Source organism: Protopterus annectens, chromosome 6.part0 (genome assembly GCF_019279795.1).
Source record: "Protopterus annectens isolate FY-2018-M chromosome 6.part0, PAN1.0, whole genome shotgun sequence".
Classification (NCBI taxonomy): Eukaryota; Metazoa; Chordata; order Ceratodontiformes; family Protopteridae; genus Protopterus; species Protopterus annectens.
In genome coordinates this window covers 1,343,018,635-1,343,162,813 of record NC_056737.1, presented here as the reverse complement: position 1 = coordinate 1,343,162,813, position 144,179 = coordinate 1,343,018,635, and positions in this window count along the sequence as shown.

The window sequence follows — 144,179 nt, the reverse complement described above, 5'->3', positions numbered from 1 at the left end:
GTAAACATTTTCAAAAGGGTTATGGAGGATATAGATGGTTGCCATGCCAAGCATATAGTATATCTTGATCTGGCCAAGGCCTTTGACACCATTTCTCATGCTAACATCATACAAAAACTATATGTATTAAGATGGATAGCAAACTGTCCAAAAGACTGAATCTATGCAGTGCAAGTTGCAGGGCCTCATTAGAAAGTATGAAAGTGACCAGCAGTGTCCCTCAGGGCTCAGTGCTGGAACATCTGTTTTTTGGTATTTACTTCTCAGATCTCTGAGCAGGGAGATAAGACCTCTGTGTAACACAGTTTGCTGACAACTGCAAACAGGGAGTTATTAAATCAACTATGATACCCAAACCCTCCAGAATGAACTCTGCCTAGTAAATTCTTGGTGTAGTAAAATGGACTCAAACTAAATGCTAAAAAGTGTAGTATCATCACCGTTGGTAGATAACCCCTGTCCTCATCATACTGTATTGACAACACACAACTACAAAAATGAAAATGTAGTCTGGACCTAGGTACTTGGTTTGATAGCTCCCTCTCTTTTGATCTTGTGAAAATGGTTGTCCAGAAATCCTTTTATTTAGCCCAGCTAATTGCCAAAAGAATATAATCAAGTTCTAAAGAGGTAATCACTCCGTTATACTCAACACAACCAGGGTGATTATTGAGTACAGTGTCCCCACTGGGATGTATCTTACTACAGATGTCAAAGAATTAATTAGACTTCAAAAGTTTCTAACCAAAAAAATCACAGGATTAAAGTTCCTGAGCTACCAGAAGAGGCAGGATGCTCTATCCCTTTATTCAGTGTTTTGTAGGCTTTTGAGGGGAGATTTGTGTCTTGCTTACTGCGCCATTAGAGAACCGATTGTCTTGGCTTTCCTGTTTCTAAGTCCATTATCTCCCCCAGTACTAGAACCAGGATCTTAAATCTTCACCAGTGGATAAATAAAGCATAGTAAGGGGCAAGTTTATACACTGCCTCTGCATGTTAAGCAGTGTGACTCACTAAACCAGATGACTGGATGGGTATCCATACATTTCCTCCCAGACTGATGGCTATAGCCCTCCTGCAAAACAGAGGTGCTGTCTGAGGGTGGGTACTGGCAAAGTGTTAATGGTTGCAAGACTCAGTGGCCTTGGAATATCTATGAATCTATGAATCTATACACTTTAACAAGACAGTACTTCCAAGTCACTCCTGAAAAGAAAATGTGTTTTAAGTTAAAAAATAAAGAAAAAAGATTGCAATCATCCAGTTCACTCATTTGTAGAAAATATTGCAACCAGTAATAAGTCTCTTCAAAGGTGAACGCAAGGCTTCAGCAAGAGCAAGTATAAGCATTCAATATCTCAGTAAAAATGAAAACAAAACAATAATAAAACAAGAAGACTAAGTTGCTTAAGGTAATAAGAATTAATGAGAAAATACAAGCAGCAAGTTAAGTCTAAGGCATAATAATGGCAAGAACATATCACAAATGTGGAATACCAACCAAAGATTATGTTGGTTGTTGTAGTTAGAAATGTCCAAAAGTAGTAACCAGAATCAAAGAATATTATGAAGATTGCAGGAGTCTGTGAGTTGGCCAGAATAAAAAGTATCTTTGGGGCATCGATGAGGCAGCTGTGATTTAAAGGAAGCCTATGGAAGCATTAGATCTTAGCACAAACAGGCCATTAGTTTAATAAAATAACAGAATACTAGAACAGGATATCTCACAATACCTTCACCAGGGTATTGGAAAAGCATAAGAACAAGGACATGCAGACAAAAAACAAATTGTCAAGTGGCAAAATGGACCAATCAACTTCAATGAAGCAGGGGACCAAAGCAGAAAACAGTTGGAGTCTGCAGGCAAGTTACTACAAATATCTCAACAGCAATCAGTAGATAGTTTGAAAATTCTAGTCTGGCTGGGTCTTTCTTGCAGCTTTTTGCAACTATCAGTAGGACACCATTTCATTATCAAACTTTGAGAGAGGAGAACAATGAAACCCTCCTAAAAGTGAGTAGATATTCAACTCAGGAGAACAGCTGCAGAGCCAAAAGAAAAAATCTGTTTCAGATGAGTCAGCATGAGAAAAGAAAACATTTCCACAGGTGGCCCAGAGTAATAAGAAGACAGAAACTCACAATCCCCAGCAGTAACACAGCAGTAATGTGGGTTTCTTTCATTGGCTTAAAATACACATAGACCAACAAAGAGTACTATGTTAGTGGAATTAGCAGAAAAAATGATTATCCATAAATATCCCAGAGTCACAGTAAAGCAAAGAAACACAGACCTTGACAATAGTTAAGGAAAAAAATGTGCATATCATAAAAGGAAAATATCAACAAAGAAAAATGAAGAGGAGCATAGCTGTATAATGCCCCCCCAGTGCCCCCACACACAGATATATAGCAAAATCAAGACATTTCTGTATGTCTGAGAGATGTGTTTAAACAAATACTTCCGTATTACATAGATAACTCTATACTTCAAGAAAGTTACAGTTAATATACCTGAAAGGAGGAGTTGTCAGCAAGGATAGTGGGGCATGTGCCTCCATATATTCTGGGACTGTCCAATGTAAGCAACATTTCAAGTGGCTCTACAGGCTCTCCTGAATGAAATATGGTCCCAGAGACTGATCATGGCCCCCTCCTTGCTTATATGAGGGAAAATATTACATACGCTGTAGTATTTGGTCTTCTTGATTATGCTGCTAAAAATGTTGCAAAGAGGCAGAAAACAAAAGTTTTGCCTACTCTGGCATGTATCAAATATTTAATATCAGCAATTTATAGACTAGAATAGAAGAGACTTGAAACAGAAACAGCAAGGCAAAAATGAATGAGTAAATGGTTGCCTTGCATCCAGTTCTCAAAAATGGAAAGGCAGATTCATGCACCAGTCTTGAGGGTTTCTCATGCTCCCAGGGGCGTGGTTCGAGAAATGCTGGCTCTCCTTACTTTGATATATTAATTTGATGACATCAGTATTATATGGTTCATTGGTCTTAGAATTCTTAGTTCTATAAGGAGGCTATGGTTCACATGGAACTTAATGTCACATTCACATGTATAATAAAGGCAATAGTCTTGGAATAGGAACTAAATCAGAGTGAAATTATTTTTCCTCATTTATGTTTCTGAGTTTTAATTTAGTTTACAGGAATATATTTTAATTTGTAAAGCTGCTTCAGACATTTGCAAAATTTGGATATTTTCTTTTCTTTTTATAGTATGATAAGTTATAATGAATTAGTTGATATTTTCTTTTATTGATCGGCATGTATACATTGTAATGGATTACACTGATATTTCAACAGGTATTTCAGATTTTAAAGCAAAGAAACAAAAATGTTTCTTAACAAGGTCCATACCTGTGGAATGTGATGCCTTGTAAGTTTGATTTGAAACCACAGTTTGGAGATTTAAGAGGTTATTGGAGTCCTATAAGAAATATTCATCTATATATAAACCACACTCAAAGGAACAAAACAGCAGTCTTTTACCACAAAAACGTCAGACCAGTAGATCCACAAAATATTCACCAATAACATGATGAATTATCAGGAGTCTTTCTTTCTTCTTTTAATAAAAAGCACCAATAGCAAAATAGCAGCACTGTACAGCATTATAAAATCCACAGGTTAATTTCTCTAGCACCTCAGCTTTCACAGCCTTTTCAGAGTATACTTTTTATCACAAATATATCTTCCTTTTATACAATTTAATAAGAACACACCCCACAATCTTTCAATTACTTCTAATTGCATCTTAAAGACATATCATAAAAAACTTTTCCAGTTACACTCCTTATTTAAGCCTTTTGGATATACGGTATTATATTTTAAAATAAACAAAGATTCTTTTCATCTTAATTCATACTTCAACCCCTCCAGTGTTCCAATATTGTTGCTTGTAACCCTTGAGGATTCCCCTCAAGAAATTTATAAAAATGTTCTGCCACTGAGTTAACTAAGCTACCTTTTTTATATCCCTCACATGCTCTTTGAATCTCACTGAAAAATTTCTCTTGCTTTTACCTATATAATATTTGTTGCATGGGCACCTCAGCCCATATATTATACCTGCAGTATTACATTTAAAATTACCATGTTCCTAATATTTTCTACCATTAATTTTAGAAAAAGTTCTAACAATAAATTTGGCATACCACACAATTCCCCATGGAAAAGTACCTTTTTCTGTTATATCCTTCAAGTCCAAATTTTCTGGTCTTCTTAGAGTACCATGTGCCAATAGATCCCTTATACTTCTTCCATTACTGTAAGTGAATTTTAAATTCAAATTTTTTAACACCTGTTCTTTTTTTATCATCTGCCAATAATATTTCACTATATCCTCTAACTTTTCAGAAAAAGATGTATATTTAGATATAAAATAGATACCTTCCTTAACTTTACCATAATATTTATTTTTAACATTTCTGTTATTATTACCATTCTTATGATTATTTACCCTCAATTTCTCCAGTCCTGTATTTATTTGTTCTACACTATATCCTCTCTTGTAAAACATTTCTGTCACATTTTTTATTTCATTATTCACATCCTCCACATTATTACATAACCTAATAACCCTCATAAAGTTGCCATATGGAATTGAGTTAATAGTATGTATCGGATGGTAACTTATTCCAAATAAAATATGATCCTGAGTTTCAAATTTTCTGTGGACCTTCATTCTTATCCATCCCCCATCGTTACCTTCCAAAAGAACATCCAGAAAGTTGACCTTAGTTCCCTTTCTGTAGACCATCAAAACTCAGGTCAAACGTATTCTTTTCCAAATCCTTTATGAATTCTTCCACTTTTTCAAACCCACCTTTACACATAAAATGAGATTATCTATAAATCTATAATGTTTCAGTACATGTATTCTATAAAAGTTATTACAATATACATATAAATTTTCATAATAACCCATAAAGAGATTAGCATACATGGGGGCGAATGCCACCCCCATTGCTGTTCCCTGCATCTGTTTATATAACATTTTATCAAATTCAAACATGTTGTTCTCTAGACAAAATAAAGTAAGTTCTTTAATATACTCTGTTCTGGGATTGTTCCTTAGAAAAAATTCCAGGGCCTCTAATCCATAACTATGTTTGATATTTGTATAAAGACTCACCACGTCTATTACTATAAAGTAAATTTCTTCTTCCCATACTACCCCTTTTAATTTTTCCAAGAAGTCAAATGAGTCTTTTATATAAGATGGTAGCTTTACAACCTCATTTACAAAATAGCCATGCAAAAAATTAGCTAGACTTTTTGTAAAATAATTGCAAGCTGAAACTATTGGTCTTTCAGATGGGGTAGTTATATTCTTATGAATTTTAGGCAGACAAAAAAACTTTGCCATAGTACATCCTTTTCTACAAAATTTTCTTTCCTTGACAACAGTTGTAAAATATTTCAACCTAACCCCTTTTGATATAAGTTCATCAAACTCAGATAAAGCTTTCTCATATACATCCTTATGTATTTTCTTATATACACTTTCATTACTTAGTTGTCGATTACACATATCCCATTACTGCCTATAATGCATAATAACCAACTTTCCCCCTTTATCCGCTGGTTTAAATACCAGCTCACAGTTAACACACATTTTTTTAAACATAGCCATTCTTGTTTACTTATGTTATATTCCTTTTCTTTCTTCATAAAGTTATAATATTCATTTTCAGTTGCATAATTTAACATATGATATAATTGTTGAATATTTTCATTCCTAAACGGTGGAATACAATTACTTTGCATTTCCATTTTACTAGTATCAAAGCAGCAATAAGCATTTTCTTCCATACTCATTTCAGAATAACATGAGTAAAAGCTATCCTTCATCTCTTATTATTTAAAGTACTTGAATGGATTATTTCTATCTTAAAACAAGCTACAAACATTAAAATGTAAATGTTCAATTTCTGATGAATGTTAGCATGCTAGAAATGATACTACAATCCTGTATTCCACATTATTTAAAAGAACTGAGCAAGGCCTTAAAAATCCTAATGCTGACAAAAATCTCTGTCAAATAATCCAGAAATCAGTGAGAAAACCAGGTAGATCCAATATAAAGAATACAAATAAGTCCATAGCCTTAACTGTATAGTTATAACTATTATGGCTGCTAGGTAACTATATTTACATAACAAACATGGGTGGCTATGTCCTGGTATTCATCTGTTATCACCTAACAATATCTTTAAAGCAAAGATTAAAAATTGGGTTTTGGTTTAGTAAAGTTCAGTGTTAAGTACCTGCGTCCTGTGGTGTAAAATTAGTGGTTGGCACTATCCTGCATATTTGTAATGCACTTTTTATTGGTTCAATCATTGCTGAAATAGTTTGCAAATATTTACTGTTTGCTGTTACAGTTGGTGCCAAATTCTAAATGTGAAATCTCAGCTCAAGCAAGACTTATATGTTCAGATATAAGTAATAGTATATATAATATCTGTTGAGTAATAGTTTTTAGTTCAGTGTTTCATCTGAATTCCATTGTTAATGATGGCAAAATGTAGCTGGCTGAAAACAGTTTACTACTATGCACATGAACTGCAATGCGTTTTTATAATGGCCTCTCATTCAGTTAAAGCTCACACCTTATCAGGCTTTTGTTTGCATCTAATAAAAGTTACCTCCTGACTTATTCATTTTTCATCCTGATCAGTTTCAATTGGCTGCTGCTAGTAGAGCATGGAAGTAAGACAGCAGCAGATAACCCAGGGTGTCTCACCTTCTATTTCTGGATGCACTATCTCTCTTTATCTGGTAGCCAGATAGGATACTGTGACAGCACAGCCTGCTATGCTGCAATTGGAGAGTTTGCATCCACACTCCCAGCCCAGCTGCAATGTATTCACACTGCTTCTCGTGCCAAGCTGAGCACTTAAGATCTGTGCATGAGTCAGCTCCTGACTCACAAATGGCTAGTACTTGTGTATTAAGACCTTGTCAGTCTCCATCACTAGGGTGGCTGATCCAACAGTAGCTACTTGTTTCCACCTTTCCTTGTCAGTTTTTAATAACAAGTCAAACTCATTCTTGAGATGGACAAGTTTATAGGTGTATTATGCAGACAATACAAATCTCAACCAACAAACAGTATACCAAAAATTTTAACTACAACTTGCAGAATTAACATCATCATAGCCATCAAAACAGTCTAAAGTTGGCAGAGTAAAATAAATGAATGAATCAAGAAATGCAGTAACAAAGATAAAGGAAGAAACTCCAGGTAATGATGACACTACTCTAAAATTATATAAATATTACCTCAAACTTTTCTCTCTTTTACAGAAAGTGTTTACAAAATTAAAACTTCATTTAATATATCTCCATCATAGAAACAGAAACAGACAATCCCAGGGATTCAATAAACTCAGTGTAGGCTTCGTATGAAGCCTACATGGAGTTTACGTGTTTGCATGGTGAGCAGCAGAGCTAGTTACATGTACATTTTGTGTACAGTGTTTAAATGTAAACAAGTGCAGTTTCATGATTAGCAACAGTGTTGCCAGCCAGGAAACTGTGTAAAGTAACATGGATAGCAGCATAGTAACTATCATATTGACAACACACCCCTTAGAGTTGACCCAGTAGTTAGGGACTTAGGGACACACATAGAGAGTAAGCTAGAATTTGACCATCATTTGTTTACAGTAGTGAGGAAATCATTCTATGTTGTCCAACTTATAAACAAAGGTATGGCATCAAAGTCCAAGGAAGTCATTGTTTCACTGTATTTGGCATTCATCAGACCTGTCATTGAGTACAATGCCCTCTTTTGTATGTACCTAACCAGGCATATCCAACAATTGGAATGTCCACAGAGGTGCCTCACTAAAGGAATACAGGGCTTAAGTAAAATGTCCTATGCAGATTACCTCAAGGCCCTATCCTTGTATTCTGTTTCCTACAGGCTTTTGAGGGGAGATCTATGCCTGGCACACACAGCATTATCAGACTCCGCTCTCATGGACCTCCTGGATATGCAAACAGCACCCGAATTACCCATTCTGAAGAATTAAACCTTGCCTGTGATATAAATAGGACCTGCTGGAGAGACAGGTATCTACCACAGAGACTATCCTGTCTATGGAGCAGGCTCTCCATTCATATGAAGCAGAGTTCTACCCTAACCCAATTCAAGTGCAAATTGAACAGTTGGATGAGGAACAGGAAATTCATCCCTGGTTTGGCACCTATGTCTCTAATGGACACTGACAACCTATAAATGGTTCATCTCCCAGGCCCCTGCTTGTAAATGTTTCATCTCCCAAATCCCTGCTTAGACTTATCAAGGGTATCAGAACTTGCCAGAGATTTGGGATGTATGGCTAGGCTTAAAAAGGCCCTTGTGGTTGTTAGCCTAGTAAACACTATGAACATATGAACCTAAGACATCTGGACCTGTTTAACTATGGGCAAACTAGGTCTGTGGGATTGTATGGAATACCACAATGGTTACCAGGGTTAATATTATAGCAAAGTATATGGTCCAACACACATTACATGACAGGACAGTGTATGCAGGGTACAGTATTTTGGAGTCAGATTTCAGGCATTCTGTACAAAAGTTGTATAAATGATCCATAATGGTACATGGATTGTAATGTTTATGCAGCAAAAATAATACCTACATATGGCCAGTAAGATGTGTGGGAGCTCACTATGTCAAAGGTGGTAAACTTGGCATCCCTGGAAGATGTGTAGGGAGGTACATGAAGAAGGGTGCATTGTACTCAGTTATTGGTGTGATGAAGGCTGCAAACAATGGAATGATTAAAACCTTTGATGTGGATGCCCTGCACATACTCAGGAGTTGGGTTACATGCAAGGGAGAAGTCATCACTTTGGGCATATGCTAGTGGACATTCCACATACCCTCTACCTCAGTACACAGGTCACATGCCACTTGGTCTGCTCATATGGGTGTGATGTCTACATTAACATTGGGTTGTGTATTTGTTTTCATAATATAAGAAATAACCCCACATTTTTGTTTCATCTCACATGTCTTCATGGCTGTGCCAGCAATCTTTGGTGTGTGTTGATACTGTCTGTATTTCACAGCTGACGTCTGTCAGACAACAGCTTATAGGTGATGACATCAACAGTGTCTGGTGAGGAGAAGATGGTTATAGCAGTGACCTACATGCTGGTATAAAATGCTCTCTCTAATATCAAGCAAGTGCACCAACAGAGACACACAGACACACACACACACACACACACACACACACACACACACACACACACACACACACACACACACACACACACACACACACACACACACACACACACACACACACACACACACACACACACACACACACACACAAGTTGACTGCTGTGAGAACAGAACCCCTACCTCTTTAAGTACACAGACTACAGATCTCAGTACTTTACGCAAGCACCATGGCATATGTCTTACTTTTATAAGGCTGCATGACAGTTTCTAGTGGATGACATCATCATTGCATGTTTAAGAGAAGATGTTGGGAGACATGCATGAAATGGATGTGTAGACATGTACAACTATGAACATGTTGTTACTCCATGGGACTAGTAGTGACTGCAGGATACAAAATTATACTCTTCTGACTAGAAACACACACACACACACATGCACACACACACACACACACACACACACACACACACACACACACACACACACACACACACACACACACACACACACACACACACCAGTTGACTGCTGTGAGAACAGAACCCCTACCTAAGTGCACAGACTAGAGGCCTCTGTATTTAATGCAAGTGCCACGGTAACAGTCTGACTTTTACAAGGCTGCAGGACAATTTATAGTGGATGACATCATCATTGCATGTTTGAGAGCAGATGTTGGGAGGCCTGTCTGAAATGGATAGCTAACCATGTACAAATGGCAAGATGTTTAAGTTCTGTGTGTTACCAGATTGATGAGTGTACAATGTGTAGAATTTGTTGTTGTATTATGAGCAGGTATACTTTTAGAGATAGCTTTACAAACTTATATGCAAACAGCTGTCCACATTAATACAACTTTTGAAAAATCTGATGTGCATGGTTTATAAGAAAGCATTTTTTTATTTCTGTAGTGTAATTAATTGATATATTTGTGAGGAAGCATTGAGAGACCAAGTCTGCAGTGCAAGGGGGAGGTAATAGATGGCTGCAGTGTAAGTATGTGTTATATATACTTAAAAAGTGCCTTCTCTTTGTTTCTGTTTTTACATGTACTTCCTGGGATAAAGACTACTTGTACAGTAAACATAAGCAAAACATGCTATCACACACTCTCCATAGCGTACTGCTGAGCAGCTGGGTTGCACAGCTAATGGCAAAGTGCACATGTGAGATGCACATTTCTACTGCTTTCCCTGTTTGTACATATTTAAGTGGCGAGCAAATGCGAGACTCATTGCTAACATTATGTGAGTTCTGAGTATGAAACACTCCTGCTGCTTAACTGACTCTGTGGCAGCAGGTGTAAATGCATGGACACATCTCTTTTGGATCCTAGATAATATAGGGATCAAATCCAGATGTATGTAATAGTTTTAAATTTGTACTGATAATGCAATTAAATAATTCTACATTCATTGTGTGTTACCTTAGTGCAGTGTGTTGAAGTGGCATGGGGCAGAGGTAACTGCACCACGGAAGAGCCATTTACCATGGCTTGGGATTAGTGTGCAATGCCAAACTCTGCACAAACACAGAGACCAAAAAGTGAAGGGCTCCATTTTTTTAACTTATGTGTGTTGTGTGTGATTGTATTTTTTTACAAGATTAAAGGTGTTAAAATTAAGTAGATTGGAAAGTGGTAAATGGGGCCAAGCAGGGGGAAGAACGAAGGGAAAGTAATATAGTGTAACATGAAAGTATATAAGAATATTAGCTGAATTTGGACTGTTCTCAACAAAGAGAGGTCAATCATGGGAATCATGTTGTGTAGCCAATTGGACCAAATTAAGAGTGTCAAGAAGACATGTGTGAAGTGATGAGCTATGTATGGGACAATATTTTTTTGTGGGACAGGTCTCCATTTTCTTTTTTTTACTTTACTAACAGAGGACTTTGGGTTAATGGACATAGGTATTTCTGGGTCAGGAAAGTAGGGTAGGTGAGGAAGCAGGTGCAAACAAACATAAACAAGACAAGACATGGGGATGGTGAGGAATACAAAAGGTTGATGGACACTATGATTGGGGTGAGGGTGGAGACAACAGAGGCTCATGCCAGTCAAACATAGGGACAGTGCAAATCTAGTCCTCACCTGCAGGACTGTCATTACCATCCCCTTACTCCACTGGCTGTTGGAGTGCTTAATGTCTCCTCCTATGGATCATAAGGGAGAGCAGCCTCTCCATCAGGCATAGGCATGCACCAATGGCAGTATGCATGACCCTATACACCAACCCTGGCATCTCCTGGTGGATGACAAAATCCCCACCTCAGCCAGTACTGCCAGAGGGTATCACAGCATCAGCTCCTTGGGTAGTGCTACCTGAGGGCACAGGTAGTGCAGAGGCAGCAGAGGCAGTACTGCCAGGTTGGGTCCCAGATGTACTAGGCATCTGTACTGGAGCCGGTGGAGTAGGGGCAGACTGAGCTACTGAGGTTGGCCTACCTCCCTGTGCTGCAAAGTATTTTGTGATTTATTACAGATGTATGACATGGAAACATTTTGAAGACACATAGAAAAAAAAGAGAGATAAGGGTTGGGGTGAAAGAAAAAAAGAGATAAATTTAGTACCATCATATGTAACATACAATGCATTATCACAATAATAACAGTATGTTATCTGAGCTTTTAGATTTAAGTATACTTCTTAACAACTACAAACTATGCACACATGGTTGGTCCAATTACACAGACTAAGTTAACAGCAGGGCATTTATGTCACTTGTGTACTAATTCATTTATGCAATATTTTAAAGGCTTGTACTATTTTTATACTTGTAGCTTGTGATATTTGAAAGCCGTGGTGGTGCAGAGGTAGCGTTGTCACCTCACAGCAAGAGGTTCTCCTGTTTGATTCTCGACTGGAGCGCCTTCTGTGTGGAGTCTGCATGTCCTCCCCATGGTCGAGTGGCATTCGAAAGACATGCGTAAATGGGTGTGCCTTTGTTGAAGGCTGGGCGTCGAGCTGGCACCTCGGCACCGTAAAAATCTACTGCCAAACATTAGTGGACCGGAGTTCCGCTGTGGTAACCCCTAACTGGGAAAAGCCGAAAGAAGAAGAAGCTTGTGATATTTGAACCTACAAGGTTGGACTACAGTCTTACATGGAACTCCTACAGGTGGTTTGTACTACAGACTAAAGCATGCAGGCATGCTTTTACAATTAGGATATGCATGCTTACTTTGCTACAACTGTATAAAAACTACATTTTTAATTTAAAATCTACCAATAATACTTCTCTTGTGCTGCATACATACCCCTTGCTTCCTTTAGTCTCTCTAGATCCTCAGCATGGGCTTTTCTATTCACAACTTATCTTGGCATTGGCTGTAGAATAAACAGAAGAAAACAACAGAAGGCCATTATGCATACCAGTCTTACCTATATATAACTTTCTATCTACTATAAATTCTCTTTGTTAGTATACTTACACAACTGTGGGATGTTACTAGTTCTAAACTCATCCATCCATTGTTTGAGTGGGTCCCTCTTGAACCTTTTTACATCATTAAAGTGATGCCTACATTGTTCTTCAGTGCTTGGAATGCCAGTCACACTGGAGACAGCCTTGGCCAGACTATTCCATGCCTCAGGCTTGTACTGAGAGCCAGTATAGTCCTCCTGCAAAAGCCTTCAGCTGCAGTGCTTTATAAGGAGTCCAGTAAAGATTCTGGAATCCTCAACACCCTACCTCTGCACCCTAAATTGGGCCCCTTCCCTTCTAACACATGGACATGTCCAAGCAGAGAGAACAGCAATAGAAGTCTGAAGGCCATTTAAGGCCAGATAGAACAATTATAATTATAGAAACATAGTAGTCTGCATACCCTCGGTCATGTATATAATTCATATGAACTCCACTCCACTTATTATTTATGATTATGTTTAACTTTTTATGTGGCATTTAATATAAAGCAAAATGGAACAACAGTAAAAATATTTAGAATTTCCTGTATTAGAACATAGTGCAATCTGTTTTGCAGCCCTACACTCACATCTGCTGCCACAGAAATATATAAATAACATTTGGATATTTCCTTATTTGTTCTTAACTTTTGTGTGTTAACTGCCATGCAACTTCGCTTAGTGTGTTTGCACAGTGGCCAACAGAACTGATAGAATGCATCTGTTTTGAAATTGACTGTCTGCTTCCTCTCTGCAGGTGTTCTGATCTTGCAGGTGCTGGGGAAGGCAACTAGATACTGGACAACATTGCTAAGTGACATTGCATGATGGAAAGCAAAAAATCCAACAATGTATCCTTTTTGAAATTAAAAATGTCTGCATCTTGTCTGCAGGTGGTCTGTCTGCTTTGTTTGTGGGCCATTACTCAATTTGCAGAATGGTAAGTGTCACTCAAACAAGACAAGTAAAGCTAAACTTGTTTTAGCCTTGTGAGTAGTGTTTTTAGGTTTCATCCTTAAAAGACAAAGGTGGGACTTGAACCTTGATCTACAGATAGTATATGTTGTATAGATGAATGTGTTTAGGAGATGTACCACACACAAGTGATCCACAGGTGTAGTTTATGTATAGATTATCAGCAAAGTAGATTACATTTCATTTATTGTGTTTATCCATTTCCCATGTTTGCACTAAGCCACACTACACAAATACTGGCATTAAAAAAAATAAATAAATAAAAAGAAAGGAAATCTATAAAATAAACAAGACTACAAAATATATGTTAGTACACATGAAAGATTTTTACACAAGTCTGGATTTGAACTCACACCAATGAACCTTCAAAACAGTGTCTTATACTCCTTTGCCACAGAGACATCTTTGCAGCACAGAATGAAAATCATTGTGCATACAAGCAAGTGTGAGATCATCCACAGTATTAACAAGACATATGACACTTGTGCACTTCTGAGCTGCTTCTACATGTATTAATTTCAGATGTAGTGCAATGAATGATTACACAATCATTTATGACTACTTCTTGGAGAAATGCAGCTCTGTCTTATATTTCTTTATGTTGCTTATTCTTCTCTTACCTGAGCAGTAATCTGAGACATGCAGCCTGCAAGGCATTTTATATCATTGTCCTTAAAATGTGTGAGAATATTATATGGTAATAATATACAGTTTTCATCAAATGTATTGGAGGCTGAGTGTTACTGAACAGAAACTGTGAAATTTGTGTTGCTTACTTCCATTTAAAACCTTGATACAATCACTTCTACATTTTGTTTCTAGTGTTTTGTTGCTCCAGTAGGTAAGACTGAAAAAAAATACTACTTATGCATTACATCTAAGCAGGACTTGTGTTTATGTGATATTTGTTTGTATTATCATTCTTTTGTGTTTCATGTGACCTAGGACTATGACATCCAGGCATCTCAATCCTCACAAATTCCCTTTCAGTGACACTGAGAGTGATCTCATTGTACAAGCATTTAGGCAACATTGTGGATTTCTGCTTGAGACAGGCCATGGTGATATGTTAGGATGAATGTAAAAAAATTGGCAGCAGATAGTGGATGATGTCAACGCTGTTGGGGGCCACAGCAGAACATATGATCAGGTGTGTCATAGGGCCACTGACATGATTTCATCAGCGCAGAGGAGAGCAGCTGCAGTGGCCCATGGACATATGGCTACTGGGAGGGGTGGCCTACTATAAAGCCACCACTGACACCAAATGAAGAGTTCCTGTCCACTGTCAGGGATCCAGAGAGCTCAATGGAAAGTGCACAACAGCATACAATTGATGTTGGTGCTTCTGTTTTAAGGAGGACAAGTATGGCCTAGGAGGATCTTCCAGGTAGGCTTAACTATGTCAATTGTTAAATATTTCTTGTATAGAAAAATATTGACAGCAATACTTAAGTTTGTTTAACAAATGTTTGTAGGGGTGAACTAGTTATAAATCGTTACAGTTAACAACACATTCTGGTTCATTACACATGTGCTTGGGGTGGATGTGTCATTCAAGTTTCTGTTAAATGTATTGTTACTGGCCCTATAAAGGGCCAAAAGTTTTTCACTTGTGTTACTTTCAGTTGTGATGATGATGTCCTTACCTTTTGCTTAACTTCTTACAGGACCATCCTCCCTAGGAACTGTGGAGTCATCTGCACATGGTAAGCCAAACATTTTTATTTCAGTACTGATGAGCAGTTCACAGAAATATTTATTTTATCCGTATGTGTGATGTGGACTTTGTGCGTCTTGCTGTACTGTCTGTAATAGTGGCACCACTGTTAGTTTGTTAGCATATATTGAACTAGAGTAGTATAACTGTTAATTTATTTCCTCTGTTTGTTCTTATTATCACAGGTGATCCTGACAGTGAAAGTGTAGGACTCTTACCACCTGATGTCTGAGTATTGTCGGACTCTGATGATGATGGTGGGCAAATAGAGGCACAGTCATGGGTTGCAGATGTTGAATCTGACACTGAGGTTGACATTCAGTCATCCCTTGTAATTCCACTGGACACAGCCAGTAGGCCTACACCAATCCATTCCAGGGAACCCTCAGATATTGGAAAGGTGGATTGTGAGACACTTGATCAGGGTAGTATGGTCACTGCAACTTCAGTGCCTGTTGACTCTGGCTGTAAGCCAAAGTGTGGGCAAGGTGCCATGCAGGAGGGTTGTTGGGGTGCTCAGAGAAGGCCTGCTGTCCATCCTCCACCTAATCCAGGTGTGTCTTTACGTGCCACTTGACATATGTTTAGGGCCATCATTGAGGTTCAGGCACGTTCTTATAGGGGCTCTGAAGAAATTCTTACGGTTGTAGATGTGGCACAGACTGCCATGATGTGTGACTGCCTCCACCGTGTTGCCAATTTAATGGATTGTATGAATGATATGTTGGAATGGGTGATGTCTGTGATGGAATGTCTGCTGAGAGGGGGACAACATCCACGTGGGCATAGGTCAGACACATCATCGGATGTTATCAGTGTAGCCATGCCCAGTCACACTCCCATAGTGGCACTACTTCCACTGCTCTGTCAGTAGTTGAAGTGTCCACACCTAGATGTGGCAGTCCATGGGGTTGTGGTCTTGAGGGTACTCGTGAGGAAAGCTAATCCAGCAGACATCAGTCACATTCAGGTAGCAGCAGTGCATCTCACCATGGGTGTGTATGTGTGAGTGCAACTCCTAGCAGAGATAGTTTTTGTGGTTGGGTATGACTATGATGAACTGTCAACTCTACCATGCATGGCTCACACCTGTCTGACATACCAAGATGTAGAGCTAGCAAAGAGTTTGGCTGTGTTCTTGCAGACACTCACACACCAATTTCACCTATAGTGCTCATACAGACAAACACACACACACACACACACACACACACACACACACACACACACACACACACACACACACACACACACACACACACACACACACACACACACAAAAAACAGTTACATGGTTGTCATGAGGCTTAAAGTTCATTCTGTTTCAGTGGCCATTTGATACTTTTTCCAAATGTCTGCCTGTTTCACTTTCTTAGTCACAAGCACTCACCTACTTTTTGTGTGAGCCTAGGCTTCCTGCCACCCTCCCTCCCCCCACAAGACCCTGTGCAAGTGAAGTTAAGGGTGCTATATCCTTGTTTTCCATCTTTTGGATTCAGGGATACATAAGCTTTGTGCCTGATGCAGAGGGTGCATAGGTGACTTAGTGATTAGTATATCTGTATTTGTGATACTGATTTGCTACTTGTACTGCTTTATTCTAGGTTTTAGTAATGTGTACACGCCTCCAACACTCTTATAGCAGCAAAGCTGGACCAATCCATAAATAGAAGTGGGACAAAGGCTGAACAATAGGGAGACTTTTTAAATATTTTGGTCTTACAAAGTTAGACAGCTGATAGAATCAAACAGTTTTTGCATTACTATTTTTATGTCTGTCATTAATATCTAACTTCTCTTTTTAATGCTTTGCCAGTACAAATGTATGAAGCCAAACTATGGACATTCAGTAACTATCAATACTTTTGAGAGGTATTGTGTGAATCCTTGATGCCTAAGGCCTATTACTTGATAGAGGAAATATGTATTCACATAAGTCACCAATGTCACATATTGAAGTCATTGCTGTACAAATCAACTATCTTTTATTTACTTACATTGCCAAGTAACAGTACGCAAGGATATGCCGTTCATTTGTATTATTACACTTTTTTTTAATATTACAGGTTCAAAACTTAGCTTGTAAATCTGGCAGATGCTATAGTTTTAGCTCAGGGCTGACTCTATCTGATGCTAGGAGTACACAGCCATTACACAGGTAGGTAAAGGTTGTGATCATTGCCTGGTATCAATGTTACTATATGTATGTGCATAGGATGAAGGTTTTAGCCCATTAGGTGGTGAGTGAGTGGGCTATGTGTTATCTCTTAGTGAATACAAGGGCATATTGAGCATGCCCATGTCTGCCTACACCCACAGCAGGTGCTGGTTCTCCCTCTGATTCCTCGTCTGCATGTGGCTGTGGTGACCTTGCCAGTGGTGTTGGAATGTGTGCACCTTGCCATGCTGATCCTGCTGAAGCTGTATTCTCAGAATGATGTTGTGAAATAAGGCACAGACAGTGAAGATGTGAGTACATGTTTGTGCATTGTACTGCAGGGCTCCCCCAGATGTAGCTAGGCACCAGAACCGCAACTTCAGCAGCCCCAACACACTCTGTATAATATTTCTGGTTTGAGCTTGTGCCTCATTATAGCATTCTTCAGTAGGTATGTGTGCATTTCTGATGGGCATCATCCACCTTAGTTACAGTGCATAACCTGCATCCCCCGGTAAATGACCTTTTGGATATCACCCCTAGTAAACATCTCATACAGTTGGGAATTGTGCCAGATATGTGAGTTGTAGTAACTGCCTGGGTTGCCAGCACACACTTTCAAGATGATTCACTTAGCATTACAAATGACTTGGCAGTTAATGGAGTGGAAGCCCTTTCTATTTATGTACATCCTTCCCTGTTCCACAGGTGGTGCCTTGATTTCTATATGTGTACAGTCTGGCGCTGAGTACTTCTGTTACTACTGTTACAGGGTAGAACTCTTGCATATTTGTGGCCCTGTCCTCAGGTGTACTGGGAAAATATATTTTGGAATGTTGTAACATAAAATTTAGGAATTGATTAAGGATCCTGGATGCCAATGCCTGTGACACCTCCAGCATGTCCCCTGTTGGTCTCTGAAAGCTAAAATTCTAAGTACTGCACATACCTTTGTCTCCACTGGTATTGGTTCCCCTTAGTTTGCCCTTGGTCTGAGTTGAGGATGACAGAGGTTGCAGAGTTCTTGTAGTATATCTCTATCCACCCTTTAGCGCTCTATAGTTTACATGCAGATTGTGATAAGTTAAATGGGGTCTAAAACACTTCTCCTTCCTGGCCATATTCTATTAGCAGCAGTAGTATAGATTTCAGTCTGCTGCACATACACATGAATAACAGCAGCCCCTAGCATTCTTTCTGTGTAGACTCCTTTCCGTGACTGTATTCTAATAGGTTTTGGAAATCACAGGGAAAACTAGCACTGAGTTTACACAGTTGCTTTATAGCTTGTTGAATAGCTCCTCCATCTTGGATTAGTTGATTAGAATACAGTTCGGCTGCTTATGCTGTAATTAGCATACCACAGTGTTTACCATGTTTGTGCGGGTCTATGTATTGTGTAGAGCCACTTACTGAATCCAACACTGTGTGCTACTATGTGCATTTTATGCCACAATGTGCACACAGTCTTAGCAGACTGTGTAGGGTTTATTGAATCTGCCCCTATAATTTATTCTTTATTAAAACAGGATACAGATTAATTTCTATGTTCTTCTTTTAGATCTATATTATCACTGAATGTTAATTTCAAAATGTTTATGTTAGTGTTATTTACTATTTGGTAACTGTGTGGCTGGACTGGTCCAGAGTCCTTTTCAGCCACAAATCCTTGACAGTAGAATAAGAATATGATTATCTACATTAATAGGCAAATACAAGATAATATTAAAAAAAATAATTAACTCACTCTGCTAACAATGAATAATAACTATTTATAATTAACTTGTATCTGGACAAAGCTGGTGATTTGGTAAAATGGTCTTACTTAACTAAAGTTTTAGAAACATATAGCTTTCCAAGTAATTTTATATCCCTTATTAATCAACTTAAAAAAAATCATTCACATCAAACCCCTCACCCCATCATTCTCTTACTGGTCTTCCAAAAAACAGATGAATACACCATCAACCTCAACAGCATTTCTAACAAAATTACAGAATTACAAGCCTGGATATCACTGTACAACTTTGATATTCTTTCCATCACAGAAATCTGGCTTAAACTTGATATAAAGGCTCCAAACTACTTCCTCCAGGATACAGTATTATCAGAGCTGTTTATCCAAGTTCATATATCACAGGATCATAGGATCATAGGAAGTTACTAGGCTATTGGCCTTGAGGCCCTTATAAGCATAGCCAAGATGTTAGCCCATTTTAGACAAGTCAGGACCCAAAGCTCCTGTCCAGTAGTGACACAGGCAGAATCCCAGGGGTGTATTTTCTGTTTCCATCCAGTTATCCAGGTTGTATAATATACTAAATATAATAATATAATATAATATAATATAATATAATAAAAAGGGATAATGAGATACTCTGCGTGATGTGGAGAGGGAGTCTATTCTATAGATGGGGGAGTCTCTGGGAGACAGATCTGTCCTGCCAACAAGTCCTATTGATATCAAAGACCAGGTTGAGGTCACGTGTATGGTTTACTCTAGTGGAGCTTGACTTATGCATATGCAGCAGTCCTAGCAAGGCAGGCACTGCGATTGCTTTTTATGCCAGACAGAGGTCACCTCTAGGGAGTCTGTATGAAACTAAGTAGAGGGACAGGGCTTTTAGCCTATCTGTGTAGGGTAGATGTTTGAGGCCCTGGATTCTAATGGTGAGGAACCTCTGTGCTCTCTCCAGCTGCTGCATGTGATTTGTGAGGTACATGCCGAAGGGGCATTCTACTCAATAATTGGCCTTATAAGGGAAGAATACAGAGATATTATGACCTCTTTGTCAATGGATGAGATACCCTTACTCATGAGGTGGGCCACGTAGAAAGGTTTCCGTACAATGGAAGCAACATGGTGGTCAGAACTCAACTTGCTATCAACCTGGGTGCTCATATCCTTCACGACTAATTGCATGCTTAGAACATTGTTATTAATGTGATAATATGTGGGGACATCACTCTCCCCAAAGGCGGTGATGATGCATTTTTTGGCATTCAGCTTGAGGCCATGTTTCTGGCGCCAGTCATTTGTTTGGGTGAGACTCTCTTGGAGGACGTCCACATCACTTGTGGAATTGATGACCATGTCCAGCTTGCAGTCACCTGCAAACTTGGTCAGCCATAGCCCAGTGGTTTTGGCCTGCACCTCAGAAAAGTATATCCTGAATAACAGAGGCCCAAAGACTGATCCCTGGTGTATGCCGCTCATTACGAGTCTACTGCTTGAGGTGGCTTCCCCTATTTTGATTAAGTGGGTTCTATCAGAGAACCAGTTTGCTAGCCATCAGGTAACATATGGATTGATGCCTAGTTGAGAGAGTTTATCTATTATGCCCGAGTGAGGAGGTCAAGGTAGGTGGTGTGCACTGTCTTCCCCTCATCCATGGCTTTGGTGACTGTCTCAAAGAAGTCAACCAGTTTTAACAGACATGACCTCCCTTTGACAAATCTAAACTGTGTGTGGTCAAGTGTTTGGAGGTTGCCAATGTCCCTCTTAATGAGGTCCATGATAATCCATTCCTTGGCCCTGCAAATCAGGCTAGTTAGGCTGATGGGTCTATAGTTTCTCATATCAGTGGACACTCCACCTTTGTGTAAAGGGAGGACAGTGGCTGTCCTCCACTCGGCTGGGACAAAGCCAGTACTCGGGCTTTGGTTGAAGATGGTACCTTATGGTGCTGCAAGTACATGCCTGAGTTCATGTAGGATGCAGCCTGGGATGTCCCATGGATGCTATATTTTTTTTCCTTTGAGAGGGTAGTGATGACCTGTTCTCTAGAGTTAAGGCATGGGGGCAGGTACTGGGGATGTCCTGATTTACTGATGGGGGGCAGAGGGGTGACGTTTTCACTGAATCTGTCAGCTAGTAGATTAGCTATATCTACAGCAGTTGTGTATGTGATGTCCTTGACCACCAGTTCAGAACAGATCTGGGTTCTTCCTTTGAGACTGTGAACATATGTGAAGAAGGCCTTATGATTGCCAATTTGGACTTGAAGTTGGCTTTAGAGGATTTCACTAGTGCTTTTATTTGCTTGTTCAGGCTAAGGAGAGATTGCTCCCAATTGGGCACCTGCTCCTTCCTGGTCCTGGGCAGCAATTTTTCCCTTTTGTTATATAGTTTATTTATTGCAGATGTCCAGCAGACAGATTTACTCTTTGTTGAGAGGATGATTTTGTCCTGTCAGGTATTCCTGAGTCCATGCATCTATATAAATGCTCATATAATACTTTGGTGTAGATTTGGACATTGGTGTCAGTTCCTACAGAGGGGGAGGGGGCTGTGAAACTGTTTATACCATCCCTCAGGAGGCTGTAATCAGCCTTGGAGAAGTTTTTTTGTTTGACCCTAGCTAGAAGGGGGTCAGGGGAGATGGTTGCTTCGCTTTATGGTCAGATCTTACAGGGGAGGATGATACTAAGTCCAAGATATTATCACCTCTTGTGGGGGTATCGACTAGCTGTTCTAAGGCATTTGCACTGAAAAAAATCGAGGAATCTCCAGGCATTTGTGTTCTGGCATGAATAGTTTTTCCAATCTATGGTTGAGTAAATAAAGTCGTCCAGGCTCAGGGTAAAGGGTTGAATCTTGACAGATTCAAAGAGGTTCAGATAGGTGGAGTGGGCATATTGAGTCAAATTTGGGAGCCTGTAGCTAGCTATGATTTGAATAGGGGTCTTGTCAACGGTTAACTGTAGCTTGAGTGTCTCCTGTGCATGATACTATTTGACCAGCCTGGAAGTGTGTGTGTGTCTTTAATATATATTGAAACTCCACCTCCTTTGGCTTTGTTGCCCACAGTTTGGGGTATGAATGTATGATAGGATGAGTAACCAGGTAAGGCTGGGGTGCTCTCCGGAGCTTTGAACCAGGTTTTTGTGACTGCACAAATGTTAGCAATGAGTGCAGTTTCATGTTTAAACTCCTAGCATTTAGCAACATGACCTTTAATTTGCATTATGTTGAAATTTGTATGCTGGTAGTATTGACCTCATGACTTTTATTAAAAAAGGTACTATGGAGAGGCACGGCCCTTTGTCAGAAGCCTAAAGCCCAAGTGAGACAGATGCAGGCCATCTCTAGCAAAGCAACGTGGTCTGTCGATCATATCTTCCCAGACTGTCAGGTACTGGATCCCCCTGGAATGACACCAGAAACTAAGCCAATTGTTAAAGTCAATCATTTTCTGTTTGTACTGAGGCATCATTCTGGGTGAAGGTAGAATGCTGCTTAAGGTTAGGGTCATATCCGCCTGGGATACATACTCAGCGAGCTCAATCATATCTCTCTTCATATAGCCCAGGGAGGTACATTTCAAGTCATTCATGCCAACATGAACTATGACAGAGTCATAACAGTACCTCTTGTTGAGAGACTTGAGTACAAGTTTGATATGGTGGATTCTGGCACCTGACAAACAACTAACTGTGACTTTCTCCTTATCTAGCCTGGTGAGAGGCACATCTGTGTGTCTCACAATGGAGTCTCCTATGACTAATATGTTGGGTTTATGGTTAGGCCTTAGTGGTTGAGGGACACTGGTGTGTGGACTATGTGTGGCATGTGGCGTGGAATGTTGTGGAGTTCATGTGTGTTTTTACATCTGAGGTCTCCTTTGTTTGGATTTGTTTTTGTTGAGAAGCTCTGCATATGTGGGTGTGTGTTGTGTAGTTGTAGGTAGTGTTTGAGGTGTACTGATTGTGTTGACAACTTTCTCAGTGCCAGATATACTGGCTTGTGAGGGAAAGAGCATAGAGTCTAGCTTCTCTCTCTCTTTCTCTCTGTCTCTCTCCCTCTCTCTCTATTCTGTTAACATCCCAAAATCTAAGATGCTGAAATATTTGTATCACTGCTAAAACTTAATAAAAATAGCTATGTTTTGTTACAGTCTATCCCTCTTGTAAATAATATTTTGGAGGAAGTCCTCACCTGTGCAACTAATAACAACATTATGAAAAAAAACATATTAGGAGACGTAAATATAAATTGGCCAAAATTCAAAAACTTGCATTAGACTTTCTCTCAGGCAGTATAAACTTTTAAGGTTTTATTGTTATTCCATAAAATAAAAATGTCATCCAAAAACCGAATATAGAGAGCTATATTTTGAAAAAATATTCAATTAAACTCTACCTGGTTTTCCCATTCCAGTAACACCAAGTTTGCATATATGAGGGCTCAGGAGGCCCCCATGATTACCCCCTGTTTTGTTTTCATTTCAAAATATAGGTCTCTACATTCGATTTTTGGATGACATTTTTATTTTATGGAATGGATTAGAGGAGAATATCCACAAATTTGTGGATTATCTAAATAATTCTTCAGAATTTTTGGAATTTAGATATAATTTTAATAGAGTGGGAATCAATTATTTAGATACTTTTATTGAATACATCTCTAGTGGTTTTAAATTAAAAATTTTTAGAAAAGCAAAATTTAGCAATTCATATTTGGACTTTACAAGCTTTCACCCATTAAGCCATAAAAAGAGTCTCGTAAAGGGACAATACATAAGAGTATCTAGAATGACTTTCCATTGGTTAGATCTAGAAAATGAGCTGGATAAGGTTGCCCAAATGTTTTTGGATAGAAAATATCTACCTTCATTGGTCAACAACATCTGAGAGTATGTCTACTCTGAATGAGGGAAGAAACATATACCTCTGTTAGGAGTAGGATTATAATATGAGGAAAAAGCTGAAAAGCAAGGGGCAGCACAAATAAGAAAAATTATGAAAAAGTTATGGTTTTAGAGTATAGTAGACAAACAGATTTGGTTAAGAACATTTTTAGAAATAATCTGAGTATATTTAGAACTAATCCAGATATTTTACAAATGGTAGGGAATGAGCCCCTGTTCACCTATAAGACTGGGAAGATATTGAAATAATTGTTTTGATAAGGGAAATTTTAAGATGAGGAAACGGACTAATGTAGTTCAACAGACCACTAAATGTGGCATGTGTAAACAATGTTCTTATAAATATGAGAAAGAATGGATTATTTAAAAAAACAGGTTGGGTTCGAAGGTGTTTTTTTGAGAAAGGGAATTGTTCTAGCACATGGGTGGTGTATATGGCTCTATGTGTAGGGTGTTCAAGTTTTTATATCAGTAAAACAGAGAGGGCTTTATGTAGATGTATTTATGAACATTTATATGATATTAAAAATAAAAAGGAGAATAATGCATTGTTTAAACACTCATTGGTTTGCCCTTCAATTTCCAAGTTTACTTTTAGCATCATTAATTCTGTTTCTTGTAACCAATGGGTGGGGATGCTAAAACGATGCTAGAAAATAAGGAACTGAAATGGCAGTTAAACCTGCAGGCAACATCATATCCTGGTTTAACTGAATACACCTCCATTCAATCTGTTTTAATAATGAGAGCAACACAATTCTAAAATGTTTGGGTTAAATCATTGTGTTTTTTTATAATTTTTTTATTTTTTATTTATGGGAAAGGGTGTTTAAGTATACTGAGAGTATTATAAGGTTTGTATGGTGTTTTTACTTTAAATCCCACTGTTCAGTTTTAATTGGTTTAGTTGAATAATTTTTAGAATGATTTTTGTATAAAAGGGTTATTTGGGGGGTTTGCAGTGATTCTGATGAAGTCCTGCTGGTATTAAGGATGAAAATGATGAATCCTTGTGTGTTCTTTTATAACAAAACAGCTTTTTTTTACAATTTTTTTCACGTGAATCTTTGGATATTGGCTTTTAGGTTACTTGTTTTTTGTTTTTAAAGAACAAGAGGTCAAAAAAGGTTGAATCTTTCATGGCTCAAAAGGTTAGGCACAAATCCCCATGGAAGAGTCTATAAGAAACAGTGACAGACAATGGGCTGTCCGTACATCATAATAACTAATATTTTTGAAGGCAATTATCTTTTTAGTAAGGAATTTCTGAGGTCTCTTAAAGTGAGTGATATTTTAGGAAAAGACAGGACAAAAGGGTCATTATGTTCAATAATGTGTCTGATGAGACATGAGTAAAGGGGAAATAAGACTTCCTTGGATGCCTTTGGAAAGTATATTAGATAGACAGAAGATTTACTAAACTACTGAAAAAAACATGATCATCAAAATATAGGAAATTATTAACAAGAATGATTGGATCCTGTACAACAGTGTCTGACTTAAGTGGTATGCCACTTATATGGTATGGTATGTGAAAATTATTTCTTTACCAAAATTAACTGCAGTACCTTTATTCTCATTTAATTTAAGGACATTGTCCTTACATCAATTGTTAACATGATCAAACTCATGCTGGAGCAATTATGAGTCAGTGGAAGAATGAGTAACAACACCCAATTTGCAGTTGTCTGCAGACTTAGATAACCATAGGTCAGGATAGTTGGCTTGGAGGTCTAAATAATAGATGTCAAATATGACAGGGCATAACACTGAGCATTGTGGTATACCACTGGTAAATTGGTTGCTTTTAGAAGTGTCACCTGTAACTCTTAACTACGTGGATTCTTTCAGACAATTAGTTAGATATCCACTGCACAACATAAGAATATATATTCAGATTTAGAAGTCCATCAATAGAGAATAGTGTCAAAGGTCTTGGACAGGTCCAGATATGCAGCATGTACTAAATAGCCAATATCCACTGCTTTAGTGACTTTTTCAGAAAAATAATAAGGTTAGACAGGACATTCTTTTGACAAAACCAAATCGATGAGGTCCAGGAATAAAAGCTTTTCAATGCCTAAATTAATGAGGTTTGAGAAAATATATTTTAGACATGAGGCTATATTTGTCAAGGTATGTGGCTGACCCACCCTCATATTATGGCATTACAATGTGTGTTTTCCAGGCTTCAAGAAAGTAACCAGTAGAGACTTAGAATAAAGTGGTTAAGTAGGGGTTCACAAGAAACACAAGACACAAACTGGAAAAGGCAAAACTCCAAAGCTGAGCATAGACATTCACCAGAAACTTTAATGATTAGCGCTTTCATCCATTCAAAAACAATTGGACTTCATCAGATAACAGTTCTTCAAGTCATTCAGTCTTTTATAACAAACAAAACCCACCTAGTAATTAGTTAAATCAGCCAATTACAAACTAGTCAATCCTACATTAAAGTGACAGATACAAAAATTCCTTAAAATTTCACTGTGAACTTTCCTAAAGGTATTTCTATAAAACCATGCATGTTTTCATATTAAAATTCACTTTTTGATAAAACATGAATTTAGACTCCACAATAACCATATTGTCACTACTCAAAAAAGAAATTAAAATTATATATGAATCATATGAAACATATAATACACAAAAACTAATATACAAAAAATAGTCAAAAGATGTTGAAATAAAATAAAATGATCCTATCTTTCTAAGGCCCTCAATTTAAGCAGACAGTAAATGGAACTAAGCCCATTCAGCCCTGGCCATGAACATGCATTTAATCTGAGTTGCGAAAGCAACTCCTTCCTTTACAGATGAAGGCCTATGGGTCCACCCCTTGGATCAGACTGAGTCTGGTCTATCACCATGTATTTGAATGAGTGACTTGGGCATTCACTAATATGCTTCGCCAATAAGCTAGTATCCTTACTTTTCTTAATATTATATTCGTGTTCATAAATTCTGTCTCTATGCCTATGTTCTGTCTTACCAATGTAGATCCTGAGACAGCATTTGCAAGTAGTCAGATAAACCACAAATCTTGAATTAAAATTATACTTATTTTTAACTGAAAAACATCCCCTCTTACTGTGAATGTATTCCCTATTTTTATTTTAGTACAATAGGGGAAAAGCCCACATCTAAACATTGCCCTGAATTACTTTTTTCTCCTTATTGTTCATATTCTCAAACATATTTTTAAAATTAGAACCTTTTCAATACACTATACTAGGCATACCTCCCAACCATACCGATTTACTCAGTTTTTATCGAGTTTTGGGGTCCAAATGAAGGGATGCCATGATTCCCAAGTGGCACCCGTTCATTTCTGATTTTTTTTGCTTTATTTTTTTGTTTTGAATTTTCCGCGCTATCACAGCTGACGTCATCATGTGCGCGATGACATCAGCTCCATCAGTGCTACCAGCCAGTCGGAATTGAGCTCAAGGAGCTCACGTCATCATTTCCAACTGGCTGGCTGTGAGCGGGAATTACAGGCTGGCTTTACTTTCGAATTACAGGCTGGCTTTAGTAAACTGCTTTGCTTGCTCCAAGAACGGAAGACCTAAACTGCTTTGCTTGCTGCTGAGAACGGAAAGCTTTGCCGATAAGAACGGGCTGGTTTTGGACATTTTTGCTTTGCTTGCTGCCGAGAATGGATGAACTAAACTGCTTTGCTGCTACCACCGTAAACAGACTTTACTTTGCTGCCGGGCTGGTTTTGGATGGACTTTAGCTAAGGAAACAACAAAGGGAGTGTGTGTGTGCTAGGGATAGTAAAGGCAAGGTATACCATACAATGAGTACAGATTATATATGTCTGTGAATAGAAATGTGCAGTTCCAAGTATAGTTCATGTGCTTTTTCCAAACCTATGTACATTTGTAAATAACTTTTTGGGATTACACTAAAAAAGAAAGCTTACTTCCACATGTCACCTTGTACCCTTCTATAACTTACATGCATTTCATAAATGAAACATTTCACTTCCACAGTGTATGCCATTTAGTTCTGCACATATAGCAACAGATTTCACTATTACTGAAAGCATTAATAATGTCATGTCAAAATGATATAGTTACTGAAATGAACAAATTATGCCTTTTCCCTCTCTTTCTTTCTAATCTTACTTATTTTCATGTTCATCCATTTATGCTTTACTATAGCATAGGTAATGGAATAATGTCATGTGATTGAGCTTGATTGCTTCTATAAAACAAGGTTTGATTCCCACATCTTGCTGCTACATACTTATAGAGATCACACCGTTTCTGTAATTAATGCCATTGTCTATCTTCTCTCATTCAGTTCTGACAGAAAAAAAAATATTTTTGTTTATGAATGGGGTCAAATCATTGTAATTGCATAGTGATTGTCCATCTGAAAATAAAACTCCCTCAGTTTAGTTTATAAATAGAAAGGAAAAGAGACAAAGGACAGGAAGAAACTACTGCAGGCACATATCTGTGCAGTATGTGTGTGTGTGTGTGTGTGTGTGTGTGTGTGTGTGTGTGTGTGTGTGGTGGCTAGAGGTATTTAGTCTCAAACCCTGTACCTTTGCTACAGGGTAAAAAAAGCCTAAAGTCCCTGGCCACCACCATTTCTAATCTTTGCCTACATTTTTTGTACTAAGAGTTCAGAGCTATGGTGAGAAGTGATAACAGAATTTGTATTCCCCCATTATTGGCTTTGTTGTTTGTCCAGTTTTTTTGTGCTAACAGGTTGAGAGCTAAGTTGAGAAGTGAAAACTGAATTCACTAAATGATAGCCATTAAGTTTCAGTCTTCCTATTTTTTAAACTGCTGATTTAGTATAGTGGTATGTTGCACTGACTGTAGTGTATAATGTTCTGAGTTCAAGACATGCCAGTAACATTCATGGTGGTAACACAACATTTTATTCTAGCAACTTTCCAAAATTATACAAGCAATGTTTAAAATGTGTCCCTGTTTTTTTACCTTTTGCCCCCCCAACCCCCCCCCCGAAATTGAAAATAAGTGTGAGAAGCTGTGCAAGATGCCTATGGCTTACACTACTGTCATTCTGTTTATAGTTTGGGTGTGGAAGTAGACTTTTATGATAGAAATGTTCTGAACTGGGCAGTTTTGTAATTATTGGTTCATGCATTTTATTTCATTGCCTACAGTACAGCCTACTGGAAAAATGTTCATTCAAACAATAAATTTAAAATGTGCTCTAACAAGTGTGCTGTATTATACAAGGAATATAACTTAATAAAGTCAGGAAGGTATCAAAGAAAAGAACACATGTATGTTTCTTGTTTTGTGTGCAAGGGGCCAATGATTTGAAAACAGCCCAAAGGTAATCTTTATCCACCACTGGCCAGTTGCATTTTCGTTGGATGTGATGTGAGTTTCAATGCTGTTTTAATGAATGTGAGTTTTAAGGTCAGAGAAGTTTTAATGCCAAGTCTATTTTCATTGTGAGACAGTATTGCTTTATCAGATGTCTGTTAGTGTTTGTGCATTGATGTGCTGCAAAATGTAAAAAATAAAATCCAAATAATCACTGTAAAAGTAAAGCAGTATGCACACATTAGTGTTTATGGTAAATGGGGTGAAATAGCCAGGTAATGGGACATTGGAATGGCTGCAGGGGGACTCTGGTGCCATATTTTGGTTGTCTGTTCTTCAGTTTGTGTTTTAAAGTTGGTATCCCACAGTTCCATTGGAGTGGGTGGGGTTATATAATTCTGTATGCAAATTAGATGTTAATCAGAGTACAGATTTGTACCTATTTTTCATGGGCCTTGTCCAGATTTTTGATGCTTCCAGGTTGAGAGGTATGATACTAGGTGTAAGATTCACTTTCATTCTAATCTTCTTATCATTCAATAATATTTGCCAATTTTTATTTAGTACCCATCTGATTAAATTATGTTGGCCGCTATAAGTAGTAATGAAGGCCAAACTGTACTGGGTGTTGGAATTATTTTCTACATCCAAATTATCCACTACATTATTAACCTGACTAGAAACTGCCATATTCTCATTACTATTAAGTGAACTATTAAATGTACTTATATTATTATTATTATCATTCTTAAACAAACTGGGAGGTAAAAAACATTCTCCCTTTTATTGATAACTTCCATTTTAAGCTCACTCAACAGATCCAGTGGATACCCTCTCCTTGAGAACATATCACACAGTAGTTCACACTCCTTAATAAATTCAGTTTCCTCAGACACCATCCTTGCAGCTCTCACCAGCTGGCCCTTCACCACTGATCTCTTCTGGTGATACGGGTGTGTGCTGGTAAAGTACAAGAATTTGTTAGAATATGTAGGTTTTCGATAAATTGTTGACGCATATTTGTTGTTGATTCTGTTTTTCATTAAATGAACATCCAGATAAGAAAGTTCCTCATGACTTTCATCCTGACTAAACTTTAAAAATTGAGTTGTATTATTTATATAATCAATAAACTCTGATAGCTCTTGTTCAGTCTCCTTCCAGATGATACAAATATCATCCAGGTATTTCATATATAACTGTAGTCTACTGCTATATTCACTAGTTAGTACAAAATGATGCTCCCAATGTGCCATCACCATATTGTCAAAGACAGCCCCACATGGTGAGCCCATTGCTACCTCTGTGTTCTGTAAAAAAATACTACCATCAAAATATATATAATTATTCCTAAGGACCACATCTAATAATACTTCATATAAATATAATTTGCTATGAGAAACACTTTTCTCGTGCAAAAACTGCAAAACCCACTGAATTCCCAGTCCTTGGGGTATGACAGTGTACACATCTTTGACATCTATGGTGACTAGTATGTCTGTCTCAAAAAATTCCAAACGGCTGACTTACTATCTAAAGGGTTAACATTTGTTCCTGATACTAAATTAAATGTACTAAATGTTTTGATAGATTTAAAGATGAAACGACAAAAAATAAGGCTCATGAAGCCTGATAAAGGGGGAAGTTTAGAAGCTATGGACATTTGTGATTACAACACCAGAATGTTTGATATATTGACTATGGATGTTTATCAAGAAGTCTCTTAATTAAATAAATGTAGCTAAAAAGAAAATATATCACATTTTGAATGACTTTTTTATAGAAGGCACAATATCAGTGGATGAGTTTAATTATCTTAATATGGCTTCCCCTAGAATTCCTTCCCTGTTCGGTGTACCTAAAATACACAAATATGTGGATAATCCTGCTATGCGTCCAATAGCAGATGGTAGGAATTCAGTTACATCAGGATGTGCTAAATGTTTGGACACTGAACTTAAGGGTTATTTAGAAAGGGAATTCAAATCTATAAAGACTCATGGTACTTTTTGAGTATTATTAACAATTTGAATTTTTTGAGACAGACATACTAGTCACCATAGATGTAAAAGATTTGTACACTGTCATACCCCAAAGACTGGGAATTCAGTGGGTTTTGCAGTTTATGTACGAAAAAAAGTGTTTCTCATTGCAAATTATAGTTCTATGAAGTATTATTAGACATGGTCCTTAGGAATAATTATATATTATATTTATTTATTGACATTTGTTAACCAGGTTTGTCCAACTGGGCTTGTGGCCCATTTTCAGTGGAGACCCGAGGAGAAAAGCTCCAGTAGTACATTTTAAACAAGTACAATTTTAAACAATATTGATATAATAACAGTTATAGCAAAAAGATTCACATATGTTGGGTTACATGCATAAAGTTAGTTGCATTTAAAAGAAGCTAAGTAACAATTTTACATTTTTATAGTTCAATAGGTCAACAATAAAAAAATGTTGTTTGTATAAAATTATGCAAAAGCATAGTAGACACAGAGAGAGGTGTAATGAGGTACTAAGTATGGTCCTTTTGAGGGTATATAAAGGGAAGGAAAACTAGGTAGGGTCATGGCAAGGGCAGGTTCTGGAATTGAGAAAACAAGCTTTTAGTTCATTTTTAAAGTGTGAGGTATGGGAGACTGAACGTAAATCAAGGGGAAGTTTGTTCCAAGCATGGGCAAGGGAGTGTTTGTAGAGTAGTTTGCCTACTGACCTTTTTGGGTGGTAGATATCTAGTAATTGTTGGTTAGAAGTACAAAGGGTCCGGGATGGGATGTAGTTGGAGACTAAGGGAGATAGAGATGGACAGAAGGAGGGTTTATAAAGAATAGAGTGTAGCATATGAAATTGATAAGATAGCAGAAATTGGGGAAGTTCAAGCCACTGAAGAGAGTTTAAAGAAATGCAGTGGTGTAAGTTGTATGGGGAGTTAGTAATGAATCTGGCTAGTTTATGGTAAGTCTGTTGGAGTTTGTTTAGAGTGGAGGCCTGGATATTGGTAAGAGGGAGGGAGGAGGAGTGCCTGGCCCAGGGTAAGTCTAGATTCAGGGGTTAGGAATTTTTTGTTCCGATATAGCAGACCTAGTTTATGGTGTTTTTTTTTATACATTGGAGTATGTGTAGGTTGAACTTTAGTTCATCATTATTATTATATTATATTTTGAAGGATGGTATTTTTTTACAGAACATGGGAGTAAAAATGGGCTCACCATGTGTGGCTGTCTTTGCCAATATGGTGATGGCACATTGGGAGCATCATTTTGTACTAATTAGTGAATATAGCAGTAAACTACAGTTATTTACAAGATACCTGGATTACATTTGTATCATCTGGAAGGGGACTGAACAAGAGTTTTCAGAGTTTATTGACTATATAAATAATACAACTCAATTTTTAAAGTTTAGTCAGGATGTGAGTCATGAGGAACTTTCTTATTTGGATGTTCATTTAATGAAAGACAGAATCAACAACAAACATGTGCCAACAATTTATCATAAATCCACATATTCTAACACATTTCTGCACTTCACCAGTGCACATCATTATCACCAGAAGAGATCAGTGGTGAAGGGCCAGCTGGTGAGAGCTACAAGGATGGTGTCTGAGGAAACTGAATTTATTAAGGAGTGTGAACTACTGTGTGATATAGGTTCATAGGTTCATAGGTTCATACTAGGCTATCTGCCCGAGGGGCTTATAAGCCTAACTAGTTTGTTGTGTGTGGCTTACCCCCCCCTTTAGTGGGATGGGAACTCCATTACTTGCTTTGCTCTGACAGTGTCACTGAGGACACTGAGGTAATTCCTGGGGTATATTCTCCCATCTCCCCATCCATTGGAAGATTTCTCTCTGAACAAGGCTGCAGCGGTGCTCTGCCTCACATGTACCGGGGTTTCACAGCAGCAGCATAGAGTTCTTGGGTGATGAATCTATTCTCCAGCTAGCCCCGATTAATAATAAGTGTCGAGGTTTCTCCTCCCTGGCGATCTTGATGATGGATAGATTTTTGAGGTGAGAGAACATCATCACATCAAATTTGGCTTAGGCCTTGTATGTGGGAGTAAGTCACCCTCTGAGCAAAGCTGCTGGAGGCTGTGTAATAGAGCTGAGTTCTTTCAGTCGGACAGCAGACAGGACAGATTTTGAGACCCTTTTTTCCCTTGGTCCTTTGCTTTTGTGGTCAGTCAGATACTGCAAGTGTCGGGTCAGATACCAATCATTGGGGGGATGAGGTCAATCATTGGTCCTGATGAGTGATTAGTAAAGGGGAGTAAATCCTTTTTGAGAGATTGTTGATGAGAATCCCCTTCCCTTCTACTGGGTTCAAGGGACATGACTGTTTTTAGCTACAAACCTGGGTCCTATGACAGACTACTACTATTAACTCTCCTTTTAACCCATTTTTCACCTGTTTTACCTTCTTTGCGAATTGTTGACTATGCACAGCTTAGGGGTAACCTTGTTTTTTTGTGGTATGACGACTATGCATTTTGTATATTCCTTGGGCAGACCTTTCTGCCTGGCATCTGTGTTTTCTTGTGTAACCTTGGTGAAGGATCTGTGTGTTGTTGATGTGTATAAGCAGTCAAGTAGTTTGCAAACTGTTTGCTTTGTTGTCAGCCATAACCCCCAGCCACTGAACTTGGGCTTCGGAAAGAGTGCTTGTGAGAGGAGGGATGTCTGGACTGCACTGGTGGGACATTGTGAGGTGACTCTGACACATGGCTTTCTGACACTGCTGACACTGCTGACCAATCCATCTCAACTTGGGAAAGGTTTTCAAGGATGCTGGGTTTAAGTTTTGAGCTGATGTTGAGCCAGATGGGTTATGGTATGATAGATTTCCCTAGGCAATGGCACGAAAGGGCATGAATTGTGGTTTGTATGAAGCCAGCTTTGCATTTCCTGCTGTTGAAAAAGCCAAAGCCTTTTTTAAAGCTAAACTGGTTCCCTTCAAAAAATGCAAAAGTTTAAAGGCCAAACTGTCCTCTGACTATGTGTCTTCCATACGGATGAGGGGCGGAAGTGATCCTCTCCATTGGCTTGCAGATAACGCTTTGTCTGGGGAGCGGCCGTATTGTCATGGATCCTGTGTTGTGGGCCTTGTGGACAGTGGATAAAGGTTGGTCCCTTTGTGAGGGGGGTGCTCCAGATTTTGGTAATTTAACACTCCTCGCTGTGGGTGCCGCACACCATTTGGGGCTGCATGTCCACTGGTAGCAGGTTTCATGCTTTGGGGGAGCAGCCGGAGGGTGGACCTCTTTGACAGGCATGTCTGTGAGCAGGCTGGAGATGTTTGGGGGCTGGGCTGGGATGGTTTGAAGCTGTCTGGAGCATTGGTGGCAGGGGAATGTTTGTCACATCATATTTCTTGAAGTATTGTAGTTTGCACTGTTTCTGGAAGGTGTCAGACTTTGTTAAAATGAACCCTTTCAGTAATCTTCTTGGTTCCTTTTGGGTTTAGTTCCTAGCTGCTTTTCTTTTTCCTCTTTTGCTCTATTTTTTCTCTTATAGAGCTTTTACTTATCTTTGATTTGCTTAGTTTTATTTTATCACCGAGAATTTTTTTTTATAGTAGTGATCAGTGCTCTTTGTTTTTTTTGTTTATGGATTATCCACTGGACTACCTTTTTTCCTGTTGTGCTTATGTGTTTTTGTTTTTGAGTTCCTTGTTTTGATGTTGGCTTATTGGAGGGCTTAATTTTTTTGGGGTGTAGGATTGCCTTATCCATGTTAATATTGTTTTCTGCTGCTTTCAAGCGTGATTAGGACGCCTTTGGGTGTCATTGTTGCTGTGCTCGGCTCGGGGGAGGTGACCTGAGTTGTGTACTCTTTATTTTTGGTGAGGGGTATAAGGATGACAAGTGAGTTTATTTGTGATCTGATCTTGTGGGTGAGGTGATTTCAGGTGTTGAGTTTGAGATTATATCTCTGTATGATAGGGTGTTGGTCCATGTTATTTGAGTGGATGGGTTCTCTTGTTATGAAGATGATGATTTTGAGTGCTATAATTCCTCCAGTGGGGATATGTTGTATGCTTTCCAGGATGGTTGTGGCAGTAGATGGGTCAAATTGAAGTTACCTAGAATGTTAGTGTTTGGTGAGTAGTCTTGTCCTCTAGTGTGGCTGATGAAGGCCATGCTTATTTTGGTGTTTGGTAGTACCTTTCACCTTATAGTGTTTTTTGCAGCCATGAGTTTTCCTGGTGGTTGGTGTGGAGTCCACCAGGTTACTCCTGCTGGAACAGGTGTGTCCTTTCTTCTGGGTCATGCTCTTGTCTCTGATGAATGTGGTTAGAGTGAGTCCTTGGGTGCATGGGTCCTTTGGGGGCCGGCGTTGAGCTCCACAGGTATGATGATTGATTTGGCTTGGGGTGTGTGTATGAGTGAAGTGGCAGTATGTGATGTTGAACCAGGGCATTTGGGAGGTTGCTCTTAGGTTGCCTATAGGGAACCAGGTGTTTTGAGTCGCCTTCTGGATTGGGAAGTTGATTTTTAGATTTTCACAGACAGCATTGCTTCATTTTATTTTTTTGGAATCCGCAGCATTTAGTTTTTGGGTTTTAGCTTTCCCTGCACTAATTGGCATTACCTGGCATTTGTCATTTTTTTTTGTGGGCAAGGAGATCCTGCAAGAGCCTTGAGCAATCCTACATAGGTAGGCAGGCAGAGTCATCTTAGGCCATGGAATTCAAGGCTCTTTAAATTTCAGGTGTTTAAGCTGAGGTGGATACAGCTGCCTTGTTGCTGTAACCCAGGTTTAATCCAATGTTTGCTGCAGGTCTGCCTTACAGATCTGTGGGTCATCACCATTGTGTGCCCTTAATCTCAGAAGGCTCTTGTTACTGTCCTCTCATCCTTGGCTTACACTAGTCATCAAGGTGATTCAGTGTGTCTTGTTGTGGCCTTCAGGAGACTGTGTCTGTGGAGCATATTTGTACCTGCTGTTGAGACATGGTCATCTCAGCTGTACTGTTTGGCTTTATGTTACTCTGCAGAGCTGCTGTCTGGTGGCTGCTACTATTGAGTCCTGAATGCTTTGTGTGTCTGGTATTGTGTTCTAGCCATGAGGTTGATGGTTTGACCCTATGACTTATGGGTCTTATGTGTGACGGGTGTGTGTGTCTGAGTACTATGTGTGTGTGGGTGTTGTGTTGTGGTGAGTGTTTGGTTTTGGTGTGACTGTTTGTAGAGTGGTGCTGTTGTGGTCTCGAGCTTTGTGAGCCTTGGAGGTTTATGATGTTTGCCTCCATGTGTGTTTTGTGTGTTTGGTGGTATCTGTTCTTGTATTTGTGTTTTAATGTAAGGTAGAATTCTGTTGTCTTGTGTGTTGCCAGTCTCCGTTTGAGCGGTTGCATCTCTACTATGTATTGAAGTTTTAGGGGAGGAGGTGTGGTGTTGTTTTCTCGACGCAAGGAGGTATGTGTGTAATATTTGTTGAGAAGCAGCTGACGGGTTTTAGAGTATAGTGAAAGGCTCATTTGTATTTAGGTTTTGTGGGAGGAGGAAATGATAGATTAGGTAGAAGACACTGGGCACAGTGCTAGGAAAATTAGAAGAGGTTGATGAAAAATAGAGAAAATAGCAAGAGGGCCTGTACTGTAGGGAGAAAGTGCCAGGTCAAGGTAATAAGTACTGTAGTGTAGTTTGAAGGGTAGTTGTTGAGCAATTGAAGTGGGCGCTTACAGTGACTGTGTTTTTTAGTTCGAGGAGATAACAATAGTGGCGAGCTAGCGCTATAGTTTGTGGATAGGGCGTTTAAATCTCTTAGAAGAGTGGACTTTAGGTAGTGTAATAGTTTAAACTCCCTAATCCTTTACTTACTGGTACTGCTAACTGGTAGGCTCAAATGAAAATTTGAAGAGCAGGTTAAGGCAGCAACGATTAATAAAAAAGCGGTAGCCGGCCCCTCCCCCAAATGCAACAAGCAAAGTTTATAGGAATTCTGGTTAAAGCCACTAACTAGCTCCTTGCTTCCTACCACTAAACTAATTCCCCAAATAAGGCAAGGAAAAAGTACACAGGAACTAGGAACCCCAGCAACTGCAAACTAACACAAACTAGTAACTAAAACAAATAAAGCAGACTCCCCAAACTGGACTAGAAAAACAAGACAGGAGGAATCACTAACTTTGAAACTGGACTAAACTCCCAGGCAGAAACAAGGAGGGGATATCCACTGGATCTGTTGAGTGAGCTTAAAATGGAAGTTATCAATAAAAGGGAGAATGTTTTTACCACCCTATTTTGTTTAATAATGATAATAATAATAATAAAAGTACATTTAATAATTCACTTAATGGTAATGAGAGTACGTCAGTTTCTAGTCAGGATCATAATGTAGTAGATAATTTGGACGTAGAGAATAATTCCAACACCCAGTACAGTCTGGCCTTCATTACTACTTATAATGGCCAACATAATTTAATCAGATGGGCACTAAATAAAAACTGGAAAATACTGAATGATAAGCAGATTCGAATGAAAATGAGTGTTACACCTAGTATAGTGTATCGAAAGGGTTCTAATTTTAAAAATATTTTTGAGAATATGAACAATAAGGAGAAAAAAAGTAATTCAGGGTTAATGTTTAGATGTGTTTTGTTGCCCCTATTGTACTAAAATAAAAATAGGGAATACATTCACGGTAAGAGGGGAAGTTTTTCATTTGAAAAATAAGTATAATTGTAATTCAAGATTTGTGGCTTATCTGGCTATTTGCGAATGCTGTCTCGGGTTCTACATTGGTAAGACAGAACGTAGACTCAGAGACAGAATTTATGAACATGAATATAATATTAAGAAAAGTAAAGATACTAGCTCATTGGCGAAGCATATTAGTGAATGCCCAAGTCACTCATTCAAATACATGCTGATAGACCAGACTCAGTCTGATCCAAGGGGTGGACCCATAGGCCTTCATCTGTAAAGGAAGGAGTTGCTTTGGCAACTCAGATTGAATGTATGTTCATGGCCAGGGCTGAATGGGCTTAGTTCTATTTACTGTCTGCTTAAATTGAGGGCCTTAGAAAGATAGGATTATAAGGCTTCATTTAATTTTATTTCAACATCTTTTCACTATTTTTTGTGTATTAATTTTTGTGCATTATATGTTTCATATGATTCATATATAATTTTAATTTATTTTTTGAGTAGTGACAATATGGTTATCATGGAGTGTAAAGTCATGTTTTATCAGAAAGTGAATTTTAATATGAAAACATACATGGCTTTATAGAAATACCTTTAGGTAAGATCACAGTGAAATTTTAAGGAATGTTTGTATCTTTCACTTTAATATAGGATTAACTAGTTTGTAACTGGCTGATTTTACTAATTACTAGGGAAGTTTGTTATAAAAGACTGAATGACTTGAAGATCTGTTATCTGATGAAGTCCAATTGTTTTTAAAAAGGGACAAAAGTGCTAATCATTAAAGTTTCTAGTGAACTTCTATGCTCACCTTTGGAGTTTTGTCTTAAGTAGGGGTTCAGATTGGTCTTATCTGATACAGATAAACATACAACTTAGTATATTATCTGAACCCATGGATGAGGTGTTCTTAGTTTTTGCGAGGACTAAGATGACTTTTTCCATAGTAATTAAAGGGGTGGCTGGGACTGTGGCAACTGTGGAATAGCTATAATCATGGGTGGAGCAAAATCTGGACTAAATTTGTCAGTTAGGATATTGGGTATGTTCTTGAGAAGAGAGTGGGCAGTATTTTTGTGGAGTATTTCTGAACATTGTGGCATACATAGATTCATAGACAAATGCTAGGCTACTAGTTAACAGACTTTTACAAGTCTAGTCAATAACCAGGGGTCAGAATCAAACCATGTACTGTGTACCTGTAAGGTAAAGACTTCAACCATTATGACAATTCCTCCTCCTCCTCCTTAATTGTGTCTGAACTTTCTGACATGCTCAAAGAAATATTTGTGGTTACTTTTCTGGGTTTAATTATTTTAAGTTCATGTTCAGCTTTGAATTTACTCATGGTTCATTTAAGATATTTACTAGTTCGTTTAAATGTGCTCTTAAGGTAGGTATAATGAGACTTCTTTTAGGCATTAAGCAATTTCTTTCTCTTGATGTATGATTTATTCATATGAGCATTCCATCACAGGAGTTTGTTTTTTTAAAATTTTCTGTTTAAGTAGGAGTAAAAGTCAAAGGCAAAGGCAGCAGCTTTAGCAATGGGCTCCATCAAAGGAGGATTACAGTAGATTTTATTTAGGTCATGAAATAATTGAAGAAGGTTTACTTTTGAGAAATCCCTAAACACAGAAGTATTTACAGTGGAAGTACCATCAGTTTTAAAGGAAAAGATCAACAATCTATTTTCTAATTTAACACAGGAAGATGCTATATATCGAGATATAATAAGCAAAAAGAAGCCAATCAGTGCTACTAGTCCACAAAATCACTCAAAAAAGAGCACTGTTACTGCATATGGTTTCAAAGTACCATTCCTTTATTATAAAATCTCCAGGTAACGTTAAAATCTCCATATATAACCTTAAAAACAGTTGATTGAGCGCTTTCTTCCCTCTATATATCGAGATATGTTAGAAATGGACATATTTGCGAGGACAAGATCAAGGGTATTAGGGAACAGTTAGAATGGTTAACTATTAATACGAGGGAGTTAACATTTATAATGTCAAGGAAGAATTGCATATGTCTTACATGCAAAGTTTCTATTGACCTTTCCAAAACCTTTGATTCTATCAGTCACTATCTTCTGATGAGAGTTTTCCCAAAATTGCCTCAATCTATTTGCCTTCCAGTAGTTTATGATTACTCAATGTCTAACCAAGTACTGAGTGCTTGTAATTAAAATAACTTATTGGTTTGTTTTTTACATTTCTTGTATTTCCTGAATGACGTTTTCTTATTGATTGTTGTCTTTTTTGTACTTCATATGGCTTTTTCTTTATGCTACATTTTGAATTTAATTGTTTTTCTATTATTGTAGTAGGTAGTGACTGAAAAGGGAGTCATACAGGCTTGTTCAATTATATGTTAAATAAACAACCAATCCAATAACCAATCCAATAAATACATTTAAAAAATGTTCTGTGCCATTAGTTATGTAAAAAAGGCTGCAAATGTCAAAACTTTCAGGAAGCTTAGTCTCTCCAAAGTGGTTATAAAATTGTCTTGATAAGAAGGACCATTGTATTTACCATGTAAAACATATCAGCACAAGTTTTATTTATTTATTTTATTTTATTTATTTAACATTTGTTAACCGGGAAAGTAAAACATATCAGCACAAGTTTTATAATTTAAGATTGTTTTAATTAATATGTGGTGCAATATTAAAATCAGTAATTATAGAAAGCATACATTACTAATTCCTTTTTATTGTGAGCAATACAAAATGTGCATACCCAAATGAGAGTAATCAGTTTTTCTTCATGACAAGAACAGAGTGAGCTTAACAAAAGAAACACTCCTTGGCATTGCACACACAGGAAGTTTTAAAAAAAACTGTGGTCTAGGAATTTAAGAATCAGTAAATATTGCATGTATTGTGGAAAATCTTGGGAAACACAACGGAATGGCGAGTTAAGTTTATGAAAGAAAACATGCTTAGGGATGGGAGTCGGCCTGGATTTCTGCAATGTATTTGCCAAATAGTTTTATTGCTTGTTCTTAGTTTAGAATTAACAAAAGTCAAAAGAAGTCAAACAAATAATCTGCTGGAGCTAGATTTCAGGAAGTTTTTAATTGATCTGATGCGGTCAATATCCATGTAAGTTATACACACATGTTAAAATTAGAATGAGAATTGCTGTAATACATATCCAGAAGCTAAATGGAATGGATACTTCAGGGCTCTGACCTCATGCAAGAACATAAATACATAGAACTTTTTGCAAAATTTGCTATTTGCAAGAACTGCAAGATGGGTTTTGAGTAGGAAACAAATAATCTTAACTGGAAGGTTGTGAAATTTGAGTAAAATATAACATTTGGTGTTCACAAATTAATTGCCAGGATAAACAGAGTAATATATTGCAGTAATAAAAATGCATAATCTGTATAGCTGTTTCAAAATTATTTTTCATGAGGAATAACTGTCTAATGACAGGGATTTTGACTATAATGACTACCCCTTAAAAGCTGAGGGGTATTCAGCAATAAATAGTGTTGTGGATCTCATGGATAGAGTGTTAAGCAGCGACATATGGGGGTAGGCTAATTCTGATGCACACACAGCACAACCACACTACTAGTGAGATACTGAGATATACATAATATGCTAAAGACCATACAATGACACACAACGTAATGCTAACATCTTAGTGAATCCTTTTCATATGCAAATAATGAAATCTTTCATAGTGTAGCGACTCACAAACAGATAAAATTAGCATAATGGGCTGAGGTAATCATCTATTGTGAACATCAGGATTTTATGGTCTACAGGAGGGAGAAACGTAATTATTAGTGGGATAGCATGTTTTTGCAGCTGCCTTCAGAGCTATTGTCTGTGATTTTTGCATGTTCTTATCCTGTGAATCACATAGAGGTCTTCCAATGGCTGACATACCAATACTTCCATGACCAGTACACTGTTGACCACTATTGTGTGTACCTAAATGCCATGCAGGAATTTATAGATATGTGCTGCCATCACATGGAAATAAGGGTGATGCATGGAATGATTATCCCATTCGACATAAATGTTTGTGTAGCATAAATTAGCCTTGCAATGTGGTCTTTTCAGTATCCAATAGGTGTTAGCCTCACAAATCCTATATCATTTCCTTGGTGTTTTCCTGCAGCATGTGGAGGAGCATAGTTGGCTTCCATGAAAAACAGCGGAGAGGAAGAGTGTCACTATGTGTACATTTTTTGACATGGCCCATTTCCGTGCGGTTCTTGGGTCTACTGTCTGCACCCCCATTGCTATCAAGGCCTGACTTGCTCCAAATGATGTCCAGTATATCAAGTGGAAGGATGTCCACTCCATCAACTACAAGATGGAATGCAATACATAGGTCACTATATACACCGTGTCTGTGTGGCATTCAGGCTGTTCCTATGACTCCCACATTTGATACACATGTGATCTATGCCAGTGTTTCATACTGGGTGACCTTCCATTAAGGCATTTAGTTGGTAGGTGCACACATTGCCATCCAAAGAGTCTTCAGTATTCTGTTACCATAATCATAAGTAGCAGTCAAAATGGAGTCCACTGTTGTGCATTTTAGGTGACAGAGTATATGTCCTGGAACCATGGCTGATCATTCCCATCTCCAGCCCACACACCATGGCAGAAATGGAATATAACATAGGAGATAAGGATCATAGCATCATAGGAGATTTTGCACTGTCCCAGACAAGGAACCTTGTGGGATATGTGTGAAAATTTGTGAATGTCCATTTTCACTGCCTGGCTACATTTGGTGGGACACTGCAGTATATTCCAGAGACCTGCAACAAAATATCTGTTGTTTGCACCATGTTTCATAGTATAGTATTACAACAGCAGTTACAACATGAGGACACTGTAGCACTGACAAAAATACATGTGGCAGAAGCAAGGGGGAGTCCAAAGAGTTGTCAGAGGAATAGGCTGTGACATTATGCCATTTTAGTGACATAGGTTATGGCACTGGCAAACAGACAGCATCTGGTCCACAACTATAGGCCATGGCAAAGACTACACAGTACAAAGCTAAGGCATGCAGTAACACTTCCAGACTATGTAGTACAATGCACAGAATGGCCACAGCAGGCATGAAGGGTGTGGTGGGCACAGACATCATCATTTGTGCAGGTGAGATGGCACACAGTAACAGGTGGCAGCAAAGCTATAAGAGGTTGAAGTCTCCTGTGGTGGACACAGTAGTCATACTTGTCACTAGGAGGTTGGGGGAGTGATGAATGACATCCTCCACCAATAGGATGGAGCTTCCAAGAGAAGAACACTGCCCATCTGTACTATGTGGCCATTCAGTATCAGGACTGGCATCCTGTATTGGGTATGATGTGCCACTTTAGGAACATGTACAGGAACCTTGCTGTGGCCCTGTGTGGTTTGGTAGTACAATGTCAACATTCACAACTTGATGAATGGGCACAGGTAGGTGTTGTTCATGGTACGGCTACAGGGTAGTGTGATGGCACTGAACTGCTGAAGCCTGAGGGGCTTGCCATGTGGGGTTGTACCTGGAGTGGAGCTGGAAGACAGATGTCTATGACCATTTAAGTATCCACTCCAAGAAGCAGAGGCAGCCATGGGCAGTGCAGACACTAAAGCTGTCTTTGGAATGGTGTGTGCAGTCTGTGCAATTTTGGTGTGTGTGAGTATGTAATATGCATCCATTCTCTAGAAAGGGCACTGCAGTTAGCATCTTCATGGCTAAAGCAGTGGCTGCCAAATGGGCCACTATTGCTTGCAATATACATGCCTGCTCCAGGTCCCTATGTGCCATGTCACTCTGCATGCAGTGCAGGATGCCCTGCAGTTCCTGAAGCAGTTGCTCTTCCTCACAAAGGCCACGCAGCTCTACCAAGGTGTGATATCTGTGTTTGGACACAGATATGCATATACCTTGACTGATGCCAAGGGTGACACCCATATCTGGGACTGTCTTGAAGGGATAGGGATGATGATCACCTTCACTTCTCTCCCTATGCTGTATGCTGACACCTCATAGACAGTTTGGCCTCCTAATGCTGTCTGTGCAGCTGACACCTGTCTAGTCTGGATGTGTTTGACATACGTGGGACACCCAGCACTAAATACAGGGGATGCTAGATGTTCATCTTGGTCCTCTGCCATTATCACATTGGTAGGTAATGGGAGCATGGCCTCCAATGTTAGCATTGCTTACAGTGCCACTGTGTCATTGGACTGTGTCATGTATATAATGCTATCATTGTCAGCCACCAGTGACACAGTCACATCAGGCATGTTCTGCCTTGTCAAAGAATGGATCCTCAAAAAGTGGTATCTGTGAATGTATACAGATAACATATTTGTGGCAATGATGGATCACATTTGTCACTTCCATTACCATATGTCACGCCCAGACAGTTACATGCCAATTGCATAAATAGTCTATGGGCACATTCAAACACACCTTGTGGTGCAAGGTGTCCCCGATGCAACCCCAGTGTTCCAAGATGAGAAATATACATATGTATTAATCTGAGTAAACCATTCACAGTTGAACATCAATATTTTACGGTAATAACACATGTACTATTTACCTGGTACAGCCCCTACAAACACTCAGCTTATCTCCCATATCCAAGCCACCACCAGGTCTGAAGGCTCTAATTCTTTCTGTGTTAAGGGTTACAAGGAAGTCTTCCACCTTTGTGAGACACCACATCATTGGTAGTCCACTCCAAGTAGTCAGCCTCTCTCTGGCAATTACCTGTGTCTAGGTCCTGGCATGCAGTAACAAATCAGTGATCCTGTGCCACACCTGTACTATTGTCCTGTTATGGCCAGCCAGTGCACTGATGTCCTGCAACTGTCTTTGCTATGCCTCTCAACCTCTTATAGCAAGAAATCAGGACAATGCCTAAAATAATGGGGGGACAAAGTCTCATAAATAGGAACACATTTTAAGTATTGCTCTTGTAAACACTGGAAGGTGCTAGAGTAACAATATTTATATTAGCATGCATTTTCTGAAGGATATGAAATCTGAAAGTCAAATGTCTTTCATTGTTTAGTGACTTCAATCCTCAATAATTTGCCAGAAAACCACAAATTTTATGTGGAACTGACCAAAAATATGAGGCAAAAATCTGAACATTCTGCAAAGATCTGGACATTTGAGAGGTATGGCCTTGCCACATCTGGTACTGGAAGGCTTTGTCTACTTTAACCTTCACAAGGATACTCATGTCATTGTGTGTAGGGCTAGTAGTGGCACCACCATCTCAGGTGTTGAACCTTACCAGCTATTGCCATTCCTTTGGCCCATGACAAGATGTGATTATCTACGGGTTCCTCATTTAGATTACTGTGTGTATGCATAACTACCCATGTCAGTTGATACGTGTCTCAGTACTGTTCTTGGCACCCATTTAGTGGCCACATTCCTATGTGTTACTATGGTGTCATCATTCTGACACTATGCCATATTAGCCAATGTTGCTGTCTGTTGTACCTGCACTGACAGCCCAGTTTGTGATGCCTCATTTCTCCTGTAGCATATGTTATACTGTTACAAACCCTACACAGAAGAACCATTACTTGACCTAACCATGTTCCTCGTGCCTTGGCAGTCTAGGCTGCCATCAAGAATGTGACCCAGTCTGCCCCTTCACCTGTATCCTGTCAGGTAAAGCCTCCCCCACCATCATCATGTCAGTCCCCTGTTGCACTTTATGCTGTGTTACCACATGCACACGCATATATGCACACACACAACCACACACACACACACACACACACACACACACACACACACACACACACACACACCATTGCACGCACACACACACACACACACACACACACACACACACACACACACACACACACACACACACACACACACACTTCTCTGCTCAGTTACTGTCCCTCTTGTCTCCATTTACCACTGTGTGGTCAGTGCCATCCTGAGGTCCATTATTAGTAGTCCTGCTTATTGTCAGTTTGCCAGTATGGCAGTACACTCTGATATTCACTATGTCCTAAGTCTCTAAGTTGCTTGCAATAACATTCTGATTTCTACCTTTCAAGTTTGTAAAAACACTCCACTCTAAACTGTAATTCTAGCCCTTCCAGTCTCTAAAGAAACATTTATCCATCTTTTGTTGGTATGTGAGATATATCCACTACCCTCCCAGTCTGTCTCTGAGTCAACATTAGCTGAATCAATGACTTTCAGCCTCAGACATTTGAGTCACCCCCCAGGTACACACATTCTGGTTTCTACACTTAAAGTCTGTAAAACACTCCACACTAAAGTGTAATTCTAGCCCTTCCAGTCTCTAAAGAAACATTTACCTGTTTATTTTTTCTTCTTCTATGTGATATATCCCCAGTACCCTCCCAGTTTGTCTCTGACTCACCAATAGTTGACTCACTCTCTCTCAGCCCTCAGACAAGGTAATTTCTTAGGGCATCCAACTGGTAAAATTAAAAAGGACTTTAACTCCTTTAAAAAAAGCATTGGTAACAAAAGAAAGACTAACATTATAGATGTGACTTCTGAGCAACTGATAGTTTATTTTTGAATTGCACATACCTTGATTGGCTTATCCCACTCCATTCACCCTATGGGCTCACTCTGCTCCCCTACCCTGCCACCAATTCCCACCCATCCCTACATACTCTGAATTTATAGGTAAACTCCTTTACTAAGACCCTCCCTTCATCCACCCATTATCCAATAATTACATCCATCAGCACCATCTCAACACACCCTTCAACTTCCCACCACTCCAGCCCACCTACTAGTTCAATATCCACACCCATATGTCCTATTCACACAACTCATACCCTCACCAAATATAAATACCTCTTCTAACTCCACAACCTCACTCCCACTATGCCTCATTACCCCCAGTCTCATCTCCGCTATACCCTCCTGGCATTAACCTCCCTATTCACCTGCCTCTCCATAGCCACCATCAGCACCTCATATCTCTTCACAATCACTCACTGTATCCACCCCAAATCCCCCATCCTAACCCACAACATTACTGTCACCCCCACTCACGCAGGCATATACCCCACCATATACACACAACCTCACATATACCATGCCCCTCCCATGTACCCCTTCTATTCATCTAAAAAGCAACCAAGTCTACAATTTCACTACCTAATCATCCAATACCTAAAAACTATTACCTGTATAACTACCCAGCTACTACTTGGAGGAGACATTCACCCCAACCCTGGGCCAGCAATCTCTGCTAATAAGCCATGCACCCATCACTATCCAGCTAAGTACAAACCCACCGACTTACTGAAACTAAATATGAATACCCACAGTATCATGAATAAAATAGACCTTCACGCTGCCATCTCCTTATATACCCTGATATTATTCTCATCACAGAGATGTGGCTTAAACCACATATTAGAGATAATGCCATCACCCCACCTGGGTATAATTCTCAGGGCAGACTGGCTACATAAAAGAGGCAGAGGCTTATCTCTACTTCACAGAACCAATCAACAACTCCAACTCCTCCAAAAAGATTCCTCTAACTTCAACAATGCAGAGACTCTATTTGCAAAGCTCTCCCTTAACCAACATAAGCACCTAAACCTACTGGGTATCTATATACCCCTGGGTGACAACCTAACCACCCTAGAATCCATACTTCACTGGGCCTCATACTCCCACCCTCAAGAAACTATCATGCTAGGTGATATAAACATTGGCTGGAACTCCATCCATTCTTCCACCCCCACCCACCACATTAACCTATATAACTTCAACCAACTTATAGATACTCTGACATGTATTAATAAGACCACAAAAAGAGACTCTATACTTGATTGGATCCTCACAAATCAACCAAACACTGCCCATCAATGTGGCACCCTACCAAACTATCTGTGTGACCACAGCCCCAATTTTATCCTTAGGCAAAAACCTAAAATAATTAACTCTCCCTCCTTTCTACAAACCTGCTCTAACAAAAGTTTTCCTAGAGACCACTTCATAAGAGCCTTGCAACATTGCAAATGGTCTCCCATCAAAACCCTTTCATTAGACAAAGCAGTTGATTACTTCAACTCCACATTACTAAATATCCTCAACCAACTAGCCCCCTTAATAAATATCAGGATACATAGCAACCTCACCCCTTGACTCGAGAAAACCACAAAGGCCCTACTTAGAGCCAGGGATAAAGCCTGGAAAACCTGGCACCACACCAGATCACGTGCAGCTAGTCAAACCTTTCTCGAGCTCTGAAACAAAGCGAAAAAGCAGGTTAAGCTCAATAAACAAAATTACTGTATCACTCAACAAAACAAATACAGTACCAAACCACATAAATTCTGGGCAGCAATAAATAACATCTTACAACCCGGAAGAACCACCACTCCCACACCCAATATAACAGGTACAGACCTGGACATAGCCTCCAGGCCCAGCTTTAATAACTATTTCACCTCCTCAATACTCAAACTCTTAAACAACATCACTTTCTCCAACACCCCACAACCACCTCAGGCCCAAATCAATACCATACCTTTCAAACGTAAGTCTGTTCCTACCTCTACTATCCAAAAACCCCTAGCCAAACTCAAACCAACCACACTTGCAGCCAATAACCTTCCTGCCGAATACCTCCAAATTGCATCCACAGCTATAGTCTATCCCATTGCACTTCTAATAAATAGATCCATCACCAAACACACCATTCCACTCTTCTGGAAAACCTCATATATCATACCACTCCACAAAGGTGGCCCCTCCCTAGACCTTTCCAACTATCGACCAGCTGCAATTCTCTTACCCCTCTCTAAGATCCTAGAAAGATGTATTCATCACCAGTTCCTCTCCTATCTCCTCACCAACAACCTTCGCTCCTCAACCCAACATGGATTTCACCCATCCCACAGCACCACCACTGTCCTACTCAAATTCACCAGTACTATAAACTCCCACAGGAATCCAGGTAAATTTATCTCAGCTACCTTCCTAGATTTTATCCAAGGCATTTGACACAGTCTCACATAATAAACTACTGCCTTGTCTCGCCGACCTCAACCTTAACAACCCCACCCTCCTCTGGTTTAAAAGCTAAGTTAAAAAGATAACCGCCAACAATCCGTCAAATGGCATAACTCTCTATTCCCCCACTCCCAATCTCCTTAGGCGTGCTACAAGGATCAATCCTAGGACCCATTCTTTTTAATATCTTCACAAACCAACTTCATTCAGATATCTCAAAAGCTGACATAGTCAAATAGCTGACGACACAGCTCTCATATGCTCTGCACCTAACATCCAACTTCTTCAACAAAAAATGCAAGAAGCCTTCTCTGAAATAGAGAACTGGTTTAACAACTCACAACTCATACTAAATCCCGAGAAAACACAACTAATGCTATTCCACTCTATTAAAACGAGCAACCTTATTTTCTTTATACTGTCCATCAGCAAAACCCAAATCACCTGTCACTGAGGCTAAACTCCTAGGAGTTACAACTGACCAGCAACTCAAATTCACAAAGTGAATATCAACAACCATCGCTAAAGACCACAAAAACCTAGGTTCCCTCTATCGCTATAGGAATTATCTAACCACCGAATCTTGAATTGCAATAGCCAGGACCCACCTCCTATCTACTCTACTTTATGCATCCCCAATTCTAACTAATCTTTACAAAACTGACCTTAATAAACTTTCCATCTGTTACAACAAAATTGCTAGATTCACTACCAATGCCAAATCACGATCCTACCACTGCCTTTCCCTACAAGCCTTGCACTGGCTTGAATTTCCATACCTATTAAGGTACCCAAAACTCAACCTAGCTCATCTAATTCTGTACTATCCCGAGAAAACTCTCGAGCTGACTGGTATGCTGAACTTCTACAATTCAAATAGACAACTTCGGTCCTCCAACAAAGCCTTAATTGAAACCATCACATGCAAAAACAACTCTGGGGAATCCCTATTTGCCCATGAAAGAGCAAAAATATGGAACAACCTTTCCCCTGACCTCAGACAACAAAACTCCACACCCTCCTTCAAAAGCCTACTTAAAACATACCTCTTCACCAACCATCTATGCAACTGTAATTCACCCCCTGAAGCCTAGTCCACTTACTATTTCTACACCCCATCTGTCGTGGACAACACAAACAACACCATCTAGCTATACCTCTCCATGTGTGAGCAATAACCTATATATGAGTGTATGTACCTGTGTGTGTGTGTGTGTGTGTGTGTGTGTGTGTGTGTGTGTGTGTGTGTGTGTGTGTTTGTGTGTGTGTATGCATGCATGTGTATATATGTATATGTCTGTGCATGTGCATATGTATATGGATCTAGGACTTTTGATCGAAAGATCAAAAGTCTGAATCCATTACGGTCAGGCATACTTACGTGAAAGTGCTTTTCACTGAAAAAGCACTTTCGCGTAAGAATGCCTGTTGTGGAGGTTGTACTATGGTGCGGATAAGGGAAAATTCCCGTTTTCCCACTGTAGTGCAATCTTGGAGGGATAATATTAAAATAGAGGGGTTGTGGGGGGCACAGCTCCCCACTTGGAGGGTGTAGGGGGGCTTGGCCCCTGCAAAAACATTAATTAAATGTTTTTTTTTGTTTGACACACTTTAACAAAAGCGCTTTTTTGATGAAAGCGCTTTCATTAAAGTGTGTTTGGTGGGAATGGATTCGGACTTTTGATCTTTCGATCAAAAGTCCTAGATCCCTATAGATATATATATATATATATATGTATATGTGTACATATGTGTATGTGTATGTATGTATATATGTCTATATATGTGTATGCATATATATATATATATACTCTTACATGTATATTTGCTTGAATGTATATATGGAAAACTTAAACATTTAAGTACTCTTATTCAATTGTGAAATATCTTGCAATGCTCTATCATGTTGTTATCTGCTCTCATTGTATATTTTGTACACTTGCATTTTCAACCAAAAGGGGGCATATCCTCTTATTGTATACTAATGGCTTTATAGTCTACAATCTGTATGCTACTACTCTGTAATGTCTCTTTTGTAAATTTTTCTTCTCTCTGTAAACTTATGGAGTTTTTCTCCACAGGACTCCTGCTGAGAGAGTATGATGTCACCACTTATGAAACTGATCCATGCCAGCAACTTACTAGGGCATTGAGTGATACCACTGGCATCATCCACTGTGGTGAGCATTCAGAAACAACTACTTTGATTTGAGGCGGTACCAGCCAGTCCTGCTTCACCAGTGGGAGACAGAGGTTAGGGAGAGAAAGAGAAAGACCTTATTATAGTAAGCATTCTCTGCTTGATATGGTACTGTACATTAGCCTTATAGCCTGCAGTTGTAATTGCATTCTGTTGTCATGGATAAGCTGCATTGATTACTGTTTGTTTAATGTTTAATGTTTTATAGCAGCTGAGGAGACAGAAGCAAACAGGATGGTCTGCCTAAGGAATGACAGGCTCTCCAGGTGGCAGGGTATATGCAGTACATAGTTGCTTATACTGTATTATTTTAATGAAGTGTAGTATACATGAGGTCTATATTATATATTCAAAGCTTCAAAATTTCGAACTTCATATGTTCGACAACATATGAGCGAAACTTGAAACCTTGAATATATAATAAAAAAGCAAAAAAAAAAACTTATCTTAATGCTCTGAGCAGGGGGGCAAGCCCCATTGCACTCCCCCACCCCCCTACTTAAATATACCAACTCCGAGACCGCACTTCAGTGCAGAAAAGGGAAATGTACCCATTCTGTGTGTACAGAGCCGTTGCCTTTCACCTTCAAACTTTCCAAAGTTCGATCATATGGTGTCGACCATATGACATTCGAACTTTGAAATGTTCGGCAATTTAATAGGGAGCTGTATACATGGACTAATCTGTTTCATTTGTTTCTTTATCTCTCTCTCTTTTATTTTTATTTTTGGTTAGTTGTTTTGTTTTATTTTTTCCTTTCATTATTTATTTTTTTCTATAAAACCAGTCATAGTGCAGGCCATAGAGTCGATGAAATCCCTTGTTAGTCTTTGTCTGAGTAGGATTTTTTTTTGTCTGCTCCTGCTTCTTTTAATACACCCTCCTTTCTACCTGCTCTTTCTCCTTGCTATTTTCCTCCTTTTACACTTCTTAATAAAATAAAAAATAGGTTCATAGGAGGTTACTAGGCTAGTGGCCCTAAAGCCACTAAATGCAGTTCGATTCTCGGCTGGAGTGTGGGGAGTGCCTTCTGTGTGGTGTCTGCATGTCCTCCCCGTGGTTGGGTGGGCGTTCAAAAGACATGTGTAAATGGACGTGCCTTCGTTGAAGGTTGAACGTTGAGCTGGCACCTCAGCCTTCGTGAAAATCGACTGCCAATCATTAGCGGACTGGAGTTCTGCTGTGGCGACCCCTAACCGGGAAAAAACAAAAGACAACAAAAACAACATAAATGATGAATAAAATCAAAAAATATAAATTAGGGAGAATAGATTTACTAAAACAAAAGTTACTAATTTCTAAATTGTAGAAATAAGATTTGTATGATTCACAAGATAAAGCAGAGGACCCAAAGCTAATATAAAAATGAATGTATTAAATTAAGGGAAAGCAAGGGAAATTATAATCAAACAATAATCTCGTCAGGCCTTGCCCTGGTACCAGACAACCATTCTAGAAATCCTGGACTTATATCACACTTTCCCCTTTGTTTTTTCACATTCCATCTCCCAATGACTGGTACATTCAATGCATATAATTCATGAAAGGAGGGCCCTGTGGTTTTAGTTTTCATTTAGTGTTACTACTGATGCTTATTTTTGCTTTTCTTTAAGTAACCACAATTGTATTTTTTTAAAGTTTTAGATAACATAAATGGAGAAATGTTAAAACTGTAAACATCAGTCAAATTGGAGTCTGAATTTATTAGTAAAAATGAACTACAGAAAGAAAACATAGGAGACAGACTTGTCACTGCCATGTTGAATGTGCACCATGCATGAGAATTGCACAAATGTTTGTATAACTTAAATGGCAAATAAATGCAGTTAGCAAATTTATTTCATTTATATTTGTTTTCTAGGGTAGAGCACTAATCTCCATGGACCTTTCTCAGACTCAACGTGAAGCAGTATCTGTTTAAATGACTTGCTCAGAGTCACAGACTAAGGCAATGGAGGGTGAGGAATCATACCTTGTACCACTAGTCCACAGGAAACAACTCATCAACATTTCCTAAATCTTTGAAGCCAACTGCCAGAAAATTAACAACAAAGAAACATAAATGCATTCTGTGCTTTTGCTTGCTCATAAAATTGCACACATTTATTTAACATTTGCAAATGACCACGTGATTTTAGACTAAATAGCTTTGTTTTCATGAAAGTTTTGGAGTGCATAGTTATAAAGGACTGGACTGCTTATGTGTTAGACAAACACATATGGCAAGATCATTGACTAGACTGCATACAATATTCTGTGCAAAGGTTAATAGTGGACATAAAGCTTAAGATATACTGTTTCTTTTAGTTTGCAGAATGAATGACACTGTCTGGAACAAACAGGGAAAATATTAGCTTAGGCATTTTTAAGAGGAGTTTTTTGGAGGGTGCACATTTTATATGTAAATATTATAACTGACTGTTTCATTATGCCTTAATGTATATTATTTTGGTTGTTTGTAGTAGGTGGGAAGACATTTTCTATCTAGATATGTTTATCAAATTGCTGATATAAGCTAGGTGGCAGTCAACGACAAAATCGCAGATCAGAAGTAAATTTTATACCATTTCACTTTTAAAATAACAGTATACAAAGGTTGTTACAATAGAATTAGCAATAAATGTCTATCAAATTGGTTATTACACTGTAGAGAGTAGAAATGCAGCCCTCTTGTTATGTTTGGCAATTCTGTTCATATTACTGTTCTCATGTTTCTGTTGTGCCTAGAAGGTGTAATCACACAGTCAGCAGAGAGCTTTGGCAGGCCTCTCAGTTGTCCCTATTTTGGAGGAATGTTCTTATTTTCAGACCTGATTTAAGATGTCCCAATTTCTGGAAGTATTTTTCTACTTTCAGGTTTGAATTGCCCCTTCATGTAATTTTCTAAAGCCTCCTCATCACATGTGATTTTTGAAGTTATCTATTATACAGAAAACCACACCACTACATTATCAACATCCTAGTGGCAATGATAATTTAAAGAAAGAGGACCCACATCTTACAACTCCATTTTTCTGAAGGAAAAATAAATGATGTTGTGTGGTAGAATTTTGAGTTACAGCTCATTAATATCAATATATTTCACACTGTCTATTTGATAATATACTTACATATTTCAATCACTTTTGTCACTGTCTGTTTTTTAAACGTGTTTTTGAGTAGTAGCTGGAAGCAGAAAGAGTTATATGTGGCTCTGGATACATGTCAATCCACCGATAGCACTATCATTGAGTGCTATCCAATGAAAGCAAAAAGGTGAAATGAGTTTTGATAAGCCTTGATTGTAAGTACTTCTGCAGGAGAGCAAGCCCCCTGTACCCCATGTGGGGAAACATCCCCTGATCTTATATATACCTACTCAAGAGTCGCTCAACAGTGGAGAAAAAGAAAACTCACTGTTGTCAAAACTCACTTCTCCTTTTTTTCCTTTGATCAGACAGTACTCAATGGAAGTGCTGTTGATAGATTGACAGGAACCTGTGGCCCCCTACTGAAATGTTATTCAAAATATCACATGCCTATACATAGAAAAAAAAAAAGATTGGAAATCCAGGATGAGAGTGAAGCTCGAGCCTTGTTGTTCTACTTTAACTTTCTTTTTTGCAGAAGTGCAAGCCATCCCCCGTATGCCCAGTACTAACTCTGACATCACCATACATCAGAGAAAAGGGAATATTTTAAGAAATGTCCATCTCAGTGTATGTAAGTCTGTTTTTACAGCCATTCAGTCTCTGTGTTTCAGGACTCGCTCTAGCAATGTTCCTACTTTTCAAGTGCATTTGTTCCTATTGTCTGTGTCTGCAAGTTGAGAGTTATGAGCTTTAGTTTTGCATATGCGTGCCTCTGTAGCTATTGTTACCTAGATACTAATCTGTTTCTAAGTATGAACTTTAAGGCAATTTCTTCTAGAATGGATAATGATAAGATTTTCTGAAATGGGCCACAAATTATGATTTACTGGTGTATTTGTAATTACTCAGAACTACCTCTCTCAACAAACACAGCAAGATTGCATATAATGCTCCCAGTCTTAATTCATACTATGCAAAGATATGTAATTGTGGATTTTGGCTACTATCCACTTGAGAGAACTTGGAAAAAGTTCAACTGGTATTATATAGAACACTATGAGTCCTTTATGGTGAAATGGTTGAGAAAGAATATACCAATTATGTGACATTGGCAAACAACTAAAAGACTGATATAACACAGTTTCTCATTCCTTTTTTTTTCATTTGATGAAAATAGATTAGTGTGTTTTATAATATTGCCTCATAAATCTCAGGAATCTTGTTTCTTTGTCATGGTCATAGCAAAAAGTGGATGTATTTAACATCTCTTAAATATGCAAACATGCAGAGTCAGATGAATTAAATAATTCTATCTGTCACTAACTTAAAACTATTTTGCTATATATACACTTTTGGCCAGAGCAGGCCTTAGCAACCTTGGGGCACAACTTGGGACATGTTTGGCAGACTCCAAGCCACAACCCTCACATCACCTAGCACCACTCCTTCCATCCTCAATGATTTGCTATAAAACCACAAATTTCATGAAGAACAGACCAAAAATATGAGGCAAAAATCTGGACATTCTGTAAAATTCCAGACAGTTGAGAGGTATGGTACTGGCATTCATTTATGAATGCTGACACTGTGTTAGCTGCATACCTCTTAACTTTATGAATCAAGAATTCTGGACAAAGGTAAAAAGAGTGGGAAAAGTGTAAAATCTGAAGTAAGTTTTAAAAATTACTGTAATTCACTTAAAGAGTCAATAGAAGAAAAAGCTTTGCATCATTTTCTGAACAGTATGAAGTGTGAAACTCTAAGGTCTGGCATTATTGGCTGACTGTAATCCACAGTAATTGACCAGAAAATCAAAAATTCTATGAGGCAAAATCAATCATAGACATTCTTTAAAAAGGGACAGTTTGTGATAGCTTAACTGTAGTATGTTGCGTGTTACATTTGTAGCAAGCAGCGTGCTATGGTCTCAGAGTACAATAGCTTTTCTTTTCTTTTCTTTTTTTTTTGCCTTCAAAGTGAAGATGTTTTTTTTTTTTCTTGTTCCTGAAACTGTCATGATTCATGATCAGCAGGTGCTGATGGTGCAAGAGTGCAGGACTGGCATTTGTTAATGAAATTCAAGTATTGTATTTTGAAGAACAAACATGGTCAGTGTATGGTAGTGTGACTCTAACAAGGTGCTTGATATCTTATGGTTCTGGACCGCTATTGCTGTGACAAGTGTGGGACATTCCTTAGATGTGGGGATGGATTGAACCCACTTGGTTCTATTGGTCTAAGGCTGGCCTTGCTTTAGGCCTAAGTGCAATGATTTACCAAGGGAAGCATGTTACAAAGGAACAATCAATCAAGGCCAGCCCTAGGTAAACCGGCACCCTAGGTGGAAAGGCTTCGCATATTCCATCTGGGCCTACCTACACTTCAGATTATTTTTCTCCTTAGTGTGTTTTATACTTCATTTTGTTTTCAGTGCAGTTATTCATTCATTCATCCATCATGTCCTACTTAAGCAAGACTGCACTCTGATAGATGTGGAAAACAAATGTGTTAAGCCAAGGGTCTGGGGGCCACAAGGCACTCATAAGCCATGGGGGTTCTTGATGCGCTGATGTGAATTTTAGAATTTTTTGAACAACCTTTGGCATCCACTGACTGCCTGAGGAAAAATTATGATTAAAGGAAGAAATTTAGCCTCACTCTTCTACTTTGTTTTTTTTTCCTATTTCTTTCAACACATCTTAACTGACCAAGACTACATTGTAATAACTGCAGTGGAAATGACTGTAATAAATCGGCACCCAGAAACCATGGAGTTCTAGATGCTTTGACATGCATTTTTGGATATTTTTAAAAAATGTTTTCATCCAGTGATTGCCTGAACAAAAAAAAAAAAAAAAGGGATCAAAGAAAGAAATTTATCCTTATATTTCAGCTTGTTTTTCCTGCTGCTTTTAGCACATCCTAATTGGCCAATATTACACTAATAACTGCAGTGGAAATAACTGTATTAAGCGAGGGGTCTGGGGCCTTCCCAGATGCCTTGGGGTTTTAGATGTCCTATGGTGCATTTTAGTTTTTGTTTTAAACAACCTTTTTTATCCAATAATTGCCTAAACAAAAACTATGTTCAAAGAAAGACATTTAGACTTATCCTTTAGCGCTGTTTTTTCCTGCATTATTTCAGCACATCCTAAATGATCAAGGGTTCACTGTAATAAATTATTCTGAGGGTCTGGGGGCTGTGAGACCCCTAGAAGCCACGGGATTATATATTTTCTAATGTGTGTTTTAGAGCTTAATTTTTCCCAATCTTTTGATGCAATGATGGTCTGAACAAAAATCATGAGTGCGGAAAAGAAATTCAATCCTATTTTTTTATTTCAAGGAGGACATAAGATGTGTCCAACTTGTAATGCTCAAAATGAATGAAACACCAGTTCTAATAAACTGAGAAAACAAATGCTTGCGAGGATACATACATCATATCTAGGAATGGTACCTGCTCTCTAGCCCCTGAATGAAAAATAGGTAGTCATTTTTTTGCATCAGCTTCTGGTGCTAAATTGGATTAAAATTAAGACACAAATGCCCACAGTCACATTTCAAGCTGCTGCTGCTTTCATATTTCTATAAAGCATGTCTCTTCACCATCTTACTCCCTAAAAGACAGCCACCTTCCATATACCCTTCTTATGTCAGAGTGACACAAAACAGAAAAAAATGGTTTGCTATTAAAACATTGAAAATCAGAATGCAAACCATTCAATAATCTGGTTTACATGTCCGATGTTCACAATATGAAGTAGTGTGCGATATTGAAAACCAATACAGGTGAAGTTGAATTCGACTTCTGAAGTCCGTTGCCTCCTTAGCAGCAGTACTTATGGATCAGATCCGTACTGCACAGCACTAACAGTAATGTTTTTAAAGGGGGGCATGCTCCCTACATCCCCCCTGTGCCCCCTGCCACTTATATATTACAACTCCAAGATTGCACTACAATGTGGAAAAGGATAAATCTCCCGGTCAACTACAATGAGTCGACTGCCATTATACAGTTGGTCTTCTTGAGTCAACATTTCAATGTTCTTCAAATTGTTTGTCTGCATTCTGATTCCTGCACATGTCATTGCCACACAAGGCATGCTCGACATTACAATAGTAAACTGAAAAAACAAATAGAACATAGCATATTTGCTGTCAGACATATATAAATAGCATGCTTATTTACCCCCCCCCCCAAAAGATAGTCACTTCAGTATGCAGATGCTTGATTGTGAAAAAAATGGGGAAAAATGATTTCAATAACATTTACAACTTTTTCCTTCTAGAGGCAGTACAGTACTCCTATACAAGCTATAGTGACCATCCATGCACCCCTCTGAAGTTTGTAAAGAAAGTTAAAGAAATAATGACCACACTGTCCTCAGACAAACACAAAATATAATGACCTATGATGCTTGGGAGAAATGTTAAAGAAATAATGACATTATCTTCAGCCCCCACACATAAATAGAGTGACCCTCTGTGTATGCCTATGAGCAGGTCTGTTTTTAGATTAGGTGAGGTCCAGAGTAGAGACAATGACTAAGCCAGTGTCAACTACAGCCTAAGTTTGTGGGGCCCACCAGCCACCAAAAGTTCTGAATGTCTGTGTGATCTATGATACATTTATCCTTTATTTTTTGAGAGATGCAAATGACAGCAGGTTCAGTTACTTTCATCCAGGCAACCCCAGCAAGCAGTTATAGCCACTTATAATTACAATTTAAACATCTAATTGTGATAAAACAGAATGACCATATAATGTATTTTACCTTTGTTCCAAACATTAAAATATTGCACATTGCTTTACATAATCATATTAGTCCTGCAAAGCGTATATAGTAAGTAAACAACAACAGGCAACCAATCATTATCCTCCACAGATGGCAGCCACAGCAGTTATGCCTAATCTGTCTATACATATCAGGTATCCAGTTACATAGCCCATCTTACTTCTCACAAATGCATGCTAGTCCTACAAAGTCAGATGCTGTCTTTTTAAAGTGAACAAATGACAAGAGAGACCAGCTGATGACAGCCCCCACTAAGCAGTTGTAGCCATGGCATCTGATGGCTTGGTAATATTATTTCACCTCCACAGCGTACCTCTCAGCCACATCAGGTCATTTATTTTTGCTTTAGGAAAAGGAGGTGTGAGATGTTTGCAAGATGTATGCCTTCTTTGATTATTGTTGCTACTGGTATGTTGGTCATGATGTCTACCTCCATAAATAGGACACCCTGTGTAGGGGTAAATCAGATCTAAAAATAGGAATATTCCACTCCACATAACAATCACAAAGCCAGAGAAATGTTGTCAAAATTATCTGGCTGATCAGTGTCAATGTGACTGTAAAAACAGTAATAAAATGCTCCACAGTCCACACAATCAAGTTGCTCTACACAAATCAAAAAGCCAATGGTTGATCACTGCCAACATTATCTTACCAAGAGTAATACTCAGTTCTATACTAATTCATCAGAAACTAACTCCAGTGAATGGCCGTTCGTTGAAAATAAACCAACGAATGGCTGTTCATCGAATGTTCACTTCGGTGAATGTTTTTCTAATGGAAGGGAATTACTTGTCCCCCCACACTGACCATAACACAAAGACATTATAACAAACCAACCAAGGTGGGGGCTATGCCTACCACACCCCCAATGTGGGGGGCTGCACCCCCACACCTCTGCTACGTATACATACCAACTCTGAGATCTCACTACAGTGGGGAAATGGCAAATTTCCTAATGGTGGCCAACTTAGCCCCTTCCCTTAGAAAAACTTTCCCTGAAGTCAACATTTGATGAATGGCCATTCACTGGAAAGTGTTCAATAAATGGTCATTTGCTGGAATTAGTTTTCGACAAATTAATATAGACCTCTAATATTCACAGCACCATTACTCAAGATCTGTAGCATCATGTCTCTGATGTTGTCATGTCTCCTGATCTCAATTTAAACTCAACTAAGAATCTCCCTTCAGGTTCCTTTTCATCTACATTTGAATGTTGTAAGGAATCTCCTCCCACGATCTCACAATTTTTAAGCTTGGTATGACGTGAACATTAAGTTAACTTGACTAGAGCACTGTCTTGCCCCTCCCCCTTCCCAGGACTCATTGTGGTGCTGGCAGATTTTCATCTAGTAGGGCCCTTTATTTATTTTTTAGAGTAAATATATTGTTGTTCCTTCGGCTTTTCCCGGTTAGAGGTCGCCACAACGGAACTCCATTCTGCTAATGATTGGCAGTAGATTTCCACAGTGCTGAGGTGCCAGCTCAACACCCATCCTCCAACGGAGGCACACCCATTCACGCATATCTTTCGAATGTTACTCGACCATGAGGAGGACATGCAGAATCCACACAAAAGGCGCTCCAGCCAAGAATCGAACGGGAGAACCTCTTGCTGTGAGGCGACAACGCTACCGCAACACCACAGCTGTCTTTTTTTAGAGTAAATATATATTGCTCCAAAAATAAATAAATAAATGGAGAAAAGGTGACCCTACAAGCATGGCCCTTGCCTATGTGTAAGGCCAGCCATGCAATCCATAGAAATAGGCTGGCATTATAATCTGAAAGGGCATGGTTGTTGCTGGGTATTATCATTCCCAAAATTAAGATTTTACTATAAATATTTTATTGGAGAAGTATTCTCAAACATAATGAGCAATGCATGTGAACAATACACAGCTAAAAGTGCATACTAGAGCAAAATGCAAGTTACAGATCCACATAACATCTGTGTCCCAAAGGTTAGTCAACAAACATCAAAATGTTATCATATGCATATGCAAATAAAGTTATGCAGTCCATGTTCTAGGATGTAATTCCCGAAGTGTGCCATGTATGTGTCAATATGTCTAAGATAATGTTATAGTGTATAAAAAAGATAAATTCAGAATTGTGGGCAATCTCAAGACATTATAGATTCCATATCATATCAAATATGATTGCAGCAAGTGCGGCAGTAGCTACCACAGGCAAGGCAGATCATGTAAGGCTATGGGTATTATACTTATAATTTTCATTGCAGAAGCAGTTAGACCATTTCAGAACAGATGCACTAATACTCGACATCCTATGTAATTTTTGCAGAAAGAGAGAGATAGAGGTGTATGGAGCAAAGGGCCTGTCAATAACCCTGAGGACATGAATAATAATGGATAATAATGGTAATGAAAATATTAACTACTGGAGTGTTCTAGAGACCAACACAGGATATTACTTGGCTCTTGCAGATATTCGCTAGTGGGATCCTACAACAGTTTTTAAGTGTCTACTGCTCCTTGCAGGGATGCATATACTGATGCCACAAAAAGAGGCTGAGAAACACGAGTGATGTGTAGCAGTGGAAGCTGGTGACTTCAAATTAAAGGGGGGCTGCAGGAGACAGCTGAATGGGTGGGGCCAATGGGAAGGGGTGTGGCCAACCAGAAAGTGGTGGAGCTATGCTCAAAACCACAACAACTGGAACTTTAATTAAATACGCTGCCCTGGGTGCCAAATCATCATTACGAGAGTCCAATCAAGACAAAATGAAGTGCAGAAGAAAAAATATTTCAATGCATTGGCTACATGACAGCTTACTTAATATCTAGATGGAAACACAAAGGTTGAGAGGCATGAAAAAATAAATTACTTTTTAAATACATTACTGGAATGCCAGTCAAAATAAAGTATAAAAAAAACAAGCAGCACTCAACTCAAACCACTTCTCCTTGCACTGCAGTTCTAATTATAATTTATATTCAGCTTTATAAAATTACCAAGAAACATGCTGAAAGTAGCAATCTCTGTGATACCCCCACTTGTAAAAATGTTTCTTATCCAAAAAAGACTACTGCCTGACAATAACTATCTACTTGTTTCATGCGGAAGACATGATCAAAGTAAATGAACCTATGAACCTATAAAAAATGAACAGCAAACAAGAAACAAGCTCAAGATAAAGTGCTTAAAGGATTACTGCACAAGTTATGGACTACACATGATAGATTGGCAGTTTAGTTTACGGGTAAAGCCTGCAGAGATGACTGCAAGTCTCCAACAAATGTAATGAGCTTCTGAAAATACTGTAATCCTGTCCTTTATTATAAATACTGTCATATGCATTTCAATATCTAAGGCTTATGCGTTGTCTAGTTATGTAAATATTCTCTGCATGGCAACAACAAAAAGGCTTTCAATGTTGGTAATTCTTTAACAGTATGCTTATTAAAGCTTACTTGCATCTTACAATCTCTGAAAGCTTACCCGATGGTCATTAAAGCATTACTACTTAAACAGAGAGCAAAGGGCACTGCGACAGCATGCATTTTCTGAATAATAAGAAGCATAAATTAATAGTATAAAAAATATGATAGAAAACCAGAACATTCTGCAAAATCAAGGACAGAGGAAAAGCCACTTTTGTACTTGTGTCTACCTTGGATGCGGGAATACTCTGCACACTTATACTGCATAAATGCTCCTTGCCTTGCTTGGATGCATCCAGAGTCACTACATGGGGGAGTGGGGTGCAACAAGTATGTCACAATTTGAAATGTCTCTAGCTGACAGTGATGGCTCTGACACTCATACCTCTCAACCTCAGAGCAAGAAATCTGGACAAAGCCGTACATAGAAGTGGGACACAGGCCCAAAAATAAGGACAATTTTTAAATATTGCTCTTATAAACTTAGAAAGATAATAGAATAGTGGTAGGTCTTGCATTAGTATGAATTTTCTGAAGGGTATGAAATCTAAAACTCAAATGTCTGCCATTATTTTCAAACTTCAGTCTTTAATGATTTGCCACGAATGTGTCAGAAAACCACAATTTTATGAAAAACGGACCAGAACTGTGATACAAAAATATAAAATTGCCACACAATACAGCTGGGAAACTGTCAAAGAAGGGGCACCTATTTAATATTAGTACTGTTAACTTGTGCAGCTGACAAAATAAGAGAATCTACATGCATTTCTGAAATAAAAGTAATCTATAACTCTGATCATTACAGTTATTTATAATTGTAAACACTCCACATTTTCTTCCAAAATTGCCATTTTGCGGAGAGATTATTAGGGGGAGAGCAACATTTTGAGCCAAAATTGGGGACAGCTGAGAGGTTTGGATATTCCTAATTCTATAAAGCAATTTATTTTCACATACCTCTCAACCTCTTAATGCAGGAAATCTGGACAAGGCCAAATATATTGGGGGATCATACAAACAGTACTAAAAATTGCTCTTGTATAAACTTAAGACAGCTGATAGAACAGCAGGTCTTGCTTTAGTTAGCATTTTTATGAAGGTTATGATGTCTGAAACTCAATGTCTGTCATTATTTAGTGACTTCATTCCTAAATGATTTGCCAGAAAACCACACATTTTATGAGGAACAAACCAAAAATAAGAAGCAAAAATATATTCATTTTGCATAAATCTGGACAGTTGAGAGGTATAGTTCAGCCGGGGTTGTCTTTGAGTTTGCTGCCCTTCCCCCCTCACAAAATCATGGTCAAATGGAGCCTCCCCCATGCAGCTATTCCAAAGTCCCATTCCTTGGTTATTTCACCCCATTTACCATAAACACTGTAATGTGCATACTGCTTTACTTCTGCGATGATGTGGATTTCATTTGAAAGTTTTATTTTGCATTTTACAGCACAAACACTAATAGATATCTGCTAAACAAAGCAATGCAGTCTCACAATGAAAATATACTTAGCATTAAAACTTCTCTGACCTTGAAACATACATGAATTGAAACAGTATTGAAACCCACATTCAAAGAAAATATGTTTTGCCAGTGGCAGATAAAGATTAACTTTGGGCTGTTTTCAAATCATAGGCCCCTTGCACGTGAAACATACATGTGCTCCTGACTGTATTAAATTATATTCCTTGTACAATACAGTACAGTTGTTAGAGGGTGTTTTAAATTTATTGTTTTGAACATTTTTCCAGTAAGCAATGAAACAAAATGCATGCACCAACAATGACTAAACTGCCCAGTTCAGAACATTTCCATCATAAAAGTCTACTCAAACTTCTACAGTCCACCAGTATCAGTAAATATGCAAAATCTCTGAAGAAGTAAAAGTCATCTAAATAATTCCACATTAAAGAGATCTGTAACTGCTAGCAAACAAAAGTGGTTTCATCTACAAATAAAGAGCCTGTTGCCCTTGAGGAATAACTTGCTAGTAATATTGCAATAGAGAATGGATGGCAAACTGATAGGTTCATAGTTACTAGGCATCTTCACCAAAAAGGACTGCAGCATCCACCCCTTTTACAACACAGTACAGTATCAGCAATGCAGCTACCTACTGTGGGAGTAGAACCCGTAGCCTTCTGCATCAAAAGCAAGTACATTACCTGTTGTGCTATTAACAATGCAAGCAGACTCAGCATAAGCACCACTAAACTTTTGTTCCCCTGCAGCTCTCAGCTCCTTGTAAAATCTACTCGACATTCAGCTGTATCTCCGATCTTTGCAGCAGAAGAAATCTGGAAAAAGGCAAAATTTATTGGTGCGGGATACAAAAGCCCAAAAACCAGGGACACATTTTAAACATTGCTTGTATAATGTTGGGAAGTTGCTAGAATAAAATGCCACCATACATTTCATTACCAACACTTGAACCCAGGACCCTGTGCAAAACAGCCAAAGCAACATACCAATATGCCAAATCAGCTGTTTTGTGAAAGAGAGGAAGACTGAAACTTAAATGGCTATCATTTAGTGAATTCAGTTCTCACCATAGCTGTCAACCTCTTAGCACAAAACACCTGAACAAAGCCAATAATGGGGGAATACAGCCCCCAAACATATTCAGTGAATTCAGTTCTTACCATAGCTCTCAACCTCTTAGCAAAAAACACCTGGACAAAGCCAATAATGGGGGAATACAGCCCCCAAACATATTTAGTGAATTCAGTTCTCACCATAGCTCTCAACCCTAGCACAAGAAATCTGGAAGAAGCCAGTAATGGGGGAATACAGTCCCAAAAATAGGGACACATTTCAAATATCCATCTTATAAACCTAGAAAATTGCTAGAATAAAAGGTTTTGTGTTACCATGCACTTTCTGAAGAATATGACATCTGAAATTCAAATGCCTGTCATTTTTACTTATTTAACCTTTGTTAAACAGGAAAGTCTGATTTGGAACAAAAGCCAATTTTCATCAGAGGCTCAGAGAGAAACACTCCAGACATGTGTTTTTGTGAGATAGGAGGACAGCAGAGCACACCCACACAAACACAATGAGGACATGCAGACTCCACACAGAAGGCACCCCAGCCAAGAATCAAACCAGAGAACCTGTGGCTGTCAGCCAACAATGCTACCACTGCACTACTGACTGTGTAAGGAAACAAAAATACAGAAACCACAGATTTTATGAGGAACAGAACAGAAGAAATATGAGGCAAAAATCTGCAGATTTTTTACAGTTGGTGGTGTGTAGGGAATTCAGGCTCTTGCCACCTGTACCCAAGGTATAGGGTTCACGCCCACCACCATGTATCCTGAGTTCTCTCTAGCCACCAGTATATAGCAATTGGGGCATTACACACACACACACACACACACACACACACACACACACACACACACACACACACACACACACACACACACACACACACACACCAGTATCTGAATTCAGTGAGTGTTCTCAGTTCCCTGAGTACATATCCCATTCAGTGTTCCCCAAGTCCATCTGCAGTATCCTCAGTCCCACACAAACTAACAGATGGTTTCCCCTGAGAGTGTAGGCTCAATTGTCCTCTCAGCTGGTTTCCCCACAAGAGTAGGCTCCAGCCTGCAGACGATGCAGTCCGGAGTTCTTCCATTCTATGTGGTCATTACCACATAGACTTCTGGGCATCTGCAGGGCAGAGATTCTTATTCCCCTGTCTGGACTGCTGATTCAGCAGTCTGGAGATCTGTGAGTTCCAGAAACTCCAAACATGTATGCGTGGAGTCCCAGGACTTGCAATTTTGTTTGCTTTTTTCTTCTTTCTACAGCTGGGGGGGGGGGGGCTGCAGTCCTACAGCATGAGCCGCCCCTGATGTGTAGACTCCCATAATGCATAACCCCACCTATATCATTCTCACACCACACCCTACAGTTTATGACACTACAGACTCACAGCTGCAACAGGATGACCTGGTCAGCAACAGTGGCAGAACCATGCTCATTAGATGTGAGATGCAATGATGAAGGAAATATGCTTATCAAATGACAGTATTGTGAAACACTGAATAAAGTATGCATTAATGTAAACAAACTAAAATGCTATATTAAATAATACCAAACTATATGATTCAATAGATTAGAGCTGCCATCCTATCATCTCCCATGCAGTGTGCAGGCAAACACTGAATGCACATCTGAAATGCAGACCACAGAAGTCCAAACCTTTTATTTTTACTCTCCTAAACACAACTCACAGTAAAAGTGCTTTTGATTACACTCACAGCACCTTCCCGTTAATCTGCCATGTCCATATAACCTAGGTCCATAGATAATTACTGGTCATATAGTCCAGAAGAAGATTTAGGGGCCTAGTCCAACTTCCCAATTGTCTGAAAGCACTGTCTAGTTAATGGACTTCATCAAGTGTACACAGTAGGCAAATATAGGCTGAAGGAGTCAAACAGCATATCGCAGGAAGTAGCTCATTAACAGCTTATAGCCTTAGTCCTCTGTGCTAACTGCCTAGATGTATCCCTGTGGCCAGTGAGGTATGAGCTGCCACTCCCCTACATTGCCTTGCTATAGTGTATTAGGAGCAATTTCACACAGTCTTGGTGATGGGCTACACACCAAAGATGGTCTTCAATGAGTGCCTGGTAAGGTTGCCTAGTAAATGCTGACAGGTGTTGAAGCCAATAAACAGACCTGATACATTTATTTTATTTTATTTGTTTATTTTCATTTTATTAATTTGTTATAAGGCCACTCATTACAGGACATATCAGGGATAATCATTAAAACATTTTAATTAACTTGCAGAAAGTGACACAGTAGGCAAATTAAAGCTGAGAGAATCAAAACCATGGACTACAAGATGAAGATCATTGGCAACTCATAACCATAATTCTCTACATTAACTACCAATTAGCATTTGCAGGATGCAAAACTGTCAGCTCACAAGCAGCACTATTCAAAGCATGAAACTTTCTGTACAGTCCTGATAAATTATTGCTAAACAAGTGCAACTTCTGGATTGCAAGAGTATCGTGCTGTGCCCTGTCTGCATACTAAATGCCCACACAGATGGTGGTCTTGTAAAAGATGTTCTCTTTGTGCAGTCCAGTTTTTACAATACTCAAGCTGTCTGGGTATATAACTCTGTGATTATTCATACTAGATCTGCCTACTGTGTGAGGGCATCACCAACAACACCCACACCCTGCAGCATTGCACCTGCAGTACTCTTCCTCCTGTGCTGAGACTGGAACAGGTCTAGCTATCACTAGCAAAGGTGCAGACTTTACATCCACTGTGAGGTCAGCATACTCAGAATCTGAAGGTTAGACAATATAACACTGACTTGACCCAGCAGATTGGGCCCCTTCCCTGACCTCTTGTAGCATCAAACCCATACTTGACACAGCAGACCCTACTGCAGATGACTCACTGACCTCTAAATGATCACAGTTTGTATCCCTCTGTATCCATGAGGCAGTTGTAGTGTGTGTCTACATTCCAGCAGCTTCATCCTGCACTGTCACACTACCCTGTCCTTCAGCACATTGCACTGCATCACTGAAGCTGAATTGGCCATTACAGTAGTAACAATGGCATTTGGCGTTCTAGGCAACAAAACTTTCAAAACCACTGAGCCCAGACATCTCATCATCCTGGGAGCTCTCAACATCCTGTTGTACAGCAGCAACAACAAATACAGAACACAAGCAGTCAGATGTACTGTACCCTTCCCTGCAACATAAGAGGCATGCATACATATATCTGATGCACCAGTTTTGCTGTTGCCTTGATGTACTTATATGGAAACTAGTATCATGTTCTGCTGATGACTGCACAGCACAGCCTATGTGCAATGAAATCACAGATATACTGAACACCATTCAACACAATGCAATGAAATAAGAAAGACAGGGTAACAATTTTTTTGAGGTATACCCATATCAGAATCACCAGAAATAGTAGCAACAGATACATATGGATCAACGACAATAACAGCTTATTGTGTGATGCCAGCTACTTACTCACTGGTGGTGTCCTGCCACTCTATTATATTTTTCCTCTTAGTATGCTAAGTCATGTGTTGATATTTCTAAAACATTCATTTGTTAGTCACCCATGACCACCAACAGCTTTAAATATGCAACTGCCCACTTCCACTGTCTTAGTTCCTGATCTCCCCCGTGACCCGCCAGGATGGTGCTGTCTGCTAAGAGAGAGTTAAATAATATTTTTGTTTTGTCTTTTTGGGGTCCTGGATTCAGTTCCAAGACAACAGTCAGTATTTTTCTTTCCTGTTGAGTTGTCTTCTTTAGTAAAGTTCACTTCCCGCTTTCAATTAGCCCTCACTTTGAGAAAGAGACATGATAAGAGACAAAACTGATTGCAAAAAGGCTCTACAATGCATTTCCAAGGCAACCCTGATATAATATTTTTTGCAATTGATAATCTACAATGAATAATGAAGCCATTGTCCTATCACAGGCCTAACATTGCATAAGAGTACACAAACTAATGGTAAACACACACATTTGGGCCACTAACACACTAATAAAATGCTGGGTTCCGCACGCTACCAGATATCACAGAAGTGTAAAACAGCATACATGTCAGATAGCAAACAACATCTTAGTTACAGATACATATTTTTTCTGACAAGACAACTTTACTGACCCCCCCCCCAAAAAAAAAAACAAGAGTTAAAAAACAGTAAAAAACAGTAATTCATAAACACAAAATAACAGTAATAAGCATACAATATGCTCTGAGGCTATAAACTAACATATATAGAACTGAGTTTCCATCTTTTATCAAATTCTTATCTACAAAAAATAGAAATATCTACAACTGAACTAACTTAGATGTCCAGCAGTATAGAAAGATATTCTAAAATGTTTCAATTTCAGCCTTCTTCTTCTTGACTACATTTAAGCATTTGCAAATACACCCAGGTATCTCCTTGCTCCTCTCAACTTTATGCTTATTCCAGAAATGAAATATAATAGCTATGGTAGCAGCTTCTACCATTCCAATAGCTGTCCAAAGATTGTTAGATATCCACTCTCATTCTCTAGTGATCACACCAACAAAAACTTACTTACTTCATCACTTATGAAAGACAAGGTGACTTGTGATGCTCAACAAATGGAATGACAGGCTTTATCCCATACTGGCCTAATAACTTTGTACCTCCTAATCATGTGGAAGTAATCTGCATTACTATAAGCAGCACTAACATGAGATATATAATGATCTGTTCCTATGACTTAACTGGCCTGGCAAGTGATGCCATAAAAGAATAATTTTATATAAAGCAAAAGACAAAAAATGTGGTATGTTTGGACAGTGCCATCCTCTAAATCCCTCCATCCATTCCTTATTCAAGAGCTCCCCCTCAGTCCTTTCTACCCTATAACTATTTATCAGGTGGAAACAATCATAAGAATGGTGTATAAACCATCAATATAACACTAACATTCTCATCTAACAGGAGGAAAATGAATAATTGTCTCCCTGCTTATTGTTGTTGTGTGACTTCCCACTTTTCTTTCCCTTGGTCTATAATAATCAAACTCACCATGGAGGAGAGCTGTAAATATTTCCACCATACCAGACTACCATCTACATTCAGCCGAGTAAACCTCTTCTCCCAAATATCCTTGTTAAAGACAATATTGGCACTAATTCAGCCTGACTGCATGATGGGTTTTTGGTCTATGAGAAATTTAGTATTAAACCAAATCCTGCTCCATTTTAATAACTCCAATTTTGAAAAAATAAGGAGGAACATTTAAAAGACACCACTGCTTTAGCCTGCTGGTTGCCAAACTCTGCATTAATCCCTTACTCAGTGCCTTATGAAGAAAAGAAACATGACTTCAAATTCTGCCCAAAAGAAAATCAGTTTAGGGTTGCCAGTCACCAAAGTTTGGAGGGATTAAGAGGGACAGAGCTAAAATTTATGTCAAAATCAGGGGTGTCCCTGAAAATTCGGGACAGTTGAGAGGTATGAAGCTCTGCCTAATGCAACTGATTCTACCCTTTATGTAGATCTCAATTTTTAATATAAAAGATATTTCCGTCTTCCTCATAACTAACATGATACATTATGTGAAGGCAGATGAGAAGCCTAAAAGTTGTGTTTACAAAACAAATAAATCATAGACTTATGTCAAAAATGATACTATGGGAAATGTCACTTATCTGAATACCAGCCCAAAAATGACCACCAGCAGTCTCAAATGTAATTGTCAGAAACTCTTCACTCCATAGGGGAAGGCAGTGTTCCTTCTTGCTCAGTTAATGAGATTTCCTTATCTGTGAGGTTACGGGTAGAGAAGTTGTTTCCTGAGACATCATCCTCCTCTGAAAAAGCAGGAAAGGGATTTGGAGTCCAGAAATCTTTGAGCCTTCAAGTTTGAGGTTGTGTATGATCCCCAGTTTATAGTGAAGTAGTTGAAGTCACCCAGGAGTATTGTGTTGGGTTGAATGGAAAGTTACTCAAGTTCATATAAGTAAGTGTTATGTATTTCCTGGATCATATAGGGGAAACTATAGTTTGCAATGATATGGCAAGGGACTTTGCTTATGGTGAGCTGTATCTGGAGGAGCATATACTCCTCAAGTGTGTCATATTGCTCATAAGATTTGAGGTGAGATTGCTTTTGATGTAAATTGAGATACCTTCACCTTTTGTCCCTTTCTGTGCATTAGCTGTTGCAAATGTGTGGAAGGTACTATAGTCCTGCATTGCTGGGATGTTCTCCATGGCTTTAAATCATGTCTCTATAACTACACCGACATCTACATTATTTATGGTTAGGAGAGCTTGCAAGGAGTTGAGTTTTTTGTTTGGTTCCTGGCATTGAGCAGTATCGCCTTTAGGGAATTCTCAGTTTGTTTATCACATTGTCCTAGAGGGGCCAGGTACAGACCATCCCTGTCAAAGCATCAAGGTCTGTCAACCATATCTTCCCAAGTTGACAAGTATTTTACCACCTTTGCATGATACCAAAAACTAAGCCAATTGCTAAAACCAATTATTTTTTGTTTATATTGTGGCATTGTCCTTGGAGAAGGTAGAATGCTGTTCAATGCTTGGCTTATAACACCCTTGGACACATAGTGTCTCTCTTCATATAGTTCAGGTAGGTACATCTCAGGTCACATGGACTATGACTGAGTTGTACTGCATGCATAAAACCTGGGCTCAGTGATGCAGAAGATGAAAGGCTTAGAGCACTGAATGTCATATGACACTATTGATGTGATTTAGGAATAAATATACAGCTATATAATTTCAATATAATTTATTTTCATTAAAATGTAATATGAAGTCTTTATATGCAATATGCAAGTACTTGTTCTGGTATTAATAAAGCTGTTTGAATGTGACAGCTAAGAGTGTGATTAGTATTGTCGCTGGGGTGGAGAATTGTATTAGTATTGTTATTTTAATTCTCTTCATGGGTTATTGCTTTTTTTTTGTTGTTGTTGCTGTTCTTAGATGGCTGTAAGCATTTAAAGGCCTGTCATATCCCTGGGTAGGAAGAGGGACCTTGCTGCTCTAAGGCCAATTCCTAACAAAGGCTCATGAGAGTTGACTCCCTGTAAGGATTTGTATTGCGCATTGCCACTCCTAATGTAGTGATCGATTGGTTGATGGATGCACAAAAGAGTGTCCTCATTAAAGCTGTCTGTCTGCATTGCATGAAGTGAACAGGTCAGCAGGGCTAGGTCGTAAGTAATTCTTAGCTAGGAAGGAGACTGTAAATCCCTTAACACTTTCCATATAGGGGCTGAGTCTGCTTGCACACTCTAATTATTATAATGAACTCTGCTTGCTGAATTTCATAGTGGGTTATAATTTGCATTATTAACAGCCTATTTGGTCTCTTCATCTTGATCAGACAGGCTTTGATGAAGTGATTGCTGACAAGGCAAGTAAAATGGATGACTTTTAGAAATCTGAACTTTGCTTTCAGCAACCGTGCAGTATCATTTTAAGACATTGGGTGATCGGCACCAGTGGGAGGGCAATGCCAGATGCAATGCTCTCTTATGACTGAGGTGTGGCTTATACTTAAGATTAAACAACAACAGCAACAACATGAAAATACCTATGCTGATTGTCGTGACATCAGAAGCCAAATAAGATGCTCATGCAGTGCTTCATTTCCTGAGACTACCTCTCAACCACTACATCTGTTTTGGTTTACATTACGTTTTCTGGGGCACCTTGCAGTAAAATCCTCAGAACTCATCAAGACAGTTGGATTCCTCTGTCATCTCAAATTTATGCCTAGTATGTACGTATGTTAGTCAGGAAGGTGAGTATATAAATGAGATAATGTGTATAGTGTTATTTATCAGTATTAAAAAAAAAACAGTGCAAGAAACTTCTTTGTGTAGAAGCTTTTCAATTCCTGTATGTCTAGGTAATCAGTATATATTAAAAATCAGAAAAAAATCAGAAAATGGTAGTAGAGGTAGCGAACTTAAAAACATCCTAAATCAAAAAATAAAAACTCATTTTGAAATATTATTAATATTATACAGAATTAATAACTCTATTATGTATTCAGAAGTAATCCAAGCAGGGTAGACAGTCTTGTTTCTAGTCGAAAATCCTTTATCAAGCACACAGACAAGAGATCCAAACAAAACAAAAGAATAAACAGAGCGATAGTTTATTTCCAAACCTTTTGTCTATGTACCTGTTATCAGGTATGGGAGTGGATTATTTTGTTGTAAAACAAAGTGTATTGGTATACATGTTAACAAACTGAAATCCCTTCCCCATCCTTATTAGTGTGATATTCGAGCTAGTACTCTCCTACTTACTAAATGTCCTAATAATTTAAACCTTATTCACTTTAAAAATTAAATAATTACATTAATAATGATGTAGTACTTCTTATTAAACAGATTATTATTAAACAAAGTCTGTGAATTTATCAAAGACATTATAATACATGGATGGAAATATTTAAACATTAGACTATTTGACTATAAAATATATATTTTGGCATCCAGAAAAAAATATAAAAAATACTATTATTTTTGATTTAGGACATTTTTAAGTTTGCTACTTCTACTACCACTTTCTGATTTTTTCTGCTTTTTTAATATATAGTGATTAACTAGACATACAGGAACTGAAAAACTTCCACACAGAGAAGTTTCTTACACTGTTCTATTTTGGACCCACTATACTTATACAGTAGGTTGTTTGAGACTTAGGGGATACCATGGTGATTACTTGTTTCTTATTTATCAGAATTTAAATGTTATTAGAAATATGTCAGTGAGACAAAGGTGAATGTACACCTCTCATCTAAACTGATTACTGTGGAAAATATATTATTCAGTGAATAACCATTTGTCGAACCACTATTTGTTGAAGCCGCTCTTCATTGAATGGCAGATTTTAAGTAGGGCAAATGAGCCACCGTAAAAAAGCATAACATTTAAAACCTACCATGGTGGGGGCTACACCCCCACACTCTCCAATGTGGAGGTCTGTGCCTCCCACCCCCCCCCAACTAAATATACCAGCTTCGAGATTGCACTACACTGGAGAAAAGGGCAAATTCCAGACAGTGGCCAACTGCTGATTTACCTTAGTTAGAATTTGCCATTCGATGAAGAGTGCCTTTAACAAATAGGGGTTTGACGAATGGCTATTCGCTGAATAGCCATTTGATAAAGTGATACAGACCCACAGTATATATACAAACTTTATTAAAAAATGATAAGGAAAAGGAAGAGGCAGGCAGACAATGTTAAACACATTATTACCTGCTTCTGCCTCTCATCTGAAGTTGCCTAGCTCTAGAAAGATTTAGATGTTTTTTTTCACCTTCTTATCCCTTTTCTAAACTGTTTATCTTGAAAGCAGTCACAGGGGTACCAAGATGAATAGAGTAGACAGGACTTCCCTAGCTCCTGTAACTGTTTCTAGATAATTGTTTGGGCTCTTTGGGTGTCCTAAGGCAAGGTAAGAGATATAATTCCTCAGGTATGTCCTGAGTCTGGCTGACAGTATCCTCTCCATGGGTCTTGGCTAGTACACATCACATGGAAATTCTCAGAGGTCAGCCTCATTAAGTTTCCAAAGATCTTCAAATGACTCCTCTCAACCCAGTGGTTGTAGTCCAGGTCATTCTCCCACATTAATGAGCTTCTCACTAAATCATAAGAGTGAGCACAAAAAAAGGCACTGTGTCCCTAGAGAGAAAAATAATTTCGGCCACTTGTACTCATTCTGTTAGCCTTTGAGACACTATCCACAGATCATGATCATAGGTTAGAATGGCAACAAAGGATGACTTATAAACTGAAAACATTCTGCTACAACACCTGTAGTACAGCTGCCACTGCACACCTTCACTGGTCAATCTCCCACTCCCCTCTATCTTCACTCAACAACAAGACACTAACATACTTAAACTCCTCCACCTAGTGACTCTTCAACCATTACCTCAGAAAGTGCTCCATTAATTTCCAAGACAGACTATACAGAGTTTTAGATGGCTTGATTGATGGATGAACAGGCAACAGGTACAACTCAGGTCCTGAAGGCTTTCTCACCTAAATGGTAATCTGTCTTTATCAAGATGGTGAACTTCATTGTGAGCCCAATGAGTTGGACAATCGACCTAAATTCAACTCAGGTCGTGAAAGGTTTTGTCTAATTGATAACCTTCTTTCAGCTACATGGTTATCATCATCTTGAGACCCACCCATAATGTCTTAATGACTACAAAGAGCAATGTAATTAGGCACTGTAAAAACTGTAATCATAGCCATGTACAAGCTATAATGTAAGTAAATGGGCTTGCGCTGGGTGATCTGTAGATTTTTAAGTTGTTTGCTAAATAAATTTGCTATTATCACAGGCTATGTTTGTTAAGACAATATATACTGGTGTGTGTGTGTGTGTGTGTGTGTGTGTGTGTGTGTGTGTGTGTGTGTGTGTGTGTGTGTGTGTGTGTGTGTGTGTGTGTGTGTGTGTGTGTGTGTGTGTGTGTGTGTGTGTGTGTGTGTGTGTGTGTGCAGAAGTAAAGGAGGCTGCTAACCTGCTGCACAATAAGGAAAAAGAAACAGTTGCCATAAATGGATGACTGCCACAGACCTTATTCACTGACATTTGTAACCCACAGATATACAGGGCTTGCCATGGGCTCCGGAGAAGGGAGACAGAATGAAAAGTTACATGATGCACTTGGACGAGGTGTTTCACAGAGTGGTGCAGAATGTGAATGCAGTGGGTGGCCTTAATATGTTTCAGCAACAATGTGGTGAAGGTTAATATGTATGACACTCTGTGGAAAGGACAAAGCACAGGACATTACCAAAGACATGTCCACTGTAGGAGATGGACCACAAACACAGACACAGCTCACAGAAATGTGGAAGTTACTCTGTTCCTGACTGCTGTGGGAGAGCTGATCATCACACCTGGGGTGTCCTGAATAGAGGAGCTGGCCTAGCAGAGACCACCCAAGTGTCAGCAGGTAGTGTATCTGGTTACTACTATCCATCACTTGCCTGCATGTCGATACAGTACATTGTACTGTATGTGTGAAAGGACTGATTTACCAAGGACCTTCTACATATCCCAACTTTTAGGTATCTTTAGACTGCAGCTACAACAAGCCACTCACCAAGATATTTATGTTTCCATAATCTATACAGATGTAGATTTGCCTACCGGTCTGCATGGCATTGGGATTTATAGGCATCGGTCTGAAAGTTTCCAAATATCACATGTTCAAGTTTTCACAAGTGGAGATACTAGCACAGCAGTATAGCTCATGCCAGCTCTCAGCAGGTTTCCTGTGGCTGATAATGATGCCAAAATACACATGGCATAGTCCGATGGACTGTGGATAACACTACCATATAAGGCTCCCCATATCACCCACAACACAAGCTGATAAAAGAGCATTAGTAGTGTAGTATGGCCCATCTGGGAGTGTGAACTCCACTGGGACTCACTTCACACACACTCTGTCCATTGCACTGCCTCTGACATGTGCATGTCCACTCTATAGGAGAGCTGAGTGGCTTTGCAGCACTTACCATTATTCTATATCAATTTCTGATCCAGGGACACGTTATAAATCAGTGTTGGTACAGGTCAGTGACCCAGGCACAGACAGCAGCACTAAACATCATTTTGGAAAATGTGAGTGAGTTCAGTGTCTTGCATGATGACATCCAATACATACAGTGACATGGCGTATGGAGACAGGGAGCTATTTTGGCTGCTCAGGTTTCAGGAGGAAATATAGCCTCCATATGTGCTTCAATGGCACACATAGCAACTATCTTCTGGTCTGCTGCTGGATGCCATGCTGTGCATGATCATATTATTTATTTATTTATTCCAGTTTGGTGACCGGGGAGGTCTACTAGGCTCGAGACCCCATTTTCAGTGGCAGCCCGGGGAGAAAAGGTCCACAATACAAAGTTATATTACATAGAGAATTACAAGAAAAATATTTGCATTGCAATCAACAGGTAGTATAACAATCAACAGGTAGTATTACAGTCAAAATAGGTATCATTCAGTAAAGACAGCAAAACTATTAAAAATTTTCCAGGAGAAAGACAGGCATACAGATAATGGCTGGATGTTACTGTTTAGTTACATTTATAATCTAAGTATATGAGAGAAATTAGGAAGGTATGGAGGTTAGCCAGGAGAGAAGGAGGAGCAGAGCTAGGGAGGTATGAGTCGAAGTGTGCAGTTACATTTCCTGTGAAGAAACAGGTAAGAATGAAGTTGTGTGTTGAAGGTGTGTGGATTGTCACAGGTTCTCAGAGTAGAGGGCAGGGCATTCCATTACGATCCAGATGTGAGATGCATGGTAAGTTACTCTGGCTGCTACTAAAATGACCCCATTGTCAAATATTGCCACATAGGCTGTCATACCCAACCATCAGGGGCTGCAAGATTCCTGGCAGCAATGCTTCTCAGGTCAACAGCTGGCACCCCTCACCAGGCTGCTTGTGAACATTGCTATAGTACAGAGTCTAGAGAAAGTTTATTGTTATCATCTGTAGAGCATAATGCCTTTATGTGGCCATTGTCCAGGTCATGGATATTAAAGCTCTGTAGGCTCCCCCCATGGGATACTCCATCAGGGTGTACCCACTCAGTCCTGTAGTTCAACATTTTCCCTGCCACAGACTGAATTGAGCTATGAGACTTTAGATCAACACAGTAGACATAGCTAATAGTCATGATGTGACAGTACAACCCCAACACTGGATGATGTGATCCAAGCTCCCTAAAACCTGCTAATAGACTAACTGGCAACCACATTCATTTTTCATAACCTTATCTTATATCATGGCTGTCAGATTTCTCTGTGTCCCCTCCAACCACATGCCTAAGTGATGATGACTGTGTCCTGCAAATTCTCCAACCTGCATCGGTAAGGTCATGTCTGAAGGGCGCCATGGCCACTCCATGCAGATGTGATAATGCATGCAAAATTTTATTCTGTGTTGTCTTAGTCATAATCCATAGCTGTGGATTAGAAGCCAAATTTTCAACAATCCTGTAATGTATTGTACCTGCATCTGTCTTACGTGTGATACTGCTGGACTCTACAGCCCCTTTTCCACTGCTGGTCCTACCATTATGATGTGCTCTGCTGGAATGTTTCTCTACTGGTTTAACTGTTTACATAGTACTATATATCGCAGTATGGCACACCAAAAAGATTTTGCTTCAGGCGTCTGGTGTATAATGCTGCACTTTTGTTGATATATTCAGGTGGTGGAAGCATCCACTCAGTTGACTGAACACATAAGTACATAGTTTCATAGGATGATACTAGGCTATTAACCTGGAGGCCCTTATAAACCTAGCCAAGAATTTTGTCCATGTTCCCTCAAAGTCAACACCTGCTTCCCCTGTCCAGCAGGGACACAGGTGGGATCCCAGGGGCGTATTTTATGTTTCCCATCCAGTCATTCAGGTTCCTCTTAAAGAGGGCTAGAGAGATACACTGCTTGAAATGGTGAGGGAGTCTATTCCACAGATGGGGGAGTCTTTGGGACACAAGTCTATCCCACCAACAAGTTCTATTAGTGTCACAGATCAGGTTAAGGCTTTGCATGCCGGTTGCGCGAGTGGAGTTTGACTTATGGATATGCAGCAACTCCATCAAGGCTGGGTCAGATATGGCCTTGTATGCCAGACACAGGTCACCTTTGAGCAGTCTGTATGAGACTGAGTAGAGGGACAGGGCTTTTAGCCTATCTGTACAGGACAGGTGGTTGAGACCCTGGATTTTCCTGATCAGGAACCTCTGTAGTTTCTCCAGCTGCTGCATGTGCTTGGCAAGGTACATGCCAAAGGGGGCATTGTACTTGATAATGTGTCTGATAAGGGAGGAGTACAGGGATGTTATGACCTCCTTATTCCTGGATGAAATACTCTTATTTATGAGGTGGGCCATGTAGAAAGCCTTTCGTATAATGGAGGCAATATGGTGGTCAAAAGTCAGGTTGCTATCAACTTGGGTGCTCAAGTTCCTCATGACTGATTGAGTGCTTGGTACGTTGTTATTAATGTGATAATTAGTAGTGGGGATGCCATTTTCCCCAAAGGGGATAATGATGCATTTCTTGGCATTCAGTTTGAGACCATGCTTCTGGCACCAATCATTAGTTTGGGCAAGGCCCTCTTAGTGGATGTTCACATCACTAGGGGTATTTAAGACAGTGCCCAGCTTGCAGTCATCTGCAAACTTGGTCAGCCACAGACCACTGGTTTTGGCTTGCACCTCAGAAAAGTATATCGCAAACCATAGAGCCCCAAGACAAATCCTTGGGGTACACCGCTCATTACAGGTCTGCTACTAGAGGTGGCTTCCCCTATTTTGACTGAGTGGGTTCTACCAGTGAGCCAGTTAGCTACCCATCTGGTAACATATGGGTTGATGCCTAGTTGGGAGAGTTTATCTATTATGCACGAGTGGGGTATAGTGTTAAAGGCTTTGGCTAGGTCAAGCTAGGCAGTGTGCACCGTCTTCCCCTCATCCATGGCTTTGATGATTGTTTCGAAGAAGTCAATCAAATTTTACAGACATGATCTCCTTGTGACAAAACCAAACTGTGTGGGGTCAAGCTTTTGGAGGTTGCCAATGTGCTTGTTTATAAGGTCCGTGATAATGCATTCCATGGCTTTGGAGATCAGGCTAGTAAGGCTGAAGGGCCTATAATTGCCTGGTTCAGTGGATGCTCCACCTTTGTGTAGAGGGATGACAGTGGCTGTCCTCCATTCAGCTGGGATGAAGCCGGTGCTCAGGCTTTGGTTGAATAGGGTACCTAATGGAACTGAGAGCTTATGCCTGAGTTCATATAGGATACAGCCAGAGATGTTATTGGGTGATTTGAGTCCAATGGAGACTATATTTTTTGCCTTTGAGAGGGCATTAAAGACCTGTTCCCTGGCAATGAGGGGAGGGGGCAGGTACTGAGGATGTCCTTGAGGACATGGGGTTGAAGTTTTCACTGAACCTGTCTGCCAGCAGGTTGGCTATATCTATGGCGTTTGTGTATGTGGTGTTATTGACACATTCAATGATGTTAAACATTTTCTCTAGTGATGTTGTATTAATTATGTCATGGTAGGGGTGTTGTGGACGGGGGTCATTATCCTCAGTTCCAAAGCATAAACAGTACCTCTTGCAACATACAGCAGTCATATCATTGTTTGGCCTCCTCCCTGATTGAACAGTATATGTATATACTGCCTTGAGTACTTTACCTGTGTATGCACCAACAAAGTATATGACCCTGTGGGAAGTCTCCAGCACAGAATGGTGGTATAGGTCAGATGTGTGCCATACATGTGAATCATTGGTCCTGCCAAACTAGTACACAGATACATCCTTTATATAACACCCTGGACAGTAAGCCCAACCTGGCAATTAAGGGGTGGAAGCTCTTCTTACTAATATATCTCATTCCTTGTGGGCCAGATGGGGCCATGATGGAAATGTGTACACAGTGTAGGGCTCCCAGGATCACTGGGAAACTGGCTATGCCACAAAACACCCACATATTGGTGGTTCTCTCTTTTAAAATCCTGAGAAAACAGAAATGGTCCTCTACATGCTGCAGCATAATGCTGAGGAACTGCAATTTGACATGCAAGGCTGATGTTTACAATATGTCTTACATGTCCTCCATTGGTCACTGTAAGGTCCACATAGCCAAGATGGTTAATGTTATACATGCTTGTGTCCACTGGGATGTGCATTATATGCATATACAAAACCAGACCACGGAGACCTTGTACAAGCAGCAGGCAAACCAAGCGTAATCTTAACGAGTTTTTATTTATTACCACACAGCAGTATGGCTTCCTCAGAGAAAAACATTTAACAATGAGGTTTATATAGGAGACAAAAGGAAATGACAACATACATTATAATCATAGGAAAACAATTTAAAACTTAGTAAAGTCATCAATTTTCAAAGAAAATATTCAACAAAAATAAATATACGGACTATGCTTCATGTTTGAAATTACAAGTTTAAAATAATAAAATATTGCCAAAAGTTAAGGCATAAAAGTAAAAGTGTGATAAAAATGATATAAAATCATAATAATAGAAATTATATATATGTTATTTCACACAACATGAAGGTAAATCAAATGTTAACACATGAAATAAAAATAAAAATAAATTCAAGAACAGCAGTGGTGATTAAAAACTAGGAGTCCAAAACATCAAATAAGAATACAAGGCACAGGAAAGAGCTGGATGTCATACAAGTGTATGTTTTTACATGTACCTACTGTAATGCCTCAGCCTAAAGACATAATTAAATAAATAGGTCTAAGGCAGAGAAAGTGTACAGATGGAAGTGCAAAAAGTAGTGAAATAAGCCTCAGGTAACTCCTCAGCACTGCTGAGATGTTGGATGTTATTGGTCACTTGGTCTATGGCCATAAACGAGAAGGAGTGTCCAGGATGGTTAACAATGTGTTTAGCCAAAGCATTCACATCAGAGTTCTTCTTAATGGCATACATATGCTCATAAACACGGTCCCTTAGTCTGCGATCCGTCTTCCCAAGGTAAAATGAGGGACAGCAATCACAGAAAGCTGCGTATACAACTGATCTACTTTCACAATTAAGTGGTACCTGGATCAAGTATTTCCTATCCCTTATAATGTAGGTCTGCCCTGCTCTCATTTTGTGGCACCAATTATGGGTACATACCTTGTTAAAAGTTTTTTTAGTTAGGTCCCTCTGTAATAACTCCTTAAGGTTGTTGTTTCTCTTAAAAACGAAATTAGGAAAAAGACCTAATTTCTCAGAGAGGCCTGGGCTACCCAGTATGAATTGACAGTTTTTCCTAATCAATGCCATAATAGTCTGGGAGTTAAGACAATAAGTGTGAATGTAGCTGATAGAACACAGAGGCACCATCGAGAGATGATAGTGAAACATCGTTAGTACTAAGGTCAAGTGATGTATGATATTGCAAGATTGGTTTATACACACCATTTAATCTTTTAACTGTCACTTCCGACTTAATCTCATCAACAAGATGTCTAGGGTAGCCCCTATTAAGGAACATGTTACATAATAGGGCACATTCATTCTGGAAGGTAACAAGGTCACTGCACATTCTGACAGCCCTAACCATTTGTCCCTTCACAATAGATCTCTTTTGTTTGAAGGGGTGGTGGCTTGTGAAGTGCAGAAACGAATTGCAGTATGTTGGCTTTCTGTAAACACTAGAAGTATAAGTGTTCGTCTCCTTTCTCAGCTTTACATCAAGGTAGTCGATTTCTAATGATGAAAATTTTGATGTAAATTTCAAGAAGCCAGTCGTGTCATTCAAAAATTGGACAAAATCACTGGCTTCTATATCACTACCATGAAAGAGAATGAAGATTTCGTCAAGATATCTTGTGTAGAATTGCACTGGCTGCATCCTTTCACTATCAGAGAAAAGGAATTTCTTTTCCCAAAAACCCATGAAAAGTTGGCTTTTTCTGTAAAAAGTATTCCTTATTGAAAAGGAAATAGTTGGATGATAAGACAATATCCAAGACTTCCGTGACCAAGTCTATTTCGATTTGTGGTGCTCCACAATCTATAAGCAGGAGCGATATCCATTCCACTGCTTCTTGGTGTGGAATGGAAGTATATAAATCTACTACGTCGATGGTGAGAAAATTATTCCCAGCATCGAACGGAATGTTGTTGAAATTACCCAAGAAGGTCCAAGAATCTTTACATACACCGCGAAGGTCCTTCAAATATTTGGACAGAATCCTATCCACCAATTTGGCACTGGGATATGTCATAGATGATCTACCATCAACCAGCGCCCGCATGGGTGGATTGTTGACATCCTTATGGACCTTAGGGATGCCAAACATGACTGGTATTTTTGGCAGTGTAATGTCAATGAAATTGTAAGTTTCAAGATCAATCTTACCCTGTAAGAACAAGTCACGGAAGAGTCCCCTCATCATGTTATGAGTGCGGTGTATTTCGTTTAAGGAGGCTGGGTAATATGCTGGTGAATTAAGAACTTCGAGCATTTTTTCAGTATACATTAAATTATCCATAATTACAAGACCACCTCCTTTGTCAGGTTTAACTACACGAACTGGGAAATGACAAAGTTCATCCAGTAGTGTAATTTGTTCTTTAGTGATGTTATAACAAGAAGTTACTGGGTGAATATTGCGTGCATTAAAAGAATGCCTGATATCTGCTTCACAAACCCTTTCAAAAAGCTGAAGTGAAGGATGGATGGGGGGGTTGTACACACTAGGTAATTTCAGAGAGTCGTGTGGAAGAGCAAACTAAACAGGAGCTTAAAATTCAACTTTAACTCTATTAACTCTTTAGAAATATCACCCATTTTACTAGGAACAAAGGTGTAACCAAGGGCAAGTAACTCAACTAGTTCATCCCTCAGTTCAAAGTCTGTGAAATTGTAAATAGTGAAATCACCTTTTTGGTTAAGGGTGATTCTTGGAAACTGTTGTGGGTTGTGAAGGCTTAAGTCACCAGTCATAATGTTGGACGAATCTGCTTCTGTAAGGGGGAGGTATGAAGCCGAAGGGCCAGCCACTTGGAGACAAGGGGGGTGCTCTTCCCCCTCTATCTCTTGTTGTTGAATTGCCGAAAATTGCGGCTGTCTAAAAAACTGTTGTTGTTCTTGTTAGCGTAATCTTAACGAGTTTTTATTTATTACAAACGTTTTCGCCACACAGCAGTATGGCTTCCTCAGAGAAAAACATTTAACAATGAGGTAAAGCGCACGCCCCTTATATAGGAGACAAAAGGAAATGACAACATACTATTAGAACCCAACAGGAACACACTGACGGTCCACCCATTCCTGCCTCAGCTACTACACAATTTGATGAGGATGAGGTAGGTGTTGACGAGTTAGGCCCTAGACGCAGTGATAGGATTAAGGGACTCAATAAGAATAAACAAGGCAACATTAGCACTAACAAGAACAGGCCTAACACTAACAAGAACAACAACAGTTTTTTAGGCAGCCGCAATTTTCGGCAATTCAACAACAAGAGATAGAGGGGGAAGAGCACCCCTTGTCTCCAAGTGGCTGGCCGCTTCATACCTCCCTTACAGAAGCAGATTCGTCCAACATTATGACTGGTGACTTAAGCCTTCACAACCCACAACAGTTTCCAAGAATCACCCTTAACCAAAAAGGTGATTTCACTATTTACAATTTCACAGACTTTGAACTGAGGGATGAACTAGTTGAGTTACTTGCCCTTGGTTACACCTTTGTTCCTAGTAAAATGGGTGATATTTCTAAAGAGTTAATAGAGTTAAAATGCTTCGTTCATAAGTTGAATTTTAAGCTCCTGTTTAGTAACGAAGTTGCTCTTCCACACGACTCTCTGAAATTACCTAGTGTGTACAACCCCCCCATCCATCCTTCACTTCAGCTTTTTGAAAGGGTTTGTGAAGCAGATATCAGGCATTCTTTTAATGCACGCAATATTCACCCAGTAACTTCTTGTTATAACATCACTAAAGAACAAATTACACTACTGGATGAACTTTGTCATTTCCCAGTTCGTGTAGTTAAACCTGACAAAGGAGGTGGTCTTGTAATTATGGATAATTTAATGTATACTGAAAATGCTCAAGTTCTTAATTCACCAGCATATTACCCAGCCTCCTTAAACGAAATACACCGCACTCATAACATGATGAGGGACTCTTCCGTGACTTGTTCTTACAGGGTAAGATTGATCTTGAAACTTACAATTTCATTGACATTACACTGCCAAAAATACCAGTCATGTTTGGCATCCCTAAGGTCCATAAGGATGTCAACAATCGTTGATGGTAGATCATCTATGACATATCCCAGTGCCAAATTGGTGGATAGGATTCTGTCCAAATATTTGAAGGACCTGTATGTAAAGATTCTTGGACCTTCTTGGGTAATTTCAACGCTGGGAATAATTTTCTCACCATCTATACTTCCATTCCACACCAAGAAGCAGTGGAATGGATATCGCTATAGATTGTGGAGCACCACAAATCGAAATAGACTTGGTCACGGAAGTCTTGGATATTGTCTTATCATCCAACTATTTTCAATAAGGAATACTTTTACAGAAAAAGGTGTTTTCATGGGTTTTTGGGAAAAGAAATTTCTGATAGTGAAAGGATGCGGCCAGTGCAATTTACACAAGATATCTTGACGATATCTTCATTCTCTTTCATGGTAGTGATATAGAAGCCAGTGATTTTGTCCAATTTTTGAATGACATTGAAATTTACATCAAAATTTTCATCATTAGAAATCGACTACCTTGATGTAAAGCTGAGAAAGGAGACGAACACTTATACTTCTAGTGTTTACAGAAAGCCAACATACACCACCCCTTCAAACAAAAGAGATCTATTGTGAAGGGACAAATGGTTAGGGCTGTCAGAATGTGCAGTGACCTTGTTACCTTCCAGAATGAATGTGCCCTATTATGTAACATGTTCCTTAATAGGGGCTACCCTAGACATCTTGTTGATGAGATTAAGTCGGAAGTGACAGTTAAAAGATTAAATGGTGTGTATAAACCAATCTTGCAATATCATACATCACTTGACCTTAGTACTAACGATGTTTCACTATCATCTCTCGATGGTGCCTCTGTGTTAGAAACCATTTTCTATCAGCTACATTCACACTTATTGTCTTAACTCCCAGACTATTATGGCATTGATTAGGAAAAACTGGCAATTCATACTCTCTGAGAAATTAGGTCTTTTTCCTAATTTCGTTTTTAAGAGAAACAACAACCTTAAGGAGTTATTACAGAGGGACCTAACTAAAAAAACTTTTAACAAACGCTTGGGTATGTACCCATGCGGCTTTTGCAATTGGTGCCACAAAATGAGAGCAGGGCAGACCTACATTATAAGGGATAGGAAATACTTGATCCAGGTACCACTTAATTGTGAAAGTAGATCAGTTGTATACGCGGCTTTCTGTGATTGCTGTCCCTCATTTTACCTTGGGAAGACGGATCGCAGACTAAGGGACCGTGTTTATGAGCATATGTATGCCATTAAGAAGAACTCTGATGTGAATGCTTTGGCTAAACACATTGTTAACCATCCTGGACACTCCTTCTCGTTTATGGCCATAGACCAAGTGACCAATAACATCCGGGGAGGTCCTATACCTCTATTCGGCAACTGCGCCTTGACGCATTTAGCCACCCGGGTTTAAACGAAAATTGCAACATCTCAGCAGTGCTTAAGCTGAGGAGTTACCTGAGGTAACGTACCTTACTGTAAGCTTATTTCACTACTTTTTGCACACATAATTGCCCTTCCATCTGTACACTTTCTCTGCCTTAGACCTATTTATTTAATTATGTCTTTAGGCTGAGGCATTACTTGTGGCAGTTGTGTGCTATGTACGCACACTGGAGTAGGTACATGTAAAAACATACACTTGTATGACATCCAGCTCTTTCCTGTGCCTTGTATTCTTATTTGATGTTTTGGACTCCTAGTTTTTAATCACCACTGCTGTTCTTGAATTTATTTTTATTTTTATTTCATGTGTTAACATTTGATTTACCTTCATGTTGTGTGAAATAACATATATATAATTTCTATTATTATGATTTTATATCATTTTTATCACACTTTTACTTTTATGCCTTAACTTTTGGCAATATTTTATTATTTTAAACTTGTAATTTCAAACATGAAGCATAGTCCGTATATTTATTTTTGTTGAATATTTTCTTTGAAAATTGATGACTTTACTAAGTTTTAAATTGTTTTCCTATGATTATAATGAGTGCGACTCGCCTATGTTGTCATTTCCTTTTGTCTCCTATATAATCATTGTTAAATGTTTTTCTCTGAGGAAGCCATACTGCTTGTAATAAATAAAACTAGATTTGCCTGCTGCTTGTACAAGGTCTCCGTGGTCTGGTTTTGTATTTTCATCAGTTTCCTGTTTTCTGCACCCATTATATGCATATCTCATGATCATGAGCAACAGTCTTACTAGATCCTTTTATGGTACCCATTTCTGACCTGTATTGGTCCACTATATGTTGGCCCATTAGAAGCTGGTATGAAGGCACTTCCAGTACCTTGTGTGATGGTATGCATGGCAACAGCTCACAAAATCACTGCCACAGGCTGTGATTGAAGACACTAACGTATGTTGTTTGGCTACTGCCTCAGCTATTCCTGTATTATTCATGGTGTACACTGAAACTCTTCAGTGTGCAGAAAAGGTTTACACAGTGATGCAGAGCGCTTGTTTTATACAGTCTTGAATCAATCTGCCATGTTTATCCTCATTATTTGTGTAATATGTGTGCCTCATTTGAATGGTATACTTCACTTTCATATCATTGTATGATCAGTTGCATGTACTGCGTGCCACACTTTTTTCACATTGTACACCTGTGCTGTTTGCTCCTCTGAATCACTAACATACTGCATGGTACCATTATCTGGACTAATTTGCACTGCACATTGTGCCAAATGTCTGAATCCTGATTCAAATGTTTATTTCGTATCTTGTCCAAATAATTTCTAATATTTAGAGCATGCAAACCCATTGTTTATCTACTTAATTATAAATGTAGCTGCCAAATAGCTCAGGCTCATTGTTGAAATGAGTATTTGGGCCAGTCCCTCCATCCAGTTAACAAATGAAAATAAATAAACAGAGTTATGATTTCTGATTTCAACATGCTTATTTCCATACCAGCTGTATCATAGTCAACAACACACCCCTCCAGTGCATCTTGAGAAGATTAACCAATTGAGGCTAAGAGAAATGTAAACAACAAAGGTGTAACTCTTAACATCCCTGAACTGGAAACTCTTCACAACTTGTCTGAACAGAAGGGGGTGCAAAGACACACCCTTGGAGGCAGACCTTTTGGCTGTCCTTGTTTTAGATGAACATTTTTATTTTCATGCATGATTAACTCCTGCACATGATATCCCTATTTTTAGAGGTTTGCCCCTATTTTTAGACTTGATTTATCCCGTCATACAAATTTCTGAATCCCTCTTCACACGTGTTTTTGTAGCTGCATGGTATACAGAAAACCATACTAAATGACCAACATACCAGTGGCAAAATAATTTAAAGAAAGAGGACAAATATCTTACAGTTCTCCTTTTCTGAAGCAAAAGTAAATTACCTTGTATGGTCAAATTTTGTGATGGAGTTCATTAACGTATACAGATTTTACACTGTGCCTTTGATGATGTGCCTACATTTTTGTAGCTCTATGATTTTTAAACAAATGTATCTGATAGAGCATACCTCTTAACCTTCCAGTTTTTGACAGAATGTCCAGATTTTTGCCTCATATTTTTGGTCTATTTTTAAAATTAGTAGTTTTCTGTTTTTTTGTGATGAATCAGTGAGGATTTAATTCACTAAATAATAACAGGCATTTGAGTTTCAGACTTCATATCCTTCAGAAAATGCATGGTAAGACAAGATCTTTTATCCTAACAACTTTCTAAGTTTATAAGGGCAATATTTAAAATGTGTCCCTATTTTTGTGTCTTTGTCCTCCCATTATTTTTGGCTTTGTCCAGATCTTTTGTGCTAGGAGGTTGAGAGCTATGTAAAATCTGAGTAGTATCCCACATTCCTCCTGGCAGTGGGAACAGTTGTGTGCTATTTGGTATTCAAATGTTATGCTAATTAGATGTTCAGAGCTTTACCTGGAAGTTCCTATTTTTCATGGGGCTTTGTTCCTATTTTCATTGTCTGCAGGTTGAGAAGTATGCATGGAGGAGTCCCACACTTATCTCACATTGAATGTATTCTAATTAACTTTGAGGATATGGCTCCAGCTCGTGAACCCTAGCGATGATATAGCATGCAGCCGTGCTGGGAATCTGTACATTATTTAGCACATCCCACAAGTCATTCCAGGGAATGAGATCATATTCCTTCTCCAAGTCAAAGCAGTTTTACGCAGTACAGACAAACTTCCTTGCCTCTCCAGCATTTTTAAAATGACAAAAAGTTGATCTACAGTTTGACTGTAACAAAACTACACTGTATGCCTTGAATCAGAGGGTCTGGTAGTAAAAGAATTTAATTTCCAGCATCCTAGCATAGACCTTCTCAGAGTGGCAAAGGAGTGTGAGTCTTCTGTAAATGGAACCCACACATCTTCCTTTCTGAAAATGAGAACATTAACCTATTTGTCAATCTAGAGGAAACAAATCTATACGTCTGTCTGCTGATTTTAGCAATGCTTCCTCAGATGAGGGCATGCCCCCAGATTTAGGATTCCCTCAGAGTGTTTATTTATTTTTACCTCTTGATAACGTTCCTATTTGAGATCAGCTTTTTCCATGCTGAGAACAGCCTGGACAATCATAGGATCATAGGATCATAGGAGTTTACTAGGCTATCGACCCGGAGGTCATTTCAAGCATAGCCATTTTATCCTAATGTAGTACCATAGATACGCTAGTCAATACCTAGGACTGCATTTAGTAATGACTAACCATGTCCAGGAGGGTTGTGGGCGCTATTCCCAGTAAGAATTTGCAGTGCCTCATCCACTTGTCCAGGTTCTTTTTGAACAGTGTCCTAGAGGTGTTCTGTTTCATATGAATTGGTAGCCTATTCCAAAGATGCAGCAGTTGCTGGGAGACAAATCTGTCCCTCCATTATGTCCTATTTAAGTCACAGGCCATATTTAGGTCCCTGGAATGGGTAGCTGTAGACCTGCTTGATTTACAGATGTGCAGCAAGCTCATTATGTTTGGGTCTGAGATTGCTCTGTAAGCCAGGCATACGTCTGTCCTAAGAAGTCTATACAATACAGAGTATAGTGGCAGGGACTTTATTCGGTCTGTGTAAAGCACATGCTGGAGTCCCTTGATCTTCTTTATTAGAAACCTCCTAGGTCTCTCCAATTGTTGTAGATCATTTGTATGGTACATGCAGAATGGGGTGTTATACTCAATATTGGTCCTGATTATTGCCGATTATAGAGGGGTTATAACATAAATACAAAAGAAAATAAAAACACCACCACAGTGGTGCGGCCACAATCAGTGAACTGGAAAAACTTTAATAGTAAATGTCCCAAAGCGCTTTCACCCTGTAACCTCAGGGCTTCATCAGAGTAAATTAACCACATTAAACCCACCCTTAAATACTTAAAATCACATCACATGATGAGTCAATGTTGTAGTTCCTTTTACATAACATAACTTCAACCACAAGCTTTAAAAAGCTGTCTCATACACCTTTACATTTAAACCTTCCACTAATCAGTACTTTGTCTCATTCTTAAAAAATACAACAATCATAAAAAATAAAGTAAAATGAAGTTAATAAACTTTTGAATGTCCAATACTTATGTTTTGTTCCAAACATTTGTAACATACAAATCAAATCTGAGCTGCCTTTAGTTTCAACACTGAACTTAAAGAAACACTGTTGTTAATACCAGGGAACATTGTAGCATCGGTCCTAAACTGCCAATCTAATTCTAACTTTTCCAAGTAAGTTTTCAAGTCACCACCTCTACCATAATCAATCATCCTGTCAATAACAAAAAATATAAACTTTTTGAAAGTATCAAATCCCACAGAGTGATTGCACAATGCACTTTCATTGCTTTTCCGATTAATGTCCCTAACATGTTCCAAAATTCTTTCTTTTAATTTTCTAGTGGCTTTTCCCACTTAAAAAGATGGGCAAATCAAACATATGGCCACATATATTACCATCTTAGTGTTACAGTTACAGTGGTCAGGACATGGGATAGTATGATAGTACCCTTCTAGCATCACATAGGGGCCTGTATTGATGTATTTACAAGCTTTACACATGTTACACTTCGACATGGTAGATCTAAGCCTTTTGTTGTTACAAGGTTTTTCAAACCAGTTCTTTAAATTTGCACCCCTAGTAAAAGTATATTTTTGAGCTCAGGACCCAAAACTAAGTCCCATTCAATGCTTCATTGTTATAAGGGAGAACCAAAACATTATCTGACACAGTATTGTGGCTTGTATCAAAGGTGAACCCATGGTCACTGGATAAAATGGAGGTAAACCTGTCCTTTCCTCTTTCACAAATTTCATTTCTAATTTTAATAAGAAACTTGGTGGGGTAACCTCTTTCTTTGAGCATTCCTACTAGGGTGTACATCTCGTCCTTAAATTTACTGTCATCACTATGTGGTGGTGGTGCTGCTGTAGCGTTGTCGCCTCACAGTAAGACATTGTCCTGTTTGATTCTCAGCTAAAGCATCTTCTGTGTGGAGACATGCGTGAATGGGCGTACCTTCGCTGAAGGTTGTACGTCAGGGCTGGCAACTCGGTACGTAAAAATCTACTGCCAATCATTAGCAGACTGGAGTTCCGCTGTGGTGACCCCTAACTGGGAAAAGCCGAAAGATACAACAACAACTAGACAGTCTCGAAATCCTGACCATATTACTTTTACTACGCTTTTCTTTTGATGCTTTGGATAACAACTGTCATAATGAAGCAGTGAATTAGAGTATGTATCTTTTCTGTACACCCTAGAGTTCAATTTGTTGTTAATTTTATCCCAAGTCAGGGAGATGTCTAAAAAATCTATCATATCTTTCCTAATTTTGTGGGTAAATTTTAAGAATGTCATGGTGTTATTTAGGTACTCCATAAAATCACCAAACTCAGCATCTGCACCGTTCCACAGGATGAGAATGTCATCCAAAAACCTTAACTATGTAATGACTTTGTCATAAAACTTTGATGGAAAGACCCATTTTTCCTCCCATTGCGCCAGCACCAAGTTAACATATGCTGGTGCGGATTTGGCTCCCATGGCTACACCTGAAATTTGGTGAAAAAGTTCACCTTCAAGCAATAAAAGTTGTTGTTTAGCACTAATTCCATAAGTTCCACCAGTAAAAATTGTTAACGTTGTGTATATCATATTTCCCCGTAAGGACTTCTTCAAACAACACCAACCCTTCTTTATGTGGTATTGTTGTAAATAAATTAATTATGTCTACTGTGATGAATACAAACTCTTCTGTAATAGAAATGTCTCTTAGTGTTTCTAAACAGTGCCATGAATCTTTTAGAATGTGCTTGTAATGTTTAAATACATTTTTACACCAGAAATCAATATATGCAGCTATTGTTTCAGTTTTTGACCCTGTCGCTGCAGCAATTGGTCTGAATGGCGGGTTGTGTGTACATTTTTGTGGATTTTCGGGATCCCAAAGATGTGTGGGAATCACTGGAAAATCCACAGTCATGAACTTGTGTTCAATTTGGTCTTTCACATCCTGAGTTAAACAGTCAAACAAGACCCAGTCTATTTTACTGTATGCTCTCCTCAGTTCATTAATAGATATTCTCTCATAAGTGTTATTGTCATTCAACAACTCATACATTTTGAACACATAATCTTCTTGATTCATTTTGACAACCCCCCCCCCCCCCCACCCACATTTGTCTGGTTTCATAACTCAAATCTGACACTGATCATTCAAGTGTCTTAAAATGTGTCTTTCATCACTAGTTAAATTGTCAAAGTTTGATGTACAACTCAACATCATAGCACGTATTTCATTTTCACATACAGTTTCAAAAGTAGTGATACTGGTGTTTGCTGGTGGAATAAATTTACTTTTCCTTTTGAAACTAGGTACTTGCATGTTAATGCTCCCTTGTTTGAAATTAAAGAACAATTTCAAATTTAATTGCCTTGTAAACAATTTTAAGTTAGTAAGGACCTTAGCTATGTCCTGTCTAAAATTCGGTACAAAAGAAAAACCTTTAGAAAGAATAGACATATGTACATCATTAATGCTTATTTGTGAAAAATTGTAAACATTAAAACCATCTTTTATAGTTATTGCACATTTGTCCCATCAAATGAGTCCATTTCTGTTATAGTAAATTCCTTATCTAGTGCATAACTCATCAAGGAAAAATCAGTACATTCTATCTCATCACCAACTGATGTTGGTAGGAAAAATTCCTCCCTGATCTGAGCCTCAGTATCTCTGGTTCTTGTTCTTGATTCTCTGTGACCTTCTGGGGAGTGCAGTTGGTTCTAAAAAATCTCCATTTTTGTGTGCATCAGTTACTGGTTCATTGTCCATTCTTGTTTCAAAATTCTGACCAACATCTATAACATTTTGTTTCCCTGTTCCCTCTACCCTTATAACCTCCTTTGCTCTCGAGGCAATGCCTTTACTAATCAAGTGTGTTACATAGAAAGCCTTCCTTACTACAGTAGACTCATGGTGATCAAAGTTAAGGTCACATTCAACTTGTGATCCCAGATCCCTTTCAACTTTGTAGGTACTTAGGGTATTGTTGATTTGATAGTGTGAAGGGACATTGTTTTTGCCAAAAGGAATAATGATGCATTTCTTTGCATTCAGTTTGAGACCGTGGCTAAGATACCCATTGTTAGTCTGTGTAAGACCCTCCTGGAGTATACTGACATAATTTGAGAATTCAATAATTGCATTTAGTTTGCAGTCGTCCGTAAATTTGGTTAGTCACAACCCCTTAGTTTTGGGCTGAACTTCTGAGAATTATATTCCAAACTGTAAGAGGCCCAGCACTGACCCTTATGGCACCCCTCTGGTGACAGTTCAGATGGTTGATGTGGAATCACCAACTTTGATAGTGTGTCCAGTTTGTGAGCCAGTTGGAAACCTCATCTTACAACAAAAGGGTTACATTCAGTTTGCTAAGTTTATCGGTAATGCCTGAGTGTGGTATTGTGTCAAAACCCTTTGCCAAGTGAAGGCACAGATTTGCCCTTGTCTTTGGCCCTGGTCACATTTTCAAAGAAATCCACCAGATTTAACAGGCAAGATCTACCCTTGACGAAGCCAAATTGGGTTGGATCCAGGGTTTGGAGGTCGCCTATGTCTTTATTTATGAGGTTTCTCTCTTTTTTAATTTCTCCAAGTCTTTTGGGTTTCTAGAACCATAATGGAAATGGACCCCGATCCTAAGTCAAGGTATGGTTAAAGTTCATGAAATTAGTCTTGTTTCAATCATTGATGTTAGCCAGAAGCACTCTTCGCAGCACCCACAATGTGCCCAGTAATGACTCCTTCTGCAATTCGTACTGAGTTACATGTAGTGGTAACATATCAAAGTACAATTCTAGATTATTTTTTATAAGACCCATTGCTCCTACTACTAATGGAACTGTCCGGGTATCTTTCTTCCACATTGCCCTTGTTTCTGCCTGCAAATCCTGGTACTTTATGACCTTGTGTCTCTCTATACATAAGACACCGTAGTCATTGGCTGTGGCAATTTCAATAATCAATGCTACTTTTGTCTTCTTTTCATGGACTACTATATCTGGTTTAAAGACAGCCTGGGATGCCATCTGGTCCCATAGAGGCTGTGTTTTTTTGCTGTATACAAGACTTTAATGACCTGCTCTTCAGATATGTAGGGTGGGGTGGGGAGTTTGGGGCAAGGTTTGTGATAAGTTTGGAGAGGATAAGGGAATGAACATTTTGCCAAACCTATCCAGTAGCAGGTTTGCTATCTCTGTGGGGTCAGTGTGCATGTGATACTGTTTGTCACTAGTGTTGCACATGCTTGGGTCCTGCCTTTTAGTCTATGTATGTAGCTGTAAAATGCCTTATGGTTATCCTTGGGTGTGCTTGCTAAGTTTTCTCAAAAATGCCCTTTGAGGATTTGACATATTGTCTTATTTGCCTGTTGAGGCTGAGGAGGGTGCTTTTTCATTGCTGGATCCTCGCCTTTGTTTTCTTGGACAACAACTTTTTGTGTTTGCTGCAAAGTCTATTGATGCTGGATGTCCACCTTGGCAGCTTGTTTTTATCTGGGGCTCTGGTTTTGATTCTTTCTGGTACACCCAAGTCTATACACTTATGCAAGTGATTGTACAGGGCTTTAGCATAAGCTTCGGTGTAGTTACCACATTCAGCTGGAGGTGGGGCTTGGAATGCATTTATACCTTCCCCTAGGAGGGTATAGTTTGCCGTGATGAAGTTTTTTAGTCTGAGTTCTCCCTTTGTGAGTTCTGGTGTTAATGCCAGCTCGAAGGTGACTGATTTGTGGTCAGATTTCAATAATGAGGGTCTGACAGTTGTGGCGGTGCATCTGTATGTCATGTTAGTGAGGACCAGATCTAGTATGTTTGTTCCTCTGGCTGGGGTTTGGCAATTTTTTACAGGGCATTTGAGTTAACAAAGTCAAGGAACTTTTGCTTTAGTGAGTTAGGGCTAGAGTAGGTTTCCCAGTTGATGGTGGGATAATTGAAATCCCCATAACCAGAGTGTTCAGGAATATTTAGATTGACTCCAGTTTGGTCAAATAGGCTTCATGCGCATCATGACCATTGAAGGGGGATCTATAACTGGCTATGATTTGAATGGGGGTTTTACTTACAGTAACCTGTACTTGGAATAACTCCATGATGGTGTCCTTTCTAACTGGACAGTAGGTGAATTTATCTCTAATATAGATAGAAGAAACACTGCCTCCTTTGGTTCTCACATGTCTGTTTTGCAATCTCAAGGAATGGAAGGCATTGTAGCCTTGCAAAGCCAGGGTACTCTCTGAGGCCTTGAACCAGGTTTCTGTGACTGCACCACAGACATATACATCTTCCAGTGACAGAAGTGCTTCCAGGGTGTGCAGTTTTTGGTTTAAGCTCCTAGCATTCAGCAGCATGACCCTTATTTTGTTATGTTTAGCAAATTATATGTCATAAGTTTATTTTCGAGACCTTGCCTAAAAAAGGCACTACAGGGGAGGCAAGAGCCTTTCCCAGCAGTTGAAAGCCTAGTGGTGCCAGGTGCAAACTGTCATTGGCAAAGCAGTGAGGTTTGTCAACATACCTCTCAACCTCTTGGAGTAAAAATTCTGGACAAAGCCATAAATAAAAGTGAGACAAAGGCCCCAAAATATGGATCATTTTTAAATATTGCTCTTGCAAACTTAGAAAGTTGATAGAATAACAGGTTTTGCATTAGCATAATTTTTCTGAAGGGTAAAAAGTCTGAAACTGAAATTTCTGGTGTTATTTTCTAACTTTACTCTTTAATGATTTAACAATAATTTGTCAAAAAACACAATTTTATGAAAAATGGACCAAAAATGTGGGCCAAAAATCTGGGCATTCTGCAAAAATCTGTACAGTTCAGAGGTATGTCAACCATGACTTTCCAGGCTGACAGAAACTGGATCCCCTTTGAATGACACCAAAAACAGAGCCAGTTATTGAACTCAGTCATTTTTTGTTTATACTGTGCCATCATTCTAGATGATAGTAGTAGGCTGCTCAAGACTAGGGACATAGCTGCCTTGGACACATACTCAGAGAGCTCGACCATGTCTCTCGTCATGTAGTCCACTGAGGTATGTCTCAGGTCATTCACTCCAACATGAGCTATGAAAGAGTGATAATGGTACTTATTGCTGAGAGATCTGAATGCATGCATTATCCGATGAAACCTGGCACGAGACAGGCAGCTGACTGTGACTTTCTCTTGTCTAACATGGTGATTGTGACATCTGTGTGTTTCACTATGGAGTCTCCAATGACAAGAACATTTTTTTTGAGTGTTATGCCTTACAGGCTTGTTGGCTATACACTGTTGTTACTATGTATCATGGCTGTTGTGGGAACTGTGTTAGTTTTAGCAGTCTTGCGTTTTGGAGGTCTCTGGTATTTCAGTAGGTTTTCTGAGAGAACCTCCATGTATGTTGATTTTTGTGTTTGATGCATACTGTGTGTATGAGTAGTGATGCGTAGGTTGACATCCTCTTCAGTGTTACAGATTCAAGTGTGAGAGAGTAGAGATTCAAGATTCCTGGTGTCTATACATCTTTTGCACTCTGTACTAGAGTGAGTTATTATTAGAGGGTTGTCAGTGTACATGAGGCAATTGCTACACTGCCTCAGGAGAGCCAAGTCAACAAGGTTGTCAGGAGAAACAAGAGTAGTCCAACTGTCCATAATGCTAGGTTGAAGCTCTGTTATCATAAAGGAGGGCTTTTCAGGACCGATCAAGGAGGTGTTCAGTGGATGGCAATTTCTGCTGTTTTTTTTTTTTTTCTGGTGGTTTAATAGGTCACAGCTCACTAGCAGTATTTCTTTGACTGTAAAAGTACTAAGAATGAGGACTACATTAATATGCTACAGCTGTATCTAAGGAGCAAACTGTTGAATTTATCTGTCCGGTTATGGTGATCAGTTGTGTGGCAGTGCAATATGCAAACAAGCAGAAACCTGGTCAAATGCAGGGCTTAAATACCAGAAGTTAAAATCTTGAAGAAACTTTAAAAAGGTTCAAAAGGGCCAATGAGGATGCTTACTCCAAGCCCTAGAGCAACCACCCTTCACCAAACGGTTATAATCAACACACTTCTGTCACTAAAGTGCAGAAAGGCCCTTTCTAATCAAAGATGGCCTGGAACATGTGCACAGAACAACTGGCCACTATAAACAGACCCAGATGCAGCAAACCTGTATCTGGACTATGCAACAGCTACTAGCTACTCTAGTTTCAGTGGAAAACACTAGAGAATGTTTAACACAACAGAACAATAGCAGTGAGACGCTAAAAAAATTTTTAAGCAGTAGAAAAACAGCAAAGAGACTCTAAAGAATGTTTTAAACAATAAACAAATCAACTATTTTAACACTGCTTGGTGGGAAAACCAGAACAAGCAGAACAGATTGCTTTGCAACAGTGATAGGTACAGGCAAATGCTTAACAAATGGTGAAAACAGCAAAAAGAGCTTTGCAAATAGTGAAAACAGCAATAAAATATGATTTAACAGGCACAGTAAAGTAGACAGTTGTAGCACAACAGTGCAGTATAATACACAGTATTTAAATAAAATATTAAAGTGAGGCAGACAGTAAAAAAATGCAGTAAATGGTATAATCAAGCAACAAACAGGCAACTTATGTTTTTTGGGAAGCTCAGAAGCTTCTAGTAGTCTGTCATCTCAGCTCAGAGCTGTGGCTGGCAGCCCACCTCTGTTCAGCTCGGTACAAACTCCATTTCCCACTCCTGAGTCACTGGATGTTTTTTAAAGCATCTTTGGGGTCTCTTGGAGGTCATTGACTATGTCTTCAGTAAAGTCCCACTGCAGCCATACCTTCATTCAGTGACTATCTCAGACTCTGCATTCCCAATTTGTTTGTACCTAGCAGTCAGACTCACAGTTTCTCCCAGCTAGCATTGCATGTAAGAAACTCTTTATTTATTTTATTTAGCCTGATGATTTTCCTCACTATTGGTATTCAATTGCAGGTTCTAGTTATGCTTCATTGTCAGGCAATGACCATCTTTTGGCCATGGCTTCTTGCTGCTGTGTTGTGTTGTTCATCTGTCATTGTCAACAATGACCGAGTACATCATGTCAAGGAGTTTGACTAAGTATGGTGTGTCCAGCTGTGGCTGATCAGTCCGATGCGAGCTCAGAAAGCTCTGCCACATGTTGGGGACAAGTGGTAATTTGGGTTGGTTAGCAAAGAGTTGGCTGTGGATTTATGCAGCTCATGCTTCCTCTGTGCCTCTGCGGTCCTGCTCTGCTCATAGGAGGTAGCACCTTTGCTGATGCAGCTTTGCCAGGTAGGGCGGTCTTGCCCTAGGGTTTCCCAGGAGTCTGGGTCAATGCCAAAGCTCTTCAGAGAGTCTTTCAATGTGTCCTTGAAGTGATTTTGCTGCCCACCTTGTGTGCGTTTGCCTCCTGCAAGTTCACCATAAAACAATCTCTTGGGGAGGTGTGTGTCTGGCATAAATACAAGGTGGCCTGCCCACCTGACTTGGGCTCTCCTCAGCAGGGTGTAGATATGTGGCAGTCCAGCTTGAGAGAGGACAACTGTGTCTGGAACTTTGTCCTGCCAGGTAATTTTCAGCAGCCTTCTTAAGCAGTTCATATGGAAGTGATTCAGCTTTTTGGCATGACGCTCATACACAGTCCATGTCTCATAGGCATACAATAGTGTGGGCAGTATGACTGCCTTGTACATCTTCAGCTTTGTGGACAGTTTGATGCCTCTCCTCTCCCACACTGACTCCCGCAACCGTCCAAATGCAGAGCTTGCCTTGGCAATGCATGTTTCTATCTCATCATCAATGTTCACAAATCTGACAGTTGGTTCTCCATATGTCTTCTGTGAGGCTGAAGTTTTTGCAGGCAGTGGAAAAGCAGTTCATACTCTGCTGCATCTGGGTCTCTGTGGCAGCATTGAGTGTGCAGTCATCTGAAAAACAGGAATTGTGCACAAAGTCCTTTTCAACCTTGGTCTTGGCCTGTGGCCTCCGCAAGTTGAAGAGCTTGCCGTCAGCCCTCTATCTGATCTGTCATTGCAGAAGCCATCTGCCAGCATGGCTGAGAATATCATGCTGAACAGCATGGGTGCCAATACACAGCCTTGCTTGACTCCGTTGGTAACTGGGAAGGCATCAGAGGAGTCTCCATCATCCATTACTTGAGCAAGCATGCCATCATGGAACTGGTGCACCATACTGATGAATTTGTCTGGGTAGCCAAATGTCTCGATCATCCACCATAGTTCCTCATGACTGATGGCGTCAAAGGTTTTTATCAGGTCCACAAATGTTGTGTAAAGGTCCCTGTTTTGTTCCTGGCACTTCTCCTGAACTTGAAATTTTGCAAATATCATGTCCAGTGTCTCTCGGCCCTCTCTAAATCCACACTGACTCTCTGGCAGGTGTCCATCTTCCATGTGTTGAATGAGGCAGTTGAGGAAGACTCTGGCAAGGACTTTGCTGGCAATGACCAGGATAGAGATTCCTCTGTGGTTGTCATAAGACTGCCTATTTTCCTTTCTCTTGTGGAGGTGGATGATGGAGGCATCCTTTAGATCCTGAGGGATAACTTCCTGTTGCCACATGATCTGGAAGAGCTTGGTGAGATTCTGTAACAAGACTGGTTCCCCTGTCTAGTAATTTCAGCAGGAATGGAGTCAGAGCCTGGTGCTTTACTATTGGAGGGAAGCTTAATTGCTTCCTTAACCTCTGGTTCCTTTGGAAGTTCTACCAGGGAGGCATTAATGGCGACTTGCAGCATGCGGTCTATGGCTTTGGCACTGATAGAGGGAGGCCTATTCAGGACATTGTTGAAGTGCTCAGCCCATCTTTCCAGGATGGTTTTATTTATTTTATTTAGCCTGATGATTTTCCTCACTATTGGTATTCACCTGCTGGTTTTAGTTTTGTTTCATTGACAAGCACTGACCATCTTTTGGCCATGGCTCCTTGCTGCTAACTCAGATGTTAAGGTCTTGAATGTGCATTGTCCACAATGCATATGCCTGATATTCTTGTTTAAATGGGTGAATCTCTTTTGAGTGGAGAGGGTAAATTTATTCTCTACAGAAACATCAGCTATATGTTCACTATAATGCTTTCATTACACATTTGGGTTACCTGGGTCTACCTAGCTACCAAAGTGGCTATGTGATCCAACTCACCACCAAATGTTGATCAGTTGACAGCTTAAAACACTTGTTGACCTGACTGTCTACAACGTATGTTGTCAGGTCTGATGACATGACAACAGACTTGATGCCCTTTGAACTGAAATGCTCTGGCAGCAGCTACAGTTTTGTATATATATATATAAGGTGCTCATTATTTAGACTTTGTGAATAGCACAGAAGTCCAATAACAATTCTTCACTCATATTCAGATTTTGTTATTTATTTACATTTGTTTATTAGGGTAGTGCACTGATATCAATGGACCATTTACAGGTACAGCCTGGGAGAATAGGATCATGTAAGAAGGGAGCAAACATGTTTACAGATACAAGGATATATGATAAAAGATAGATATTTACAGATGCAAAAATATGCTAGAACATTTAGCTCAAAAAGCAATTTATAAAGTCAAAGCATGGATAAAAAAAGGAATTATGCTTAACAGAGCTTTTGGGAAAAGATGTAGCTTTGAATGCCAGTAAAGCACTTGGCAAGTGCTATTGCACAGAAAACATGTGAATATAATTGGGGGAAAGTCAAAGTCAGTTTTTAAAGGCTGCTGTAAGTTACTTCAACAACTTACTTACAGAATGAAGAAGTAAAGCAAGATATTTAGAGATAGAGGAACTTGGAGGAGTGTGTCTTGTGGGAGACCTGATCTTAGCAGTGCTTGGAGGTGTGTGTAACAATTGTTACATACCTCTGAAAGCACTGTTACAGTCAGGTCTTGCACTGCAGAAGGGCTTTACAGATTTATCTTTTTTTCTGATTTTGAAGTGTAATCATAGTGATGTTCCATACACTACAATGTTTTTCTTCATGTTTGTCATAATTATATCAGGCTGTTAAATTTAGGTGTTTATACAATATTTACTCCTTCACTGCGGTGGTTGTGCTGCGGTAGCATTGTTGCCTCACAGCAAGATGTTGTGCCGTTCGATTCTCAGCTAGAGCGTCTTCTGTGTGGAAACATGTGTGAATGGGCGTACCTTCGTTGAAGGTTGTGCGTCAGGGCTGGCAAACTCGGCACGTAAAAAATCTACTGCCAATCATTTAGCGGACCAGAGTCCCGCTGTGGCGACCCCTAACCGGGAAAAGCCGAAAGACACAAAGACAATATTTACTGCTTCATAGCATGCATCTTTATTATCGCTCATATTCCCAGCTCCTCATTTCTGTACCATCTTTTTACTATTTCTAAACCCCACCCCCACAAGTCAGTAAATTTGTATCTCTTTCTTTATCTCTCTCATCACACTTCATTTCACAGCTAGAAAATAACATCTAGCACCTAGCATCCCTTTAATAGTGCAACAAAACAGGCTGCATAACACATGTAAAAATAAAAATGTCCCTTCTGGTCACAGTAGTCAATATTTCCTGGAGAAACAAAACTATGATTTATTAATCATTTATGTTATATTTACAAGCTGAAATGTGTGTACTTTCTAACTATGCTGGTCCTGCAAGGAATATGACTGTAAAATTTGCTGTATTACTAGAATTAGTGTATACTCTGCACCAGTTATCATGAATCTGTATTCATATAATACTCTGTCCACACTATAAATTTAAATAGCCTTTACAATCTTCTTGAACAGTTCATGCAATTCTTTTGAAAAATCCAAATAAAATTTAACTGTCAATCAATATCTGTTAAAATGCTTTGTCAGTTACACTCATCATTCTGCAAAGAAATAAATATACTAGATTTATGCTAATTCTTTTTGGTTAATTGCTTATGTAGCTAAAGAAACATATTTTCTGTGTTCAGGTACAGTACTTTGGGAAATTTGCTGCAACTGCCATTCAAACACACATATGAATGTTCCATTATAAAAAAATATTTTCAGTTTGTAGTTAAGCAATCTACTTCAAGCTGGATTCATTACTTACTACAGTCAGTCAAGCATAGCACATATTCCAATAGTATTATTTTTCATAAGCTTGTGAAATTTTCAGCACTGACAATTCACTATTCTTCTGTTAATAAGTGTTATATTTTGTATTTGTGCTGTTGCCTTATAACTATACAAATATGACTTTTATTTCACCTTGGATCTTCTCTCCTGCACTTCCATCCTTAATGGCTATCGACCAGTTGCAATAAGCAGGCTGATATACAAAATAAATAAAAAGATAAATTAATTGATGCATTCATGCTGGAAAAAAGGCAAAACACGTGGCATAAAAAATAAAAAGTATAAAACTAGAATTTGCAAATATGTCAGCTTTTCATAAATATGTAGGTAGGAAATGTTCGCATTAAAAATCCGGTTTTGATTTTAATATAAAACAAAAAAACAACAATGGACATATGTAAAATTAATGTGAGTGAGGAAAGACAGAAGGAGATGTATAGTGGAAATACCTTAGTTTTCAGCAATTTAGCAATAAATGTAAAATCAACATACATGTTGGCAACATCTCTAATGCAATCTTCAAGAATGCAAAAAAGGCATAATCAGGTAAAAAGTCAAATGTACCTCCTGAATATATTTTTAATGCATGTCTCAGGTAAAAGTTTGAACTCAACACTTCAGTTGCAAACCCTTTCCGTCAAGTACAAAACTGCAGTTAAGATATTTCAGGCTGAATATGCACAAAGAAATATAGTCATTTAATGCAAGGCAATAAAGGGTTAAAGAATAGCAAATGCAGTGGTGGATCCAGGAATTTGCAGAAGAGAGGCGTGGTATAAAGTAGACATTTGGAGTGTGTCGAAAGTAGATGAATGGGGGTGGGGGGGCTGTAGAAAGAGGACCACCTAGAGCTGTTCTGACAACAAGTATGAAAAGAAAGCAATGTGCATTCAGCTTTACATCCTTGTAGTGCAGCTGTGACAGTGGAAGTAGATAATGCCTATCTAGCACACAGCAAATTTACAGACAGTATCAGATGTTTCAAGGCATGCCTGGGAACAATGTCTGGTCATCCATGTCAAGTCATAGTCCCGTTTCATGGTGGTATGGCTTACGTATGCATTATGATAACCTGACAAACAGTGCTGCTACAGACTATGTGACCACAGCAGGCATTGATAAGGCAGGCATTGTAACATACTAACCACAGATATCCTATTAAGTAGTGATTCCACTGTTGACTAAATAGGTACTGGGCAGTGTAAGAAGTTTCTGACAGTCTCATTTCTGCCTGGGGCTAAAATTAGGGACCTCAGCTTTGATTAAAGCTAACTATGGCATGGTCATTGTTCATACTGCAGTCAACAAACTAAGAAAGCCCTTCCTTTCACATATGCAATAGGATGTGCTGGGATTATCAAACATTCTAACAATCATAGGAAAACAACACCTACTTAGTGAAGTCTCATTACCTCACACGGCATCTGACTACTACAACAAAATGTCGGTATTCAATCAGTGGCTAAGGGCATGGTGTCACAGAGAGAAGATCACTGCTTCCCACTTTTACATTATTTTAATATCAATTCATTACTGAAGTATGGTTCAAAGTCCATGTCATATTTTACAGTCTATGCCTCCTTTCACTGAATCTTAAGGCATTGAGAACTTATGTGGACATCAACCAGCATGTGTCTGTTGCTGTACGAAAGTCCTTTTATATTGCACAGCTTATAAACAAAGGGATTGTGTTTAGACCTAAGGATGTCATTGTCTCTCTTTACTCAGCCCTCATTAGAGCAGTTAAAATATAAGATCCCCTTTGGCATGTATTTGTCCAGACACATGCAAGAGCTGGAGTGCACACACACACACACACACACACACACACACACACACACACACACACACACACACACACACACACACACACACACACACACACACACACACACACACCTTACTAAAAGGATACAAGTCCTAAACAGCATGCCCTACATGAACCAATTCAAAGTCCTATCACTATACTCTATATCTTATAGACTGTTAAGAGGTGACCTGTGTCTGGCATACAAGGCATCCTCTGATCCATTACTGATGGATTTACTGCACATCAGCAAGTCAAATGGCATCAGAAGTATTTGGTCTAGGGATCTAAACCTCTTCTGCAACATCAGCAGAACAGTTTGGAGGGGCAGGTATATTTCGTAGAGGATATTACTACTATGTAACAGACTCCACATCCGCATAAAACAAAGTTCATCCCTGTCCATTTTCAAACACAATCTGTGGATGGAAAAAAGAAAACTTACCCCAGGACTATCACTTGTACTACTAATGGACAGAAGCAGCTCCTAAATGATTTATCTCTTGCAAGAGTCCCCTCAAATTATTTATGGTATGATCCTAGTTATTCTCATTGGGATAATATACAATTACTGACCATGGGATGGGTAAGGCCATTCTCTAACCAAATGGGACAGGTGAATTTGAGAACAAAAAGGGAATTGGCTAGGCATAAAATGGTCCGCAAAGGCAGTTAGCCAAGTACTTATCTTTGAAACTATTCCTTGAAGAGTTAACAACACTTGGTGAAGGGCTCACAGTGCATAATGCTTATCTTGACCAAACTAAAACTTTAGACACTATTCCTGATAAGGGAAACTGCCAAATTAAGAACACTGAATGTCAACTCATAAGTAATTCAATCAATAAAACATGATTAAGTAACAGGATACAGCAAGTTAATCCGGAGGTTTCCCTATCACAACAGTGGCAATCCATAGTAACCCACAGGAGCACTGTATCAACGCCACGGAAAGCAGGCTGTAAATAATCAAATGTGATAATAATTACAAACTGAGTAGCATAATTTTGTCATCAAAATATCTAAAAGTTCTCTAAGATAGTGTAGAAAAAATACATATTTAGTTCAGTAGTAATGACCCCAGTGTTAATGCCACTAAGTGAAGCAACATGAGACCTGGCAAACAATAATGTAAATTACGACTACAAAATAATATACCATCATTAAAGATCCAAATGCAGTAGAAGACAACAATATAAAATGTGACCAGCATGTATTGACAGAGTCAGACAAGTACAGACCATAACTCGTCTCTAATGGCAATACAGAGCTAAAAATGCCTGTTCTGTAACCAGTCAAATTCTAAAAGGCATGTCTGGTCACTCCAGCAAGATCAATGTACCACTTTATACTTTACAGATTCGATACATTATTGAATGCAGTGCTGTGGTTTATAGCTTTTAGACAAGCTACATTCAAGGACTTGACAAAAAATACAATTATTTGCTAGGAGAATCATAGGTGTGGAAAACTGAATAACTCAGAAATGCTTCTGGAACTGCTACGATATTCTGGTCTCTAAAAGTTAGTTATATGTAGTCTCTACCTGATCTGTAATGGATTGTGTGGTACGGTACTGCATGAAAAATTGTAAATCTGAATTCATGACTGACCTTCACTGCTGGGAGGAAGCACAGGATTCAGACACTGAATATTAAAGATCAATAATATAAATAGAAAAAAGTAACATTTACTTTACCCATTATCTCCAAGGATTATGGAATAAACTTCCTCTTATAATCAGAAGTCAGTCATCAACTTCCTTCAAAAACTCTTGATAGGTATATAGGAAGCAGGAACAGTCAGCATGATGTCTGAGTAATCATACTACATTTTTAAAGGTCAGTAAGTCATTAGCTTCACAAATGGCAATATGAACCTATAACAGGTGCAGAGTATACAGGCTTACAGTCACATCACATTTTCAATGTTTGTGTACTACTAAACTATGATTCCCAGTACTGTGTTGGGAGATTAAAAAATAATTATGCTGACCTTGCTAGCTGTCATCATCACAAATCAAGTGCATATCGTGCATCATAAACAATAAGTGTATCTAGTGTTGAGGCAGCAAGGCAGTGACAAGGGGATTAGAGATCTAGTACTCTACCGTTCAGATTTGTTCACTGTCAGTTCATGGGGAAAACAGCATAGACTGTGCTGCATTGTCAGGAGACAGAAGCAGACCCTTGTTGCAACAATTTTGCAGTGCTGGAATTTGGTATCATATGCTGCACTGTGCCTTGGTCATCACCCACTCACCCATTAGGGCCAAAGACAACACCGATGTATTTGTTGGTTAAAGTACATAGCCAGCCGAAAGCATGCTTTGTAAGTGAGTGGGCAGGGTGTTTGAGTGCACCACAGAATGATACAGGTAAATGGGCAGGAAGGACTCTGCCACAGCAGCATTCATAAGGCCAGAGTGAGAGAGAGTGTGAGACTGAGGTTTCTTAAGTGAGGAGGGTCTGCTTATGTATACAAAGAAGGTGCTCCACCAGCACTGAGTACTGAAACATGCAGTACAGCCATGACAAAGGTACTTATGGTAAAATTGTATGTAGAGTGTCAGGGAAAAAGGAAAATTCAGCAACATAAAAAGAAATACCTGAACCTAGCAAAGAGGCATAAACTATATCCTAGCACATCCAGGAGAGAAAGTATGCAAAAATGCATTAAAAATTCAGTGATAGAATGACTAAAATAAAACAAACCACATTCTGTAAGAATTTTAATATCTAGCATTAAACAAAATCTGATCAAATCAACATTTGGAGGGGCTGTATTGTTAAGCATTCAAAAATAACTCAGTGAAAATAATAATTCACTACCTAGCTTTAAAGACAACCCTCACGGTAACACTGTTACAGACTGGCACATTTTCCAGTATCAGCCCTGTTTGTTTTAACAACATACAGATGAAAAACAGTAGCACCATCTCATAACTGTTGACAAAAACATTAATTCATAACAGGTTCCTAGTTGATGGTACAAGAACCTTTAACAGCCTAGCCAATAATACCCAGGATATGACAGTATTATATCTTAATTCCCCAGATATGGGATGGGGTAATATTAGGATAGTGGGTCTTTGGGTGTTGTTGGAGCCCTGAGTCATTTTACAGACTGCCTCAGTCCATAAGGGACATGGAAAATACCCGGGGAGTTAATTTTGGGTCCCCATCCATTTATCCAAATTGTTTTTGAAGAGGGGGGATAATACAGCTAATGTACAAACAAGAGCCCCTGAAGAATATAAATTTAAGTAAGTGCTCAACCTTCTGCCAGTGAAAATACCTGCTACAGAAATATCTCAACCTTGCATTACCAAAATCTGAAAAAAAACGCTCTCATAATCTGGAACTAATGGGCACATTGTGGAACACTTACTAAATGCTTTGACTAGGGTGCTCATAGGACAATTAAAATGTATTACTTTTCACTTACAAAAAAGTTATTTTGAAGGATTAATGTGATCCAGTAGCATTTACTATATATATTTACAAAAAATATCTTAACAGTGGTAGTGACACAATCTTTTAGTGTGGAGCCACATGGAACATGGAATTTTTAAGACTCACATTGAGAAATGTTCCTCAAAGTGAAGTACATTTGAGAGATATACATCAGTACAAGTCAAGTAATTGTACAAAGATAGGTACAGGTCAGCAAACAGTATAATGTGGAAACACATTACTTAGGTAAAGGCAATATGGTCAGCTGGATCACAGACTAGAGGCAGCTACAGATAGAACGTAATGGGACAAGGACCAAATGGGTATAATAAGGATTGCTTAGGGTGATAGGCAGATAACAATAGACAATAAGGGTGACCTGAAGGTAAAGGAGGAAAGGCAGCAGAAGCTATGGTAAGAATGGATATCATACATGGGTGCAGAAAGGCAGCTTTCTGGTATCATAACTGGGAAGCACAGGGAAAAATGAGGTTTACAACACAGAATGTAGAGAGTGCTATTATACAAAAGTAGCTGTTGGAAGGGGTCAGAGGAATATTTTGCCCACACTGTGAGATATACAGTTCTTGTCAAATGACAATGAATTACAAGAGACACTGATTTACCATTTTGCTAAAAAATGATGGTAAATATTGAATCTGGAATGAGTACTGGCAAATATTCATGTAATTTGCCATTTTAGGCTAGAGCACTCTGACTACAACTTGCATTTCTTCTCATATTTAGTTCTTATAATGCTATCAGCTTCATTTAATGAATATGGAATCTGATTTAACTTTGCATATCTATCTATATCTATCTATAGATAAATAGCTATAGATACAGATATATAGAAACACACACACACACACACACACACACACACACACACACACACACACACACACACACACACACACACACACACACACACACACACACACACACACACACACACACACACACACATACATATATATTTATATATTTGTGGGTTTATTGTGAATGACTAAACTGCCATAATGTCAAGTATATAACACTGACAAAATAAGTTCGATCCTCCACAATACCGAAAACAAAAAGCACCAAACACAGTAATATCATCTCCGCATATGAAAACTAAAAATCCCTGTAACACTAGCCTGAAGTTTGTCTGAATTGTGGCAGTGTTAGGGGAAGGTCCTAGTGATGGTAAGGTGTATGGTTAGGGTTAGCACCCTTTATTCCTCATTTAATATTCTTCATTGCAAACCAGGTGGAAGCAGAGCACCTAAATACATTATCCACATCCTTTCATTTCTGACCAACCAACATGTCACCCAATACTCTGTCAATGTGTATGAAAACAAAAGTGGTGTACCCATGCATTAACTTAAGTTTGTATAAAGAACTTCTTTCCATTTTACACCTTATATCAGTAAGATGTACTGCTACCTAATCATGATTATATGTGATATGATGCTTGATATCATAAGAACAGTGGGTATGAACTGACAATACATTGACAATAAGAACAATTCTGTCATGACAAACAGCCTGCTGTGGGCGAAAATAGTAACTTTTTACCCAATGAATAATTAAAGTGTATAAAAAAAACTGTCCCAAACTCTTACCCCTTTTGCAACTAATCAAACATTTTTTCAAACACTGCATTCTGGAAAAAAATTAACTAACAAATATGCCAATCGCCCTAAAGAACACTCCTAAGTATACCACTGTCAGCACCATACATAATAATAAATCTCAACAGTTGTGTGACCACATCTTTAATCTTATATTTCAATAAAGAGGCTGTATCTTTTTTTTACTTCATTAACAGCAGTCTTGATATGAGCAGAAGAATAACCCTGTCATTTCATTTTCTGATTGTGTGTATGTGTGTGTGTGTTTCGTGACCAGATATATTATCATCACTACAAATTTTCTTAATCCTTAATACCTGGGACCTGGGAATGTTTTACTTAGTTGTCTACTATGACAGGTGTTTGCCATTAAAAACACATTTTTATAAAATGTATTATTATATAACCTACTAGATAACCAACGGTATGCCTCTTTACATATTATGTCCAAATAAATAATCTGGTTAGCATTATAAGATAAAGCAAACATTGCTGTTCTTCCATTTAACAAACAGCATTAATTCATGCATATGCTCATCCCATATCATGCAAACATCATCTAAAATGCTTCCAATCCTCAATATGTGAAAAATGCTCATTTATATCCTTTCAGAAAAAAAATCCTGCTCAAAAAAGCCCCAAAAAATGTCTGCATAAATAGGGGCAAAATTATCCCCCATAACTGTAACTTGCAAATAACACTCTTCATTAAAATCAAAATAATTCTTCATTAAAACGAGTTCTTATATAGTCAAAATTAAATCTTTAAATTCTGCAGGATAGAAAGAAAATGTTTCCAAGATATATCTCATGGCCCTTAACAGTAACCCCACTGAATAAGGAATGGATGTATATAAAGATGCCACATCCAGTACAAAAAGGTACATAGAACGAGACAACTTGACCCTTTTTAAACAATTGAAAAAGTCAGTGGTGTCCTTTAACCTATCCTTAATTTAAGATCAAAGAGATTTTAAAAGATATGCCAAATGTGTAAACAATGGCTCCATAACTGAACCCCTACTAGAAACAATTGGTCTTTCCTGTACTGGGATCTTCATTGATACAAAGGATCCTCCACTCTTAATTCATAGTAATGGCCGTAAAGAAACAAAATGCCAATAAACAGTTGGTAATTACTAAGGCGGATAAGGGTGAGGCAATTGATTCAAATGTTTTATGGTCTAAATTAAATTATAAAAACAAAATCACAAAGTCACACTGAACAATTAAAGTGTGCTGTAACTCTGATTTTGCTTTTTTTATTTATTTTAAGTTGAATATTATCACTTACTGATTGTGTTTTGGTGAAGTTTTATGCTTTACTAAATTGGATTAAGATAATGAAGTGAATCAACAGTTATCTGATGGAAGGTTCTATCAGAAGCTTATGTTTGAGTCCATTGCTAATTTTAAAAAACAGATAAATGAGTTTTTGGACATAGCTATGGTGGGAGATACTACACACATACACGTGTGTGTGTGTGAGTATACTTTTTGAAGATATTCCTTTTAAATTAGTTGTACTAAATAAAATGATTTCAGGACAACTATTCTCACATGATGGTAAAAAGAGAGGGCGTTATCAATCTGAGTTTCTAGGTTCCTGAGTACATTTTCATTTGGAAGTTGTATGTTGTCTATATAGCATGATTAGAGGAGGGACAGTCTGCCAAAAGTGACAGTACTTCATTTTTTAGTACTTGGTTTGAATCAATTTTTATTAAACCATGAGTTCACCATTGAGAAAGCATGCTGGAGGGTTTGAGTGTCAGATGGTGACTTAGCAACAACACCAGTTTGCAGTTATCTGCAAATTCTGTTAGACAAAGGTTTTACATCTTTGCTTTGATATCTGAGAAATAAAGGAAAAAAGGAGTGGTCCTAGTGCCAAGCCCTGAGGGATACCACTGGTCATTTTTATACATTCAGATGAGATTCCTAAAACTCAGGGTTCTCTCCATCAGCTAGTTTGCTATCCATCTTACCACAAGTGGGTTGATTTTAATGGATTAAGTTTCTGTATGATACTAGCATGAGAAATAGTGTCAAAGGCCTTGACCAGGTCATGATTTACCATGTGTATTGAATGGCCACTGTCAGAAAAGCTCCATTACCCTATAATGTAGTTACCCATATTCAATAGACAGGATTTATCATTCAAAAAGCCAAACAACTGGGGGTCATGACAAATAAGACTCTCAACATTGCATTTAATGAGGTCACTTCTAATATGTTCCATGTAGATGAGGCTTGTAAGACTTATGGCGCTATAATTACCTGTGTCAGTTGTAAGGCCAGACTTATGAAGGAGCATCATGACTGCAGTGTGCCACTCGTCAGGGATGAAGCCAGTAACTAAACTTAGGTTAAACGGTCTAAGGACTGGAATGGCAAGGGCATGTTTAACACTATTAATTAAGTAATGAGGTATATTGTCAGGTCCCTTGCAGGACATATTTTTGTCCTTGGTTAGCACTCTCAGTTAAAGATACATAGAGATAATTGGGGTAGTAAAGAGATTCAGATATTTCAGAGCTTTGGCTTGAAGTCTCAGAGATGAAGCTGGCACTGAATTTGTTTGTAAGGATGTTGGCAATATCAATTAGGTCAGATGAGGAGATATCATTTTGAATAAGTTCAAAGCAATTTAGTGTATGGTTTGTTTGCTTTTGAATATAACTAAAGAAAGATTTATAATTATTTTGGCTTCAGAAACTAGCCTAAGTTCATGGGCTCCTTTAGTAGACCTAATAGTAGTTTTCAGGATTTTTCATAATTGTTTCAATATTTTTCTTGAGAAGAGGGGATCTGGATCTGCTATATAATTTAAGGAGGTTGTTTCTTTCTTTTGTTGTATAGTTTATTTAGGGGTGTGGACTAGTAAGGTGGCTTATTTTTGATTTCCCATGATGCTTGGTTCTGGTAGGGACTGCTAGCTCTGTGCTGGGTTTTCTAAATGTGTTCAGAATTCATTACTGAAACTTGTTGCAGTAGGATGCTCAGGGGTAATATAGTCAAGAGCAGCTTTTCATATTTCATCATAGAGTAGGTTGAGGTTGGCACGCTTAGAGTGTTTAAATTCATTGGGGTTTGGTATAATGGCATTTGGAATTTTAAAAAAGAAGGTTTCTGGGAAAAGAAATACCAGCAGAATTTTATAAGAGTCAGGTCTACAAAAATGTAAGGAACTAGAGCAAAAGGGGCACAACACAACTCAAAACAACACAAAAGCCCTTCACCAGTAACTAGGAATGCAGACCACACTAAATTCAAGTAAAAATAAAAACAGGATATTTATTAAGTGCTTTCATTCTATTTAATTTAAGAACTTATTCAGAATAACAGACAAAGAAACACATTCCCGATTTAAACATTTAGAAAGTGATGACATAATCAATACACCAACCAATAAAATTTAGATTTAGAACCAGATCATTAAAATCTTAAAGGTACATATAAAAACTTATATATATATATATATATATATATATATATATATATATATATATATATATATATATAAATGTTTATATGTCACATATAAAATTTAAATACTTAAATATTTCAATAAATGTTTTACTGATATAGTTTCATTAGATCCTGGTGCTGTATCGGCACACAGTAAAACTTGCCATTTCAACTCTAAAAATTCTAAATAGTTATTAATCTGACTAATAAATGAACTAAAATCTACTACTTGAACTACAAAGAAATAAACCTTCCTAAAATTAGGACAAACAGTACTGTGCCTTGCAAGCGCATTGTTATAATCTTTAATTTTTATTGCTCTAACATGTTCAGCAATCCTGGAACTAAATTTCCTAGTCATCTTTCCAACATAAAAACTCGGACAGCTTCCACAACCAGTGACATAAACCAGCTCTTCAGTCTTACAATTGTATCTTCCCTTAGCCTCAAAACCAAAGTTGATGTGATCAAAACAGTACTGGCTCCACAAATAAATAAACCTGCAATAATTACAACTTTGACATGGGAAAGTGTCAAGTGGTCCCTTGGCACCTACACTATTTGTGTTTCAAATGCTCTAATAATGATTTTAAATTCCTTGTCTTTTTATAAATAAAATTCGGTTTTGACTCAACAACTTGGACAAGATCTCAATTTCCTAAAATAACCTTCCAATTACTTTTAATAATGTTTTTGATCAAATTACCCTCAGTACTCACAGGTACAGGAAAAGCAAATTTCCAATCATCACCTTCTAAATTATCTTTCACCTTTGGCTTAAATCCAGCTAAAAGAATGGGGGGAATCTAGTGTCTTGTAAAAGTATAACTTCCTTGGAAATATCAAGCAACCTTTCTTTTGGATAACCCCTCTCACAAAATAAATTAATTAATAACTCAACGTCTTCCAAAATTATAGTCGTATCACTAATTATACAACTTAAGCATATAACCTGTCCTCTAAAATTATTATACTTCATGAAGGTGAGGGTGGTAACTTGTATAATGCAAACAGTTATTACTAGAAGTATTTCCAATACATGGTACTCTCAAACTTCATAGAAGCTAGATCCATGGATAAATATATGTCTAAATAAACTAAGAGTAGTAGCAATAAATCCAGGCTCAAATCTCAACCAACTAACACTGTTGCTCAATACGCCTATAAAAATCTCAAACTCCTCTTTATTGCCTTTCCAAATAAAAAAATAAATAAATCATCAATATAACGCCTATAAAAGGAAACATACTTAAAAGATGGAAGGGAAACTAAAAAAATTGCTTCCCACTAACACATAACCAAATTGGCAAAGGCAGGAGCTACCTTCGTTCCCATGGCTATCCCAGAAAGTTGCTGATAAATAACAGCATCAAATTTAAAATTATTACTAAGCACCAAATTTAATAATACACTAATGGTCTTAATATCAACACATAGCTGAGCTGCAAACTGATGTAAATATAACTCAACAAATTCTATACCCTCATCCTGATCAATTGTTGTATATAATGAACTTACATCGATAGTGCGTAGAAATTTTTCATCACCAACAAATTTATATTTTTTTAAAACACTTAAAAAAAAGTCCATGGATCATTTAAGAAGAACTTATTGTCTTGGAACTTTCTAAATGTTTAAATTGGGAATGTGTTTCTTTGTCTCTTATTCTGAAGAAGTTCTTGAATTAAACAGAATGAAAGCTCTTAATAAATATCCTGTTTATATTTTTTTATTTGAATTTAGTGTGTCAGTGGACTAATAATTGCAGTGGCTTATTTGGCTCCATATTTATTTTGTATAGATGATAACATATATGTCTTCAGAATTAATATATTGCAACTAGTTTTAAATTAATTGTAGAAGGGAATAATGAAAGGTTACTAGTTGGAAGAGAGTAGTGTATTATGATCCATATTGACATGGCATATAGTGCAGGCTTACATTATTTGTAGAACCGTCTCAGTTTATGTGGGATGCTCAGGATGCAGGTAAGGTAGAACAGTATGTCAACAGGTGATAGGAGGATATCAAGGTACTTGCTACACAAGTCATGTAGACACATTTCGGTTTTGGAAAAGTTATGTAAAAAGGACACACCATTGATGGATGACATTTCATAAGCAGCAAGGAACAACCACTACATTAGGGGAATTAAAATATTTTCCAGGAGCTAAAGATCGTGAACTCCATTCATTATTAAATTGGGAGAGAACTCACCATTTTTGGGTTGAACTGCAATGGTTGTTTATTAGAAATATAGTTCTCACTGACATAAATGAAATAATGTATTCTGAAAAAAATAGTTCACTGGCTCTTTAAAAGGTGTATATAAATGAGGTTCTGGATGAATGGAATTGATTATTTTCTTTATGGAGTAAGTGGTAGTCCATTGATTTTAACAGTAAAGCATATGCTTCGAAAGATCATTGGTGATCCAAAGGCCTTAGCTCATTCATGAACTAGGTTAAAACAATGGAAATATTTGATCTAACATTAGGAACCCACCCGGTGTGTTAGTGGTTGTTATTATCCTCATTTCATCTCCAATTTAAAATTTCTTCTTGGAAGCAACCCATGATTACAGGTGTGGCTGTTCCCTGCTGGTGCATGTTGGGCTGCATGGGCCACTGTAGAAATGTATACCTACTTCCAGAGCCTCCAAGATGTTTTCTTCCTCTAATTCAGCTAATATTTAATGTTCTTTGTAGACAGATTCCTGAGTCTGATGCTTAAAATACAAAAGCCTTTTAAATGATTTTTATGGCCACCAAACTACAAGCCATGTCCAGCACCAACACTGTCTCTGTTCCTTGTGAAATAAGCAATACATGAATAAATGTCTTAACTTTCTGAAATTTAACCAGATCACATATAGATACAGGAGGAAGGAGCTCCTGATATACCTTGCTACTTTGGGGATGTCAGAAAGTGAGAGTTCATCAGAATAAAACGTTTTATTCTGATGAAGTTCTGTATGGTACTTGAACAAAAAGTGCTTCAATAAATTTGTGGACATTTCTGTTCTTCAGTGGAGCCTTTCTGTTATTCGTTTGTGAGTTCGCAGTTTCAGAGTTTTACATCAGAAAATGAGAGTTCTTATCTGAAGGATTAGTGCAAGCATGCTATGCTCAGTCTTAGACCTTTGCTTATACACTGTCAAAAGGCTAAATAGTTGGAGGCCGCATGTATGTGACATCCTCCTGGAACTGAGTTCACTCCTGGGATCACCTCTAAATCTCCCCATGCAGCATCCTCAGCTAGTAAAAACTTGTCTTAATACCCTGTTCTTTGCTTTAGTAGATAATGAGAGATCTAAACATGGACACCCAAATAGATTAACTTTGTGGAACATCCTTCAGTGTTAGCACTGCATAACTACTGGTTGAATGAGTGAACATGTTCATGCTGAAGAAGTAAACCAGTTTAAGTAGGCAAGACCTTCCTTTAACAAAACCAAACTGGGATTGGTCCAGTGTATGTAGGTTGCCAATGTCCTTGTTGATCATTTCCATGATAATTTGTTCCATAGCTTTGCATATTAGACTTGTCAGTCTAGTTCTTGGGGTAAGTTGATGGTCCACCCTGATGAACAGGGATGATCATTAAAGCCCAACATTCACCTGGCATGTAACCTGTTTTGAGGCTGTAGTTGAATAGTGCCTCAAGTGGTCCTGCTAGGCTGTGTTTCAGGCTATTTAGAAGATAACCAAGGATATTGTTAGGGTCCATTAAAGCAGTGTTTTTGGCCTTAGTGAGTGCCTCCAGGAAGTGCTTCCTGTTGATAATGTTGGGTTATGCTAGAAGGAATTTCATAGAGGGTAGTGGGTGGAGGCAGTGGGGGTGAAGTTAGAGCTAAATTTATCAGCCAGTACATTTGCTATGTCACGCTGGTCAGTGAAGCTTGTGTTATTTACAACCAGTTCTGCAAACTGCTGAGTATTATCTTTAAGGTTCCTGACATAGCTGAAGAAGGCCTTGCAAATTTCCTTAACCTGGGAGGTTATCCTGATCTCATAATTGGCATTGTTCGATGTTATTAGACCTCTTAGCTTCTTGCTTGGCTGAATCAGAGAATTCTTGTGTCTATAAGAGTTCCGCTATGACTTTTTTTTCTTTTGTTATAAAGCCTGTTAAGGTAAGAATTCCAAAAGTGTGTTTTTTATGTTAGATTTGGGCTTACTTGTGGTGAGTATGGCTTTTCAGGTTTTGGTAAATAATTCTGCATAGGTAACTGTGTTCTTGTGTTTGGGTGAGCTGTGAATTTTGACAAACTGTCACTTAATAGGATGAAGTTTGCTTTAGAATAGTTCCTAACTGTTATGGGTTTAATTGGGTTTTACGGGTTGATTTTTATTTCGAGCCTTGTGGACTGAATTTAGCAATGAGGATGTGAAATGGGGGTGGGGTGGGGGATGGGGTGTTGGTGCAATGCTCTCCCATATTGGTGATTACTGGGTCCAATATGTTTGCTTCTATGATGGAAGAGTGCACTATCTTGTCCAGGGAGTTTGTGTTGATAAAAACCAGGAAGCAGTGTGCGTGTGAGTTAGGGGCAGTGTACATTTCCCAGTCTACTTAGGGATAGTTAAAATATCCCATAAATAGGGTATTTGTTTGGATGGTGAACAACCTCTAATATGGTTAGGAAAAAGCTGTGTGCTTTGTGGGTCATAGCTGGTGACCTGTCACTGGCCAGGATATGATAAGGGACCTTGTCTATGGAGACTTAGACATGGATGAATTCCAGGGCATCATACTGTTTAACTAACCTAGAGTTGTATTTGCTGTTAAGGTTGATCAAGACATCTCCACATTTGGGCCCTGTATGTGCTGCTGTTGGTCTAAAAGTGGAGAAAGCACTGTAGCCTTCCACTGAAGTACTGTCTGCGGTTTTAAATCAAGTCTCAGTAACAGCACAGATATCTACATCCTCCAGAGTGATGACAGCTTGTAGGGTGTGAAATTTCTTGTTTAGGCTCCTAGGATTGAACAGTAGCACATTAAGGTTGCTTTGAGTTTTTTTTTTTTTTTGCTATGTTGGTAGTTTTGTCATTTTTACATTGGCTAAAAAGGATGTAAGGGAATGGATAAAGTTTTAGGCAATGTCCTAAAGCTCAGGGGGACAGGTGCAAACCATCTTTGACAAAGCAAATCATTGATGAATCATTGGTTGATTTGAAGTACTGGGTGTATATATTGTACAACATTTGATGGGATTAATTATTCCAAGAAGGTGAAAGGCAGAGGTACCAGAATGAAGTTTTATGCTGATTCAGATCCTGAGGTGTTCGTGGTTCCTATGCTGCAGTTCTTTTCATGTGCATGACAGATTGCTGTTCGATGCAATGCATGTACTTGTCTGGGACACATATTCAAAGAGATCCATAATGTCTCTTTTCATATAGTCCAGTGAGGTATGCCTCAGGTCATTTACACCCACATGGACTATGATGGAATCCTATTGGCACCTGTGTTACAATAACTTTACTGCTTGATATTGTGAAGCCTGGCTCCCAATAGGCAACTAACTGCTATCTCCTGCTTGTCCAGCCTGGTGAGAGGAGGATCTGTGTGTTATATAATAGAATTTCCTATTACAAAAGTACTAGCTAAAGTACTCGCTTGCATTATGGGCTTTGTTCTTGGGGGAACATTAGGTTTATGCTTTTGTATGGTGTTAGGTGTTGCTTTTGGTGTGTGCTTTAGTGATTGCTGAGGGTAGGTGTTGCAGTTTGGTGGATTAGGAGCTCTTTGAGGTAGGAGAGGTTTCTTTTAAATGCCTCAGCATGAGAAAGCCTATGTGTGTGGTGAGTGGTATGTATGAAGGATATAGTGTGTGCATTCTTGACAACCTTGTTTGTAAGCAAGAGTTTTGCCTCCAAGGAAGTTAAGCATGTACATCACTCACATACTGTCTTAGCTTAAGGATGAAAAGGTTGTCTGAGTACATGAGACAATTGCTACATTGTCTCAGGATGTTCATATCTATCACTTTGGTCACAGAGACATTAGGATATTGCAAATTCATGTTGGCAGGACCTGTATTGCATTTGAGCTATTATGGTTTAGTGTCTTGGTTTTTCAGTGGTCTCCTGAGTGGTGTCTAGGGTGAAGGCTAGATGTTTGATAGTGCTATGATCATAGTGCTGTTTGACTCTCTAACTACCTGCCCTAAGGTTACCTCCACACAAAGCCTTTCTGTGTTATAGGTTAAAGTCCTGCACATTAACCCTATTGGTCTGCACATCATCCAGTCAGAGCTGCATGATGTCTTCATGGCCATGATGGCTCTGTAGAGAGAGTTATTTCTATGACATCTCCTTTTTAGGTCCGATAACCAATGTGTTGTGCTGCACCTAAGCAAGCTATGGTGTATGTCATTCCCTCTACGCAGAGAGCTGCAGAGATGCAAGGTGTGTCTTTACACTGGGATATACTCAGGCATAACTTGGTTAGCATTTCACATCCCAGGTGAAATTAATTTGCTGGTAGATTACCTTAGCTTCTCCTTCTGTCCCCTACAAGAAGTAAGGATATAGGAGGCTTTTCTGGTCAGGGTCTTTCAGGACTGGGTACTACAGACCTCAGCCTGTTTACCACTCAAAACAGTATGGATCTTTCCATCTTCTGCTTGATGCAGGAGTACAAGATGGAGCTAGTAGTGTATGCATTCTCTTTCCCATGGTAGGGAGTCTCCTGAATGCCTTTCTCACTTCCTCTGATTCCATACTTCATTACAGAATTCAGATTAGAAAGTCCAAAGCTCTACTCATTACCCTTTGGTGGGTTAAAAAGTGCAGTTTTGGTGGTCCCTGGCAGTAAAGGAAACCTTCTTGGTTCAAATTGAGGGAGCTGTACATGAATGCTGAAACAACCAACTGCACCTCAAGAATTGGCTGTTGCTATAGGCCCTGATGGACATTTTGTCTGGGACATCATGCAGTTGTCTTGTACCCAGCAAATGTATTTGACTGTGTTGAAGAATTTTTTTAAATTTGGACAGTGAGGTGCCCTATAGTCAGTTAACATGCAGGTGCTCCTGACTTATCTCAAGCACCAGCATCAACTATGACGGTGCATGTTGCAGCTATTTCTACTCTTTATTATAGTATGAGCAGGACTGTGGTTCAGCAGTAACTGGTTAAGTAGCTCCTTAAAGGTGTCTAGTATTGCTAGGTGGTTTGAGAACCTCTCTCCTTCTTGGAACTTTTATATTTTCATTGGAAGGTTTGCCAGACCTCTTTTCGAAACTGTTAGCTTGTTGGCTTTGACGTTTTTCTCTTGGGAAATACTTTTCCTATTGTTTATTATCTCTGTCTACAGTATGTCAGTTTGACAACCTTGTCTGTTGGGGACTACATAAAGCCTTTCACAAAGATCACGTGTCTAGGGCTAATCTACTTATCATCTTGGAGGTAGTGAAAGAATTATCCTTAAACTAGTCTTTACATTTCCTTTTTTGGGTGTAGAATGTAGCATCCCAAAACCCATCATAAGGCCAGGGGCAGTTACTTTGACATGCCCATTTGAAGCAGAGTATAGAAAAGAGAATCTTGAAAGCTGCAAAAGCAGGTTTTGTAAAAATTGTCTCATTGGATTGTCCATTCAAACATAGTTTTATTTGCAATGTTACCGAGAAGATTCTCAGTAGCTCATTGTATCTTATCTACCTAGACACTAGAGGTCACTCGACTGTAAAGGATGTTACAAACAACAAGTTTTTTAAACATACTCCAGGCTACCTACTGCAGTGTCTTATCCCCACCAAAATGCCTTCAAATGACACTGGGGTACCCACTTGAAAGGTTATGACTAAGAGCACCAGACTCCATTTTATCCCAATTTATGGCCATGATATAATGGGAAAAAAATCAGTCCTGTGCATATCCTTTAAATACCACAATGAAGAAAACAGAGCATCACTAACTTTAACACAATATACAGTTTTTTTTGTTTCGTCCACCATCTATTACTGAACACAAGATATATAATCTTTACTACTGGGAACATGATTTAAAAGAAACAGAATAAAAAAATGCTACTGCTTTTTAAGCACCTTTATTGAATTATCACTTGTGACATAGACAAACTTAACGTTTATATAAAAATAATCAAACAGTATTAACAAGTTCATATCACATTACATATATTGTTATATACAATGTAATCAATTCAAGCTTACATAAATCGATCAATTCTTCCTTCTCTTAAAGCTCATTCCTCCTCCAAAACATTCTTCTGCATGTATTGTTCTCACAGTTTCCATTCTTTTCCTATGTAATTTATTGCTACCCTATTTTAAAGCTCCCACTTCCTGTTCTTTTATCTGTGTTACAGTATTTACTAGTTTAAGTATGATTGGTTTAAACTTTGATTTTCATTTTCTAATAATTGCTTTTTTAGCCATCCACCAGAATTAAACTTAACAACGTTTTACTATGTGTAAGCAATTCAGATCATGTATGCCGGTTCAAAAAATAATTTCCTAAGTTACACTCATTCACTCACTCAGTATTCCTGATAGAGTACTCTGTATGGAATTTTTAAATACTGCCAACTCATTACACTTCTAAAGCATATGTTCCCATTTGCCCCTTTATTCCCCATTACATCTCCAACATTTGCCATCTACCTGAGGAAAACTTGTTTGGAGTCCGCTTGGGGACATAAAAGTGCCTATGTAAGCTCTTCCAGGCAAAAGTCCTACATTTTCAAAACTTTGTTGCATATTTGGAAGATATACATATGCCCTCCCATTGTTTCTTTGTGAATTGCTTATCTAATCTCTCTTGCCAATCTTTTCTGAACTACTCTGGTTGATTCTTATAGTTATTCTGCAATATTTTGTATGACCTACTAATTATCCCTTTTTAACGACAGCTTCTGTCCTAGATTCAACTAAAAACTCTAATTCCAGGCTCCACAAAGTCTGCTCTTCACTTTTTCCCTTAGAACTGTTCAAACTCTCAAAGTAATCACTCTATTCTCTTTCTAAAGCTCTGCACTTGCTCAGCTCTTATAAGGAAACACTAACTAACTAAAGCACTACATCCTCCTTGACTTCTCATAAGTATTAGGCTCCCGATTGGTCCTTCCTGATCAAGTGAAAAATCAGTTCCCTTCCCTAATCTGATCAGTAAAAAAACAGTTCCCTACTAATCTGGTATGTCCAAGGGTCAGTTTCAAGGTTACTCTCCAGTCCAGCTGGTGAATCTGGGAATTTTGAGGCAATGTTACAATTGCCTTATGTACACAGACAACCCTCTGCTCCTCCCAACAAACTCTAATACATGTGAGAGATGCAGTTACACAGCCAATCTGGAGGCAGAGCTCTCTCAACCCAAGACTGGCACAGTCAGTCAGGAGGAAAAGGTAACCACCCATACCACAAATCCAGTCTCACACAGACCTATTGCATCTGCATACCCAACACATAAACACACAAAAACATACTCGGAGGCTCTAAATAAAAATCTGCCTAAACAGCAAAGACCTCCTAAGCAGATATCCACGCAACAGCCACCCCTCAACAATACCCACGAATCACATATCTCACAAAATCAGTGTGCCTCACAGTCACAGCCCTTAAGGCCAAACAACACACCAAATACACTTGTTATAGGGGACTCTATTGGCCGGCACACTGACATCCCACTCACCAGACTGAACAAGGAGAAGGTCACTGTAAGCTGCCCGTCGGATGCTAGGATCTGCCACATAACGCAAGCACTCAGGTCACTCCAAAGCAAGTACAAGTATGACTCTGTCATTGTCCATGCTGGTGTGAATGACCTGAGACATACCTCCCTGGACTACATGAAAAGACACATAGAGGAGCTCTCTGACCATGTAGCCCAGGCTGGTATGACCCTGACCTTGAGTAGCATCTTGCCCGCACCAAGAATGATGCCACAGTATAAAGACAAAATGATCAGTTTCAACAATTGGCTAAAGTATTGGTGTCATTCAAAGGGGATCCAGTGTTTGTCAGCCTGGGATGACATGCTCGACAAGCCACGTTGCTTCACTAGGGCTGGCTTGCACCTGTCACCCTTAGGCTTTTGTATACTGGCCAAGGCTCTTGCCACCCCCATAGTGCCTTTTTTAGGCAAGGCTCAAATGACAAACCCACCTCCATAGACAACCCAAGGATAAAAAAACTAAAGGTAATGCTACTCAATGCCAGAAGTCTAAACCTCAAGTTGCACGCACTCGAGGCTCTCCTCAGTATGGAGAAAATCGATGTCTGTGCAGTAACAGAAACCTGGTTCTAGGCTCCTGAGAGCACCCCAGCACTACCAGGTTATAACTCATAACATGCGTTTCGGCCCCAAAACTTGGACCGAAGCACAGAAGGAGGGGGAGTATCTATATTCATCAAAGATACCTACACCTCCAGGTTAGTGGCACTGCACGAAGCATCGGAAACCATCCATGTGCAACTAACAGTGGGCAAAACTGCCTTTCAGTTTGTAGCCTGCTACAGAACACCCTCCCTATTACAGGAACCCCACTTGGCATTCCTGAGAACACTGGAGAATATGAAGGTCTCTCCAAACACTATGTTATTGGGTGACTTCAACTACCCAAACATTGACTGGGAAAACTACTCAAGCCCAAACACCCTCGCCCAACGGTTCCTTGAATTTATAAACTCTAATGCAATGGAACAACTGGTCATCACTCCCACAAGAGGGAACAACATATTGGACCTGGTCATCACCAACATGGGGACTCTTATGTTCCACACCAGAGGTAAACCCCTCATTGGTAAGATCAGACCATAACCAAATTTCCCTGGATATCCATATCCCGTCCCCACCCCCAGCCAAGGAAATCACTGTAAAGAATTTCTCAAAAGCCAACTTTGCACTTCTCAAGACTGAGGTGGAATCCTTCAAAGCCCCTGGGCCAGAGGATAATACAGCCCAATCCACAGAATCCTTTACAAATGCATTCTATGAGCAACTGCAGGAATGTATGGATCGTGCTATCCCAAATAAAACCAAGACTCACTCCTCCAAAAACAGGAGACTGGTCTGGTGGACCCTGGCCATAAATAAGCTATACAACAGAAGGAGGAAGCTACTACATGACAGAGCAAAATTCCAAAAAGGGAAGGCATCTCTGATCAGTATTAGCAGAAACTTCGATCCCTCATAAAATCATCAAAGGCCAGTTTCGAAAGAAAAATTGCCCTAGACACTAAAGATAATCACAAGGCCTTCTTTAGTTATGTCAGGAACATGGGCGGAAACTCCCAGATATGCTCTGAATTGTTGCATAATGGTACAAAATATACCAAACCTACAGACATAGCCAACATCCTGGCAGACAGATTCAGCACACAAACTCCCCCCCTTCCCCCCCAAAGGAGCAAATGCCTACCCCAACTTAATGTAACCTCCCTGACATCACAGATGCACAGGTGAAAGCTGCCCTCTCCAAAGCAAAAAACACAGCATCTATGGGACCGGACGGTGTCCCAGGCTGTGTCTTACACGAGCTCCAAGAAGAACTGAACCCTCACATTAAGTCACTGTTCAAACTTAGCCTTACTACAGGATATGTATCCAAAGAATGGCATACAGCTACAGTGGTCCCACTCCACAAAGGTGGTGCCACAACGGACCCCGGAAACTATCGCCACATAAGCCTGACTAGTCTGGTCTGTAAAGCTATGGAGCATATTATCATGGAACTCATAAACAAAGACATTGGGAGCCTCCAGACACTGGACCCTACCCAATTTGGCTTTGTTAAGGGCAGATCTTGCCTCTTAAACCTAGTTGATTTCTTTGAAACAGTTACCAAAGTCTTAGATGAGGGCAAGGTAGTCCACACAGCCTACCTGGACCTCGAAAAAGCCTTCGACACAATACCCCACTCGGGCATCATAAATAAGCTTACCAGCTTAAATATCAACCCCTATATCACAAGATGGGTTGCAAACTGGCTCAGAGATAGAACCCACATGGTCAGAATCACAGGTGCCATGTCCGAATCCAAACCAGTTACAAGTGGCGTCCCACAGGGCTCAGTTCTGGGACCTCCCTTGTTCAGTTTATACTTCTCTGAGGTTCAGGCTAACACAGGGGGATTATGGCTGACAAAGTTCGCAGATGACTGCAAACTGGGGGCCATAATCGAATCTCCAGCTGACACAAGCATCCTCCAAAAGGGTCTCTCAGAGACGGATGCTTGGTGCCAGAGCCACGGCCTCAAGCTAAATGCTAAAAAGTGCATAGTCATCCCTTTTGGGAAAAACAAGGTGCCCACAAATTACCACATAGGTGGTAATCCATTAAGTATGGAAGAAGTAATTAGAGATGTGTGGACCAACATAGATAGTAATCTCTCCTTTGATAATCACGTTGCCAAAGTGGTTAGAAAGACCTTCTATATAGCCCACCTTATCACAAAAGGGTTCGCATCTAGATCAAGAGAGGTCATTGTGCCCCTCTACTCGTCACTCATCAGGCCCATAATTGAATACAATGCCCCTTTTGGGTTGTACCTTACCCAACACCTGCAGCAACTGGAGAGACCTCAAAAGTACCTCAACAAGAGGATCATGGGCGACAAACAGATGTCCTATGCAGCTCGACTAAAGAAACTCCAGCTCTACTCAGTTGCTTACCGCCTACTCAGAGGTGATCTATGCCTGACGTACAAAGCCATGTCAAACACAGAATTAATGGACATGCTCCACCTCAAAAAATCCAAGTCCCTTAGAGCTACACGCTCCAGGGACCTAAACCTCAGCACAAAAATAAATAGGACATGCTGGAGGGACAGATTCATTTCCCAGAGGCTCCCCCTCACTCTGGAATAGAATCCCAATTCATGTTAGACATAGCCCCTCGCTGACCCTCTTCAAACTAAATCTGGACGCGTGGATGGGAAATCGCAAATTCACCCCTGGGATCTTTCCTGTGTCCCTGCTAGATAGAGGCACAATAAACTAATCTTAAAAGGGTACCTTCTGTGACCTACTTTACAGAGGCACAGTAGGCTAATCTAATAGGGAGGCGGAAGCCATATACACTCTGGCAAGGCTTATAAATGCCCAGGGCAGATAGCCTAGTATCTACCTATGAACCTATGAACCTAAATGCAGGTCTCTCACTTAAGATTTCCCTATCCCATTGTCTTTGCCTATACTCTGATACAAACCCTGATAGGGAAGGCAATCTCAGTCTGCAGTCCAAATGTCTTCTTACCTTCCTCCAATTTTCTTACCTTTCCTTCTCTAATTCTGTGTTCCCAATAACTTGGTTCATTTTCCAGCATTTACCAGTAAATTCCAGCCCCCTATTGTCGGTTCTCTGTACCCCTAATTGCAGTCATCCCTATAAGCAGAATCTACTTTCTCCATTCCCATATTGGTTTAGTTCTTAGTATATTTTCTGCTGCTTTATGAAAGTAATGTTCTGCATGACTGTTGTTATACTACTTAAGGATCTTTTCTTATTTCTTGAATTTCTCCCCTGCTTCATCATCATCCCTTTCTTCTTTGAATTGTAACTTTCTATTTGTATTATGTGTAAGAACCCCAACTGTGTATCTCCAAATATTTCTGCAAATCAGGCAATTCCAAACCTTCCTGCTCTATTGGAAGGATCATCTTATCCCACTTGACTCTTTCCCCATTCCCTGCCGAAATAAAACCCTTCAACTGTATATTAATTACTATCCACAGCTTCCTCTCTGGTTGATAAAAATATTCCTGACCTATGTATAAAACCAAATGCACTATAAACATCTCCTCTACTTGTATTCTGCTATCCACTTGCATAAGTAAGAGCTTCCAGTTTCTCTGTTTTTGTATTATCTTTTGTCTGATCTCCTCCCACACATCACCAGCTGCCACAACAATGTTCCCTTAAACCATACGTCATTTTATTACGTCCCCATGAATATGGGTATTGCCAACCCAATTTACATGTGGGTACACAGTCCACTGCTATAGCCTTTGTTTTATCTTCATTAAATTTATAACCCCCCCCCCAAAAAAAAAAAAAACACAGAACTGTCTCAGAATGTTCCACACCAATGACATGTCCTTTTCTGGTTCTACCAGATACAAAATAATACTACTGCAAATAAAGCAAACTTTTCTTGAATACCATACCAAGTATATCTTTGAAATTTTGATTGCCTTATTTTCTTTGCCAATAGTTCTAAATGTAGTGCAAATACCAAAGGGAAAGAGGACACCCAAACATAGCTCCTTAGCTCAGACACAACTTGTCAGAACCATCACACTTTGATTCTGTCTCAGATCCCTCATATATCCTTCTAATTAACTTTATTATTGTATCAGAAAATGCAAATGCTTCTATTGCTCTACTCATAAAATCCCAGCTTATTCTGTATAATGCTGTCTCAGCATGATCTACCCACAACAGCAGTATTTTCTTGCATTCTACTTCCCTCTGGATGATATTGTTCTATTAATATTGCCAAATGTTTGCCTTCCCTCCACAAAACTACACCAATCCCCATGCATCAATTTTGGAAACACCTTTGCCATTCTTTTAGCCATTATAGACATAAACACTTTATAATCTTGGTTTAAAATTGAAATGGGCTTACATGTATCTGGATCCAATGGGTCTCCACCATTGTGAGACACTACAGCTAAAACAGCTCTCCTCCATGATGCTAGCTAGCACTTCCCCTCCTTTTAAAATACTTTTAAACAAAATCTTCCAGATCTCCTTAACCTCCCTCCCAGCTTCCAAACTTCCACCAGAACACCATCTATTCCTGGAGACTTTCCTTCAGCTTTGTTAGACATCACCATTTTTTTATGTCATCTCCTCCTATCTTAACAGTTAATTGTTGAGCCTCATCTACCTCTAACATTGGCATATTTAAGTATTCCATAAATATTTACATTTGTGCATTTTCTTTTCTCCCAGCTTCTCTGCTTTATACAAATTTTCATAACATTTCCAAAATATCTTCATTACCTCTACAGGATCTGTAGTTATTTTTCTTGTTATAGGCTCCCTAAGTTTAGCAACAAGCCTTTTTACTGTCTGTTGTCTAAGTCATTGTGCCAAAAGTTTGTGTGCTCTAGAGTTATTTTTTAAAAAGAAAACAGTTGCTTAACAGCAATCTTTCTAAACTCATGCATATTACCCATATTCTCCCTTATTTTCTCTTTAGCAGTCTGCAATTGCACATCTTCTTGTTCTTTGACATTCCCCTTATTCTGTAATACCCTCTAAATCAGCTCCTCTAAATAATTCTTATTGCTTCTTAATCATATCTCTTTTCCTTTTATTTCAACCCTATTTTAACTCCACTTTCAGTTTATCCCACTCACTAGCTATAACTTCTGGAGTACTTTTTATTTTCCCTAATAACTCCAAGTAATTGACACTACCAGTTCCTGAAATTTCTTTCTTTTTAACAGGTAGGTGGGGAAGTGCCCGTGTACCTCAAACCTCTTAGAACAAGAAATCGGGACAAGGACAAAAATAATGGGGGGACAAAAGCCCAAAAATAGGGATACTTTTAAAATATTACTTTTACAGACTTAGAAAGTTGATACAGGTTTTGCATTAGCTTGAATTTTCTGAAGGATATGAAGTCTGAAACTCAGTTGCTTGCTATTATTTTTTTACTTCAGTCCTCAATAATTTGCCAGTGATTCACCAAAAAAACACAATTTTATGAGAAATAGACAAAAAATATGAGGCAAAAAATCTGGGCATTCTGTGAAAATCTGGAGAGTTGAAAGGTATTCCCATGTCTCTTCTTTATTTCATTATCCTGTATTTTTGTCTTAGTAATTATTGGTGTACAATCTGAAATAGTTATTGGAAATATGCCAAAGTTCTCTATTAAATGCACATATTCCTATTAAATATAATTTCTGTCTAGTCTATTCTAGTTATAGTACCTTGTGGAATAATATGTAAATTCTCCCTGAGTTCCTACTACTGAATTCTTGTCTTCCATACCAAAGATTTTCCTAAACGTCGTCAGAATTCCTCCATCTTTTGTTATAATTTCCCTTCTAGGTGCTCAATATTTTCATAAATGTATTCAGAAATCTACCCTTTTTGTGATATTTCCCTTCTAACTCCCCAAATACATCCTCGTTGTTGCAAATAAAATTCCATTCTCCACTTACAAGTAATATTCTTTGCCATTCCCAAAATTTTAAGCTCCATAATAGCAGTTTTAGATGGAATATAAATACATGCCAATGTTATCATCCCTTTCCAATAGCCACTTACTACCATAAATCTGCCAGTATTTTCTTTTTTTCCTTCTTCTATCATTATTGTTGCTCCTCTAGCAATTAATGTAAGTACTCCTCATTCCCTTTGTCTCTAATATTCTGCAGAACATCCATCCTGAAATCCTTTCTTTATCAAATTCATATGCTCAGTTGTTTCCAAATGTGTCTCCTGTAGCATTGCTATTTGCACTCTGCATTTCTTATAATAATTAAATATTCTTTAATTTTTGTCTATAACTGCCATGCCATTTACATTCCAATATAATATGGAAGTTGTCACCATTATGATAAAAAGTAATTATTCCCACATATTATATATGATGGCTTTTTAAATGTCTATTTCCAGCTTTTGTGATACATGAACCCCCTAATGGATGCAGGTTAATCCTTTGTATATTTTTTTCTTATCATCAGCATTGGAACCTATGTCACATTTTACAAGACTTTTTGTTTTAATGAACACTCTGAAACCCATAAAAAAACACAACCCCCCAGAACACCCTCATAACGTGTTAACTTAATAAAAACACACAAATATCTTCAAATAATGAAGTTTAACCCTCCTAATAGGAACAATTGTCCCAAATAGACAGCTACAAACAAAAAATCCTGTTGAACTGTGTGACTTCAAACACATTTCCATAAATTAACTTAGTTAACAGTTTGGGCCTACATTTTCAAAATAAGTTTATTGCACTCACTTCATAAAACAGAGTATAATCATTGCACAATTCTGTCACATTTGCTTTTGCACACTGAGTGAAAATGCATTACTTGGGACAGAATTGTGCAACATTCAACTGTCCCTGGTTTTAGGGAGATCCCTAATTTTGTCTCAGAATGTTGCTACTTCTCAAACTGAATATTTTCAAGAAGTTCTAAGTTTTTAAAAAGTATTTAAAAACAGTTACTCATTTTGGGCATTTTCTCTAATTATTTTTGCTTTGTCTCTAATTATGTGTGTAAAAGTTGAAAGTCATATGTACCATAGTTAGAAAGACGAGAGCCTAAGATAAGTATACATCACAGCTCCTAGCTCCTTAAAGGTGACTTACGATAATCCTATTCTTGTCCAGTCTGGTGAAGGTACAGTCTGTATATGTAATGTTATGTATTACTAAAACATTGGCATGGATTTTATGGGTTTGATTTGCTGACATGGTGACTCCTGAAAATGGTATGTGAAGATATAGGAGGAGCTGCTGTGGGTGTGGGTGTTGTAGTACAACTTACAGGACATATATCCACCTTGGCATGTTAGGTGGCTGTGCCACGTGCAATGGAAATGTACTGCTTACTGATGGAGGGTTATGATGAGAGGTTTGTATCCAGTTTGAATACATAATTGTCACTCTTAACAGGCTGTATTATTAATGGATAATTAGAGTGGATTATCTTGTTGCCAAGTGCAAGCAGGTTGGCCACACTAAGGACAGAGCAGGTTGTAATCCACCATAACCAGTGAAGGCAAAACAAAGGTGTTTAGTTATGGGGAATCATGTGGACTGTTGCATAAAGGATACAGACTACATCAGATAGCTAGATTAAAATTCAACAAGACAGATATAGCTATCTTGTATGACAGGTATGACTCTGCCGAACAATAAGAAGCGTGCTAAATTCTAGCATCTAAAGTAATATCTGAGATGAGATTCTACCAAAGAATCAGAAGCATACTATTCTGACACACAATGTAGTGTCCAAGGTTAGATAAGCTGTGGCATTAGAGAGTAATGATGCGATTTTACTTATTATAGTATGAGAGTTATAGGTGCTTATAGTATGCAAGACAGGATTTCTAAACTTAATTTATGCCATCTTCTATTAGGAACAGTGGTAGAATTTTTAACCTGTTCAGTATACTATTATGAACAGGATAAACAGATCATAAATGGGGTCTCAGATACTCAGCCAGTAAAGGATTGTGCCAGCTTTGTATAATAAGAAATACATTAAAACTACTTAATTGAACTATGGAATCAATAATAAACAGTATAGCACCATTGCTATCAGTGATGCGTATTATAAACTGTCCATTAATTTAAACAGAGCAATCACTGCTACAGCAGTAGTAAGAACACTACAAGAGATTTATGTATAACGTTTTTTCATCTCAAATGCAGGTAATTATCACAAGTGGGTATCCAACAAAAAAGCAATTCCCTAAAAGCAATATAAATATATAATAAATGCAGTAACAAAATTTAGGCATAGCATTTAATCAGAATAGTTTGATAATGTAATTAATTTAATTCCGCAACAAAGGAAACAACCAACAGCTGAGCAATAAAACAAGATATCTAAGGAAACATAAGCTGTTTATTTATTTTTATTTCTTTATGTGTTTGTTGACTGGAGTAGACAGTAGACCACTCATCCAAGCAGATGATTTTCAAGCTTATCCCAGGGATTACAACCAGAATAAAAAAATGATTTAATGTAGTATAAGAAACTGGTTATTCAGCAATTTATAGTAAGAAAACATTGATACAATTAAAAATACAACAGCATTTGTAGGATTAATCACTGCAAGGTTGGCAATAGGTTGCAAAACGTCTTACAGTAGAAGTACACAGACTAGTAAAGCCATTTATACTACATAATGAATATTGTATTACACTATGAACTATAGTAAATGAATACTGTTTTTGTACTACATAGTACATCTTCTATAAAACCATGAAAAGTAGTAAAGACACACTATTTTACATTGAAAAATGTACATCAGAAAAGAAGGGTATTAGGGGAAGGATTTCTAAATGTAATTGGTAAGATGGGAAGGTATAGATGTGGTGATATTGGAAGGGGGAGGAAGTTGAAAGTTTTGTGAGGAATGTTTTAGGGGAGTGAATTCTTATGTCTAAGAAGGGCTGGAGGAAGGAGGCATAAAAGTTAGATATACGAAGTGGAGCTTTGTGGTGGGGTAAATGTGGTAAAATTTATTTATTGTCTGATGTAGTCCATACATGACAGAAGGAAGAGCAGGGATTGGGTGGATCTGTGTGTGTACGCTCGTGCGCATGTGTGTGTGTGTCTGTTGCATTCAGTTCACTATCTTGATGTGGGGAGTAATGAGAGATAATGGACCTCAAAGGATTGACAAGAGTAAAAGTGCAGGGAGTGTATCTGAGCTATGGTTCTTAAGCAATTTCATTTAGACTTGAGCAAGAAGTGTTTCAGCTGTTTACAGAAATGAACGATTACTTGTGATGATTTAATATCTTCAGGTCTGGTTTCCAAAAATTTGGAGGTCAGAATAGTAAAAGTGTGATCCAAGCATATCATGTTGGACAGTGGAGTTTGCAAAAGGGGTGCAGATTGAGAAAGGGACTCAGATTATAAAAGACGCAAATGTTTGTCTGGAATTATCTGAGCAAAGAAGGGCAACCTTTCTTTTCATGCCAGTTTGTACAGCAGAGTATCTAGAAGGAAAGAAGGAAACTTTATGGTAGGGGCAGCTATTTTTTCAAAGTAAGGTGGTGCTGTGGTTGTATTTTAGGGGATAGGTTAATGAACCTGTAAACATAATTTGAGTTTGGTTGTAGAGTAGTACAGTCTTTACATAGCCATAAAAATGGGAGAGGGGGTGGCATGATGATAACAGGAGAAGGCTGACATAATAGTTGGGGGGGGGGTGGAATAATAGTTAAGGTCTTCACTTGACAGATACTAGGTAAAGGGTTTGATTATGACCTCAGGGTATTGGCTAAGCTTGTAATAGACTGGAGAACGATTATCTAATATTTACCTATGAACTTAATGATCACAAATGGATATCAAATAGCTTATAAAGTGTAATAGAAACCTTCAAGTTTTGGGTTAGTTCATTAGATTAATGCAATTCAATTAGTGCAATAGCAGGGAATTTAAGTGAAGATCTGAGCAGCAGTGTTAGATGGCAGGATTCACAATAAGTGCAAGTTGGTGGATAGATGCAATTTACAATCATTACAAGTAGTGGTAGAAAGCAATCCCACCAGGTTATAATATCTTCCGATCTGATAGACCTGTAAAAAAGGGGGTGGCATGGCCATCCTCTTCTCAAACAACCTTAACCTCTCACCATATCCTTCCCCAATTCCTGACTTCCTCCCAGCTAAAATCATCATCCTTAACTGCCATCTGAATCCCCACAAAAAAAACTTGCGAATGCCTCTATCTACCTCCTGGTAACAATTTGCCCATTTTTGAAAACATCCTATCTTGGTTCTCTCACAACATACCATATGAGACACTTATCCTTGGTGATGTCAATATTGATTTGTCCAAACTCACAACTGACTCCCCCCAACTCAGTATCCACCTACACGGCTTCCACCAACTTATAACATCTCCCACTCGCTTCCATAAAAATTCCACTTCCAGCTCCATCATAGACTGGATCCTTACAAATTCCCCCCATCAATACAGCAATCCCACCACCTTACCTGACTCCCTCAGTAATCATCTCCCTACCACCATCTTAAGACACTACTCCCATATTCCTAAACCCCACCTTATCAAAGACTGTCGATTTTCAATTCACCCCAATTTAACTCCATTCTCCACAACATAGATTGGTCCATCCTAAATCACCTCCCCCTAAACGATGCTGTAAGCACTTTCAATAGCATCTTCATGAATACTCTAAACCCCTTAGCTCCCTCTAGGAAGATCAGAGTAAAATCAAATCATGCTCCTTGGCTCTCCAAAGAGACTAGGTTCCTTATGAAACAAAGAAATTGTGCTTAGAAAACCTGGATGCAGAGAAGTTTTAATGCTAAGTTTTCATTGTGAGACTGCATTGCTTTGTTTAACAGATGACTTAATGTTTGTGCTGTAAAATACAAAATAAAACTTTCAAATGAAGTCCAATCATTGAAGTAAAGCAGTATGCACATTAGTGTTTATGGTAAATGGAGTGAAATAGCCAAGTAATGGTTAATTGGAATGGCTGCAGAGGCTCCAGTTCAACCATTATTTTGTCAGGGGAAGGGCAGCAAACTCAGACAGGCCCAGCTGAACTATACCTCCCAACTGTCCAGATTTTCAAAGAATGAATAGATTTTTGCTTCTTATTTTTGGTTTGTTGTTCATAAAATTTGTAGTTTTAATTCCTAAATGATTTGCCAGAAGTCACTAAATAATAAGTTTCAGACTTCATAACCTTCATAAAAATGCATGTTAAAGTAAGAGCCGTTCTATCAACTGTCTCAATTTATACAAGAGCAATTTTTAGTACTGTTTATATGTGCCCCAATATATTTGGCCTTGTTCAGATTTACTGCATTAACAGGTTGAGAGCTACATGCAAATAAATTGCTTTATAGAATTAGGCATAGCCAACCTCTCAACTGTCCCCAATTTTTGGCTCAAAATGTTGCTCTTCCCCCTAATAATCCCTCCAAAATAGCAATTTTGGAAGAAAACATGGAGGGTTTACAATTAAGAAATAACTGTAATAATCAAAGTTATAGATTACTTGAAATGCATGTAGATTCTTTTATTTTGTCAGCTGCTCAAGGTAGCAGTACTAATATTAAAGTGTCCCTTCTTTGACAGGTAGAAGCTGTATTGTGTGTCTATTTTATATTTTTGCATCACATTTTGGTCATTTTTCATAAAATTATGTTTTTTGGCAAATTAGTGACAAATCACTAAAGACTGAAGTTAGAAAATGACAGACATTTGAGTTTCAGATTTTATACCCTTCAGAAAATTCATACTAATGCAAGACCTATTCTATTATCTTTCTAAGTTTATTAGAGCAATATTTAAAAATTGTCCTTATTGTTGTGCCTTTGTCCCACTTCTGTGTATGGCTTTGTCCAGATTTCTTGCTCTTGAAGTTGAGAGGTATGACAAATGTGTCAGGGCCATCACAGTCAGCCAGAGAGATTTCAAATTGTGACATGCTTGTTGCACCTCACTCCCACATGTAGTCACTCTGGATGTGACCAAGCAAGGCAAGGAGTAGTTGTATCTACCTTGCATGGGGAGGACACACTGCATAAAGTACTACAGTGGCTTTTCATCTGTCCTTGATTTTGCAGAATGGTCTGGTTTCTGTCATATTTTTGTACTGTTGATTTATGCTTATTACTCAAAGTGCCTGTTGCTCTGTGTTTATAGCAATGCTTTAATGACCATAAGGTAAGCTTGTCTGACATCGTAAGATGCAAGTAAGCTTTAATAAGCATACTGTTAAAGAATTGCCAACATTGAAAGCCTTTCTGTTGTTGCCATGCAGAGAATACTTGACTAGATAATGTATAAGCCTTGGGTATTAAAGGACAGGATTCCATTATTTTAAAAAGCTCATTACACTTGTTGGAGACTTCCAGTCATCTCTACAGGCTTTACCCGTAAACTAAACAGAATGCCAATCATGTGTGGTCCATAACCTGTACAGTAATCCTTTAAGCAATGTATCTTGAGCTTGTTTCTTGTTTGCTTTTCATTTTTACTTTGATCATGTTTTCCCGATGAAACAAGTTGTCAGACAGCAGGTCTTTTTTGGATAAGAAACATTTTTACAAGTGGGGGCATCACATAGATTTCTACTTTCAGCATGTTGCTTGGTACTTTAATAAAGCTGAATATATTATAATTAGAACTGCAGTGCAAGGAGAAGTGGTTTGAGTTGAGTGCTTCTGGTTTTCTTATACTTGATTTTGACTGGCATTCCAGTAATGTATTTAAAAAGTAATTTATTTTTTCATGCCTCACAACCTTTTGTTTCCATCTAGATATTAAGTAAGCTGTCATGCAGCCAATGCATTGAAATATTTTTATTCTTCTACACTTATTTTTGTCTTGATTGGACTTTCATAATGATGGTTTGCCACCCAGGGCAGCGTATTTAATTAAAGTTAGTTTTTTTGTGGTTTTGTGCATAGCTCCTCCCCTTTATGGTTGACCACACCCCTTCCATTTGACCCCGCCCATTCAGTGTCTCCTGCAGCCCCCCTGTGATTTGAAGTCACCAGCCGCCACTGCCTAATAGGAACAATTGTCCCAAATAGACAGCTACAAACAAAAAATCCTGTTGAACTGTGTGACTTCAAACACATTTCCATAAATTAAGTTAGTTAACAGTTTGGGCCTACATTTTCAAAATAAGTTTATTGCACTCACTTCATAAAACAGAATATAATCATTGCACAATTCTGTCATATTTGCTTTTGCACACTGAGTGAAAATGCATTACTTGGGACAGAATTGTGCAACATTCAACTGTCCCTGGTTTTAGGGAGATCCCTAATTTTGTCTCAGAATGTTGCTACTTCTCAAACTGAATATTTTCAAGAAGTTCTAAGTTTTTAAAAAGTATTTAAAAACATTTACTCATTTTGGGCATTTTCTCTAATTATTTTTGCTTTGTCTCTAATTATGTGTGTAAAAGTTGAAAGTCATATGTACCATAGTTAAAAAGACGAGAGCCTAAGATAAGTATACATCACAGCTCCTAGCTCCTTAAAGGTGACTTACGATAATCCTATTCTTGTCCAGTCTGGTGAAGGTACAGTCTGTATATGTAATGTTATGTATTACTAAAACATTGGCATGGATTTTATGGGTTTGATTTGCTGACATGGTGACTCCTGAAAATGGTATGTGAAGATATAGGAGGAGCTGCTGTGGGTGTGGGTGTTGTAGTACAACTTACAGGGCATATATCCACCTTGGCATGTTAGGTGGCTGTGCCACGTGCAATGGAAATGTACTGCTTACTGATGGAGGGTTATGATGAGAGGTTTGTATCCAGTTTGAATACATAATTGTCACTCTTAACAGGCTGTATTATTAATGGATAATTAGAGTGGATTATCTTAAGTTGCCAAGTGCAAGCAGGTTGGCCACACTAAGGACAGAGCAGGTTGTAATCCACCATAACCAGTGAAGGCAAAACAAAGGTGTTTAGTTATGGGGAATCATGTGGACTGTTGCATAAAGGATACAGACTACATCAGATAGCTAGATTAAAATTCAACAAGACAGATATAGCTATCTTGTATGACAGGTATGACTCTGCCGAACAATAAGAAGCGTGCTAAATTCTAGCATCTAAAGTAATATCTGAGATGAGATTCTACCAAAGAATCAGAAGCATACTATTCTGACACACAGTGTAGTGTCCAAGGTTAGATAAGCTGTGGCATTAGAGAGTAATGATGCGATTTTACTTATTATAGTATGAGAGTTATAGGTGCTTATAGTATGCAAGACAGGATTTCTAAACTTAATTTATGCCATCTTCTATTAGGAACAGTGGTAGAATTTTTAACCTGTTCAGTATACTATTATGAACAGGATAAACAGATCATAAATGGGGTCTCAGATACTCAGCCAGTAAAGGATTGTGCCAGCTTTGTATAATAAGAAATACATCAAAACTACTTAATTGAACTATGGAATCAATAATAAACAGTATAGCACCATTGCTATCAGTGATGCGTATTATAAACTGTCCATTAATTTAAACAGAGCAATCACTGCTACAGCAGTAGTAAGAACACTACAAGAGATTTATGTATAACGTTTTTTCATCTCAAATGCAGGTAATTATCACAAGTGGGTATCCAACAAAAAAGCAATTCCCTAAAAGCAATATAAATATATAATAAATGCAGTAACAAAATGTAGGCATAGCATTTAATCAGAATAGTTTGATGATGTAATTAATTTAATTCCGCAACAAAGGAAACAACCAACAGCTGAGCAATAAAACAAGATATCTAAGGAAACATAAGCTGTTTATTTATTTTTATTTCTTTACGTGTTTGTTGACTGGAGTAGACAGTAGACCACTGATCCAAGCAGATGATTTTCAAGCTTATCCCAGGGATTACAACCAGAATAAAAAAATGATTTAATGTAGTATAAGAAACTGGTTATTCAGCAATTTGTAGTAAGAAAACATTGATACAATTAAAAATACAACAGCATTTGTAGGATTAATCACTGCAAGGTTGGCAATAGGTTGCAAAACGTCTTACAGTAGAAGTACACAGACTAGTAAAGCCATTTATACTACATAATGAATATTGTATTACACCATGAACTATAGTAAATGAATACTGTTTTTGTACTACATAGTACATCTTCTATAAAACCATGAAAAGTAGTAAAGACACACTATTTTACATTGAAAAATGTACATCAGAAAAGAAGGGTATTAGGGGAAGGATTTCTAAATGTAATTGGTAAGATGGGAAGGTATAGATGTGGTGATATTGGAAGGGGGAGGAAGTTGAAAGTTTTGTGAGGAATGTTTTAGGGGAGTGAATTCTTATGTCTAAGAAGGGCTGGAGGAAGGAGGCATAAAAGTTAGATATACGAAGTGGAGCTTTGTGGTGGGGTAAATGTGGTAAAATTTATTTATTGTCTGATGTAGTCCATACATGACAGAAGGAAGACCAGGGATTGGGTGGATCTGTGTGTGTACGCTCGTGTGTGTGTGTGTGTGTGTGTGTGTGTGTGTGTGTGTGTGTGTGTCTGTTGCATTCAGTTCACTATCTTGATGTGGGGAGTAATGAGAGATAATGGACCTCAAAGGATTGACAAGAGTAAAAGTGCAGGGAGTGTATCTGAGCTATGGTTCTTAAGCAATTTCATTTAGACTTGAGCAAGAAGTGTTTCAGCTGTTTACAGAAATTAATGATTACTTGTGATGATTTAATATCTTCAGGTCTGGTTTCCAAAAATTTGGAGGCCAGAATAGTAAAAGTGTGATCCAAGCATATCATGTTGGACAGTGGAGTTTGCAAAAGGGGTGCAGATTGAGAAAGGAACTCAGATTATAAAAGACGCAAATGTTTGTCTGGAATTATCTGAGCAAAGAAGGGCAACCTTTCTTTTCATGCCAGTTTGTACAGCAGAATATCTAGAAGGAAAGAAGGAAACGTTATGGTATGGGCAGCTATTTTTTCAAAGTAAGGTGGTGCTGTTGTTGTATTTTAGGGGATAGGTTAATGAACCTGTAAACATAATTTGAGTTTGGTTGTAGAGTAGTACAGTCTTTACATAGCCATAAAAATGGGAGAGGGGGTGGCATGATGATAACAGGAGAAGGCTGGCATAATAGTTGGGGGGGTGGAATAATAGTTAAGGTCTTCACTTGACAGATACTAGGTAAAGGGTTTGATTCTGACCTCAGGGTATTGGCTAAGCTTGTAATAGATTGGAGAACGATTATCTAATATTTACCTATGAACTTAATGATCACAAATGGATATCAAATAGCTTATAAAGTGTAATAGAAACATTCAAGTTTTGGGTTAGTTCATTAGATTAATGTAATTCAATTAGTGCAATAGCAGAGAATTTAAGTGAAGAACTGAGCAGCAGTGCTAGATGGCAGGATTCACAATAAGTGCAAGTTGGTGGATAGATGCAATTTACAATCATTACAAGTAGTGGTAGAAAGCAATCCCACCAGGTTATAATATCTTCCGATCTGATAGACCTGTAAAAAAGGGGGTGGCATGGCCATCCTCTACTCAAACAACCTTAATCTCTCACCATATCCTTCCCCAATTCCTGACTTCCTCCCAGCTGAAATCATCATCCTTAACTGCCATCTGAATCCCCACAAAAAACTTGCGAATGCCTCTATCTACCTCCTGGTAACAATCTGCCCATTTTTGAAAACATCCTATCTTGGTTCTCTCACAACATACCATATGAGACACTTATCCTTGGTGATGTCAACATTGATTTGTCCAAACTCACAACTGACTCCCCCCAACTCAGTATCCACCTACACGGCTTCCACCAACTTATAACATCTCCCACTCGCTTCCATAAAAATTCCACTTCCAGCTCCATCATAGACTGGATCCTTACAAATTCCCCCCATCAATACAGCAATCCCACCACCTTACCTGACTCCCTCAGTAATCATCTCTCTACCACCATCTTAAGACACTACTCCCATATTCCTAAACCCCACCTTATCAAAGACTGTCGATTTTCAATTCATCCCAATTTAACTCCATTCTCCACAACATAGATTGGTCCATCCTAAATCACCTCCCCCTAAACGATGCTGTAAGCACTTTCAATAGCATCTTCATGAATACTCTAAACCCCTTAGCTCCCTCTAGGAAGATCAAAGTAAAATCAAATCATGCTCCTTGGCTCTCCAAAGAGACTAGGTTCCTTATGAAACAAAGAAATTGTGCTTGGAAAACCTGGATTAAAACTAAACAACCATCTTTTCTTCAAAAATACAGGCAACTGAGGAACCTTGCAAAAAACATACAACTAATGACAAAAAGTTATACTATAGCTCTGCTCAGCTTAACAACAAATCCAATCCTTGAAAATTTTGGTCAACTCTCAACAACATTCTCTATCCTGGAAAGCCTTCTAATCCCTCCCCATACCCTAACTCTTCCTCTCAAGAAACAGCTACCCTCCTGAATAAATATTTTATCTCTTCCATCCAAAATCTGGTCACCTCTAAGGCAAACTCTACTTCAACACCCATGCTTCCAAGTCCCACTAACACAACTTTGTTTTCTTTTGAGCCATTTCCCATTACTTACATCAAATCTCTACTACTCAAGCTAAAACCTTGCTCTCCTTCCACTGACAATCTATCTCCTACATTCCTCAAACTTGCTGCTGACTCAGTTACCTATCCTATATCTATACTAATTAATCGATCTATTCTGGAATCAACTGTCCCCACCCTTTGGAAATCTTTCTTCACTATCCCTCTTCATAAAGGTGGAAACTCCACTGACCCCTCAAACTACTGACCCATTGCCATTCTGTCCCCCTCTCCAAGATATTAGAAAAATGTATTCACTCACAGCTTCTCAATCACCTTCTCACACACCACTTACTTACCCCTACCCAACATGGGATTTCGTCCTCACCACAGCACCACCACTGCCCTCCTCTCCTTCACTCATATCATTGCAGAGGCTCTAGACAACAATAAACTCATTTCCTGTCTCTTCCTAGATCTCTCCAAGGCCTTTGATACTGTCTCTCATCCTCCACTACTATCCAAACTTGCAAATCTCCACCTATCCCCCTCCGCACTTGCCTGGTTTAATAGTTACCTATCTGGCAGGGAACAATCTGTTAAATGGCTCTCATCCTCCACACATTTCCTTCCCATCTCCACTGGTGTTCCCCAAGGCTCCATCTTGGGACTCCTTTTGTTTAACATCTTCACCAATGATCTTTACACCTCATGCAAAGAATCCTCCCTTATTCAGTATGCCGACGACTCCACACATATCCATCTCAAATAACATTCCTGAACTACACTCCCTGACCCAACGGGCCCTACTATCCACTGAAAAATGGCTGTCTCACAACCTATTTTTTCCAAAATCTCAAAAAGACCCCAAACTCCTACTTTTCCTTCCCCGTTCTCTTTCTCATCACAAAACCTCCTTTTTTATTACATCTTTTAACAATACAGCTATCCAACCTGACACCCACACAAAACCCCTAGGGGTCATTATCGATGACGAACTAAAGTTCAACTTACACATACTCCAATGTAAAAAAAAAACAAACCAGAAACTAGGTATGCTATATCGGAACAAAAAAATTCATAACCCCTGAATCTAGACTTACCCTGGGCCAGGCACTCCTCCTCCCCTCCCTCTTATACGCCGCCCCAGTTCTTACCAATATCCAGGCCTCCACTCTAAACAAACTCCAACAGACTTACCATAAAATAGCCAGATTCATTACTAACTCCCCATACAACTCACACCACTGCATTTCTTTAAACTCTCTTCAATGGCTTGAACTTCCCCAATTTCTGCTGTTTTATCAATTTCATATGCTACACTCTGTTCTTTATAAACCTTCCTTCTGTCCATCTCTATCTTCCTTAGTCTTCATCTACATCCCATCCCGGACCCTCCATACTTCTAACCAACAATTACTTGATGTCTATCACCCAAAAATGTCAGTAGGCAAACTACTCTACAAACACTCCCTTGCCCATGCTTGGAACAAACTTCCCCTTGACTTATGTTCAATTTCCCACACCTCAAACTTTAAAAATGAACTAAAAGCTTATTTTCTCAATTCCAGAACTTGCCCTTGCCATGACTCTACTTAGTCTTCCTTCCCTTTATGTACCCTCAAAAGGACCATACTTAGTACCTCATTACACCGCTCTCTCTCCAATGTGTCTACTATGCATTTGCATAATTTTATACAAACAAAAATGTTTTATTGTTGACCTATTAAACTATATCAATGTAAAATTGTTACTTAGCTTCTTTTTAATGCAACTTTAACTTTATGCATGTAACCCAACGTATGTGAATCTTTTTTTGCTATAACTGCGATTATATCAATATTGTTTAAAATTGTACTTGTTTAAAATATACTACTGGAGCTTTTCTCCTTGGGTCTCCACTGAAAATGGGCCACAAGCCCAGGTGGACAAACCCGGTTAACAAATGTCCATAAATAAATAATAAATAAATAAATAAAATACAGTAAAGGACATGCAAGTATGAATACGAAAGTTAGAAAAATATAACACATTAAAGGACAGTAACAGCAAGAAATACAATTCTTCAGGTGACATATGGATTATGTTGGTTTCAATAATACAGAATTTCAGGGAGATCACATCAAGGTTAAATGTGGTTTCTACATTAACAGAATAAGGGAGAGCAGCACCAATTCAAGTATAAGCTACAACAGGATAAACTGAGAAAAGAGAACCAGACTTTGCCTTATAGGTATGGATACTGAGTAATCTGTAATCTAGTTATTTTCCCAAATATAAATAATTGGAGTACTTACTGTAATATGCTGACTTACAGGGATTTAGTAATCAACAGTTGATTTTTCACTGTGATACAGACTTGGCTTGTATTGTACTATTACCACATTGCTGTGCCGGCCATAGCTAGTCAGGTGCTAGGTATTTCAAGGACTTAATTAAAATTTCTCCTCTCCATCTGTGTAGCAGTATAAAGCACAGTTAAATGTTGCCCAGTGATATAGACCACCAAGCCTTGCAAATGTTGTCTTTAAATACACTCACAGAAGTCATCTAAAATCAGAGGTAGCCAATCCCTTTAATGTCTCTGGGAATGGTTAACCACATAATAACCCAGAAAAGTGTTAGCAGCTGTTCCTTCTCTTACCAGAAACATCAACACAACAATTTCAGCATAAAAAATACATAGCTGCAGGTGACAGTCCTAGAAAGATATGAGGCTCGGTGCATTCCAGTCTCTGTAGGGCTACAAAGTACAGCTAAATGCAATTTGGCATCATACAGCTTTACTTAAGTAAAAATGTTACTTCTCCATTCCTTCCACAATTCTGATACAGTTAATCCATTTGCAGTCAAAGAACACAGTAGGAATGTTTGCTAAATGGCCCTAATCAAGAACTTTTTTAAACTCCAAAAAAAAAAAAAAACAAATTTAACTCAAAACAGAAAAACAAGAAGCAATGAATGTATGCATGCTATAAGCCAAAAAAAATCCAAAATGTTTTTCGACTATATGAAATCACAATTTGGGATTGAATTGAGCAAGTGCAGTGCTGTAGTCCACAAGGGAATAACTTAAAAAGACAAGCAGCTGAAAAACTTGGTTCCAAACCCTTCACAATTGTCAGATATAAACCTGAAATGCATTTGGTCAAAATTGGCATGAAACTGGTCTAGTTTTGAATCCTTCAGGTCCATCCTTTCAATGGGTCATCTATAGGTCACTGTCTCATGAACCATATCACTGTCCTTGACCAAATTTTTCCTGAAAATTGATGTTTCAACATGACGATGAAATTGACTTCTTGGATGAAATTGCATGCTGGTGATGCTGTAGTTTATAGGGGTAGAGTAGTAAATGAAGTACTCTGAAAGCATAGCCGTGGCTTAGTAACTGCAATAGATACAAATCGGTATTTGGTTTTGTGAACCTACAGTAATAACATTCCTGGAAAATGT